Here is a 144,179-nt window from a genome sequence, read left to right as displayed (position 1 = left end):
GACTTTGCATTATGTTTTGCGTATCTTTCCCCGTTTTACATGTAAATCCCAAAAGGTTCTCTTTCGTCATGTCAGTGATCATACCGGGGCTGCTTTGAGTACGAGCGAAGCGAGGCATGTTGAGGTATTTTGTTGAGAATTATAAATATTGCAAAATGTCAAGTACAAGGTTTAAATACAATGGAATGATGAAAAAAAATGACCGAGTCTGCTGACAGGCGCCGGTCACAGGAAACTCTGTAAATTAAAATATCAGACGATGTATGTATTAATCGCCATCTTAGTTTCCGTACGGCGACAATCCCAAGTACCAAGATGCACGAGGGACTAACCCGGAAGCAAGTCGTTGTCAACCATACGTTACAGTGGTAACATCGTCCGAGAAATCGCTGCGTTCAGAGTGTCATTATTCACAGAATTGTTGTTTTCTTTTTCTTGTGTGCATTTCCCAGTCATTTTTTTTCTGAGATTTTGTGCAATTTTTCATAACAGTAGATTTTTGTTATAAAATGGTGACTATGGTATAAAAGTACAATACATTACCAACTTCTGTGTAAAATGTGTTTTATAGTGAGACATCATATGAAACCAGTAACCACTTTATTACATTGCTAAAACAAAACTGCATAGTGAAGAGCTGAGGAACTGAACCACTTCTACATGTCACCAAAATAAAAAATTAAATTAAAAAAAACAAAACAGCGGAGCTATTCTGACCGATAGGTCGCTTGTTTATTTCTGCGACTAAGTTAGGATTCTGTGCTTCTCTTCAAGATATTGGTACATTATTTTTTATCAATTGTAATTATTTCCAATCCCATGTATTAATTTATTTAATTAAGTTAACTAACCCTCCCCCCCCCCTCTCTCCGTTTCTACGTCCTGTGTTTTCTCTGTAATGTATAGTTTACCTTTGTATTGTCTTGCAGTTGTATTGGAAATAAAAAATATTTTTAAAAAATCTAAATTGTTCTACTCGTCAGTATGAATTAACTTATCAGAAGGGATTAATACACTTTCTATTTTTGGACACTACATGTTATCGACACTACAAATCACCACATCTCATCAGATTCACAAGGTATGACCACCTAAAGTTCTCTAACATAACGGTGACTTTACCATGCATGCACTATTAATATATATACTATACCAATGTTACGGGCCCATTTTTATGTGACATGGAAAACTCATTTAAAACTTACATGTTAGCTTTTTGAAGCTTGCAAATATTAACTCAAAGGCTATGGATAACGTAAACATTGCCTTAATAGAAGCAAAAACTCCAGATCTGCCAGGGGAAAACCCCAAGGACTCCCACACCCCAAAGGTCACTCATGCATTCAACCAAAAATAAGATGCATGAACAACTTTTTACTATCATAATGTATTAAACTTTTCTTAAATATTTCACCTTATTCTAATTTGAGATGATATTGGCTTTTAAAGATGCGAAATGTTTGCCAAGATATTCTAAAATTGCCTTAAACAACCCCTACCAATGATACTACCATTAGATGTGCTGACCTTTACTATAATGATGCCATTTAACTTTTTAAGAACATATTTCAACCCTATGTAAGTTATAAAGAATAGTTTCTGATACTTGATGGTTCTTTCGCTGATTGCACATCGTACATAGAACTTGCATGCATATTCATTGTACTGCAATGCATCCTTGGGTAAACCACAAAAAAAAACATTGCATAGTATATAGGACGTGCATGCGTACTAGTCATTGAGCCACTACACTGCCGCTTGCAGGCGCTGTGCGAGCTATTAAACAAAAAAATGCATAAATAAACCATAAACAAATAGCTATAAATATACATTCAAATATAACATAAACTCTGTCTCTTGATACATCCATTACATATGGTATGGCGTCACAATGCTGCACCATGGCCACGTTTAAGCAACAGTTATTTGTTAGAAATGACTTCTCGCTATTGCACGCCATGAGTTGCATTGTGTCATCTTGTGGTAGAAAAACTTGCATGTGTAGCTGTATATGTAACACATAAGAAATGAAATACCTTAAGATTTATTGGCTCTAAAATCTGTTCCTCCATTGACCTGAACATGTGGAATTGTGCAAAAACATATTACCAATTTAGGACACTTTGAAATAATATGTGGCAAACACTGTGACTGAAAGTGCCTGGCCCAGTCTATGTTTAGATATTGGATATTCAATGTCTATGTATATATTTAGTCTAATTCCTATATATTTTTGTACATCGTAATGTATGATAACTACAATCATCTCCATTTAAACAACAAGACATGTCTTATAGTGGAGAGCATATGAAGACCTGTGTAAAATTCTTCTCTTTTTTTTTAAATAAATGTTTACCATTTCCTTTGAATGGTACCAGTTGTGCCCTCCTTCTTTCTGTGCAGTCACTACTCCATTCATGGTGCAGTAGTGTGACTTATTTTTAATACTACTCGCCACAACTATTTTTCTCGTAATTTTGGCAAACTATTTTGGTTTGAGCCGTACTCTTGCATTTCATTTTCAGACCTTGTTATACCCGCTACACAAACTTTAATATTAGCTCCGGTAGAGGACTGCGAATCCTGTACATGTCAAACACTGAGTCAACATTTTGACAGCTGAAGGGTATAAGTAATATTAAAGAATTCATGTAAGAAACAGGGACAAGAACAAATGTTTACATGTACCACATTTTAGACAAGGCTATATGACATTGTAGACAAGGATTTTTTTCTTCCATCACAATCCAAAACATAATGACCCCCCCCCCCCATCCACAATTTTTCAAGACAGCATGACAGCATGCCAATTTCAAAAGCAGGGTGACCCTCCCTACAAATCCAACGCGCCCCCCCCCCCCACCAAAGAAACTGACCGGTCCCTAACTTTATTACTATTGCTATAGAGCCATTGTGCAGCAAATTTTTTTTTCTCTCTTTTTATTTCTATGTACTGCATAATTGTGTATTGTCAACTACAAAGAAAGTTGACCTTACCCCCCCAACCACTGTGTTGTGTTGCTGTGTAGAGTAGATTTAAAAGAAAGAATTACAGTGGGGAAGTCCTGATGTTGATATAGTGGGAGGGAAAAACACAACATTGGGTGGGTAGTGGGTTGGCAGGCAAGTTGAAACTCAGTGGGAGGCCTAGGGAAGGCACACAAGAACTGCTAAAAATCTCCCCACATTTTTTTTAGGGGGGGGGGGGAGAGATTCTGTTTAAAACATAATTTTAGGTCTGAAAAATATAATTGATGAAAACTACACCTGAGGACTATTTAACCTCCAAGACTGATCGAAAGAATCCTTATTCAAGTAAAACGAAAACACATACACTTGCTACCCTGGACCAAGACACAGAGAAAGTAATAGGAAATACTTGAATTAAGTACCGTACATGGAAAACAGTTTAACTTTATTGCAGTTCAATTTCCAACTGAAGTTCAGGATGGATTACTTATATCACAGGGGGCATTGGCTTTTACAAGGGATATACAAAACAGATATTTTTGTGAACTCAAACTGTTGTCACCTTTCTAACGTAATCTTGCCATCTATACATTAACAACAACATAGACAAAGTCTTGGATTTGAAATCAAATTATTTTGAGTGTCTTATGTATTACAGTTTTTGGTTTATGCAGCAAGTATTGATTTTTTAACTACAAACATGATTGCAATTTTATCAAATGACATGCACATGTACCACATAATATGCCACCTATTGTGCCAGGTATGAATATAATAGCTTATTGCATGTCTGAGAAATGACATATTAGAGATGGACACACGCATGCAGGACTGATGGATGGATGGACGGAGCCCATTGAAATTATAGCACCCACTTCGAGTGGCTATCAAAGGTAAGTACCAAAATTTTATGACAATCGGCCCAGTGGTGTTTGAGATATTGTGGACACAGACAGACAGACAGACTGACTGACAGACAGACACACAGACACATAAATACACACACATGGATGGATGGACAGACGGACACTTAGATATACATCACCATTATGATACCTCTCATTACAAGGGCCACTGCAAGACAACTAAATATGAAGGTATTTCACATTTGTAATCTTTAATAATCTTAGTCATTTTCACTTTTCAATATAACCCACACAAAAAATATACAAATACTCAAAAGCTCACTGCTATCAAAATGACAATATATTGCCTTGACAAATATTTACAACTAATTTCTCACAAGAAATGTTCTAAAATTACAAACATCATAAATTATACCTTTGTATTTGAATATTTCAAAATATACAAAGAATACTGCAAAGTACATTTTACACCCATAATTATTTTTTTTATTTTTTTTTTGCAACACCGGAATATTTCAAAACATAAATAATACTGCAAATTACTATTTACACAACTTGAACTGAAATAAATTTTTTGAAGGGAAAATATCTTTTTTAAATAATTCAAAGTACAAATTACAGACAATTTTCAAAAGAAGAAAAAATATTTTGAATCAATGTAAACATAATGTAAATTACGCAATTTACATTTTTGTACAGGTACATACATGATCACTTTTTTTGGAATACAACATCTTTCAATATTTCAATCTCAACAGTTTTGACAACTGGTACATGGCATAATGTGCAGATATCATCACTTCTACTACAAATCAAACAAAATGGCAATCATATCTCCTCTGTTGTTATTATAATTTAAAATAAATTAAATAGATTTAACAACATTTTGATGGAAGTAACTTTTTTTATTGATATCCGACCTTTTTGTCACCTTCGATTCCTACAAGTTTTCTCACTGAACTGTTACAACTTTGTAGATGATACCTCTACTAGACTTCTCAATGAACTATTACAACTCTGAAGATATTATATCTACATGCTTTCAAACTGAAGTGTTTCAATGTAGTATATATATATATATATATATATATATATATATATATATATATATATATATATATATATATATATATAGTTGACACTTCTGCACGCTTTCTCACTGAACTGTTACAATTTAAAGTAGCCATATGGACAAGAATTTTTTCATTTTTTTTTTTTGGGGGGGGGGATTTTTTAATTTATGAAACAATTTTATCATGATGTCCTACTTGAAAAATCAATGTGAAACATTAACTAAGTCTGAGTTTGTAACTCAATAAATTGCAAAAAGCTAAACAAGTGTAAAAAGTCTGTTATTGTACGTACAATAACAAATATTTTACACATTTCTTAATCTTTCGCAATAGAGAGAGCGAGAGAGAGAGAGAGAGAGATAGCGAGAGAGAGAGACACACACACACACACCAAAGTCCATGTTTTTAATTCAATAAATTGCAAAAAGAGACTTTCAAATATGTAAAAAGTTTTCATTGTAAATAAAGGTAGTGATTTTTCAGTATTTTGTTATTTATAGAATTAAAACACAGACTTGGTATCTATGTTGTTTCACATTTATTAAAGTAGAAAACATAGCAAAGGTGATTTAAAGATCAATTTCTCATCCCTATAGCCACTTTAATTAGGGTGCAAATGACCAGACATTTAAAAAGTCTTGAAAAGTATCCAAGTAAGAATGATCTTGAAAACAAGAAGTAATTCCTCAACACATATCATCAAATAAAATTTGTAGTGAAAATTAAGTGGTTATCTCTGGTTTATCATAATATTTACACTTTATCAATAATTAACATATTAGGTATGTATTACACATAATAAAAGTTAGTCTGTAAGGTACACCATGACGGGGCACCCTCACACATCAGCCAACCCCTCCCAGAGAGAGAGGAGGCCGGTGAGGGCAGAACATCACGACGTATCTTACAGTCTAAATAAAAGTGAAAACATAGATTCTTAATAAATAGAGAAAAACTGAGCGACATTATATTTGTATATACAATATCTTACTACAGTGGAGTATAACTTAGTAAAAATACATAAATATCTGAAAGAGCGCCATCTGTGGTCAGAAATGGAATGACAGCAAGGTGTAAACAAAAATGCACTTGGTGCTTACGATAGAAACAAATGAAGAGCGTCATCTGTTGTCATAAATGGAATATGACAAGGAGTCAAATAAGGAATTATATGTTTAAAACAAATAAGCGTCACCTTTGTTCATACAGGGAACATGACAAGGCATCAAACGAGAACTTCAGATTTACGTTGCAAACAAATGAAGAGCGCCATCTATGGCCATATATGGAATGAAAAGAAGGCATCAATAAACCTAAATTTTTCATCCTTTACACAGCATAATATAATAATTCCAAACTTGTGTGTATCATGAGTAGGGAGTCATGGCTACTAAAAACAATATTGTTGTACACATCACTACAATGTGTGTTTTTTTTCAACCTCAAACATAAACACTAAAGGCCACAACTTTCACATGACCATGTCTTGGCACAATATTTCACTTATTTCCTTTTTTAAAAAAGACAAAACATTTATCTTGGCACAAAAAAGAATTTGCTCTTTTCACTTGACCACCACAAAACTGGGGTCGTGTTGCTTATTTCAGTGAAATGAATAAGGTTGAACACTGTCCTTTTTATCTTGAAAGCAAGGCATTGCAGCGAAAATCATACCACATTTCCTCCCCAAAGAATGTATATGCTGTTGAAATTAGTGAATATCTTCTCAGTGGAAGACCTTTACATGTCTTCCAAATCAATCAGGCTTGTGCTGTTGAAATCACCATCAGTGTTCCCCCAGATCACACTATATCTTCCCATTGGTTTGTGCTGTTCAAAATGAGGGTTGTGACCCAACTGGACCAGGTTAGTGCTGTTGAAATCAATGACTGTCTGCCCACTGTGCTACTGGTATATCCCTAGGTGTATCTTCCTGTTTTGTCACTGGATGTACATAGGTTCTTTTCTCTGCTCCTGAAGCCGACACAGGGTTGATCTGAAAGGCAAATTAAAGCAGGGATTCAGGAGGGATCTGTGCAAGGATTTGAGTAGGGGGGTAGAGCAGTCAGTCAATTTATATTTAAAACAAAGTAAAATCCTGTTACACTTTTTAAAAATTTGAATCCATCAAAAATGTGAACACTCTGTCTGAAGTGATCCATTAAACTGACTTAGGCCTTTACCTCAATTTGTTTCAAATTTCAAAACAGAAATTGTAATTTATGATATTTCAGTTTTCTGTAAAGTGTGGCCACATCTGTCTGAATGCAATTTCACATTGTCCTTACTTGAACTCTATCTCTGATTAAGACATAGAGCCCTCCACTGTCTATGATTAAAACTGGTGGGAGTGAGGTGTTAGACTTAACACACACCACCCCTACCCCAACATCAGGGATCACTGTGGTATACAAACAAAAGGTATAAATGAGGTGTAAGGATTAACACCTACTGTCCACCCCATCCCCATCCCCACCACCCCTACCTCATCAGTGATCACCATGGTACATTTTGTATATTAAAGGCCCATTTCAGATTAGCATTAAAATCTCCATGTGATCATGAAATGCAGTACATGTAGTTTGGAAGAGCTATAGGATTGGTCCAGAACAAAACAATGATCTCATGTAATCTTTATTAAGATATCACTAATGTGATGACCTGGGACAGAAACATGGGCCTTTAAGAACAATAGACACAGACACAGACACAGACAAAAGTACACGTAGGTCTAATCATGTCAAATATTATTTTTGAAAACTTAAAGGGCTAAGTTTTAATCCTGGGCCATTGCATTAGTGCTACTAATCAGTGAAGCCATAGGGATAGCATACAGTCAATATTTTATTCTTGACAAACTTTATTTAACAGCTCAACCATATAAGGCAAAACAACAAAAATTGTGTGTTTCCGATAACCCGACTGACCATTGTTTAAGCCTCCGACCCTAAACATTTCTTTTAAACATTCAAACAAAAAGATAAAAAATTCTTTGTCTTCTTGACCTTCATCACGTCTGTTTCTTTCCCAGGCGATGTCTGTAAATATTTCATCAAACTAAACATAAATTAAATCCTGACCTACCTACCCTATTTTCTGAGGCCATGTTATCAGAAACACACAATTTTTTTTTTTTTTTCGCATCTAAATTTTGACCCCAATCTAAAGTCTAAAAGGCCTTTAAACATCTGAAACAGTTCCTCTTTTCTTGGAAGTTAAAAGGTGAATTCTTACTTGACTCCATCTATATTCTTCTTCTTCCCTGTGTTGTTGTTTCTTGTCTTCTATCCATTCCTTCACTTGCCTTGTCATTGATCTCTCTAACTTTTGTTGCTGTATAGAAGGGGAAAAAGTAATACACAATAGTTTGACATTGTTGGTATATCTAGTTTAATAAAGGGGCACATGCTGAGTTTTGTATATTTTTCTGCATATTAAAAGGTACTCAAAGTATTGTATTTACTGATGTGTACTTAACCATCACTTGACAACTGACTGAACTCAAACCTGGTATTAAGATATAACTTATAAATGATCCAATAATGTAATTTTCATACATGAACAAATGTACAGGAACTCCCTGTGTAATCAACTGTTCTAACAATGCCAGAACACAATTATAATGTCATATAGTAAGCATGCATCGACATTAACATTTTACTAGAACAGTTTAATCAAAGTTTTTTAAAGTATTTTCACTTGAGTAAACAGGTTATAAACTCAGCTTGTGCTACTTTAACTCAGGGACTTGCTTTCATGTTATTGTCTCAAAAAGTTCTTTTCACAAAGTCAAGGCTATTGCCCTTAGATGCACTGAAATCTGTTCTGAATTTGATATTATAGTCATCAATTCAAGGCAAGGGGGGGGCTAAATATTTTCATCTTTGCAACACAGATGTATAGAAAACTACAGTTATAACGAGAAGTTGGATTAGGGCTGAATGACACTTTGTATCTAAAGTCTGAGATATATGAGGTAATTTGGTGAGCAATGCACTAAGCAATTCATTGCATACAATTAATTCCTCTGTGTACATAATCACAGGGCCTTGCGACGTCATCACCAGACGTATGATTTTCTGCAATTTGTTGCAAGTTGCTTCTCAATGTATTTCCCCATGTACATACTCATCAGTCATAGTTGCTTGTCTTGTTGCATGTGACAAATTACTCATCAACTTGCCCCATGTAGCCTGGCCTTTATAATATCAGTCTTACCATCAACTCACCTCTAGTTTTTGCTTTCGTAACTGTTTCTGTAACTTTTCTCTGTCAGCAAAGCTGGTTGCCACTTGACTCTGCAGATAAAGGCAAATAATTATCGAAGTTTTGGTGTCTCTGTTATCAATATGAATAATTCTTAAGTACTGGCTGATTGCCATGTATTACAACCTTTTTATATCACTAACCCGTAACAACTCAAGGGAGGAATTTCTTAAAGGAAATGTCCAGTCAGGCTTATTTCTGCCTTTAGTACTTTTGTGTTGATTACTACTATTAACTTATAATATGATTTGGGGTGATAATATAGTACTTTAGTAACTTACAAAACTTTGAAATCTTGTAAAGAAGTCCTACTGCATTTAAAAAGGTGTTCAGCCATTTTGAATATTTCCGGCAATGGAAGGGTTTATGGAAAACTCTGGTGATGACATCACAATATTACCACAATCTCTTTGCAGTCTTTGTATTTGTCAAGACAACAAGATGGTGGAAAATGTGAAGTCATAATCAAAGGTTTTCCCTTAAATAAACCCTTGCATGAATCCCAAAAATGGCCGATCAATTGCCAAGAGCAGTAGGACTTCCAAAGTTGAATAAGTTACTGAGAAGTTATTTTTATTCACAAAATCCAATTTTAAGATAGCAGTAATCAATATATAACTGTACTAAAAGCAGAAATAAGTCTGCTTGGGCTTTTTTTAAAACTAACATTAACATTTTCACAGATAACTGTAACTAGAGTAGCCCATATGATCGCCAATGTATGTCAGTGGTGGTGCCATTTATGCATATGTTCTTATAGTATATACTTTTAGTTTGTCCTTGCAATGACAGTTTTCTTGTCATAAAAAAAAAAAAGCTTTAAAAATTTCACAGGAAATCACCACTCTACTTCCAAGTTTCAGCAAGCATCAACACTGGTGTTGCTGCATTGCATATAAAATGTATCAAATAATGGTCATATAGGAAATTAGTGTTTGTACTTAAACAATCAGTTTCCTGTGATTAATGCTGATGTGGTCTAAATTAAAAAGTTTACCCTTTTGACTGTCGGCACATAGAAATAGAAGTCAACTCAGGATTTAAATTAGTAGTTCGTTTGTAATTGCTCAAATTAAGTAATATAACATACCATACAAATCAAAATTACATAATTCAAAAACTCATTATTTCTAGCTACTATATGATATATTTTCATTTATTGTCTTTCATATCAAGAAGACCATTCTTTATTTAATTTACCTTTAGAATTTGTAGACAACTTCCAGCTTCCTTGGCACGTTTGTATAAATCTTCATTCTCATATTTCAATCTCTTGGTGTCTTCTTTCAGGGCACCATTCTCATCTAATAAGGTCTTTAATAAACAAAGAGAAACACATAAGACCAAATAAAAAAAAAATTGTATACTTCCGATACCTGACTGACCAAGGTTTAAGCCTCCAACCCTAAATATTTGTAAAAACATTTTTTTTTATGTATCTCATCAACCAACTGACATCATATTTCTAGAATCTGCCGATAAAAATGTTTTTTTTTTAAATGATGCCCTCAATGGCCCGATAAACATAAATATACCTAAATTAATGCACACAACCTTTCTTACCTGGTATTTTCTCTGTAAGTCTGAATATGACACTGAGACTTTTTGTTTTGCCGATGATGCTCTTTTCTTTCTGTCTTTTTTATCACTTCCATCTTTGTCTTCTTCTCCTTCTTCTTCATCTTCTTCCTCATCATCAACACCATCTTTGCTGTCACTGTAAAAAATTTCATAAAATATAAATCTATTTTACTGTGATTGGTATAAAAAAAAAACAACAACCATCAGATTCTCTGTTTTGTGTGTACACCTAAATGAATTCACACTGAGAGGGTTAAGCTGGCGTAAAACTTGGTCAAAACTTAATCTTCCTGTCATCGGATAGTTTACAAGTTGTATTTCAGTATCAGGTTGAGTTCAGTCAATTGCAAGTGACGCTTTGCTTCAGTAAGTAAAATTTAGTAAATATCTTTTAAATAAAATTACACCCCCAAAGAGCATAAACTCAGCTTGTGTCTATTTGACTCTAGGCATGTTACATGCTTGTTTTTTTACATCAACTCTGAGTCATACAGTATAGAGTCTGAATACCTGTTAGTTACCCAGGGGATAAATCTACTTATTCCTGAATAAAAAGCACAACAGAGTTAATTAAACATATTTCTTACCCTTGTGTTTCTGAGTGATTTTGTCCTGTGTTTGCTTTGGTCACATTCTTTCTCTTCTCAGCTTCATAAAGATCTTGATATTTCTTGGACACTTCTTGGGATCTCTTTAATTCATCCTCCATCTCTGTCAGTCTCTTCTCAGCTGAACAGCAAAGATACAAAATACACTTGGAATGACGTTTAAGTTATGTGTAAATAGTAGTGGATTTCAGCTTAGATTACATCATATGTTATACTAGACTGTCGACAGTCGCTCACGCCTGTTTTTACCTACGTTTTATCTAAACTCCGATCCGGCGCAACACTAGTCTAATCGCAAACCGATATCAAGGGCCGAAGGCCCGAGTGATCGAAGGCCGAAGGCCCGATTGGGCCTTCGGCCCTCGATATCAGTATGTGATTATAATAGTGTTGCACCGGATCAGAGTTTAGATAAGACGTAGGAAAAAAAGGCGCAAGCGACTGTCGACAGACTACACGACATCACTACAAGTACAAGTATGACATCACTGCTAGTACATCATTCAGATCCTACTATTCATGTAATAGTCTGAACTAATACAGAATTTTTGAAAGTATTAGTTACCAGTACATGTAACACTCTGGACACATGTTAAGGACCATATCATATTATATTTGAGGTAGATTCATTTGCCCCATAGAGATTCAAATTCCTTTCATTTTGACATATTTGATTACACAAATTTTCTCAGAAAACTTTTTCAAAACAAACACAACAGAATGCAATACATTGCTCAAACACTTGTTCGTGATTATTTTATATACAAATGAATTTTAGTTATTAATAATTAAATTCTGTAAGATGCTGAGACAAGTTTCTAGCAATGAAAGACATATATATATATATACAATTACAACCTAGAGTCAATACTATAGTGCATATAAATGAGAGTGTTCAACCGAGCAAATCTTTCACCTGTTGTTATAGCCAGTTTAAGTGGCTCTCCTCATCAGCATTTTTCATATACAGATATGTCGCAGGTGTACAATACTACATGTATGTAGTAATACATGTACAAATCTCTTTGTTATGAGTAGTAAGTCGTCTAAAATTTACCTGAGTACGCCATACATTAATAAAGGTCCCCACCATGCTATATGATAACATGTGGGAAACTATACATACATTGTAGCATTCACATTATCCAAATTATGTTGTATGTATAATACATTTGTATATTGGTTACTTTCTAATTCTCATTATTCCCCTACTCTGTTAAAAAAAGATTAAGTCAATATTTGTGTGAAAGCCTTTCAATTACAACAATGTCTTTTTGTTCATGTATGTTTTAAGATTCTTCACTTTTTGTTGTACAGAGTATAACAACTTCATGGATTCAGACAAAATATCCCTGTCAGTTTAATCATTTTAGTTACAAAATGAAAGGTCACATGTCGGATTAGGATTGAAATTTTGGGGGTAAAAAAAAACAGCTGTCGGTCAGAGATATTGGAAAAGTAAATCCTGCGTATAAAGAGTTATCCTGTTTTATCCTCATAGCTCTACTGATAAAATAGTAGTACATGTAATTAAAAAATATTCATGTTATCATCACGTGCAGCAACATCTTCATTAGTTCTAAACTGTATGAAACTCCGTCAACTTACTTACTAACAGAATAAGTTGTACAATTTGTAAATACTGATGAAATTGTATCAGCTAAGCTCTTTATTATCACTTATTTATGAACTTTCTGTGGACAATTTCAAAGAAATGCTGACAGAAAGTTTAATGTTAAAATACTTCAGCACATGTCATGTAATTGGCTACAGAAGAGAGGGACATTGTATCATTACACCTTTGGTGTGATAATTATTTACAAATGTAGGGGACATTGGTATAGTTTAAACAAAACTGTATAATATATCATATTTTTTTAGAGAGACGGCAATGTGATTTACTTATCAAGATAATATCAATATCACATAAGTTCAACATGCATCATATTGTTCAATAAATAAAAATAAAGAAGTAGACCTTCAACACCACAAACAAACAAACAAACAAACAAACAAACGAATAAGCAAACAAACAAACACGCAGGATAATTAAAATGTTGCTGGTGGTTTTTGCTTTCAAGTCTAGTCCTGGACTTACAAATATCTAAATATATGTAAGATTATCATTGAATCTAAACATTTCCATAGAAACCAAACCCCAAACCAATGTTTTACAACCCCAAAAAAGCTGTCCTACCTTCCTTAGCTTTCTTGTCAAACAGTCTGAGGACCTTCTGTGAGTTGTTCCTAGAGGTGTTCACATCTGCTTGCAGTCTCTTGTTGGTCTCGCCAAGTAACTTCAATGCTTCTATTCTTTCATGGAGTGCTAGTTCCGTCTTCATTTTGGCATTTTGAAGTTCAACATTTTTCGTCATCTGTACCTTCAACTGAGAGCTGAGTTCACTTTCATTTGAATTTACAGTTTGCCTGGAAGACATTTTGTTGGATCTTTATTTTTTAGGACTCCAAAAAAGCTATTTGCAACCGCAGTGTGGCAAAAAACTGAAACCAATACAACTGAGTGTGGCTGAGTAATCTCTTTATTTACTAGAGCTGTTGCTAGGAGACGACGGTAATTTGATGTTTGACTCTAAAAGCTGTTGGACAGCTAGAGCAAGTTAATGGAATTAAATCTTGTAGTAATGACAGCTGTTTTAACATACAAACTACAAAACTGCATTCATTATACATGGTGTAAACAATGGAGTCAATGCACTCATAAATTGTTTTTGCTAACGTTTTTCAGAACCCTGGTAACATGAAGTAGAAATCCATTTAGATAAATTCAAGCATTGTTTTGTTACACAACCTACATACTCTAGCTGTCTATGCCAAAATCACTAAAGATTTTACGTAAAGAGAAGGTGGGATAGTAATCCAACCAAACAGATGTACAATCAAACAATATAGCCATTATTTTGAGCTTAGGGTGCCCCTACTTTTTTAAAATACATTTTTCATTACTTTTTCATGGCAACTATGGGTCGGTCGGTCGATTTTGTTTTTAAAAAATAAAATATCATATTGTTCATGTTTGCCTGTCACCCCTTTTCCTCCTCTCTATCTTCTTTTTATTGGTTTCTTAGTAACAAGCCCTTTCCAAGCTTCTATACACAATTGGCATGTTGTCAGCCCCACCCACTTCCGTCATGAAAGAAGTGTTCTGGTCGTGAACAAGTGCCATGACTAGATGACGACAGTCCAGACACTTGTTTTATTGTTGCCATAGAAGGGGCTTTTTCTGCAAAACATTAAGGATGGGCAAAAACAAAAAGGTGGGGGGGGGGATATGAAAATTTGGGTCGGTCTAGTGATGAGAAACAGAAAAAAGAATAGGGTCACCCTTATCAAAAGTTACCGGCCTCTTCTAAAAAACTATTCAGAAACTGGTAACTATCTCCAAAAAGAGTTAAGAATTCATCAGTCGCTATATGATGCCATTCACTGATATTTCACTTGTCTATATACACTTACCAACTCTCAGTCCTCTTTTTCTCTTCATCTTGTTGTTGTTGTTGTTGTTGTTGTTGTTGTTGTTTAGATAATTTGATGAGATCTTCTTTCAAAGCTGCACTCTGATCTTCTAGTGTCTTCTGGAGCTGATATCACAAAAGATTCAGAAGGATAAATTAAGAAACACACTTTCTGACAGAAATAAAATTACGAAATTGAAAGAAATATGCCAAAAGAATAATACAATTGAAATTTGTAATAGGCATCGGCATATCCCTTTAAAGTTTAAAGTTTACGTTATATCTAAATAATTTTTTTTCTTCAAAAAAGCCATATACCTACAGCCTAATAACATGTTATTTGTGAAAAAGGCATAAAGCCTAATGTAGATATTTCAAGGGTATAATTATTATTATATCAACTTTCTCTAAATCCAGGGCTTTTAAAGTTTTCGGGTTATATGTGAGAGATAGTAAAATCCATTCTTGCCCAGAGACATACTGGCTCGATGTTTGGCAAATGACATTGTTTGACATTATGACATTAGTTAAAATAGCCAATTCTCTGTATTAAGTTTAATTCAATTTATGTTCACTGGTATTATAAATATAATGCATCTATTGAGAATACAATCATTTCACATACTACCCATAGTGTAATTTCCTTTCTCTGAAAACTTATTTTTTCATTTTTTCCATCTCAGAGCATAACTCCAGTACCTAGCATTTTTTGGCTAAACCACTCAGCCTTCTTCAGTTCATATTATGCAGTCATACAAGTCTATGTCATTGACCCGTTGGCAATAATGGCAGGTGGAGTGATTTATCTGAAATATACTCTAGGTAAAGAATTTACGCTCTTGAGTTCGGAACTAATAGTTCATACAAAATATTAACATACTGTTTACAATACTGTCTGAAAAATACAAAATATAATCTATCATTTACTTTATATATATCATTTACTTTATTTACATATATACAGGGATCACCCTGGCTCCAGAGCTGCATGAGCCAATGTCCCATTTGGAGAAAATGAGTGAGACAATTTGAAAACTGTGTGGGACGGAAGTAAAAATATGGCAACTGTATGTGCGTCATGTGTATATTATACTGGTATACACTGTAACACACACACACACACACACACACACACACACACACACACACACATATATATATAATTGTGATCATAAGCCTATGGATTTCATATCAACTTTCATACTAGAATTTGCTACTGTACAAATAAACACAGTACATACACATCAACATATTAACTTCATGAAACATTTATTTCATAGGAAAATACCACGTCAACGGTCTATAACTCCTATACTTGTCTTGCATTGTACATCATTGTCCTTAACTGTAGATTTCTGCGAAGGTAGCAGATCATTTCTCCCTTGTCCTTATCGTGACGCAAAAACGACCCATACATAGCCAGCCAATTATTTTGAAATTTCCGGTTTGTCTTGCGACCTACACCAGGACATACCCATTCTTCGTCCTCACTAGCGAATGTAGTCGAATCCAGATTAGTTCCCAGCGAAGGAGTAACTTTTGTACAATAGTCCAAGATAGAGCATTTGCGTTTCTTGGTCCCACTCGTACCAATCTGATATTTGATAGGCTGGTTTTCCTGTATTTACCTTTATTCCATCGTTATTGCGTCTTTTTCGTGAGTTTTTTTCCCCCGGGCGAATGCCAGTTTTTTTTCCCCCGGGGAAAAAAACTCACGAAAAAGACGCAATAACGATGGAATAAAGGTAAATACAGGAAAACCAGCCTATCTAATATCAGATTTTAATCAGATTGCACTCGTACTGGCACCCGACGTCTTTGAAAGCTCCATTACGTACACATGTACGTGTGACTAATCAGTAATGAACATTTACTGTATCAACTCCGTTGATTTGTCGATGAGCGCCTGCCTTCATGTCGGCAACCAATCATAGACACTGTTTGAAAGGGGCATGATGCAGATAAACCTTGCCGCCTGAGGGCAGCAAAAGACATGCGTAGTATGCGCCTTGTACGTTTGTAGTAAACAAAAGCTTAAATATGATGTCGCGTATCTATCACAGTGACGCGCTATTAGTATCGACGGTGCAATTTTGTGTCCCAATTGAGTTTTCTGGACGCGATATTTTTGTTTTTACAGCGCAAATAGCGCGTGATCGCGGCCCAGAGTGATCCCTGTATATATATATATATATATATACATATATATATATATATAACTCGGTGAGTATCAATCTGCTCAAACAGTGCTCTATACCGCAGTGGCAGAGCGTAATAGTTTTGCAAAACTATATATATATATATATATATATATATATATATGGTTTACTTACTCTACATGTCAGTACCTATATGTCTATACTATTACTTAGAGTCAGACCAGATTGTTGCGTATGTTTAGAAATTAAAAATTTATCAGTTCAAATTTAAGCCTTTATATCCCAGCTTTACCTAATTAGATAAATACAATAACAGACTTAGAAGGCTTTTTTTTTTCAGCCTAAGCCATAAATTACTTCATCAAACACAATAATTGTTCAAATTTACAATTTTATCAACATACTATGATAGTATTATAGCTTGCTGAATCTGACATCTATTTACAAACTATTTCATTTCAAACTATATTTTTTTTCATTTGGTATTACAAGACATCATACAAATACAAGGCAGGCAGACACACACATTTGTGATTTTATTTTTTGCATTATCATTTTCATAAACCATCCTGAGAATGTGATAATAAGTGAAAAGAAAGCTTGATCAGCGTTCTTTCTAGAATTTCCTTTTCATGTTGTAAACAGAATAAGAACTCTTTTGTACAAGCCAGTTCAATACTAGCATATAGAGTTGTGTGGTATTTTGATTATCACTTACGCCTAGCATTTCCCTAACAGTTTGTACTTTAAATGAAGTTTTGGCCAGAAAGCCGGTGCAAATTCATATTAGGATTTTGAATTTTTCCAGTGTGAGTTGACATCAATAGTGTCACCATGTGATTAGAATCAAGAGGATAAGTGGAGCATGCGCAGTACCATGATTACCATATGATTAATGTTCCTGCATTAGATTTAAATACACAACTGTTAGGGAAATGCTACATGCATGTTGTAGGCTTGAGGGAGGACAATAGTCAATACCTCCACTTAACTAGGCTATATCAATACAGACCAGTAATTAAAAGAAGTTTACTACATGTATTGTCACTGTTGTGGAACCATTTCTACATACAAGCGACCTATCGGTCAGAATAGCTCCGCTGGTTTTTTTTTTAATTTAATTTTTTATTTTGGTGACATGTAGAAGTGGTTCAGGTCTTCACTATGCAGTTTTGTTTTAGCGATGCAATAAAGTGGTTAGTGGTTTCATATGATGTCTCACTATAAAACACATTTTACACAGAAGTTGGTAATGTATTGTACTTTTATACCATAGTCACCATTTTATAACAAAAATCTACTGTTATGAAAAATTGCACAAAATCTCAGAAAAAAATGACTGGGAAATGCACACAAGAAAAAGAAAAAAAGAGGATTTTGAGGTTGGCTATAAATAATTCCAGTGTCTTACAGCTGTAACCCTGGAAAATTTTAATGATGAATGAAATAAACTAGGGATCTAAAATAATTTTGAGGCAATTTGAATTTCAATTTTCTAACAAATTTACAAAGTCAACAACATTCAACTTGTACTAGTTGTGGTAGATATACTAGTATATAGGGAAGAAATGTATTAATCGCCATCTTAGTTTCCGTACGGCGACAATCTCAAGTACCCGGAAGAGAGTCATTCTCAGCCATACGTTACAGTGGTAACACTCGTTCATGTTCGGTTACCTTTCACAAAGAAAACACAACGAAATGGTTGAAATGATCTTTTTTTTATTTCTTTTCATCACAACAACAAAATCTGCGTGATTGATCAAAAGTGTTGTAAACTAAACCAGAAAGAATTATCGGACTGGCTAAACTTCCCGATGAACTGGAGTAAGGTCCTACTACTTCCAAGTAAGCCTCGATAGTACTATAGTACGTGAGAAAATCGTCTCAAACTAGCGATACAACTTTCAAAATATAACTTGACATGTCTTCATTTGTTAGAGTTATACAATTCAAGACGGGTTTTCACTCGAAAACAACAATTCTGTGAATAATGACACTCTGAACGCAGCGATTTCTCGGACGATGTTACCACTGTAACGTATGGCTGACAACGACTTGCTTCCGGGTTAGTCCCTCGTGCATACGGGTGGATTGTCGGCGATTAATACATACATCGTCTGATATTTTAATTCACAGTGTTTCTTGTGACCGGCGCCTGTCAGCAGACTCTGCCATTTTTTTCATCATTCCATTGTATTTAAACCTTGTACTTGACATTTCGCAATATTTATAATTCTCAACAAAATACCTCAACATGCCTCACTTCGCTCGTACTCAAAGCAGCCCCGCGCGGTATGATCACTGACACTGATGACATGATGAGAGAGAACCTTTTCGGATTTACATGTAAAACGGGGAAAGATACGCAAAACATAATGCAAAGTCTGAAGCCAAATTAAAGTTGTAATTATTTTAATTATTTTTACTTGCCAAATATTTGCATTTTGGAAAGGCAAGACACGTTCATGTCGTTTAACTTTACATGTGAACTGTCGGCCATAACTTCAACCGCATGTCTGGCATGCCCTTCCTTACGCAAGTTGTCTGAATTCTGGTTCACTGTCATTCCAAATTGCACGACAATATAGAATTAACCACAAGTTACATGTTATCTGAAAACATCACACTTTTATAGTGGGTCTGAAGTGTGATTTTAGTGAGTACCAAGAACGTCCTGTGTTGATACTCAAGATACTTGCTGTGGAAAATCGCTCGGTCAAATGAGGTCACCTTCAGCTTCTGGTCGAATCAGGATAGAGTATGCAAATGAGGATGTTGCGGACTGATTTGAAGTTTACAACCCTGTTTCGAACAAACGCTTGTCATTTGGGCGCCCAATGCGTAGAATTATGACTATAGCACATATTACATTGCTTGTTTGACGTCAATAGTGTCTTTTGAAAAGTGGCAGTTTACTTAAAGTCTCGTCGACTGATTTCCAATATGGCGTCGGTCATTATGCTCATTAACATATTCATTTTTTTTTCAAATTACAAAAAAAAAATCATAAAAAATAAAAATGAGGATGTGCTGACTTGAAATTAACAAATCTGAGTAAGCTACCCCCTGCGCATCAACACGCCAGATATCAAAGCAATCTAATAAGAGGTTTTCAAGGAGTTGATGAAAATGACATTTTATGAAAAAAAATCATAAAAAATTGAAAATGGCACAGATCAACTTGGCATGAACAAATCTGAATAGCCTCCCCCCAGGGAACATGCACACCAAATATCGAAGAATTCCGACTGTCACTTCCGGAGTAGATAGTAAAAATATAAAAGTTTGACGGACACCTATGATTCACTCTACTCTCTATACCTCAATACCCACCTATACCTAAAGCTACGCTTTCAGCTTTCGCTGACAGCGGAGCTAAAAATGGAATGGTTTTGTGTTTGACTTTCATTTTTGCTAAGAAGGCTTTCAAGAGGAAATGGCGTCCCTTTATACTTTGTTCATGGAGAATTTGGTCTACTGAACACCATATAAAATGATCTGCGATTCCTTCTGCAATACCTTCTCTACATTACATGTATACTTCTTTTGTACATGTGACAAACTAGAACAATCATTAGAAAATCCCTTTCATATTGGTATCATTGTAAGCATGAGTAACTCACATTTATCTCACTAATTATATAGTCTTTAATTATATGCTGATCAATTATTAACTTGTTTAACAAATACTGACATTAACAAACATACTGTACTACAAAGTAAATTTGTTAAATTAGCAATCATGAAATAAACAGATGATATGGGTGGCTGACCATGTAGGTTATCTGCACCATTGGTTATAACTAAAATATTTATGATTTTTTTTTTTACACTACCTGAAATTGACGTTAAAAATATCTATGATGTATTTTTTGCTGTATCTGAAATTTATGAAATTATAATCAAAATATCTAGGATGTATTTTTGTTATGATATCTGAAATTCATGTTAGGATACTAGTAAAATATCTGTCTTCTATTTCTTGGGTTATGATATCTGAAATAGTTTGTATTTTTTGCAATATCTGAAATTGATATTAGGTTATAATCGAAATATATTTTTTGCATTATATTGCGTCAGAGAAGTAAGGTCATCTCTGCCTATACATACAATTACATAGCAGATAAGACCTTTCTGCACTGACGCAGCAATATGTGACATCTGAAATTTTTATACACACTGGGTTATTGTTACAATATCTGTGTTGTATTTTTTTGTGATATCGGAAATTGACATTACCGGTAATTTAGGTTATTGTTAAATAGTATGTTACATATTTTGTGATACCATGGGTTACTGTTAAAATAGCTTCATTAAATTTATTGTGATATCTGACGTGACTGGTATATCCAAGGATAATGTCTGTGTTCAATTCTCCTGGTTTCAGAAATTTACATTACACTGGAATTTATAACAATGAAGGAGAAATGTAATCTTGTTATGAAATGTACACGTTACCTGTAAGTTTGTTGCAATATTGTGATGAAATGTACACATTATCTGTAAGTTTGTTGCAATATTGTGATGAAATGTACACAATACCTGTAAGTTTGTTGCAATATTGTGATGAAATGTACACATTACCTGTAAGTTTGTTGCAATATTGTGATGAAATGTACACATTACCTGTAAGTTTGTTGCAATATTGTGATAAAATGTACACAATACCTGTAAGTTTGTTGCAATATTGTGATGAAATGTACACATTACCTGTAAGTTTGTTGCAATATTGTGATAAAATGTACACATTACCTGTAAGTTTGTTGCAATATTGTGATGAAATGTACACATTACCTGTAAGTTTGTTGCAATATAGTGATGAAATGTACACATTACCTGTAAGTTTGTTGCAATATTGTGATGAAATGTACACATTACCTGTAAGTTTGTTTCAGTTGAGGCTTTAAGATGGTCTTTTAAGCTATCAATCATCTGTGTAGCATCCTGTTCATTGGCTTTCCCTTCAATTGTCTCCAAATCTTTTATCAATGTAGAATTTTTCTTTGACACAGCATCAATGTCTTGTAATATACTCTGCAGGTATAAAACATATGTTGCCATGACAATTGGATTTAAAGACCACTTACTGAAAGTTACTGGGTCTTTTTTTTCACACTAAACAGTGAAAAACAGCAGAAATTTCACTAGACGTTAGAACACAATAAAGCTGATGACATCACACAGTCACAGCATTCTGATAACTGGGATTACATGGGATCCTGTAGTAACACCAATTACAAGATTGAAATGTACATGTATGCATCTGGGTAAGAATAAGATGTTGATTTCAGTAGAGCTCTCAAGACCCTGGGCTACTATTGCATAATGGAAATTTCAATGTTAATGTGTTCAAGACTCTGTGATGCACAAAGACAAAAAAAAAATCCAAATTAAATAAAGACATAATTTCATAAATATTAGTTATTAAAATAAACATACTGAATACATGATATAGCGACATTTGTATATATCGACTGGGATACATATAACATATAGATTGCACACGTTTGATTATTTGACCTTAATCAGTACACGTATGTGCCTTAACAACATTTTATTAGGACTTCATTTTAATTAACCTGCATTCTAGCGAGGTCGTTCATGCATTTATTCAATGGTTTTATTGGGTCATTGTGAGGCCTTAATTAATTACAGCTGTCGAATAACAATAAACGTGTCCTTGGCAACATATGAAGTCTATAGTCGTAGATGACGTCACGGTCTGAGTGTGTACCCATGGGATGTAGTGATATGAGAATTAGTATACATAAACTGTAGTGTTAACTATGACTTAACATGAAATACTAAAATATATTTTAAAAATCAGCATATGCTTGGCGTACAAGTCGAGTGTCAGTCACTAACAGTTACGTGTTAATTAAATCGCCGCACGGTAATTTGATCAAAAATCAACTCTATGTCAGTGATTATTTTCATTTGTGGTATTTTCGATATACTTTCATAGCTGAATTATACGGTTAAAATATCAGCCAGCAAGTGAATTTACCTGTATTCGCCCGTTGATTGATTGACTAGCCGATTCAGAAGCCATCTTCGGTCCGTTTAGTGTTGTTCAATGTGTACACAGGTAACCATGACGTCATCAAAATCAGTGTTCGAACTCCTCGGCACTACGCGCAGTTGCTAGGTTCAGAAATACAGTCAGTACGGATCAAACTTCTTGTTTAACGTTCTTCTGCTACGTTTAGAGTAATGAAGAGCGGACTATTCCAACAATACTAGTCTTCCGATACAGGTACTAGCTGGCGATAAAAGTTTTACAAATCTTCGTCGAGTTAGGTAGGTCAGTAGGAGGTCTTAGGTCAAAGGTCGATGCCACTTCGCGGGTAGGACAAATTTTTGCAGAAAGTTTTGCGATATTGTGGTGCATATTCCGGCCCTTTCGCTCAGTCCATCGTAGTTTGTGACTCGAATTCAGAACCAGAAAAGGGACAGAAGCATGGATTTTGACTTTAGGTTACCTGGATTTTCGATTTACATGTAAGAAGAGACAGACAAGCGATAAGCCGATATACATTTGGTTTTTTAACGATATGTCATGCATCACCAGTTCTAATATCGATAGCACGTAGCGGCAGAACAAAATGAGTAACCTCAGTAAGGACAATGTAAAGACTTGGGCAGAGTTCAATACTGCAGTTGGAGAAGGGGGAAAACCTGAACAGTTACTTGGCCTGGATGAATTGTTACCACAGCAACTGATACATCGTCACCATGGCAACAATGACCCGGCCTCTACATCATCGAAAGACTCATCGTTTGAGCAGTCATTTGGAGAGAAATTGACTGTGTGTGACATATGTGATGTATCGTTGAACTTGCAGTACAGATATTCACACTTTGACCCATCCCACATGACATCGACTGAGAAAACAATCCAGCTGGAACCAGTAGTGACGTCACCATATTTACCTGTTGAACAGATACTTGGACCATGTTTTATTGGAGATAACACAGTATCGTCTCAACCATCAGCTGCAGGAGCTTGTATGAAAGAGGGAGGTGACCCAGAACATAAACATAAACAGTAGTACATGTTATCCTATCATTTAGGGGTGGTGGTCTTTATCTCGGGGGAGGGGGGTGTTTTGCATCTGGTGAACACAAATTTCCTGTTATATTGATATATCACGTACGTACATACCATTATCCTTCCAAAATTTTAATAAGATTACAATTTGATGTGGAGGAATACATAGTGTTGAAAGTTGAAGGGAAAACAGTTTTGCAAAGTCACCTTTTGTCATGTTTTGTGATGTCTTCTCTCTTGTTGATAAAGTGGTGATCTAGAAAGACCAGAGAACAATATTTAAAATATTTCATTTGTTGCTATGAGTAATTGTAACTTTCCCCAAATAAAATGCACGTGATACGAGATGTAAGTTATTATTTGTCTTCGTGATAAGACAACAACTTATTTTTCTGTTACCCGCACAATACAAAATGTAAATGAGTATGCTTCCATATAAGAAGTAATCTGTACTAAGGTACGCCGTGTCGGGGCGCCCTCTACGGCATCGGCCACAAATTTGTGACTGATAGTTGATAGTGTGGCAAGCACGAAACGTCGTATCTTACAGACTAGCTATTTCAACAAGAAAAATTTTATACACGGGGGGGGGGGGGTGAGGTATCATGGGAAATAACCAAAGTTATAGGAGTTTCAAACATTTTGAATCTTTTGCCCTAGCAATGCTGTGCTATTCCGGCGACGTTTTCAAGAGGCGTGAAGTTCCAAACTTCGTTTGCTTATCATAAAGCACTACCTCAACGTACAGCAAACCTCTTCTTTTATTCAGATTTGTCAATATATTTTTACAGTCTAGAGGCGATACATGGTTTTGATTTTCCTCCCACGTCTGGAGGAACCACGAACTGATATGAGACTTAAAACGAGGCTAAAGATAGTCAACCTCACCTTTGCTATCTTTTTTAAAATTGTATGTGCTACTGCTACAGTCGAGTCATTATTCATTACCAAACTACAGCTAATTTCAGAGAGAGAGAGAGAGAGAGAGAGAGAGAGAGAGAGAGAGAGAGAGAGAGAGAGAGAGAGAGAGATCAGAGAGAGAGAGAGATCATACAGAGACAGAGACAGAGAGAGAGGCGTACAATGCCTGCCACAATTCGCCTATGCAATACTGCAATGCGAGAGTGACACTGCAGTTTAAAACACAATGACATACTGCAACGTGGAAATGACATGCCGCAGTTACACAAAGAAATACTGCAATACGAAAATGACATACTGCAGTTACACAATGAAATACTGTCATTATAACTTACTTACATCATGAGATACTGTAATGCGAGTTTACTGTTTGGGATTATGCACTTCCATGTGACGGCATCATTCAATGACAACATGCAATAAATTATGCCAACTTGCGATGATGAGATGTTTACGTGATTAAATGCGTTGACTTTTTGTCGAATTGCAATGCATAATGCGAGTATTAATATAAAGCAAGCTATTGGAGTACAATGCACCGTCAACAAAGAAGATGCATTTGTTCCATCAAAAATAAACACACTGTCAAGTGTTCTATCACACGTATATTCATCGATATCAATCAGACTAGCCACAATATTTGAGCAAAATAGTCCCGAGTTCAACAGAATTCGTGATATTTTCATGATATGTTCAACATGGCTCATGAATTATTCATAAGTCCTTCTACCTCCACGGTATATGTATCCTGAATGTGAGGTTGTTTTTGTCCAATATCACTCACTACATATATTATAATCCATATTCCATTGTAGTATATCTGTTTGGTTTGCATGCAATTTGGGATAGTGACCGATCAAAATTTTAAAGTACAAAATGTTGTGGACTTGTGAGTAGCCTGCGTGACATGATGTGAGTGTCTCCAAGCCTCGTACTGCATCATTTGTACTAGTCAAATACAGTACAATGACACATGGAATTCTTAAAAGCGAAATGTCATTGAAACCAAAAAGGGATTATAATTATAGACCTAGCTATAGATGTGATACATTGCGAGGCTTGGAGACGCCAACCTCAAGTCATGTAGGCTGCTCACAGTACTTTGTACTTTAAATTACCATCTAGCTGTTTTGTGCTATATAGAGCACCCAATGCCCCAAAACACGATTCGATAGCGGGTAGTTCAATAGTGGGTTCCGTAGTAATGGCAATTGTGGGTAATAAATGGCTACGGTAGACGAATGAAAATATTCGTTTTGAACCAAATAGTTTTATTATTCATCAATCAAACTAACCACAGTAGTTGAGCAATATAGTCTCGAGTATTCATAATAAGTTCATCAACAAGATTAATCATGATATATTCATTACATGTTCAACACACAATTCGTGATATTTTCATGATATGTTCAACACGATTCATGAATTATTCATAAGTCCTTCTACCTCCATGGTGAAAGTATCCTGTATGTGAGTTTGTTTGTGTCCAATGACGTCACTCATTACAATGTACATAATAATTCATGTTTAATTGTAGTATAACTGTTTGGTTTGCATGCACTTTGGGGTAGTGATCAATCTATATGGCAACTTTTTTAAAGTACAAAGTGTTGTGGACTTGTGAGTAGCCTACATGACCTGAGGTTAGCGTCTTCAAGCGGCCTCGCACTACATGTACATCATTTGTATAGCTAGGTCTTTGATTATAACCCCTTTTTGGTTCCAAGGACATTTCGCTTTTAAGAAAACCATGTCATTGTACTGTATTTGACAATGATTTACTGACAGCTTCCCCTGTTTTGTGCTATAGAGCACCCAATGCCCGCAATACGATTCGATAGTGGGTAGTTCAAAAGCGGATTCCGTAGTAATGGCAATAGTGGGTAATAATTATGGCAAAGCTAGACGAATGAAAATATTCATTTTGAACCATTTCTTAATTTCCTATTCCTGTTAATCATATTACGACATTAGGTACAATGTCCCATATCTGAATAAAACGTTTGGTCTCTAGATCTATAGTAACATTTGTATGCATAGCCCCTCTTAACAACTACAGACTAGAGGTAACATATACCCACCCTCTATCTGTAGTGGTTAATGTCTCCAAAGGCGTGCTTTTTAGGCCTCGGTACACATAGTATATACGGTTATAGAGCACCACTCGGTTCATTTTTTCAAAAATCGCCATTCTGTCGTTCGTTTTATCTCAGAGCTTTGATACGTACGACCGGACTGATACCTTATTTTATCTCATAGTACGTCGCATTATTTTTGGAGACACCATTGAGTAAGTAATATTAAGGACAATTATGACGGAAACAAATATGTCTTTCAAATGTGTGTTTTTGCTCTCAGTGTATTTTTTTGTTGGAAAATTTAAAGTGGGTTTTCTTATATATGCACATTAATTCGTTGAACTGGCAGCAAACAATGACAGTGTCAATTATAACTGTTGTGACCCTACCGGACTTCTAGTTCATGATCAAATCAATACTGCGTGCGTACAGGGGTCACAGTCAGACTCTGTATGTAACTTAATTGTTAACTAACTTGCCTTGGTATCATATCGTAACTGTCCATGGTTTTGAATCTGGTTTCATGTTAAAAACTGCACTAGTTTGTAACTAACTGCTATCTACTGAAAAAATAAAATACCAAATAATTTGACATTGTACATGACTTTGTTAATCATGTAGTCGATCTTATTTTGTAAACAGTGCACTAACGGGTTAAAATCTGATTCTTGAAAGAAAGAGGGTTGTGTACGTGTACACGTACCCTCCCGTATTAAAATTCGATACAACATTTGTGTTGGGCAAGGTCATCAGAATAAGCTACGGATTATTCATTCATTAATCTTCACAGACATGTCTTTCCAATATATATTGGAGTATAAACCTTACGTTATTGCTGGTGCAGCATTTATTTTATCACTACTGCTACTGGTACGAAAACAACTGAAAGGGCAAAACAACGAGAAGACTAAAAGAAGGAGTGTGGTTGATGGGGGAAGAGAAATGTCATCTGACGAATGGAACACGAATGAACTGTTGGAGTTAAACCTCACTACTCTTTGTGTCGCAGCCTTCGTAGAATCCAGGGTTCCAGTAACAGAGGATCTGGTTGTGAAAGCTGCACGCCAACTAAGAGCAAGACACCCTCTTCTACGAATGCGTATTGGTGACGTCACAGATTCGATGGGTAAGAAGCGGCATTACTTTATTCCAATGAAAGAAGAAAGAATTGATGTGAGAATGATCGATGAAGATGACTGGCAGGAAGTTTTAGCAACCGAAGTCAACCATTCAGAAAAGTTAGACACTGTAAACGGTCCGCTGTGGCGACTTCTGGTTATGATCTGTAATGATGGTCAACAGAACAGTGATAAATGCTACAAGACATTAATATTTATTAATATTTTACACAGCATCACTGATGGCGTATCCATGATGTATTTTGTTGATGAACTTGTTACTAATATGTCATTGGTGGCTGATGGCACAGATGAACTTCCAGCGAGTTTACCATTATATCCTCATTCATTAGATGCTCTTGGCATAAAAAAATTGACATGGTGGGACAGAATTAGATTTGGATTAGTTCTTCTGCTCCAAAGATGGTCTCGTCCAAGCAATGCATACATTGCAAAATTTGGCGCTGAAATCACCCGAAACCCTAACGCAAAGAAGGAAAGTCGAGTTATCCCACTTGCATTTTCCAGAGAGCAGACTACCCTAATCATTGAAGCCAGTCGCAGACACAATACAACTGTAAATGGTACGCTGATGACTGCCTCTGCAATGGCAATATCGATGATAATGCAAGGAGGTGACTTAAGGTCGAAGCAAGAAGTTATAGCCCGCTTTGCAGTGGATACGAGGAAATGTTGCAGTCCACCGATTGATCCTGCACAAAGTCATGCAATGTATGCGGTTCTTATCGACATTATAATGAAAATGTCAGCTGATATGAACGTATATGATCATTTCTGGAAACAAGCAGCCAACTTTACCAGAGAAAGCCACTTGAAAATTTCACAGAGAGCTCTCCAGAGGTCCGACATATTAATGTTTAACATGTTTGCGCAAAGTTGTGGATACTCTGCACGTGATCTAATACAACCAATCATTCAAGATAATGAACATGGCAATCGGAATGAACGTTTGTTTTACATGTCGAATCTAGGAAACCTGTCTTGCTTCACGAAATCCACTCCTCGGTTGAGTGAGGTAACGGAGGTACATAGCCTCTGTGGAATGTCAACATTTGGACCCATTTTCAGTAATTTCGTTTGTACAATTCATGGGCGACTGTTATGGAGTTTGGTTTACTATAGCCATGTGACATCTCTGTTTCAAGCACAAGAGTATGGAGATACGATTACTGAGATATTGCGAGAAATGTGTGCAAACTAGGTTAGTTGATAATGTGTAAACATGGTTCTATAACCCGACCAATGCAACAAAATTATCAATTTTCTAATTTCAGACACGCAGGATGTATCTTGTGCTTGTTTCCTGTTGTTATTTTACTATTGTTTTCTGTTACGTTTATAAGCTTCCATTTATTTTTGCCACCAACACTTCGCTTTATTTACTAAGAATTGTATTTTTGTTGTTATTGTGAAACTCGTACCAGCCCAAATTTGTATTTATTATCTACATATACGGTCCATGGACATTGATTAGTTCCTACGAACTATTTCCATGGCCCTCACCAGAAATGTTCTATCCGTTGCTTTCAAAGTTTGTGTATATATTTTTCTCTTCTGGTGGAATAAATTTCAATCTAAATTGCAATATCTGTATGTATACGTCCCGGGGTATACGTGCTACTACTATATGTACCCAATAAAAGTAAAGGCATTTTAATCAGAAATCAAAACAGTTTATCAAAACTGTGTGTGTCGTCATATACAACACGTATTACAAATGAAAACCAGATTTAAACTGAATGCCTCCCGTAAGGGAATCACTAATTATGCAAATAACTCATTAAACCAAAAAAAAACCTATGTTAATAGGTTTTGTTTTTGGACAAGCGTGCTTTCTTAGGTTAATGTATGTGCCAAATTATACGGAATTTGAAGATTGCATGACACTGCTTAATTACTGAATATCGTTCATTATTCACAAACAAACTTCACAGGACAGGTGCGTATTATTATGGTTGATATATGTATCATATTATACGAAATTTGAAGCTTGCATTTTTAAGATACAACCTAGTTACCTACAATAATTAATTATGCAAATTTTTCATTAAAACTGACTAAGCTATATCAAATATTTTATAGGACATATCCGCTTTGTTATGGTTAACGTATGTACTAAATTATATTGAAATTCAAGTATGCAGTCTATATAGCCTAATTACTGAAAATAAATAATTATGCAAATTATTCACTAAATCTTCAAACAAAATCAACAACTTTTATAGGAGATATGCACTCTGTTATGTTTAACTAATGTTCTAAATTGTATTGAAATTGAAGCATGCAGTCTTAAGATATAGCCTAATTACCAAAAATCATTAATTATGCAAGTTATTCATTAACACTGTAAGGTACCTCAACTAACTTTATAGAACATACACAAGTTGTTATGGTTAATGTATGTACTGAATTGTATTGAAATTGAAGTATGCAGTCGTAAGATATAGTTTAATTACCGAGAATCATTAATTATTCAAATTATTCATGAACACTGAAAGGTACATCAACAAACTTGACAGGACATATGTGTTTTTTCATGGTTAGCGTATGTACTAAATTATGTTGAATATGAAGGATGCATTCTTAAGATACAAACTAATTACCAAAAAAAAATAATTATGCAAATTATTCGTTAACGCTGTAAGGTACAACACCAAATTTTATAGGACAAATGTATGTTGTTATGTTTAACGAATATACTAAATTTAATCATATTGAAATTGAAGTATGAAGTCTTAAGATATTGCTTGATTAGTTGATTAATACGCAAATTTCTCTAATTAAACATTAACAGATCTGGCTCAAAACCTTATCAGGTCTAGCCATTACCCTAAAGATTATATATTCCAAATTTCATTATAATTGAGCCAGCCGATTTTTAGCAAATGATGACACAGACAGACTGACAGACAGACAGACAGACATACATACAGACAGACAGACAGACAGACAGACAGACAGACACACACACACACACAGACACACACACAGACAGACACACACACATACATACAGACAACTATTCCCCTTTTAATACCTCCCGTACCCTTACGGGAGGTAATAAGTATATATATATAGTGTAAAACATAGATAATACACTGAAGTCATTGAAGTTTGGTAAACATGTATACATATCCTAACGCTTTTACCGCTAGCCTGGGACCAATTGCTTTACTGGGTCAGTGATTTTTAACAGTACTGTTGTTCGTCCCATGGCGCATCAGCTTAATGTTGCCTGGATCTCAGATGAGGATTTAATATACCAGTAACAGATATTAACCGTCGAAAAATGTTGCTACGAATATTGGCCGTATTCTCCATTCACTACCTTTGTATGCTCGCTTGTTGATACAAGGAAAGAGGGTTTTCTCTAGCTAAAAAAATGTGTGGTTCCGGTTACCCGGCCTCACCTACTTCTTCACTGCCGACCCTAAACCTTTTTTTTAACGAAATCGCGAAAATGGTGTTGTCTCGCCCGAAATAGTGGATGCGGAAACAAACATCAACTGAAAAAGACAATTATATAAAACTGTTCTTCAAATCTGTAATAACTGTCATTATGATGGGAAGAAACCAATAACACAAAGACCATATGTGGAAAACAATGAAAAACATAACTACCTGAACTAGCTATATATATAGGCGTCTAATATAAATATATATATATACATATATATACACACACACGCACACACACACACACACACACACACACACACACACACACACACACATATATATATATATATATATATATATATATATATATATATACATATATATATATATATACCTATACCCCTGTAAAAGTGAGCGTAATTGGAACCACACAAGTTTGTTTATTAGGCCTAAAACTGCAAGGCAGCATAATTGGTAACGATCTGAGTGTGCATACAAACAAAATAAGATTCAATAGTTATATTAATTGACATAACTCATAAAGAAAAACCACTTGCTTTTAGTAAAAAAAGACATCCATTTATAATGGACTGTGGATATACATTACATTTATAGTACGTTTTCATTACTGGTCGCGAGTTCTCTAATAGTAGTAGCTGGCTGGCCACGCGCGGTACAGCTGGCCAACTTCTCTAGCTACCGTTTCCTCCCTCGATTTGAGTCCTACTGTGTCGTGTCATAATCTCATCTAAGTCATCCCTACCATTTTGGGAAGCAAGCTTTGTACAACCGATATTTGTAATAATTGCCGATATTTGGAATAAATATCACATATCCATTACTCAAATACCCACAACCCATTTTCAACCAAACGTCAAACACCAGTACAGTAGCCTGCGGGGGGGGGGGGGGGGGGGGCAAGTGGGGCAGCTGCAGCTGCAGGTTAAGATCTACTCTTTGAAGATCCACTTTCAATAATTGTGTTCAACGTTGTCTTTGTTTAAAATGTTGTTTTATATAATTATCTCATTGCACACTGACACTAGCGTTATTCCGCAATTCATTTTGAAGCGACAATTTGCTATGGAAACAATGGCCCTCAATTTGTAAACAGAGCTGTACCTTCGACATCAAAATCCAAACTTCAATTTCCATTATCATGATAATGACAAGGAGAATTCACTGAGTTCACCTTGGGTTCCGACATAAACGAGGCCATAACAGTTTTGGGAGTTGGGTAAAGGAAATGATTATTTTGTTGTGTTACTTATTTGAGAAAGCACCATCCATTTTTTTTACTTTGAATGTGACATCTTTTCGGCAACTACTTTGAAAGATACGACATTCGGCCAGAAAAAATGAAAAAGCTGTTCAACCTACCCATATATTTTTTTTGGTGAAGGGCAATATATCCTCATGCGGGCTTCGCATTTTTTTTTCAAAATCAAGGATATTTCTTTATATTTTCTGAATACTACTTGTAACAATATACATTTGAGTCTATTCCAAATTATATAGTATCTTATACAGTGGTTTACTTGGCTCTGATGATGCATACAAGCATGAATTGAGTTTAAATTAAGCTGTTGCATATCCAATCTGCACTAAAAAGAATTTAACAAAAGTTTACGACCATTGGAGTGGGCTGTGCAGTCAATGGGCCATCACAAGTCTGAAAGTCTTCAAATATTTTGCTCTTTATTCGGGATTGATTTTAACCAAATTAAACTTCAGGAGAAGTCATTTACCAAGTGCACATCCACAAAATATCTTTCAGCTTTGCAACAACAAAATACACTTCCAGATAATATGTAATGCATAGCATAACTGTTTCAATTCTGGTATTTTATTACCATATTCAAGCATTGTAAAACGTTAAATTATGTCTATGGTTTGATATGTTATGCCTCTAAATGGCCTTCTACACTGTCTTATTTTCAATTTGTTTTTACCTTTGGAGTTGTCTCCTTCCAATAAGTAGCAATCAAGGTGATAATTGTCTTTCTCCCAAAACAAGATGGAAGGTGTCTGGCTAAGTACCTCCCTGTATAGGTTAGAGCTTATTAGAGACATCTCCTTATGCATGTGAAATCCACATCCTGTGTAAAGTAATCTCGTTCGGAGTATTATTGTAGTTGGCTATCACGGATTCTTTTATGCATCATTGTATCATATGACCGTGTATCTCCACTGTAGTGTAGTGACAGAAGGGGTGGCTAGAATAATGCTTGAGTTTCATTTGTCGGGGCTTAACATTTTTTTAGAAGAGAGGGTGAGAGGAACTACACCATTTCTTAACTGTAGCTATGCAGACAAATTGCATGAGATAGTATCAAGATGACTGAATAAGAGTTCTATCTAAGACCTTGATTTTTGATCTTGACTTCCATCTTCAAGGTCAAATAGCAAACTTTGTCTTTCAATCAAAACTTAAGAAGTCGAACACACACAGACTCTACTCAAGTGTCCAGACCAATATTATCATTGGTGAGGGTGAGATTTCTTCTTATACTTTGACCTTCATAATCAAGGTCAAATAGCAAATTACTCAATAACTTAGAAAGCTTTATACCTAGAGACATGGCTTAAATGTGTACACTGACATTGTTAGGGACCTTGAATTGGCCATCATCCTCAAAGTCAAATTGAAATTTACAGAACAACTTCAGAAGTTGTGTTAGCAGGGGTTTCACTCAATTTTCTACACCAGTGTTGTCAAATGTAAGCTTTCTGAGATGACAGCTTACATTTGACCTCCATAGACATTGACCTCCATATTCAAATTACTTCAAAAGTTTGAACTCTTCCATGTATAGACGTACATTTTGTAATTCGAGTGAATGATGTTATTAGTTAGGAGAGCAGCCCATACAGGTGAAAGGACTACCCTCTTCAAATAATTAGTTAAATAGACAAATAAGTAAATGTTATGAACTAACGTTAACCAGCGAATTGTAGGACCATAATTTAGCCACCAATTAACAACCATTAGTGTTGAAGGGAAGGGAAGCATGCTGTTTTCTTTAGAAGAATTATTTCAAATTTGAAATAACTATGATAACGGAAAATTTTTATATAACATATCTCAATATATGACTAAATATTATTGTCTGGAAATTTAGTCCATCTATATCTCTTTCAATTATCTATCTGTAATTTATGCATTAACAAAGTTATAGAAATTGGAAAATACTTCAAAATGGTTGTCACTAGATGGTGCTCTTCCCAATATTAAAAGTAGTGCGGTCCCCTATTTTTTTAACCTGTTTACTGCACTGTTGAGATAGACACATTTGTTAGCTGGTTGTACTTCCAAGCCCTTGTCTTCTCCAAGGGCTAACGATGTATCTCGACACCGCCATAAACAGGCTACCAGTTTTCTTGTTCAAATGTCTGATTCCTAGATAGTCTTTGTTTACAGCTGTACACATTTTTAAATGTCTGTAGAGAATAAATAGTCGCCTTCCTTTATCCAGTACTCTTGCATTAATTTAGAATGTGTCTTGAAAATAAATTCTTTAAACCTTTGCTGTTACTTTGTTGAAAAACTTTTACTTGTCAATCAATTTTATACCCCCCATAATTTTTTTCAAATTTCGTTGGTCATAATAATAAAAGTTTATTATATTTGAACGCTGAAGTAATTCTCCATATGTAACCAAAAGATACTAACAAATTTTCCCTTTTACATTGCCTTCCAATCAAAGTATGAACAACAAACTACTGCAAAATAAATATTCATACGTTACCAAAATGGGTATATGTCTTTTGTACAGAAATTAGTAACGGTCAGATCAGGTGCATGCAGCCAACGAAGCTGTTCGTACACAATTTTTCAGTGGGCTGGTAATTTTCAAGCTTGGCCAGAGGGAGGGAAAAAGGCCCGGTATTTCAGCGGGCAACATATATTTAAGCTGTAAGATATGGGGAATGGGAAAAAACAGTGGGCAAAGCAGGCAGTTTTCAATGTTTTTTCAGGAAGTTAGGGAACAAATTTTACTATTGTTTTTACAATATTCACAGGATGTAAATTAATTGTATAATACAATAATTATTTTTTGACCACGTGTGTCATCGTGCATTTCGATTGCAGCACAATGTAATATGTCAACTGAAAACTTTTAATACGTTTATATTAGATGGAGAAACTGTTTTGTTGTGAGTATATCAAATAGCATCCTGAGTAAATTTAACATTAGGGCTTTAACGAATAGTTAACAGAGGCCATATGTTTGGTAGAGGGTAGAGGGTAGCGGAGAGGGCGGAAACATTGGCGAAAATTGTGGGGAGCGGGCAGTGGGCAGGCAAATCTGGCGGGAGGACAGGTTGTATAATATCTCAGTGAGAGGGTAGATACGAACAGCTTTCACTTTCCCCTCCAATCTTGAATCAAACATTATAGCATTATGTAAAAGGTGTTTATTAGTTATGTTTTAACTTTCTGTAATAATTTCAGAGAAATGACTCGATGGCTGCACCTGTCAGGTCAAAGATGTGCTGCAATTGTGTGCGTCATTACTGATAACTTCAGACGTAACAAATTTCAAATTTGGTGCCTCTTACAGTTACCGAGGTTTGGTGTCTGTATCTAATACATCAATTAAACATCAGGGAGTAACAGAGTACACTGTGATCAATAGAGAAACTTGGTGCTAGTAGATAGTTATAGCACTGCTTGAGACAAGCTATCAGATACAGTTGGTCGAACATTGTTGTAATTTGTCAACTTTGGCAGTATACTGACAGTGGATCAGATGTGACAATTTCCCATTCATAGAAGATGAAGCTAACGTACGGTAATTTCTGTAGACAACAAGGGTTTGACACACAGTCACTTGTCACAATTATAGTCTTTAATCACTACAGACACCGTAAGGGAGCAATCAGTTTTTACAGCTGGGGGTGGGCCAGTGACTTTTTGTTCCATATTGAACTTAAAAATAGTGACCCCCCTGCAATTCGTCCACAAAACAATCCAAACCCCACCTCTGCCAAATAATAAAAACACAATAAGCCCCCCCTCCCCATCTGTTGACAAGATACGCTCATTTTGTTCTTGCAAAAGACACTCTATTCTCAAAGCATAATACCGCACACTGCATAGTTAATTTTACATGTTACATGTTCAGTAATTGGTAGTGTATCTGGTAAATTCCTAACCAAAATCCATTGTTTCATATGTATAAAGCTCTTTAGATAGGAACCCTATGAGAAATATGGTTGTCTGTTCACGGACATAGAAACTATTCATGGTTTAGTAACCAAAAGTTCTAGGATATCACTTAGATTGAGTGAACTATTAATATTGATTGATTCAGCTAATTATCAAGTACAAAATTATAAATGGAGTTAATATACTTGTAAACCCATGTCAAAAACTGTCTCTCATAATGAATTGTTTGCGTCATATAAAGATATGTTCACATCATATAGTCTTAACACAGCTGTGGCTTTCCATACATGTACATGTTTGCACTCCTCAAGGCACTTGTTTGTCCTATTCATAATTGTTCAGTTTAATCATGGCACTGACTCAAAACTCCACCCCCCCCCCCATTCATTGTCCACACTGCTAATTTTAATAAAAATAGTTTTGAAAGGTTTTGAATAATGAAATGTGATAATTGTCATTGGTTACAAAATAGAGATTAAAAATACCGCCAATGGCATTGTAGCACAACTGTACAGTTTTTAAAAATGTTTATCCATATGGTAGTCCATGCTAACAATAAGTGTTCATTTGTTGAATGACTATCCAGTTGCCTATCCAACCATGTTGCTATCTTTACGATATATGCTATCATTTGGCTGTTGCTATGGGCGTGGTCATGTTGTTAGATATATTTGCATACATTTTTGTATGTTTTTGTTCACTTCTGTATGAATTCCTGATATTATCTTTGCAATATGCGTGATCATCTGGCTGTTGCTATGGGCGTGGTCTTGTTGTTAGGCATATTTACATACATTTTTGAATGTTTATTCAATTGTCTATTAATCCTGTTATCTTTGCAATATATGTGTGATCATTTGGCAGTTGTTATGGGCGTGGTCTTGTTGCTGGGCACATTTGCATACATTTTTTGAATGTTTATTCATTGTTATTGTATTCCTGTTGTTATCTTTGCAATATACGTGATCATTTGGCTGTTGCTATGGGTGTGGTCTTGTTGCTAGGCAAATTTACATACATTTTTTGAATGTTTATTCAATTGTCTATTATGTCTGTTGTTATCTTTGTGAAATACACGACCGTTTGACTGTTGCTATGGGCGTGGTCATGGTTGCTAGGGTATTTGCATACATTTTTTGAATGTTTACTCATTTGATGATGTTGTTATTTGGCCAAAATATACTGCCATTTGGTTGTTGCTAAGGGCGTGGTCATGGTCGCTAGGGCCAATTTTGTCAAAATGTTTTGAAGAAAATCTGCAGAATAAAACTTTCAAAATCATCTCACCAAGTTTCAGACTCGGTGACCAAGTACTTTTTGAGATATAAGTTTTTGACCAAAAATGGATATTTTTACACCTAATTTGCATATCACTCATGGAATCAGTGTATGCTTGATATTTCTTCATCCATACATCCCTAGATGCATTCCCATTAAATTTCAGCCCAATCTGCTCAGTAGTTTTGTAATTATAAATTTTTAACCAAAAAGACACATTTTTAGCCCTAATTTGCATATCACTGATGGAATCATCATGTCATGAACAAATCTTACTTAACACCCCCTTAAGAATGTTCCCACCAAATATCAGCCCAATCTGCCGCGTAGTTTCTGAGTTTAAGTTTTTTGACCAAAATCACATTATCTGACCCAAATCACACACCTGTGATGCGATCATTTTGATTTGAACAATTTCCCAACTAGACACCCAAGGTAATGGACCCACCAAATATCATGGCAATCGGTTCAGCTTTTTTTGACTTTAAGTTGTTTACACACACACAGGTTCAGTTGTGCTAAAAAATGTCATAAAAATGTTTTCTGTACTACAGCAGTTTCTAAACTAGATTACTAATTCAATTCACTTACTATTGGCTCTGTTGTCCAGTATATTGCTGGAAACATGATAGCCTTGAAAATAAATACATTCTAATACCAACAAGGAAATGTAATATTATGATCTGCTGACAAAATTTTACTCGCAGTATAAAGTCATCACTCAATGTGGATATTAGATATTCCAGGGGAGATGTAAAATCTAATTTTCCTCATAACTTTGCACCGTGTCAGTACTATAGAAGTCCTGGCTACCGGTACAGTAAGTAGCCATTTACTAGATCATCATCAAACAAGTCTGTGTTTATAACTTTGTTTATCAGTCATTCACAAAATATATATTCTCCTAGAATCCGATTAATATTGTGTTCACCTTGGAATATATTTGTTTCTTGGTAGTTTATGGTGTAAAATAATAGCAAGAGAAAAGGGGGTTTCACATGTAGCCTGGTAACATGTATTAAACTTGGTTATGGTCACAGGTATCAGAGAAGAAGTGAAACTCAAAAACAGAAAAATATTTTTTGATTAGACATGTAGGTTCGTACTGTAGCTATGTCAAGTAACAGTTCAATAGTTTGTACATGTATGATAAATCAACACATTAGGGGTGAGATCAGTAGGTAAAAAAACTAATTCTTTTAGTAAGGCCTCAGAACCCCTTCCCCATCCCCTTCTAACTAAATTGGTAAAATTGCTGCACACAGCACAATCAATTTCAAATCTACTATGTAGTATTATGTAGTGCTATGAATACAAAGCCAGTATGTACAGAGGAAAAATAGCCCTTTTATTGGCACAATAAATGTATTTTAGTGCCATGCATAACAAACTTTTTTCCCATTTTTCAATCTGACATTTTTAGAAATGTTTGTATTGGGGTTTCATTATAAAAGACCTCCTCTCAACCCCACCCCACACTAAAAGAATTTAGTTTTTACCCGACATTGAACTATCTATTGATCTCAACCATAAATCAATTTGGGACTTCTAACGGAGATGATTGTAGTTATCATACATTAGATGTACAAAAATATATAGGAACTAGACTAACTATATACATGAACATTGAATATCCAATATCTAGACACAGGCTTCGTCAGGCACTTTCAGTCACAGTGTTTGCCACATATTATTTCAAAGTATCCTAAATTGGTTATGTTTGTGCAAAATTCCAAATGTTCAGGTCAATGACGGAACAGATTTTAGAGCCAGTAAATCTTCGTGAAGAAGCCGATATGGCTTGAAAGACTCGACAAATAATCCCCCTATAGGATGATTTATAATGGTGACAATTGTGGGGGTAGTGTTTGTTTGTTCGTTACGTTGGTTTGTTGTTGCTTACTCATGTATGTATCTATTCATTTGTCGGTTTAATTGTTTTTGTTTGTTTGCTTGTTTGTTTGTTTGTTTGTTTGTTTGTTTGTTTGTTTGTTTGTTTGTTTGTTTGTTTACTTACTTACTTACTTATTTGTTTGTTTGTTTGTTTTTGTGTTTTGCTTGTTTGTTTACTTGTTTGTTTGTATTTGTAAACAAAACTAACTGAGCCTGAGCTCCCTGTGGTTCTATCACATGTATCCAATGGGGAAACCAAGGTAACATGACGTGTTTCAGGATATACATGTGATAAATGAATGGTAAACAGTCCTGTGAAAACAGATAGTTTGTATTATTCATCAATCAGACTAACCACAATAGTCGAGCAATATAGTTCCGAGTATTCATGATAAGTTCATCAACAAGATTAATCATGATATATTCATTACATGTTCAACACAATTCGTGATATTTGCATGATATGTTCAACACGATTCATGAATTATTCATAAGTCCTTCTACCTCCATGGTATACATGTATGTATCCTGTATGTGTGGTTGTTTGTGTCCAATGACGTCACTCACTATATATATATATTATAATCCATGTTTAATTGTAGTATAACTGTTTGGTATGCATGCACTTTGGGGTAGTGATCAATCTATATGGCAACTTTTTTAAAGTACAAAGTGTTGTGGACTTGTGAGTAGCCTACATGACCTGAGGTTAGCGTCTCCAAGCGGCCTCGCACTACATCATTTGTATAGCTAGGTCTTTAATTATAACCCCTTTTTGGTTCCAAGGACATTTCGCTTTTAAGAAAACCATGTCATTGTACTGTATTTGACAATGATTTACTGACAGCTTCCCCTGTTTTGTGCTATAGAGCACCCAATGCCCACAATACGATTCGATAGTGGGTAGTTCAAAAGCGGATTCCGTAGCAATGGCAATAGTGGATAATAATTATGGCAAAGCTAGACGAATGAAAATATTCATTTTGAACCATTTCTTAATTTCCTATTCCTGTTAATCATATTACGACATTAGGTACAATGTCCCATATCTGAATAAAATGTTTGGTCTCTAGATCTATAGTAACATTTGTATGCATAGCCCCTCATAACAACTACAGACTAGAGGTAACATATACCCACCCTCTATCTGTAGTGGTTGTATCCAAAGGCGTGCTTTTTAGGCCTCGGTACACATAGTATATACGGTTATAGAGCACCACTCGGTTCATTTTTTCAAAAATTGCCATTCTGTCGTTCGCTTTATCTCACAGCTTTGATACGTACGACCGCACTGACACCTTATTTTATCTCATAGTACGTCGCATTATTTTTGGAGACACCATTGAGTAAGTAATATTAAGGACAATTATGACGGAAACAAACATGTCTTTAAAATGTGTGTTTTTGTTCTGTGTATTTTTTTGATGGAAAATTTAAAGTGGGGTTTCTTATGTATGCACATTAATTCGTTGAACTGGCAGCAAACAATGACAGTGTCAATTATAACTGTTGTGACCCTACCGGACTTCTAGTTCATGATCAAATCAATACTGCGTGCGTACAGGGGTCACAGTCAGACTCTGTATGTAACTTAATTGTTAACTAACTTGCCTTGGTATCATATTGTAACTGTCCATGGTTTTGAATCTGGTTTCATGTTAAAAACTGCACTAGTTTGTAACTAACTGCTACCTACTGAAAAAATAAAATACCAAATAATTTGACATTTTACATGACTTTGTTAATCATGTAGTCGATCTTATTTTGTAAACAGTGCACTAACGGGTTGAAATCTTGATAATTGTTAATCTGATTCTTGAAAGAAAGAGGGTTGTGTACGTGTACACGTACCTTCCCGTATTAAAATTCGATACAACATTTGTGTTGGGCAAGGTCATCAGAATAAGCTACGGATTATTCATTCATTAATCTTCACAGACATGTCTTTCCAATATATACTGGAGTATAAACCTTACGTTATTGCTGGTGCAGCATTTATTTTATCACTACTGCTACTGGTACGAAAACAACTGAAAGGGCAAACCAACGAGAAGACTAAAGGAAGGAGTGTGGTTGATGGGGGAAGAGAAATGTCATCTGACGAATGGAACACGAATGAACTGTTGGAGTTAAACCTCACTACTACTTGTGTCGCAGCCTTCGTAGAATCCAGGGTTCCAGTAACAGAGGATCTGGTTGTGAAAGCTGCACGCCAACTAAGAGCAAGACACCCTCTTCTACGAATGCGTATTGGTGACGTCACAGATTCGATGGGTAAGAAGCGGCATTACTTTATTCCAATGGATGAAGAAATAATTGATGTGAGAATGATCGATGAAGATGACTGGCAGGAAGTTTTAGCAACCGAAGTAAACCATTCAGAAAAGTTAGACACTGTAAACGGTCCGCTGTGGCGACTTCTGGTTATGATCTGTAACGATGGCCAACCGAACAGTGATAAATGCTACAAGACATTAATATTTATTAATATTTCACACAGCATCATTGATGGCATGTCCATGATGCATTTTGTTGATGAACTTGTTACTAATATGTCATTGGTGGCTGATGGCACAGATGAACTTCCACCGAGTTTACCATTATACCCTCATTCATTAGATGCTCTTGACATAAAAAAATTGACATGGTGGGACAGAATTAGATTTGGATTAGTTCTTCTGCTCCAAAGATGGTCTCGTCCAAGCAATGCATACATTGCAAGATTTGGCGCTGAAATCACCCGAAACCCTAACGCAAAGAAGGAAAGTCGATTTATCCCACTTGCATTTTCCAGAGAGCAGACTACCCAAATCATTGAAGCCAGTCGCAGACACAATACAACTGTAAATGGTACGCTGATGACTGCCTCTGCAATGGCAATATCGATGATAATGCAAGGAGGTGACTTAAGGTCGAAGCAAGAAGTTATAGCCCGCTTTGCAGTGGATACGAGGAAATGTTGCAATCCACCGATTGATCCTGCACAAAGTTATGGAATGTATGCGGTTCTTATCGATATTATAATGAAAATGTCAGCTGATATGAACGTATATGATCATTTCTGGAAACAAGCAGCCAACTTTACCAGAGAAAGCCATTTGAAAATTTCACAGAGAGCTCTCGAGAGGTCCGACATATTAATGTTTAACATGTTTGCGCAAAGTTGTGGATACTCTGCACGTGATCTAATACAGCCAATCATTGAAGATAATGAACATGGGAATCGGAATGCACGTTTGTTTTACATAGCGAATCTAGGAAACCTGTCTTTCTTCACGAAATCCACTCCTCGGTTGTGTGAGGTAACGGAGGTACATAGCCTCTGTGGAATGTCAACATTTGGACCCATTTTCTTTAATTGCGTTTGTACAATTCATGGGCGACTGTTGTGGAGTTTGGGTTACTATAGCCATGTGACATCTCTGCTTCAAGCACAAGAGTATGGAGATACGATTACTGAGATATTGCGAGAAATGTGTGCAAACTAGGCTAGTTGATAATGTGCAAACATGATTCTAATCTTTGACCTTGACTTCCATCTTAAATGTCAAATAGCCAAAGTTTGCCTTTCAATCATAACTCAAGAAGTCGAAAACATAGAGACTCTATTCAAGTGTCCACACCAATATTATAATTTTTAAGATTTCTTCTTATACTTTGAACTCCATCTTCAAGGTCAAATAGCAAATCAATCTATAAGTATGCAAGTTTAGCACCTGGACACCCATTCAAGTGTATGCATCTTCTTTGTCAAACGATAAGCTCTGACCTTGACCTTCATAATCAAGGTCAAATAGCAAATTACACTGACACTGTTAGAGACCTTGATCTTTATCCTCAAAGTAAAATGAAATTTACACAATAACTTCAGAAGTTGTGTTAGCAGGTTCGTCATTCAATTTACTACACCGATGTTGTGAAAGGTAAGCTTTCTGAGAAGACAATATATGATATTGACCATCATATTCAAATTATTTCAAAAGTTTGACGTTTTCCATGTATAGATATACTTCTATATCTGTCTATTATCCGTCTGTCGTGAATACATTAAAAAGTTATAGAAATTGAAAAATACGCCAAAACGGTTGTCACTAGAGGGCACTCTACCCTATATTAAAAGTAGTATGGTCGATCCATTTTTCTAACCAGGTTTACTGTACTGTTGAGATAGATACATTTGTTAGCTGGTTGTACTTACCTCCAAACAGGCTACCAATTTTCTTGTTCAAATGTCTGATTTTCTAGATAGTCTTTGTTTACAGCTGTACAATTTTTTTAAAGAATCTGTTGTGTCTGTAGAGGATGAAGTCACCCTCCTTTATCCAGAACTCTTGAATTAATATAGAATATGTCTTGAAAATGAAGTCTTTTAAACCTTTGCTGTTACTTTGTTGATCAATTTCATACACCCACACACACACACACATACACACCCACACCCACACACACACACACACACACACACATCAAAACACTGAAAAATATTTTTTTTTCAAATTTCATTGTTCATAATAATAAAGATTATTAAATTTGAACTCTGAAGTAATTCTCCATATATAACCAAAAGATAGTAACACATTTTCCCTTTTACGTGTGTAAATCAAAAGAAACCAACAATCAACACTTCCCATGTTTTCTCAATATATTTTTATATATACACCATAGAACAGTTTTTAAAGTAATAATAAAAATTGTAGTTATTGACAAATATTTGTATTTTATCATATGAATTCTAAAACTAAATATTAATATATAAATATGGCTAGTAAACCAATGGTTATAAAACCACAAAAATGTAACACTATAATTGGTAGGAAAATACTTCCATTCCAACACTTACTTAGTCTGTGAAGTATGCCATGAGGGTGCCCTCACATGCCGGTCAACTGTCGGGTGAGAGGAGGACGGTGAGGGCAGAACGGCACGACATATCTTACTGTCTAACACTTACTCAGTAGATTTGTGCTAAGAAGCAGGTTATAAAAATACCATTATTTTTCAATTGTTACTACTTTCATGTTTCAATGGGGGCAGAGCATTGAGTTATAATGGTGACATAATGATTACTGTAGACCTTAGCTAGCATATGCTTCTGCACCAGTTCACCAGTGCAGTGGTGGTCATGTGAACATTTCTTTGGTGGAACTGATAGGTCTACAACTCTTTGGTCTAAAATAAATGTACATTAAGTAATACCTTTGTCAACAAGATTGGATGGAGGTTACCCCTCCTCGGTTTGTTTGCAGCTATTCTAAAATAATATGGATGGATTTTTTTTTATTTTTGACTTTGGCAGAGATGCCAATCCAGAACTGGATTTTGATGAAAATTCTAGTGAAGCCATGGCATAAATATCTTTGACTTTGGATGTTCCCAGTTCCATAGCTTTATAACTGGCATAACTAACATTACCCTTGAGGGTGCCCTTGGCATTGGCAGAGATATGTATTTTACCCAAGTTTCTATGGTATAGTTTAATACACATAGGTGTTATACTCAAGACACAGACACACACTAGGACACTGGTGTACAAATAGAATCAAGTAAGATCTTGAATGGTTGTTTAAACTGACATGTCAAAAAAATAAATAAAATAAAGGTAGCTAGTATTAAAGGTTACTCTCGTCCCTTTTCATTATGCAAGTATATATACTTTTACACCGCTCTACATGTATCAATGTACTGTAGGTGTAAAAGATAACTGCAATCAACATAATTTATTTTACTATTTCACTGCAACAGCTTGACAAAATACAACAGACTAATCTGAAATCTGGGGTGATGTATTGCTGAAATCATGACAACCACACTACAACTGAATTCAGGAGTGTTTCATTTGGCTTACTATCTCGTTTCCAGAAATAACCACAATTCAGCTGGATCTAAATCAGGATAGTGCAAATGAAATGTGGCCCTGGTCTGCTGTATACTGTATACTAAGATAGACACAAATTAAAACTATTGTTAATGCATGTGGCAGATTACACAAGTTAGTAGTGTTAGCGATATTTAGTTATGTGCCTATAATCACCCTCTTACTAGTGTTAAGATAGTGAACATGTATATACTGAATTAGGTTGAATGTGTAGCCATTTTTTTTTAGAAAACTTGCTATCAGAGACACCACCCTACATGTACTGTGAGTGTAACAATAACATGTTGCAACAGAATAGTTTGAGTTGGCGTCTACCTTTGTTTGCCTACAACTTGATTTCCATAGTAGTATCTACAAGATATTTGCATGATATGTTCAACACGATTCATGAATTATTCATAAGTCCTTCTACCTCCATGGTATACATGTATGTATCCTGTATGTGTGGTTGTTTGTGTCCAATGACGTCACTCACTATATACATATTATAATCCATGTTTAATTGTAGTATAACTGTTTGGTATGCATGCACTTTGGGGTAGTGATCAATCTATATGGCAACTTTTTTTTAAAGTACAAAGTGTTGTGGACTTCTGAGTAGCCTACATGACCTGAAGTTAGCGTCTCCAAGCGGTCTCGCACTACATCATTTGTATAGCAAGGTCTTTAATTGTAACCCCTTTTTGGTTCCAAGGACATTTCGCTTTTAAGAAAACCATGTCATAGCACTGTATTTGACAATGATTTACTGACAGCTTCCCCTGTTTTGTGCTATAGAGCACCCAATGCCCACAATACGATTCGATAGTGGGTAGTTCAAAGGCGGATTCCGTAGTAATGGCAATAGTGGGTAATAATTATGGAAACGCTAGACAAATGAAAATATTCATTTTGAACCATTTCTTAATTTCCTATTCCTGTTAATCATATTACGACATTAGGTACAATGTCCCATATCTGAATAAAATGTTTGGTCTCTAGATCTATAGTAACATTTGTATGCATAGCCCCTCATAATAACTACAGACTAGAGGTAACATATATCCACCCTCTATCTGTAGTGGTTGTCTCCAAAGGCGTGCTTTTTAGGCCTCGGTACACATAGTATATACGGTTATAGAGCACCACTCGGTTCATTTTTTCAAAAATTGCCATTCTGTCGTTCGCTTTATCTCACAGCTTTGATACGTACGACCGCACTGACACCTTATTTTATCTCATAGTACGTCGCATTATTTTTGGAGACACCATTGAGTAAGTAATATTAAGGACAATTATGACGGAAACAAACATGTCTTTAAAATGTGTGTTTTTGCTCTCAGTGTATTTTTTTTTTGTTGGAAAATTTAAAGTGGGTTTTCTTATATATGCACATTAATTCGTTCAACTGGCAGCAAACAATGACAGTGTCAATTACAACTGTTGTGACCCTACCGGACTTCTACTTCATGATCAAATCAATACTGCGTGCGTACAGGGGTCACAATCAGACTCTGTATGTAACTTAATTGTTAACTAACTTGCCTTGGTATCATATTGTAACTGTCCATGGTTTTGAATCTGGTTTCATGTTAAAAACTGTGCTAGTTTGTAACTAACTGCTATCTACTGAAACAATAAAATACCAAATAATTTGACATTGAACATGACTTTGTTAATCATGTGACGATCTTATTTTGTAAACAGTGCACTAACGGGTTGAAATCTTGATAATTGTTAATCTGATTCTTGAAAGAAAGAGGGATGTGTACGCGTACTCGTACCTTCCCGTATTAAAATTCGATACAACATTTGTGTTGGGCAAGGTCATCAGAATAAGCTACGGATTATTCATTCATTAATCTTCACAGACATGTCTTTCCAATATATACTGGAGTATAATCCTTACGTTATTGCTGGTGCAGCATTTATTTTATCACTACTGCTACTGGTACGAAAACAACTGAAAGGGCAAACCAACGAGAAGACTAAAGGAAGGAGTGTGGTTGATGGGGGAAGAGAAATGTCATCTGACGAATGGAACACGAATGAACTGTTGGAGTTAAACCTCACTACCATTGGTGTCGCAGCCTTCGTAGAATCCAGGGTTCCAGTAACAGAGGATCTGGTTGTGAAAGCTGCACGCCAACTAAGAGCAAGACACCCTCTTCTACGAATGCGTATTGGTGACGTCACAGATTCGATGGGTGAGAAGCGGCATTACTTTATTCCAATGAATGAAGAAATAATTGATGTGAGAATGATCGATGAAGATGACTGGCAGGAAGTTTTAGCAACCGAAGTAAACCATTCAGAAAAGTTAGACACTGTAAACGGTCCGCTGTGGCGACTTCTGGTTATGATCTGTAACGATGGCCAACCGAACAGTGATAAATGCTACAAGACATTAATATTTATTAATATTGCACACAGCATCATTGATGGCATGTCCATGATGCATTTTGTTGATGAACTTGTTACTAATATGTCATTGGTGGCTGATGGCACAGATGAACTTCCACCGAGTTTACCATTATACCCTCATTCATTTGATGCTCTTGACATAAAAAAATTGACATGGTGGGACAGAATTAGATTTGGATTAGTTCTTCTGCTCCAAAGATGGTCTCGTCCAAGTAATGCATACATTGCAAGATTTGGCGCTGAAATCACCCGAAACCCTAACGCAAAGAAGGAAAGTCGAGTTATCCCACTTGCATTTTCCAGAGAGCAGACTACCCAAATCATTGAAGCCAGTCGCAGACACAATGCAACTGTAAATGGTACGCTGATGACTGCCTCTGCAATGGCAATATCGATGATAATGCAAGGAGGTGACTTAAGGTCGAAGCAAGAAGTTATAGCCCGCTTTGCAGTGGATACGAGGAAATGTTGCAATCCACCGATTGATCCTGCACAAAGTTATGGAATGTATGCGGTTCTTATCGATATTATAATGAAAATGTCAGCTGATATGAACGTATATGATCATTTCTGGAAACAAGCAGCTAACTTTACCAGAGAAAGCCATTTGAAAATTTCACAGAGAGCTCTCGAGAGGTCCGACATATTAATGTTTAACATGTTTGCGCAAAGTTGTGGATACTCTGCACGTGATCTAATACAGCCAATCATTGAAGATAATGAACATGGGAATCGGAATGCACGTTTGTTTTACATAGCGAATCTAGGAAACCTGTCTTTCTTCACGAAATCCACTCCTCGGTTGTGTGAGGTAACGGAGGTACATAGCCTCTGTGGAATGTCAACATGTGGACCCATTTTCTTTAATTGCGTTTGTACAATTCATGGGCGACTGTTGTGGAGTTTGGGTTACTATAGCCATGTGACATCTCTGCTTCAAGCACAAGAGTATGGAGATACGATTACAGAGATATTGCGAGAAATGTGTGCAAACTAGGCTAGTTGATAATGTGCAAACATGATTCTAATCTTTGATCTTGACTTCCATCTTAAATGTCAAATAGCCAAAGTTTGCCTTTCAATCATAACTCAAGAAGTCGAAAACACAGAGACTCTATTCAAGTGTCCACACCAATATTATAATTTTTAAGATTTCTTCTTATACTTTGACCTCCATCTTCAAGGTCAAATAGCAAATCAATCTATAATTATGCAAGTTTAGCACCTAGACATCCATTCAAGTGTATGCATCTTCTTTGTCAAACGATAAGCTCTGACCTTGACCTTCATCAAGGTCAAATAGCAAATTACACTGATACTGTTAGAGACCTTGATCTTTATCCTCAAAGTAAAATGAAATATACACAATAACTTCAGAAGTTGTGTTAGCAGGTTCGTCATTCAATTTACTACACCGATGTTGTGAAAGGTAAGCTTTCTGAGAAGACAATATATGATATTGACCATCATATTCAAATTATTTCAAAAGTTTGACATTTTCCATGTATAGATATGCTCCTATATCTGTCTATTATCCGTCTGTCGTGAATGCATTAAAAAGTTATAGAAATTGTAAAATACGCCAAAACGGTTGTCACTAGAGGGCACTCTACCCTATAGTAAAAGTAGTATGGTCCATCCATTTTTCTAACCTGTTTACTGTACTGTTGAGATAGATACATTTGTTAGCTGGTTGTACCTCCAAACAGGCTACCAATTTTCTTGTTCAAATGTCTGATTTTCTAGATAGTCTTTGTTTACAGCTGTACAATTTTTTTTAAGTTTGGTATACATGTATGTATCCTGTATTGTATGTGTCCAATGACGTCACTCACTATATACTAGTATATATTATAATCCATGTTTAATTGTAGTATAACTGTTTGGTTTGCATGCACTTTGGGGTAGTGATCAATCTACATGGCAACTTTTTTTTAGTACAAAGTGTTGTGGACTTGTGAGTAGCCTACATGACCTGAGGTTAGCGTCTCCAAGCGGCCTCGCACTTCATCATTTGTATAGCTAGGTCTTTAATTATAACCCCTTTTGGTTCCAAGGACATTTCGCTGTATTTGACAATGATTTACTGACAGCTTCCCCTGTTTTGTGCTATAGAGCACCCAATGCCCACAATACGATTCGATAGTGGGTAGTTCAAAAGCGGATTCCGTAGTAATGGCAATAGTGGGTAATAATTATGGCAATGCTACACAAATGAAAATATTCATTTTGAACCATTTCTTAATTTCCTATTCCTGTTAATCATATTACGACATTAGGTACAATGTCCCATATCTGAATAAAATGTTTGGTCTCTAGATCTATAGTAACGTTTCGTAACATTTGTATGCATAGCCCCTCATAACAACTACAGACTAGAGGTAACATATACCCACCCTCTATCTGTAGTGGTTGTCTCCAAAGGCGTGCGTTTTAGGCCTCGGTACACATAGTATATACGGTTATAGAGCACCACTCGGTTCATTTTTTCAAAAATTGCCATTCTGTCGTTCGCTTTATCTCACAGCTTTGATACGTACGACCGCACTGACACCTTATTTTATCTCATAGTACGTCGCATTATTTTTGGAGACACCATTGAGTAAGTAATATTAAGGACAATTATGACGGAAACAAACATGAATGTGTGTTTTTGCTCTGTGTATTTTTTTTGTTGGAAAATTTAAAGTGGGTTTTCTTATATATGCACATTAATTCGTTCAACTGGCAGCAAACAATGACAGTGTCAATTACAACTGTTGTGACCCTACCGGACTTCTACTTCATGATCAAATCAATACTGCGTGCGTACAGGGGTCACAGTCAGACTCTGTATGTAACTTAATTGTTAACTAACTTGCCTTGGTATCATATTGTAACTGTCCATGGTTTTGAATCTGGTTTCATGTTAAAAACTGCGCTAGTTTGTAACTAACTGCTATCTACTGAAAAAATAAAATACCAAATAATTTGACATTGAACATGACTTTGTTAATCATGTGACGATCTTATTTTGTAAACAGTGCACTAACGGGTTGAAATCTTGATAATTGTTAATCTGATTCTTGAAAGAAAGAGGGATGTGTACGCGTACTCGTACCTTCCCGTATTAAAATTCGATACAACATTTGTGTTGGGCAAGGTCATCAGAATAAGCTACGGATTATTCATTCATTAATCTTCACAGACATGTCTTTCCAATATATACTGGAGTATAATCCTTACGTTATTGCTTGTGCAGCATTTATTTTATCACTACTGCTACTGGTACGAAAACAACTGAAAGGGCAAACCAACGAGAAGACTAAAGGAAGGAGTGTGGTTGATGGGGGAAGAGAAATGTCATCTGACGAATGGAACACAAATGAACTGTTGGAGTTAAACCTCACTACTCTTTGTGTCGCAGCCTTCGTAGAATCCAGGGTTCGAGTAACAGAGGATCTGGTTGTGAAAGCTGCACGCCAACTAAGAGCAAGACACCCTCTTCTACGAATGCGTATTGGTGACGTCACAGATTCGATGGGTAAGAAGCGGCATTACTTTATTCCAATGGATGAAGAAATAATTGATGTGAGAATGATCGATGAAGATGACTGGCAGGAAGTTTTAGCAACCGAAGTAAACCATTCAGAAAAGTTAGACACTGTAAACGGTCCGCTGTGGCGACTTCTGGTTATGATCTGTAATGATGGTCAACAGAACAGTGATAAATGCTACAAGACATTAATATTTATTAATATTTCACACAGCATCATTGATGGCATGTCCATGATGTATTTTGTTGATGAACTTGTTACTAATATGTCATTGGTGGCTGATGGCACAGATGAACTTCCAGCGAGTTTACCATTATATCCTCATTCATTTGATGCTCTTGGCATAAAAAAATTGACATGGTGGGACAGAATTAGATTTGGATTAGTTCTTCTGCTCCAAAGATGGTCTCGTCCAAGCAATGCATACATTGCAAGATTTGGCGCTGAAATCACCCGAAACCCTAACGCAAAGAAGGAAAGTCGAGTTATCCCACTTGCATTTTCCAGAGAGCAGACTACCCAAATCATTGAAGCCAGTCGCAGACACAATGCAACTGTAAATGGTACGCTGATGACTGCCTCTGCAATGGCAATATCGATGATAATGCAAGGAGGTGACTTAAGGTCGAAGCAAGAAGTTATAGCCCGCTTTGCAGTGAATACGAGGAAATGTTGCAATCCACCGATTGATCCTGCACAAAGTTATGGAATGTATGCGGTTCTTATCGATATTATAATGAAAATGTCAGCTGATATGAACGTATATGATCATTTCTGGAAACAAGCAGCCAACTTTACCAGAGAAAGCCATTTGAAAATTTCACAGAGAGCTCTCGAGAGGTCCGACATATCAATGTTTAACATGTTTGCGCAAAGTTGTGGATACTCTGCACGTGATCTAATACAACCAATCATTGAAGATAATGAACATGGGAATCGGAATGCACGTTTGTTTTACATATCGAATCTAGGAAACCTGTCTTTCTTCACGAAATCCACTCCTCGGTTGTGTGAGGTAACGGAGGTATATCGCCTCTGTGGAATGTCAACATTTGGACCCATTTTCTTAAATTGCGTTTGTACAATTCATGGGCGACTGTTGTGGAGTTTGGGTTACTATAGCCATGTGACATCTCTGCTTCAAGCACAAGAGTATGGAGATACGATTACAGAGATATTGCGAGAAATGTGTGCAAACTAGGCTAGTTGATAATGTGCAAACATGATTCTAATCTTTGACCTTGACTTCCATCTTAAATGTCAAATAGCCAAAGTTTGCCTTTCAATCATAACTCAAGAAGTCGAAAACATAGAGACTCTATTCAAGTGTCCACACCAATATTATAATTTTTAAGATTTCTTCTTATACTTTGACCTCCATCTTCAAGGTCAAATAGCAAATCAATCTATAATTATGCAAGTTTAGCACCTAGACACCCATTCAAGTGTATGCATCTTCTTTGTCAAAGGATAAACTCTGACCTTGACCTTCATCAAGGTCAAATAGCAAATTACACTGACACTGTTAGAGACCTTGATCTTTATCCTCAAAGTAAAATGAAATATACACAATAACTTCAGAAGTTGTGTTAGCAGGTTCGTCATTCAATTTACTACACCGATGTTGTGAAAGGTAAGCTTTCTGAGAAGACAATATATGATATTGACCATCATATTCAAATTATTTCAAAAGTTTGACATTTTCCATGTATAGATATACTTCTATATCTATTATCCGTCTGTCGTGAATTCATTAAAAAGTTATAGAAATTGAAAAATACGCCAAAACGGTTGTCACTAGAGGGCACTCTACCCTATATTAAAAGTAGTATGGTCCATCCATTTTTCTAACCTGTTTACTGTACTGTTGAGATAGATACATTTGTTAGCTGGTTGTACCTCCAAACAGGCTACCAATTTTCTTGTTCAAATGTCTGATTTTCTAGATAGTCTTTGTTTACAGCTGTACAATTTTTTTTAAAGAATCTGTTGTGTCTGTAGAGGATGAAGTCACCCTCCTTTATCCAGGACTCTTGAATTAATATAGAATATGTCTTGAAAATGAAGTCTTTTAAACCTTTGCTGTTACTTTGTTGATCAATTTCATACACACACACACACAGCCAAACACTGAAAAATAATTTTTTTCAAATTTCATTGTTCATAATAATAAAGTTTATTAAATTTGAACTCTGAAGTAATTCTCCATATATAACCAAAAGATAGTAACAAATTTTCCCTTTTACGTGTGTAAATCAAAAGAAACCAACAATCAACACTTCCCATGTTTTCTCAATATATTTTTATATATACACCATAGAACAGTTTTTAAAGTAATAATAAATATTGTAGTTATTGACAAATATTTGTATTTTATTATATGAATTCTAAAACTAAATATTAGTATATAAATATGGCTAGTACACCAATGGTTATAAAACCACAAAAATGTAACACTATAATTGGTAGGAAAATACTTCCATTCCAACACTTACTTAGTCTGTGAAGTATACCATGAGGGTGCCCTCACACGCCGGTCAACTGTCGTGTGAGAGGAGACCGGTGAGGGCAGAACGGCACGACATATCTTACTAACACTTACTCAGTAGATTTGTGCTAAGAAGCAGGTTATAAAAATACCATTATTTTTCAATTGTTACTACTTTCATGTTGCAATGGGGGCAGAGCATTGAGTTATAATGGTGATATAATGATTACTGTAGACCTTAGCTAACATTTGCTTCTACAACAGTTCACCAGTGCAGTGGTGGTCATGTGAACATTTCTTTGGTGGAGCTGATAGGTCTACAACTTTTTGGTCTAAAATAAATGTACCTATGTCAACAAGATTAGATGGAGGTTACCCCTCCCGGTTTGTTTGCAGCAATTCTAAAATAATATGGATGGATTTTTTTCGATTTTTTACTTTGGCAGAGATGCTAATCCAGAACTGGATTTTGATGAAAATTCTAGTGAAGCCATGGCATAAATACCTTTGATTTTGGATGTTCCCAGTGCCATAGCTTTATAACTGGTATAACTAGCATTACCCTTGAGGGCGCCCTTGGCATTGGCAGAGATATGTATTTTATCCAAGTTTCTATGGTATAGTTTAATACACATAGGTGTTATACTCAAGACACAGACACACACTAGGACACTGGTGTACAAATAGAATCAAGTAAGATCTTGAATGGTTGTTTAAACTGACATGTCAAAAAAATAAATAAAATAATGGTAGCTAGTATTAAAGGTTACTCTCGTCCCTTTTCATTATGCAAGTATATATACTTTTACACCGCTCTACATGTATCAATGTACTGTAGGTGTAAAAGATAACTGCAATCAACATAATTTATTTTACTATTTCACTGCAACAGCTTGACAAAATACAACAGACTAATCTGAAATCTGGGGTGATGTATTGCTGAAATCATGACAACCACACTACAACTGAATTCAGGAGTGTTTCATTTGGCTTACTATCTCGTTTCTGGAAATAACCACAATTCAGCTGAATCAAAATCAGGATAGTGCAAATGAAATGTGGCCCCGGTCTGCTGTATACTAAGATAGACACAAACTAAAACTATTGTTATTGCATGTGTCAGATTACACAAGTTAGTAATGTTAGCGATATTTAGTTATGTGCCTATAATCACCCTCTTACTAGTGTTAAGATAGTGTAAATACTGAATTAGGTTGAATGTGCAGCCATTTTTTTTTTAGAAAACTTGCTATCAGAGACACCAGCCTACTGTGAGTGTAATAATTACATGTTGTAACAACAGTTTGGAGTTAGCATCTATCTTCATTTGCCTATAGCTTGATTTCCATAGTAGTATCTACAAGGGAAACTTGTGTACAAGTGAAGGTAAAGTGCCAGTACATAGCTGAGATGAAATCAAATCAGTACAAAACTATTTGATTTGTGGTTTTAATCTGTAGATATCTTCTTTGTTGGTTAAATCCTTTCAAAAAAATATTATATTAATGTCCAAAAGGAACAATCTTACATGCCTGTGTTTAGTACTTGTAATACAAAATAAAAAGTATTGTTTCCAGTCTTCATATCACTTGTGTGGTACATGTGTGTATTACAATCAGAAAATACAAAACTTTCAAAATGGTATAAACAATGAGTTTATAGATGACCTACGATTACTGATGACACTTGCTATTTATTTTTCAATCTTGCCAGTGTACAGACATTGGCTCAGATGTGACAATTTCCCATTTAGAAGATGAAAGCTTATTAACGTACGGTAATTTCTGTAGACTGACAAGGGTTTGACGTCATCTAGTCGGCAAGATACGCCATGTTGGGACAACTTTTAAAACTGACCTACCCCGCTCTTGGAGAAATTTGACATTTTCTGGATATAATCTTGACATTACGATATGTTGTGTCGTACTGCCCTCACTGGCTTGCTCTGTCATGAAAGGGATTGACCGATGTATGAGGGGACCCCATCATGGTGTACTTTACAGACTAGATGTAATCTTGGTCAAATTGAAGAGTCAATGGTTCAGGACTTAAAGTACTTGGCAGTTGAAAAATCTTCAAAGTGTTCCATTACAAAAATCACATTAATTTCTCTGGCAAGAATATTAACATATTATTCATTGATTGATATTGAAGGCAAGTACTCAAGATGAAATGTACATCTGCCTGCCTGCCTGCCTTTCTGTCTGTCTGTCTGTCTGTCTGTCTGTCTGCCTGTCTGTCTGTCTGTATGTATGTATGTATGTATGTATGTATGTCTCTCTATGCATATACTGTGGTATTTACAATGAAATGGCATGGATTATTACCACAAATTGAAACTTCATAATTTATGTGGTGTGAAAATACATAAAGTGTACACAGGAAAATACATTCATTTTGTTGTTCAAATTACATTGCACACAACAAAAGACATAGGGGCAGTACATGACACATTTAATTTACTGCAATATTGGACACAATTATTTGGAGCTTAACACATCTGAACATTGCTAGTAATCTGTTTAATGATTTCCACAGAGTTCTGTGACTGTCATTCATCTTGTATATACGAGGTGAGAGACAAGACAACTCGGTCGAAAATCACCAAACAGTAAAGTGACTATAGAGTCTAGGTTGAACCCCTTGATTTTGATAGGATTCTTATATAATTTCTAAGTAAACAATGAATGATGAAATGTGGGATTTGACATAATTTCTTTTTCAATTGTACATGAATATTAATTATTAATCTATGTATTTGTTTATAATATCAAATATGCCGTATTCTGTAGCACGACCTCACATGGCCATAAATTGACATCGTCATGCAACCTGTTGATGAATAAGAAAACTCATTTTATACGTTATTTCAACCACTGAATCAACCATTCTGGCTATGATGTACAGGTCATTTTGTATATAGCACATGCACGGCAGCAATCAATAAAATATTCATACTATTGCCCAATAAGGTGATTCATTACAAGGCCAAGATTTAAAGATGGTGGTGTCCAGGAGTTGTGTATGTAAAGCTGCAACTGATGCAACACAGCAAAGGTTTAAAAGGAATGTTCTGATTGGTTAAAGTAGGTTGCAAGATAATGGTTGTTTAAAAGGAGTGTTCTGATTGGTTAAAATATGTTGCAGGATAATGGCTGTTCAATTCAAAAGGAGTGTTTTGATTGGTTAAAGTAGGTTGCAGGATAATGGCTGTTTAAAAGGCATGTTCTGATTGGTTAGCTGTCACAAGAGTTGTGCATGGACATTAATATTAAACTACAATAGTTGCAGCAAGGTTAATGAAAGTATTTTCACTTCTAAAACTAGTAAACTCGGCTTGTGTGCCTCATCATGACATCAGCCTATGTATCCGTGAAATGAACTGAAATCACATATTTCATTGACTATTTAATAAAATGATCATATTTCATCATTATTTGTACACACACATTATTAATTATCTTTCAGACAAAGTCTTTCAACAAATCTCTGGACCTCTTTTCCTTTAGGTTTTAATCGATAAATAATTATGAATTTTCCGATTTCATCAATATTTGTATATACATATATTTTAATTATATTTCAGACAAGGTCTTTCAACAAATCTAAGGACCTCTGTTCCTTTGGGTTTTAATCGATAAATAAGTATAACATATCTGAACTTCCTGTACTTCAAAAGTATTCATCAAAAATCCGTGAGGTTTTATTCTTTCTAATTCTAACCACGAAAATAAAAATTAAAAAAAAAATAGTAATAAAAACTTACATTTTTAGTAGTATGGTAACATAATTGTTGTATACTTTGGGACAATCTGTCCCAATATCAAAAAAGAAATAATTGAACAAAAATTTAAATTGGATATAAGAAAAATTTGTTTATAATATTACATTATGTTTCAACGTGTACTCTTCATAATATTATTGCACTCTACAAAGAACGACATGCAATCTTACTTTAGACCCTTCAAAAAAAATCAAAACTCACATGAAAGAATTTTAGCATGCATTCCGAACTAATGTGAGGACACTTTTTTAGCCTACACTGTGATAGTTTACATGGTGGTCCCTGATTTTAGCTTCCCTTAGTTTTCTTGACCTGTGTTTTTGTGTTTCTGTGATGATGATGATGATAATAAAATGTAAAAGCACATACTTCACAGCTAGTGCACAATCCAAGGCCTTTAAGTATTCAGTTATTAAAGAACATTCAAGTAATGTTAATGTGGCTATATGGACGACAAATGGGGTAGTTATTTTGATTTTGAATTCTAAAAGACGTTGTTACTCTATGTGAAATAGCATCATTCAAGTGTGTGTTGTAACTCAATCAATTATGAAAGCTAATAACTGTAAAAAAAAAGTATGTTACTGTACATACAATAACAAGTATTTTACACATTTTTAAAAATGTTTTTGTAATTTACTGAATTACAAACAAGGATTCAATATGTTGTTTCACATTGTTTTTCCAAGTGTAAAACATATAGTAGAGTTATTTTATGAATTAAAAATCCAAAATAAATACCCATTTGTCATCCATATGACCACTTTAATGTCTACAAAGTTGACGGTAATATGACAGAACCCTGTAATGCATGAGTGCAAGTATTGTGTAATCTGCATATTTGTACACATGCTTGTGTGCTGTTATCTGTGGTCATCCTTTTACCATAGACAGTGGAGGGCAAACCACTGTCACAGTCTATGCTTGCACAAGCATAGCAAGTAAAAGGGCAGCAGAAAACACCACGAGCATTAGTATACATACTGTCTGTCCATACTGCCACTCAAGACTCAGTAGTCTGCAAGGTACGCTGTGACGGGGCGCCCTCACACGTCGGTCAACCCAAGGAGAGAGGAGGCCAGTGAGGCCGGAGTGGCACAACGTTTCTTACAAGTTACAGTCTACCAAAACAGCAACTGTCGCATCAAAATAATATCTTGTATTTGCAAGATTTTCATTCATGTACTTAAAATTGTATGCTAATTTGCATACAGGTATGCATAAATATGACAGAACCCCATGACGTGCGAGTGCAAATGAGACATACTCAAGGGTATTTGCACGAGTGCTTGCAGTATTCTCTGTGTGGCAGTACTTTCATGAGCATAGCGAGTGAAAACACAAAATGCTACAAGCACGAGTGCAACTACCCACTCTGTAACTAACATTGAATGGGATTCTCTTATTATTACATATGTTTATCCGAAACAACAAATTTAAAGTTTCATAAATATACGTGGTAAACTCTGTAATTTTTGTACTTTTGGTCACGACATGTTTTTTTTCCCAGCCAAATGAAGAGTAAATAAGTACCACTTTCGTCATCAAGATGATTGTTCACAATCAAGGCATTCGAACTCCACTTAAAGAAAAATCCGATAACTTTGAACTCCTTGATATGTTCCCAAATTTAAAGAAATATACATGTACACTGCACATCCCTACCTGTAGTAATAAAATCACCTATTACCATTCATAAGTCACCGGTATAAACATAAATAAAATTATTATCGAGCTAAAAAAGAAAACTTTAAATTGGTATCTGTCAAAAGGTGAATAGTGTTAGAAAACTCAAAACTGAACAAAATATATTCTACTCCTTGCAAAGCTAAAAAGGTGTTTCTTAAACAATTGTTTATGTCTTGTTTTTGTGTTTATCATGTTTGTGATGCACCAGAAAAGAAACTGGTTATTAAGTTATAAGGTCTAAAAAAAACAAAAACAAAAACTCCATATTTTTAAACCTGACCCTGTACTCTTCTATTAAATGAATAATGTCATAGTTTCCTCTATTTACTTCAGTAATAGACTTTTTATAGACAACTATAGACTGGGATAGATAAGTATAGACACAAACCAAAACTACTGTTGTAGAGTGTGATAAATTATACAGAAGCAGGTGCTGGCATGTGGCTTGGTTGACAGTGGATATAATTAACCATGTAATCAAAATATTGTTAACACTGAAGTTGAAATTGAATGTGTAGTCACTTGAGGAGAAAACTAGGTATCAGAGACACCACCCTATTGTGAGCATAATCCCATCAACATCCAGTGACAGTTAATACCAGAAATGTTGAATGTTACAACAATAGTTTGAGTGTGTGTCTATCTTAGTTGCTGATAGCTGGATTTCCATAGTAGTAGATAATGACTTGCACACATGGTAGAGAGTGTTTCAACTTTGTAAGTTTATAATTACAGGGTATGTACACTTTCATTTGAGTCACTTGAATCAAAATAAATATCCAGGAAAAAGGCCATTTTTCCAGAAATTTGCAAAGTCAATGAAACTAAATGAGGGGCATGCTAAAGTATTTTACATCTAACAGACTGAACTTTGACTTCAATACTGTCATGGATGTTTACTTCTCCAGAGAAAGGAATTTTTAAACATACATGTATTCCCAGTGATCACTTTTTAAATTTAAGTATCCCTGGAGTTTAATGCAAGTTCAATGTTTCCGTAGACTTTACAGGTCCTTGAGTGTTTTTGAATTTCCTTGATTCATATTTCAAGGACTTCACATATGTATATGAACCGTATAGTTCAGACTGCAACATCCTTTGTTTTATTTGACTAAGGCTTAAAGACTGACACAATCCAAAACTATTGTTGCAGCATGTAGGAGTTTGTGTGGATGATAGCCAACTTTTTGGTGATGGGGATATAAGCACCTTGTATAATCAATATACATATAGTGTACAGTGGACATGTTTGTTATGGGTGGGAAGCAGGTGGAATGAGGGTTCCCCAGTTATTTTACTGTGGTTCCCTAACAAAACTACGGTAGTTTGTATGAGAAACTAGGTGAAATTTACCCCTTTCGATCCCCTTTCTGTTAACAGGATTCCCCAACCTTAGCATGCAACTTTTATCTCTTTCCCCCTTTCTGTTAACAGGGTTTTCCAACCTTAGCAAAAACAGTGTAGTGTAACACTTGAAGTCCACACAGATGTACAATGTACACTATAAGTCTACACACCAAAAACACTATGTGTCTTCCCATAGTTTGAACCATTCTACTATGAATGTACCTACATCCATTGATAAATTAATATCAACACGTCACAAGAATAGTTTTAGTTTTGTTTCTATTTTATAAGCCTGTCTACTGTGATCCTGTCAGAGTGTGATGTTGTGTTTGTTTGCCTGCATTTTTTTACAATTTACACTTCCTCCTCACTATCATCTTTACCATTGACAAGCAGTTCTTCATCCTCTGCCTTCATAGCTTTCAAGTTAGCCTCATGGGCTTGTTTCATCTCCATACTCTTGACATTAGTGTATGCCCCTGATCCAAACAACACCATCATGTTACTCAACCACCAGAGAACAGTCTTAACCTCCGAGTAATAACAAACAGCTATGATGGTCTGTGCACACGCCTTGGCAGTACCACTGATGTTGTGCGTTAGTGGACTTGTGACTTGTATCTGTAGTCCTGTCACGTAGCCAATTGAAAAACCTATAAGTCCGCTCACTGTCATAATAGTCCAAAAGCCAGTGTCGGTTATTTTCTCAAAAGAAAACAAAACTTGGAACTCTCCGGTTATTAGTAGTAGAGGTATAAATAGAATACATGCATTGATGTTGTTGTAGTATTGCAGTTTGCCAATACTGTTATCGACAGCTGGTAGGACCTTCTTGGTGAAGATAGCGTTGAGAGAAACGCATAGACTGGCTAGAATCCCATACACTACACCCATGTAGTTTAGAACACCTGAAAAGACACAAGCAATGTACACAATTTTCAGTGTATATATCAATGTAAACACTCAGATCTAACTTCTATGTTTGGTAGTCAGATTTAGTCAATGAACAGTTTCAGTTACAATTTTCTATTGATTTCTATTGGTCTATTAGACTACCACCTTATAAAGTTGGAAGCCGATTACAATGTTTAGTAGTCGATATGCCCTGGACTACTGCTAAGGGTTGTTGGTGGATGAGTGGTTAAACTACTTGCTTTTTACCACTGCAGTTGGGTTTGAACCCATTCAAGGGTTTGATTCAATTAATACCACGCTGTAAGTAAGAAAAGTGTTGTTCAGTTTGACTCTACTGAACAATGAAGGTTTTCCCGGGATACTCCCGATTTCCTCCTGCCTTAAACACAGATCCCATTACAGATGGCCCTCACTGGACTTCTTGGGAGACAAGTGTTTATATACTTCAAGAACTATACAAATAAAGATTATCATTATGTGCCAGCTCAGTATAGTCTCAATTACCCAGACTCCTCTAGCTCATGGAGGTGTCAGAGAGTCTGTGGAAATGGTGCATATGCTAAGTGATTTGTACTTATGATGGTGAGTCACTGGACTTGGACACATTCTCACTGGCTAAAAATGATTCAAAATTTTCATTTCCATCAACTCTGTATGTCTCTTACAAATCTTGGAAATTTTGTGAAATAATCTTTGATAGGAGATTATTAACCTAAAATATTCTTAAGCAAGAGTTGACACTGTATGATTTTACTACAGAGGTCATGTTGTGGGTCTACTTCTCAGAGCAGCGCTTCTCGTTCCAATCAGTTACGTGGCAATGCTTAAGCATTCTCCCAGACTATCATGGTGGCTGTGGAAGTCAGAAGAGTCTCTGTACTAAGCAAGACTACCGGTACACATGTTGGCATGTCACAGTATTTAGAGTCCTGTATTATATGTACAGTAAAATTACATTTGTGAAATTATCTACAGGGGACCACAGACACATCTACTGTATATTTTGACTGGGTGTGTACATTATTCACGTCCAGCAAGCAAAGAATGTCAAGTGATGGTAAATCATATAAACCTATGTACACTATTCACAAATCATAAACATGAATCACCCAGATGACCAACTTAACCGCTGACCTCATGGTATGTAAACAAGTGTTATGAAATGAAAACAAAGTGACATTTCTTGAGTTACAATAATTACTACATGTACATGTTAACATGGAAACTTTTGTTAAAAGATTTATATTTTACTTATTTTGTGGAAAACAAAAACATGAAAATAAATAGAAGCTAAAATGTCCTCTTGTACTGTATATAAAACACAGAGCACGTCAGGCTTAGAAATGTATAAACATGACTCTTTGGGAACCAGTTGAAGACTGTAATAAAATTTTCTAGATCCAAAAATACCTACTAGGTTTACACTATTTGACATCAAATTCACAATTTCTCTATCAACAAGGATTGATAGTGCTGCTATTTTTAAAGGGTGGTGAGAAGGTAAAATCCACTGGGATTTCCATGTCATTTTACTGGGGTTCCTAAAGAAAATAATGAGAGGTTTTGAGAGGAAACTACATGTACTGATGTAGTTACAGGTGGCCAGTACATAAAATTTATCCATCTAATTCCCTATATCCTGGTTTTTGTTCTGAAAACTTGGCTTAACTATTGACAGAAACAGAAGTAATATTTGTGGTATTTACGATACATTATACAAAACAGATTTGCATAAACAATCTTATTACAATGTACTATGACATTGAGTTTTTTATTCATTTAATTTGTGACTGGAATTTTTACACAAATTGTATATGGTGGCCATCGCGGAATGGTATGAAGACATATCGTAGTTCCCAGAGAGTGTCATGATGTAATATTCGTAGTGACAGAGCTTGGTACATGTACATACCTGTGTTACCTTCTTGGTCTACTCCCAAAATAAATCCACTGATAATTATACAGCAGCATATAATAGCCTTCACTGACGTAGTCTGCTTTAATATAGCATACGACAATATCTGCCAGGAAAGAATAGAGAGAATTTAGTGGTCAGTTTTGGTTCAAAGTTTTTACATTTAGTAATCAGGCCTTATTTCTGTCATTCAAAATTAATGTTAATTCATGTATTATACTCTGCAGCTAGCAGCAGACGTTGTATTTTCTGAAAAATAACATACAAGTGGTGACAATCTGTTTGTATTTCTTTCAGTTTCACTCATGATGTCAAAGAAAAACTTGAACCACTTTATAACGTGTTTGCATTCTTTTAATTCCATGTTCCTATTTTCTTATACATTGAAGTGAAACCACTTCTTTTTTTATAACAAATGTGCATAGTTTCTATTCTTCTATTTTCTTTTAATGGAAGTATCCCTTTATAGTTGCCATGTTTCCTCTTTGTTCCATTTTCTTAGTAGAGGCATGTTAGAGTGGAATCACTTTTATAACTAGTGTACAGAGTTTCCATATCGTAACATGGAAGCATTGATACCCTAGATGAAGTCACCATCTGTGTTGTTGCTGTCGAGGTCGTGACTGATGACCACATTCACTGCAATTCTAAAATATCCAATTTCTTCACACTGGTTCAGTGCATATCTCAAGTCACTTTACTGCTTGTATGAAGTTCAAAAGTGGATATCAAGGGGCAGTATATCATTTGGAAATGACAACAGCTACATGTGTGTGTGATCTCTTTATTATACTATTATAAATACTGAATGGTTTGCCCATGGTTTATTTGGACCGTCAGTAATGCTATTAAAGCTATGAAAGTTGAACAGAATGATACACTGTTCTATATCAGACTGAAATTAAATTTTTACACTCCAAACACACAAGCACCCACACACACATGGACACACACGTGCACACAAACACATGCACACCACAACTAGCACAGATTTTGACAGACACACTGACATGCACACTAACAATGTCATGTATATCTTACTGTATCGTAACACATATTGTAGTATGATAAAAATATACAGGACAACACAAGATACTGTGTCACTGTTCTACTCTCAACACTTTTTGGTCTCTTACTATGTACATACAGTCATGTAAATCTACTACTAGTAAAATAAATGTGCATCTCACAAAAAAACCCCCAACATTTTCCTATACTGACTATGAATTGATAAATTGTTAAAAAAACAAGTTCTCTTAATATACAGCCTGACATTTCCATGATCAATCTTCCAGTATAGTTATATCATTGAATGAATCCCCAGACACACGACTGAAATATAATTCAAATCAAAATGCAAATTAAAAATTAAATATTCATATCATAATAAACACAACTGGCCATGGCTATAAGATCTTCTGGATCATAAAACATTGTTAGCGATATTTTTAATGCTGATCCCTGCTATGGGAACCAACATATGCATCTGCTGTGTTATATTTGATAATTTACAACCATTTTGTGGGGAAGTACATACAAATTTATATCATGTATATTATCAAGGACCTATCCAGTAACACAGAGATCCAAACACTAATCCGTGAGTTACTCAATTGGTCATAAACAAGTCGAAAGTTATTACTTTTTAAAAAATAAACTGGCTACAGTAGCTACTTGTCAGGCATGAATGTAAGCAGAAACGGTAATAGCAGCTTAGAAATTAGACAGTCATTTTGTTTTCAATGTAAACACTTGTAAACTACTAGTACTTTCTGTCACTGCGTGTCACAGTACACCACGCCTTTAGACTAGTCGACGACAAGTTATCGATTTTCATTTAGAGATGTAGAGATTTATTTCACGTCGGTTTCACAAATATGAATATAAATTGATAAAGGTCGACATCAGAAAAGGTTCAGTTATTGATAAGACTTTATTAATGCTTATTATTAACAGTAGTTACTACAACAAAAAATATACACTTGTCTTCATTTGCTTTTCATTCTTAATTTAGAAGTATGTTTCTTTCATGTCAGTTTCAGAACATGAAAATAAACTTTAAAAAGGCAACATGACCCCAGAAAAGGTCAAGTTATCGGTAACACTTATCATGTTTACTTAATAGCACTTACTGCAGTAAAAACACATACATGTAATTGTTTTTGTGTGTTCCATCGTCATGGCAACATAGTAAGAAATCTGACAAGATTGTACATATCAGTTGTCAAGGACATATTCAATGTTACTACATGTAGGTGCAATAAATGTTAGACTCCCCTTAAAGTTGGTATAACTAAATAAACCCACTATGATAGTAGAGTTCTTGACCTACAAAGAGTTATTATTAAAAGCCACAGTAGTTGTCATTGCAATATTTTTTTTCTTATTTTTGATATATTTACATCATTGTATTCCCTGAGATAGGAATCATCACCTTGCTATCAGCATTTCACAAATGTACTCCCTAAAGTGGGTATGATCACCTTGTGATCACATGCAATCAGCATTTCACAATTTCATATAATTTGTTGACAAGCGACTACATGTACATTGTCTGGACTATACTGATTATTAATATTCACAAAGTGTCAACACCAGTGTGCCCTCTGAGCCAATTTGACATGCCACTGATGCACACAATTTCTAGTGCCGCACCAAAATTTGGTGTTCCCCTATCTCTTACTATGTGTTGTTGACTCACAAGAAATCCCAGTTTTTCTCATTTTGACTCGGACCAACAAAATTTGGCTATCAATCATTAGTCAGCCCATATGAGTTATTTTGTTTTAAGTGTAATTTTAAAATATGTGAGGGGTCAGACTTGACAAGCAATTTGTTATTTTTTTTCAAACGCCAATGGATTACCCACCAATCAAACTACATGTATATATATAGTTTGCATTTTGAAATGCTAAATTTTATATATATATGAGTAATAAACTACTTAAGTAATAGCGCTAATTAAAATCATTTAATTTATTTGGTATTTATGAATGAACAAATACAAAAAAAAAATATGACAAATATGAACAGAAATAGCATAATGATACATCTATTGGGAGTTCAATAAATAAATAAATTTGTAATACCAAAACTTGACTGTCGACATTCGTTCGTGCCTTTTTGGCTACGTTTCATCTAAAACAAAGTTGTTGCCTCGCTCCGTAGCACTGAATACTAATGCATACCGATAGGAATTGTGAGTGTTGAAGGCTCGTGCGTCCGGCACTCGCTGTTCAATCAGTACGCGGTTATAGTATTGCTCCGGCCTGGATCGGAGCGAGGCGACGACTTTAATTTTAGATAAAACGTACCAAGAAAGGCATGAACGACTGTCGACAGTCTATAACAAAACATGAAATTACATTACTTTATACATGTACCTAGAACATTAAGTTTCGCCTAGAATCCGGACAATTTGAGATTTTTACTTTTGATTTCCCATCTGGGGTGAGGAAATAAAGAATTCAAATCCCCATCTGCATGGATACCAGGCTAGCTTTGGTCTAACTGATTGGAGGAAAAATAATATTCTTTTATGGAGTCATTTTCATATATTTTGCTATCCAAGTTGCATGGCAACCTTCTGGATGAAATGAACAAGAATTTAGCAAATGGAGATTTTTAATATAATATACTACCACTGTCTACAGCGGAAAGTCAAAACTCTTTTGTACGCTGTTGTAAAATGATGGTTTTTAAGAGCATACAGGATAAAATTTATAGATGATATTGAGAACGCAAAAAGTGAGCATGCCATCCAGACACCCTGGTCAGCTTTTCTCTCAGTATCGATTAAATTAATCAGAGCAAACGGTAGCCAACAGACACAGAAGACAATAAACACAATAAACAGATTCACAGCAATACGGATCTCCGTTTTCCTGCTGTGTTTAAGTTTTCGTTGTGGTGAGGAATGGTGAGTGTTTTCTGTCGATGTTGAACTGTCGTTGTTGCTCGGAGGCTGTATGCTGATTTCAGCTGCTTGTTCCACACGTTTTTTACTCTTCCAGACATGTCGGAAAATACCGGAATAACAGATCAGGATAATGACACCAATTGCGAAAAGAACAAGAAATAGTGTTATGTAAAAGTACTTGTTAGAATCGCATGCTATTTTACAGTTTAAGACCTTCCTGTCGAAACCATACTTGCCCCAACCGAAGATCGGTGGTAGAGACATACACAGAGGACAAGTCCAAATCAGTACACATAACAGAACTGTTTTTTGAGTGGAATACAGACTGACACTTTGAGCTGCTGGTTTCGTGATGGATATAAACCTGTTGATGGCAATACATGCCAGACTGCACAGTGATGCCATTCTCAAGGCTATGTTCAGCATTCCTAACATTGTACAAAGTCCTTCCGTCAAGATCCACTCTTGGTATATCACTCCCACCATGTAGAATGGCTCCAATATCAGACACACTGCAAAGTCAGCGACAGCCAGGTTAGCAATGAAAATGTTAGAAGTGCTTCGTAATTTCACAGTGGTAGCGATTGCGTAAATAGTAAGCAGATTGCCAAAGATTCCAACAACTGAACACACACCGAGAAACAAACTCTGAATTACAACGGTAGATAACGAGTTCTGGTACACATGTCCACATGTGTCTTCTGTTTCATTTGCCATTACATCTGCTTACAATGTACTGCAAAGTCTGTCGAGAGGTTAAACAGAAGCGGAAACTCTGCCAGACTTGACAGGGCACTGCCAAGAAGTGCTTAATACAGCATTAAACTGTTCCGAGTAAAGTGGCACACTAAATAGCATATCATGATACTAAAATTTACGCATGGATATTAATCTCTGACATTTATGGCCCATTCTTCATCTGAGGCCATCAAAGCTGTATGGCTGCACACTTCAACAGGATCATAATTCAACAGACACTACACTCATTATAAATACCACAATGACACATACCCTGTCAACATCAAGCACTTGCATACAGATAATGCTTCTTAAGAGATCTTGTGCTCAGAAGAACTTAATTGACAAGTTTCTTAGAGATCTTATATTAGCTATAAGGGAGAAATTAATTGATGTGATATCCTGTTTTTGTATAGACATAAATTAGTTCTCATTTATCAGAATATATGCGAGTCACAAATGTATTTCCCACAGTGAATAAGTTGAGTCACTCAGGTCCTTGAAGTGAATGATTTTAATGTACATTTCCTGGATGTAGCTGATAGTGCTAACAATGTGATAAATACTGATATGCTGAATACAGACAAATATTGGAATGTGTTTTTAAAGTTTTTAATGGGATTTACATGTTTTTATTTCAGTGCTACTTCTTTGTCTACTTATATTTATATATAAATAGTTATCAGTTCTTTAAAGCATTTGAGTCTATGTCGGGCTCTTTCATTTGGTGAATGAAAATCCAGGTCAAAATATGTTAAAAGTCCCATGATCTCATTCTACATTCTCTGCATTAGTATTATCTCATTAATGGGGCCAACCACAATGTTAGTCCATTTAAAAAAAAAAAAATTAAATACCTATGAAATGATGTCATTCTAGGTTCTCACATTAGTGTTATCTCATTAATAATAGGGCCATATACAAGGTTGGTCAAATTTGCTAAAAGAATAAAGGCTCACACCTCCATCCCATTTTATCAATATGAGCCCGTCTCTATCAAAATGTGTTTAATGAAAGGCCATGATTCAATCCCAGGTTTTCACATTATATCTTATCAATATGGATTACATAGGACCATTCTCTTGTCTAGGACCAACTTTTTCTACAAATTTACCAGACAATTGTTTTGCAAACCTATATTATTTATATTTATATTTTTGAATATTGTGAACATTTCTTATATTACTGGCATACTTTTAAGAAGAATGATATGTTGAAAGTGAAATAAAGGAATAACAAGTCTGTCGATTATTACTTTATTTCTGTACTTTTGAAATCTACAAGACAAACAAAATTAATGAAATTTACAGTGCCAAGGACACTGGCATTAACTGTGAACCACTGACTTATTCCTTTCAATGTTTGGTTTAGTTATTTATTAAAATCTAGTAAAGTATTAAGACCATAAAGGGTGACAAATAATGCCTTACTGTACATGTGGGGTTGGCATCACTTTTAACAACAATAATATTGATAATTATGAAAATTAAGAAAATAATGTCATATTTTAATTAAGCTCTTTGGCTGCATTAATACCTCCTATGGCCAAAAATATTAATTGTGTTTGGTTTTGCACACAATGTCATCTACATATCTCGTATGGAAAGTGCGAACACACAACACTCATGAATAATCTGTCGACCTCTATGTACATCGTGTAACAACCTGAACAGACACAAAAAAAATACTAAACATACAGTTTAAACATAAGCATGACCTTATCGTTTATTAAGATGATGGAAGAACCATAACATAAACTTACAATTTTTCACCATAAACTTGGAATTATTGATTGGATGAACTAAAAAAACATGGCCTTATTGTTTGAGATGGTAGATGAACCATAACATAAACATACACACTTTTTCACATAAGTTTGAACTTATTGTTCATTGAGATGGTAGATGAACCATAACATAAACATATAGTGTTATATTCAATTATTTTCATTCAGTTGTCATGCTGGTGTGATGTAATTATGATTTTTTATCTGACATCATAAAATGCCTTGGATGATTGTTTTTTATTTATCAACATAACTGACAAATCCAATATGGCCACTACTGATTGCAGTCACTGTATTACTTGAAACATTCAACTGGGAAGTGGAAATGAGGATGAAGGGAGAGAGTTCCTCACAATACTGCATAGGATTTGGAGCTAATCGGCACTAGTTAGCATTCTGCCTGGAACCTTTTTTTCCACAAGAGAGCTGTGAGACTATAGGAATGCCTGATGTTGCTGGTTGATTGAAGACCAGGAAACATAACAACATTTGAGGTCTGGTGATGGTTTTGATATCATTTTGTTCAGAAATTACAAGAAAGATTGGTATCCTTGTTTAGGAGAACTTGACATCACTGGGCACTAGCTGTGTGACAGGTACAGTTTAAGGCTATCATATAAAATTATACCAAACATTTTTTTTGACATATCACTCAGTAGTAAACCCTAAAATGTATCATTTATAATGATCAGTTCTAACTTCTAACTTAGTCAGCACATCTGTTCACCACAACGTTTGCCCTGGTTCATGGCTTACATTTACACTATACCAGGTTTTGTATTTTATTGTTCGTGGGCAAGACTCAGAGGTTCGTAATTCTTCAATGTGAAGGGCCTAGAAAACTGAGGGTTATTCTGTTTGTCCTAAATACTGCTGATTTATATGTATCTACTGCTCAAAGGCCATATCAGCATACAAAATTGATTCCTTCCTTTACTAATATTTGTGGATGAGTGTAAATAAACCAGTACACATTGTTGTGCCCTATCTTCAGAATATAAACATCACAGTACTTGTTCTAAGGTATCAATATCATCACAAGTTAAGAAAGGTCATTCAAAGTGATGGTATCATGTAGCTCTTCACATTAGTATGGTGCAAGATGTCCAATCAAATTATTTTAGGGTCCATACCCAAAATTCAGCGCTCCAATAAACAGTGATTTCAACTTATACAAGATGTCCAATCAAATTATTTTAGGGTCCATACCCAAAATTCAGCGCTCCAATAAACAGTGATTTCAACTTATACAAGATGTCCAATCAAATTATTTTAGGGTCCACACCCAAAATTCAACGCTCCAATAAACAGTGATTTCAACTTATACAAGATGTCCAATCAAATTATTTTAGGGTCCATACCCAAAATTCAGCACTCCAATAAATAGTGATTTCAACTTATACAACGTATAGCTACATGTAACATAGACCTCTAATTGACATGTACAATGTCTAATTATTGGTATTTTAACAATTTTGAGTTTGCATGATTTATCAAAAAGTATTATACCTCAGTTGCAGCCAGTGCAGCTTTAATGTCATATTTGATTGTTTGTACAAATGTATGTAATGTAATAATTGAAAACAGGTGTGAACACTTACCACATTAAATACAGTAGACAGCGACCGTCCCACATTATAGAATGATACTCCAACATACTTGAGACACAGGTTATTAAACGTGATCATTCCAACAAACACTACAGACAGAGGTAACACCTGCAACCAATAAAGAAAATAGCATCTGATAAAATGTCATTCAACTTTCAACACAACAATGTCATCTGAAAAGAAATATCATTTAAAAAATATCATTATTCTCAAATTTTGCACTAGTACGAAATATTTCAGTAATTATGATATAAGTTTTGAAAAAGATATTATTTAAAAAAAAAAGAATTTAGAATCTAGATATTGTAAAGTGCAAACATGAACATGCACATTGCATATATATATATGTATAACCAGCTGTTTCTTCCCATCACTTGTGACATTGGATGTATGAATCACCAATGGACATTTAAAATATTTACGTTTCCTGTAAATTCATTATAAACGTGATAGCGGTCAAATCTATCCTTTAATAAAATAGAACATAATAATATATAGAGACCCAGTCCTGTGTTTTCGTTAAGGGAGATAAAATCTACCCGCGTTCCCGAGTCATTTTACCAGGTTCCCTACTAAAATTATGGACCCCATGGTACATGTACAATGTATTGAAAACTACCAGTTTGATCATTTTTGCCAATTTCTGTCACTGGGGTTCCCCAACCTTAGCAAAACTACTGAGGACACACATCCAACTTTATCAAAATACTTAAATATACACTCGTATTTTAGATCATGTTGATTTCAAAAAGTTGTCTTTCTACACTAATTGATATTATTTAGTATCAGGCAAGAGTACAATAAAATGACTGTACTAACATAGACCCTAAATGAAAGCGTCTATGGTACACGTTGGGAAGTTGGTTGCATTGACTGAATTTAATGGTATGGTATACACTCTTTATCACTTGCTAATAACTTGTTAGCAAGTCATAAGGACTGTACACAAGTTTAGTTAATGTATGGAGAACAAAGCAGTGAAATGCCTGACACAGTATTTTTTTTTGTAGTTGAGAGTGGTTGTATGAAATATTAGTACAAGTCAGAGTTTGCTATTGAGGTAAACAGAAGTTTCAAATATATGATTAAAATATGGATACCTGGGCAATTTTCAATTAACTCTAATTTGATGGTTACTATAAGGGAATGTGCGTAACTTTTTAAAGCAGATTTTTACTTTCTTTTTAGGCCTGAAAAAAATTGTTTGGTTCCGGTTACCTGACCCACCTAGTTTTTCACTGCTGACCCTAAACTTTTTTTTTTACATATTCAAGGAAAAAATAAATAAAATTTTCGAAAACTGTGAAGTCTCGTGAGAAATAGTGGATGCGGAAACTGACATCAACTTAAGAAGACAATATAAAACTGGTCTTCCAATCTGTAATGGCTGTACATCTGATGAGAAGAAACCAGTTACACACAGAGACCATATTGAAAACAATGAAAAACATAACTACCTGAACTAGTCACTCACACATAAAAAATAAATAAATAAATAAATAAATAAAAAATCTACCTACCCCACCTATTCTAAAATTGAGCATAATCAGAAACACGCAAATTTTTTTTAGGCCTTAAGTTAATAGAGGTGAAAGGAGTCAGTAGAAGTCTACACAATGATGTGCATGTACATTTTGTATATCTCATATCAGTCTTGGCTTTTAACATAAAAAGATCAACTTTTCACTTCCATCAAATCAATATGATTGAATACAGGTTCTGTGTGATCGTTGACATATCTTCATTATTTTAGGCGTTTTTTGTTTATCTTTGACTTTTAAAGTTACAACTTTTTTATGTAGTAAAATAGAAGAGTCTACAAGATAACAGTGCAGCTGTGGTAGTAGCAGTGCATGAGTCATCAGCACCTGTTGTCTATGCATTAAAGGGATAAAGACATTGGCACTGTCAAAAATTCCATCAACACAGTCGTGACGCCAGTTGTATGAGCAGAGCTAAAGATAGACCACTTATACTCAAGAAATTGTAAGTGGGACCAAAGGAGCTTAGATGATTTATGCAAAAGAAAGACAAATTGAGGGCTTCACTGAATGTAAAGTCCACTGAAAAATGCACTAATTCAATTCACCATTTTTTTTTTCAGAAAAGACATGCATCACAAAAAAACCTCCTCCATTTTAATTAGGTTTATTAAAATTACCCTACATGTAATTAATACAGTTCCAGCAATAATGCACTTTCCTGATAACTACATATACTTCAGAACCATATGTTTGTGTCAGTGGCACAAATACGGACTTTCCATTTTCAAAACAAAAAAATGTTTCATTTTTAGGAAGTGCTGAGTTTTCAACCGACATTTTGATAAAAATTCATCAACAAGCACTATTTCTTTGAATTAAATCTATTATTACATAGGACCAGAGATTACTTGCACTGGGGTGTACGCACATACTAGTGGTATTTGCACTGCAGTGCAATACCGAAAACATTTAATTTATTACATACCTGCATGCAAATAGTATGCAAATGAGGATGTAATCATTCATTCTTCAGAAAAGCGTGTGATCGCTTAGTGTCATTTTTACAGAAATTTGTTGTTTCGGATAAACATATATATGTAATAATAACAGAACCTCATGTTGCTTGAGTGCCAGTGTGGGTACTCTGGGGTATATGCACCTGTGCTTGCAGGGTTTTTCTGCTGCACTTTCACTCGTATACTGCTGTAGAGAACACTGCAGGCGCTCATGCAAATACCCCGAGTACACCACACTTGCACTCGCACAACATGGGGTTCTGTCATATTATAAAATTGTTATGTGGCATAATGTTATTGCAGGAAAACAATAATTTTTGGTCAATGATTTTAGTGGGAACGTGCTTGGTACAAAGGAGATTGACGAGATGTGTGCTTTGATTTTATTAATGAATTCATAGAAAGGGTTATAAACAAGGCTGTTTAAAATATCTACACACTTGATAAATATCTATTATGTATTCCATTTACCTACTTTTTAGCCATTTTCAAAAGAAGTATCGTGTGAGGGCGCCCTGGCTTATGGAAAATGAGGATTACAGTTTTCAGCATGGATGCAGATCATGCCAACAACATAAAGTCACTTGAAATACATCTAAATGACCTACAACCATATTATTGCCAACAACGAAAGAAAAATTACTTAAAATAATTGGCCAAGAATTTAATGAAATTATGCCATCAAACACTGGGAGAGGACAACACATGTATTCAGTGTACAATGCATGCCACAGCACTAACAACAGATACTGGCCCACACTTTTTAAGCAATGGGTTGGTCTGACAGATTCAGTCATTGGTCTGCTAATTAAACCACTCAATACCAAGCAGAAGAAACAATGGCAGGATCTTTGAGACTGGGATTGGATTATGTACATTTGTACATTGCTATCATGTGACCCAGCATTTGGTATATCAAGATAACCTACCTAATGTCAGTAGGAATCTCCTTACAATACCTTCAAACAATCTATACGTTTCCCACAGTCATACAACAGTGAACCACACACACTCTTATTATAAATAAATGTACTACTATTACTAAGCGCACCACACCGGCTCACTGTCACACAACCTGCTTACGCCCTCTAGTGTCAAGTCAACACTTTTGAAAAAACAAGAGAGAAAAGTCTGTGGTTGTGAAATTTACATTTTAAAGTGGCCATATGGATAAGAAATTTTGGTATTTATTTCGGATTTTTAATTTTCAAGACAGCACATCTTTTTTATTTTCCAGTGTGTGACACCATGGAGAGAGAATCATGGGGTCTGGTGGTTGTTTTACACCTAAGTTTGCATATGAAAAGGAGAGAGATTTTGAAGTGTGATTTCATTTTAAGCACAGTTTCTACATCTACATCTCCAGTCTAAAATATTCATTTCCCTGATGAAATGACCCCCAAAAAGTTACATTAAAATTGACAGGGTTCTGAATTTCTGGTAATTCAAGACATGATGCTAAAATTAATTTAAACGTACCCATATCTGATTTCCATCTACATGTACTAATCCCGGAAGGCTTTCATATCACTCTGACGTCATCATATTAAGTAGATTTAGATAGTCGAGAGTATAATGTACTTGGTTGCCATGGGTACAGTCTATCATTTGTCCAATTTCTTAGATGAGATTCGGAAACTATATACCTGTACTGTGTTACTGTTACCTCCCCTACTAACTAAGATATGGGTCATGCAATCTGATATGCATACATGGGCAGCATAATATGTTTCTCTGCTATACTTTATTCATTGGTACCAAGTAATTCTCGGTACCTACCTGCAATAGCATTTTATCTCATGCTAGAGGGTCAAAATGGAATAAGAAGGTCGACTTATTCTCAAGTCTGCCTATAGTACTGCATGTGACGAGCTTGGAACGGAAGTTATGTTGTTGACCAAGAAATTGAATGTTCATTATTTTTATGATGCACCTAGGCAGTAATATTCTATTTGGGGTACTGAGAATTATGAAGTCACACACACATAAAAATTAATTTATCACTACACCCTCATACCTGTAGATTTTCATTTAATATTTATTATTATCATATTTATTACGTTTGTACATATTCATTATTACATTAACGAATATACATGTATATATGACGTCATAAACATACATGTATGATTGACACTTAGTAAATTACATGTACACTTGTGTTGATTAATTTACCAAGTGCAAAGGTTTCAAAGTTTTAAAATACTTATCACAATAGTCTTCTTGTACCACGACCAGGCATTCTAATTTACTGAATGGGTGAAACGTTACTCATAAGTAATCAGAACCCTAGATCATGATCAGTGTGCCCTCTAAGTCAATTTGACATGCCACTCTGACTGACACACACAATTTGGTGTTCCCCTATCTCTTACTACATTGTATGTGGTGAGTCACAAGAAATTCTAGTTTTTCTCGTTTTGACTCACAATGACAACATTTTGGCTATCATTAGAGGGCGCACTGATCAAGATATAGAAACTACCAGTACTTACTATGTTTCACAAACCTGCTGAACATATTCAACGATATTTTATAGACTGTTTGATATCTTGTCAAGACTTAATCACGACAGAAAAGCTAAACATTTACATATGTTGAAATAACTTACAATATGCATTATTTTGAAGATACATTTGAAGGTACACTTAGAGATTTACGTAGTAAAACAGTGATTCAGATGATAATAAAACATAGTAAATAAATATATATGTATAGTATTAATAGTATTAGTGTTAATAGTAATGGGTGGTAAATCAGTAATATTTCAAGCAGTAAACCTATTGTAAAAGTTGTTTTTTTAATAGAGATTAGATGGACATCAATCTGAATGACATGAAGCATAGTCCATGGACAATTTGCCAACTGTTTATTACATGAATAACAACAAATTTGTATCATAAAGTGGACATACTTTCTCATGTACTGTCAACAGAAAAAAATAGCATTGGAAATATGGAAAAAAAAACACCTACATCTTATGCTTTCAAGAGAAATTTAACAACTTAACTGTTCTCCAGAGACTGAAAAGTACCTCTGAACTTTACTTTGTAAATGGAAACTGGTGCTCTATAGACTAATTGATTGGTTGATCTGCACTGCTGTCATGTCATTGAAGCTATGATGTATATTTACTATATTCTGAGAGATTAGGGAGGCTGTTTAACAAATCACACAAATTTCCCTGATTCACTACATCAAACTGTATACCTTTGCTCATCTGAGGAAGTTTGGACTAGCATCTACCCCTTGCAAAAATTATTGACAGGTACTGACATCTGACTTTGTTTATAATCGTTCTTTTAAATGTTTCTCACACTTCTTTCATTCACTGATATATTACTATGCTGTTTGTAATTGTAAGGTACTGCTTCCAGATATAATATACACATCATTGTCATTCCCAAGATTTGCCTTCTTCTTGTCCTTGGACTTGAACTTCCAGTAGATACTAGACATCACACTGGAAGACTTTCTAAACTGTGGATGAGCTTTATCTACTTTCTTACAACAGTGAGAAAAGGTTTTCCTAAAAGCTCGCCTATACTTAGAACTGGCAGCATTATAAATAACTGGATTGACTGCTGAATTAAGATACAGGAGAAGTCGGCAAAAGAAAAACAGATTGTAGTAGACGTCCCAGGGTATAGGTACGGGCTGACCCAGGACTGCGAGTACCATTTGGAGTGTCAGAAAGCAATCTGGAAACATACACACGAAAAACACCACAGTCGTGATCAGTAACAGCTTGACTACCTGACGTCGGTCTTTAAAATACTGGTTTGCATTTTGCGAACTTCGGATTGATGCTGAGGCTAGGGTGTTTTTCTTCATTTGTCGAATTACAGGAATGTAAAGTATAACAACCACAAATAAAGAAAACAGGAATGGTAGGATCTGACATATCGCATACGCAATGTATAAATTTATAGACATGTTAAAACAGCCGACAAGATACAACAGCGCGAGTAAGGTAGCAACGACCCAACTTGTTATTATCAGTCCAAGAATTCGTTTGTGTCTGCCTGCTTTTTTGGCTTGCAGAGGATGACATATAGCGATGTAGCGTTCCACACTTATCAATGCGATGGTGAATATTGAGGTAAACAGAGGCACCATGTTGAAGAACGTCCACAGGATACAGACTGCAAGGCTGGATTCTCCGCTGACAGCCTCCAAGAAAGAAAACACTTCCAATGGAATACACGCACCCAGGAAAAGAGAGTCGGCAATACTGAGACTCAACAAATAGTAGTTTGTTAACGTCTTCATAGATTGTACTTTGTAGAAGACAAACATAAACAGTATGTTTCCAACCAGACCTGTTATTGCTATCAGAGGCAAGGCCGCAATGAAGAAGATAATGACGCCTTTTTTAATCGGCATTTCATACACGTCGTCCGTGTTTGTACCTGATCCATTGTTTTCTAACCAACTGTAGTTGGCAGTGGTCATTGGCTCCATTGTATTAAACTCCATTGTAAATTAAAACCTTACAACTTTACAGTCGTATAGATGAAACAGTCAGTTGAAAATTGTCCACAAGTCCATTAAACGTATTCTTCAGGGCTGATCACTCATATACATGTTACTTTCAAACTGCAAAGAGACAGTTTTCATGTAACTCTGAAGTTCTGGAAACATACCCAAAAGTAGTCTTCTGATATTTCTTGGTATCACATATTAATACAGCAAGTGATCACATGAGAAACTACATATATGCTTTGCTCAGACACAAATGAAGAACTTCAACTACGTGTATGACTTCCACGGAGGATGGTGGTAGTGTGATTCTACCTCCATGCACAACATTTGCAAAATGAAAGAATGTGCACATTGTATTTCCACAATCTGAAAAATTTGATTTTTATCATTGCAATGTTAAGCTGCTTATGTGTTACATCATAGAGAACGTGCAGCTGACAACTTGTCCAACAAGTTTTAAATGTTGGCAATCTGCAAAGTTTGTTATAAAGCCTGATTTCTTCGAAAGATAATACATACATGTATACACAAGGTCTAGCACCTGTTTTGACTGTGGGGGTTTCTCCTTCAACCCTCACGTGTATGCTAATGTCAGAATAGAACATAGCTTCTGGAATAAAACTAAATGTGTTGTTTTGATCATGTCAGATTATATCATTTCAGTCATTGTACACACAGATAGACTATTGGTTATATTTGTCTTTGTGGTACTGTCTGTTTATCTGTTTACTTCTCGTCTTAAATCCAATTTCAATGCCAATTTGATGAACTGATTAACTGATATATATACTATCCTAAACAACACTGTCTGTCAAGTAATATATGAATTCATACATCCTGGATGCTAGCCAGTGTGCATTCTAACAAAAGACAAAATGTTTTGTTGTGCACACAAATGATAGACTATTGGTTATATTTGTCTTTGTGGTACTGTCTGTTTATCTGTTTACTTCTCATCTTAAATCCAATTTCAATGCCAATTTGATGAACTGATTAACTGATATATATACTATCCTAAACAACACTGTCTGTCAAGTAATATATGAATTCATACATCCTGGATGCTAGCCAGTGTGCATTCTAACAAAAGACAAAATGTTTTGTTGTGCACACAAATGATAGACTATTGGTTATATTTGTCTTTGTGGTACTGTCTGTTTATCTGTTTACTTCTCATCTTAAATCCAATTTCAATGCCAATTTGATGAACTGATTAACTGATATATATACTATCCTAAACAACACTGTCTGTCAAGTAATATGTGAATTCATACATCCTGGATGCTAGCCAGTGTGCATTCTAACAAAAGGCAAAATGTTTTGTTGTGCACACAAATGATAAAACTATTTTTTTTTGTGAGTCACCAGCGTAAGAAATAGGGGAACACCAACTTTACTTTGGTAGTCACAAGAGATAAATGTGCGTCAGTAGTGTGTCAGATTGGCTCAGAGGATTAACACTGATGCTAGACTATGGAGTTACTTTTTAATTCAAAATTGTTTGCAGTCTTGGCTTCAATTTGATGCTGATACTGATAGTCACAGACTGTACAATGTATGCAGTGTATTTTCTATGAGCATAATGCTTCAGCTGTTTGTAGTAAGTTTTGGAAATGTTGCGAACACCAAGTTTTTGTTGAAGGTTTGGACAATTTTCCAGCTCCCATATATGCAAGCATTGGTCTTGAACAAATTTCTAATAATGCACAAACAAGTACATGTACAAAGATTAAAGCAGGAATGAATGTTCATCAATCATGGACTCTGTGTTCATATACCGGTAGTTACAAGCGAAAATTTGTTCTACTCAGTGTCAAAAAATGTCTTGGAAGTGAATCTCACATTTTTGCCCACGGTAGTACACCCATGACAATGCTGACAAGACATCAGTGAAAATGTGGGAATTGCTTCCAAGAATCTTTTTTTACACTGTCAGTAGAAATTCTGACAAGTAAGTAGATGAAAATGCCTTGTATAAAGATGAAGTAGGCTGACTCACTGCCCCACAAACTTGTTTCAATTAACTTTCAGCAACTGTTTTAAATGCTTTATGTAAAACATTGTGTCAGTTTTAATACCAAGCTACCAAGTTTTACATGCATCTTTCTTATTATACAGTGTTTCGATTCTTGTTATATAATTATTGATAAGTTGTAATTATACTATGTCAATCCTTTCATAATACTTCTTGTCTCCGAAGAGTTTCACTGTTATGTTCATTTCCATATTCATTCGCCATCAATATTATAATTTGTACTGGAAGACAATCAGCAGTATATATAGTTTGGTTGGTGTAAGGTGTCAACCAATCGCATGCACATACTGACTTAAAAGTCTCCCTCTAGTGTTCAGTTCAGTAAATGTTATGATATCATCGGTGATGATTACCAATGATCGTACTACTATAGTATTACTCAATAGACTTCTCTTCGGTAACTTTGTGAGTTCTGGTTACTTGCTGGAGAAGAGGCAACACATAGACAAAGTTTTCTTGAAAGCCTGACGATACCTAGCACTGGCTAGATTATAGACCAGTGGATTAATGGCTGAATTCAGACACAGCATTAACCGGAATATTAGGTGTAGATAGAGAGTTTTTAACCCGTGTGATGGTTCCTTGTCACCTAAAATAACTATCGTTGTCTGAATGTAGTCGATGTTATCTGGCAAAACCAATATGAAATAGAGAGCTGAAGTCAGGACCAGAAGCCTCACCACTCTCTTCTTGTCGATGTCTTTCTGAATGACAGCACTTTGAGTAGAAGGAACGTCATTGCAGTCTGATGCATGGAGTTTTGGCTGTGACTTGTACAGATGACAAATAATGACAGTATATACAATAACAACTATCACAAAGCATATTAGATAGGGTCCAATTTGAAACAAGGTGAGCAAAAATAACAAAGTATTTGAAATGTGAAAGCACACAATAAAGTGAAAGATGTTAAGAATGGCTGAGAATATCCATGTGAAAATGACAACTTTTACAACACGACTTTGGGTATGCAGAGATTTGACTTTTAAAGGGTGACATATAGCAAAATACCTTTCAATACAGATGAAGACAATGGTGAATGAAGATGCCATCAGTGGGATGCAGGTGAACAGAGACCAAAACACACAGAATGGATCGTCCTGTGTTGGTAACAGGATTGCGATAAATTCCAGACAAGTGGTACATGTCAGAAAGATGATATCAGCAACACACAAGTTTAGAAGGTACAGGTTGGTGATGGTACACATTGACGGTATTCGTTTTAGGACTAGCAGAAACATGACATTGCCACACAGTCCGAACACCACAATGATCAAATACGCTATGGTGAAGAAAAGTCTACTGGCACGGTAGCTTTCGATCAGCTCATCACGATCATCTTCATCGATGTCAGCAGATGAACAGTTGCTCAGAAGATATCCAAAGAACTTGATGTATGTGTATTCCATACTGAGATGGTCAGAGGTGACTACACAGTAGTAATCATCATCATCTTGGTTTTCCAGCATTGGCATGATTGTTTCTTTGTAAGTCTTGTTACAGCATGAAATAATTAAAATAATTCACTGTAACTTTTGATATATACTCAACAATCTGCTGATGTCAGAATCGAACACATTCACAGGAGAGTTACTAGAACGGCATTAGAAAGACAGCAACTAATGTCAACACAGCCCTTCCATGAACATGACAAGATAGGAGTGTCCTTGACAAAACAGTCTTCATTTATATACATGTGTCCATCTACTACGATCTACAATGTAAACATGATATACATGTATATACAGCAGCATAGATTCTAATTTTATAAAGATAAGAATTGGTGTAGACACAGTAACTAGGTGCAGATCTCACACTTTACTATGGTTATTGAAAATCATAGACATTATAACTAGTGTAATACTAATAGTTTATTTATTGTTGTGACTTGCATCTCAAGGAGTTGCCAAGCCCAATGCGTTTACATAAGTCACCATTAAACACAAATGATAGTTACAGCACATTATATATATCTGGTAGATTCCCACTATTCTGAGCTCAAAACTTTAAATTATCCCATTCACACTGTTAATCTCTTCAACCTACTTTAAATGACAATCATAAAACTATAATGAGAGTGACTGATTGACGTTTGGGTCAATAATGATGAGAACCTCTGTATGGTGATCACGAAATAAAAGTCGCTATGGTATGGCCAAATAAAAAAAAAAGGTGTTTGGTTCAGGTTAATCGACCCCCACCTAGTTTTTCACGCTGACCCCTAAACTTTTTTTTTACGTATTCGGGAAAAATAATAATAAAATTGTGAAAATCATGAAGTCTCGCAAGATATAGTCAGTGGGTGTGGAAACTGACATCAACTTAAAAAGACAATATAAAACTATTCTTCCAATATAAATTATAATGATTGTACATCTGATAGGAAGAAATAGACACTCACGCATGAAAATAAAATATAATAAAATAAAAAAAATCTACCTACCCCACCTATTTTAAAATTAAATGTAATCGAAACCACATAATTTTTTTTTGTTTACACCCTATGGGTTTTTATACTTTTGGCAGAAAATAACAATATGTAACAGCTATTGGTGATTTAGTACAGCTTTATCAGTACATTGTATATATTTTGTAACTGAAAGATTATCAAAACTGTGTAGGTGGGGGTACATGTAGTTGGCTGGCTTATACAGGTGGCATCTACCTGTTGGATTCAAATTACAAGCAAAAATGCTAGAGATTCAAAACGAGGGATCAAAAAGTCTATCTGTCAGAAACTACATGTAGGGGGTCAAATCAATTTGATTAAAGTCTGGCCAGAATTTACCTCTATGTCTATCATGATCGTTTGGTGTAGTTTGTTTTGTTCCAGGTGATCGCTGCCTTCCCACATCTGACCCTGTGTCTTTGAAAATCTCGTTTGAATCTCAAGGATCTTGAAACGTTTCTTCACCCAATCAGCATGCTTCTTTCAAAACCGTTCATAGAGACGGCACCACAACTGACAGGTCGTGTCATGAACACATTCCTCTGTGTGTACATTTGTTTGCTTGTTTTTTCTATTTCTCCAGTGTGTGCAGCTGCCAATGTAGCACTCATCCTGATTCTCCTGATTGGCTATTCAAAAGCGTGAGATTCAAACGAGATTTTCTATTACAGGGTCAGATGTGGGAAGGTGGCGATCACCTGCAACAAAACAAACAACACAAAACGATGGAAATACAGGTAAATAAAGACATCTAGCTGCTTTCATCACATCAGATTTTAATCAGGGTCAAATGTCACACCGTCTACATTTTCCAGAAAATAGGAGTCAGAAGTCTTGGAAATATTTGAAAATCAGCAACTTGGAAACTATGTTGTCCAAAATATGGAGTTAAGAGGCCACATACTATAAATATCACTGTACTTATCAAATGATGGAATATAATACTTGTCAAGTCTGTACTTCAAACATGCTGTGCCAAGTGTTATTAATCCAATTCAGTTGTTTACTTTCCCTGTTTGTAACAGGTTCCGTTTGTCAATGCTTTGATGTCGACAGTTGTATCTGAGGCATAGTACTCAAGATGCTGTGTAGTAAAGATAAAGATTTGATATCATGGGTACAGCCTCTAGACTAACTTAATTAGTTGAGGTATAATAAGGATTAGATAGGATTATTCTCTCATTCACGACAAAGTTCTATAACTAGCCAGAAAACTGTTCCTTTTATCCCAAATTTTACACCAAACTATTGTGACATTTTTTCAAGGGCCATGTTTTATTCCCAGGTCATTAGTGTTATCTTTATAACAAGGATTACATATAGATCATTCTTTTGTTCTATATCTCTGCCAAACAGCCAGTTTTCACACCTAGATTTTAATCCTAATCTGAAGTGGACCTTTTAAAATAGCTTTTTTCTCTTTGCAACTTCTTTAGAACTGCCATCCTAATTACCAGGTACGTATTCCATGATCAGCTTACATATCATATATAACTCCATTGTCAGATTCTAATAATATTTCCCTTTATTTTCAATATCATTTGAATAAGTTTGTTTTCTCAATAACATATTAGGTCTTTTTAGCAATAATGATAATGTTGCTAGGTGAATTGTCAAGTACTTTGAGGCCTGTTAGAGTCTGATCAAACACTGCATTTGTTGTCTCAGTGAGACTTGAATGTAATTAACCAGCTGTTGAGGATATCGACACTTGTGAATAATCACAGTTGTTACACATATTCTGTAGTCATGTACACGCCCAATAACACTATGACATTCTCATATTTAAACATGGTTGATAGATACAGGACCTTGCATTTTGTGTAATAGCCTGTTTACTGTGCTGTTGAGATACATCGTTAGCTGATCACACTTCCTACTAGCCCTCATATATGCAATATCTGGACTACATTTGTAGGTGGTACAACCAGTTAACAATGTACATGTATCTCAACAGCACAGTAAACGGGCCAAGAGGACTAGGAAGTATATCCAGCTAATGATATATCTCAACAGCACAGTAAACAGGCTAATTTTTGCGTCGACTTGGAATCCAGTTGTCTTGGGATATTTGCTGTCACTTTTCCACTCCCACGCCTGGCTTTTCGCTATAACGGTCAAATATAAAACTAGATTACAATTTCATGCATCAACGTTGAATATGGCCTGTTTTACATTGTACAACTCAACAATTCTACTCACAAGGTGACACTACTACAAATGTATAGTACTATCTTACAGAAGGAAGACTTAAATACCTCATTAGATTTTGCACCTATTTTCTGGCCATAGCTTCATTAAAGCAATGCAATATACATGTAGGTCATTTTATAGCAAAACACCAGACGTGGCAGAGAGCAAAATCCTCACATCACAGGAGAGAGTTGACCACCAAGCTACATATTATAAGTACATGTACTGCCGAGTAGCCTAAGTTGAACCATACCCATTCTAAAACACTAGGTCGCATTATCCCATAGAGCTGATTTAACAAAATCATTTGGTCACTTGTCATGAGCAAGTGTATCCGGTGAGATGGACCAACAGTTATCTGCATCAACATGAGTATGACATATGCCCAAATGTAATCATTTAGAATATTAATTATTATATTTGCAGTCAACTGTACTTCAAATACTGACAGACTGTCAGTGAGATCATGGTGATGGTGATAATAATAATGATGACAGTGAACAGCTTTTAAATACACATTGTTCTGGGACCTCATTATGATTGTAGAAAATACTACTAATCAGTCATGATTTTGTTGAGTAGTTTTTTAATCATATAATATACACTGCATTATAAAGATATATCCCCTACATGTATATATCGGGTCTATGAATTAACTTGTACATTTTCATAACAACAAACCAAGAAGCAAAACAAAACAAAACAAAACAAAAACAATGTGAGGAGAAACTGCTGACATGATTAGTTAGTTAGTTTATTTCAGGAAAACAACATTGACAGCACAGATATACAAATAAAAACTGGTATGAATTGTTGAATTACTTGCATAGCCCACAAAGTCAAAGACTTGTTTCCAGTGGGGTCCATACAGTGATTCAAGAAAGTGGCGGGATTACCAAAGCTGTTTAACTACATGAAATAGGAAAGAATAACAGAAGTAGGGAAAACGTGAAGGCCGAATACATGTATATCAGTCCTAAATCTATCAAATTTGTTTCAAATTTTACAAACACCCAACAAAGCAGGAGTAACAAAATGTTACAGATTGAAAAAAATTTTACTCAGAATTGAAATCTTAAAATGGGTTGTGCACAAAGTTCAACATATAATTACTCGATACACTCAGCCGATGTCCATCATGCAAATTGTATGATGTTGTTGAAAAAGGTTCAAAGATCTGAGCAAGGATACAGGGTACACAATGCATTTAGAAATAACGCACAGAGAAATATCACATCAGCATATTTTTTTGTGATTCATCCAAATTACTGTCATTTCACAATGATTTATAACACTGATACCTTTGAAATTGAAGTGCCAATTAATGTAATGTCACAGGATTAGTGTAGAATTGCAGGGCTTATACAGTAAATCATATACCTTAGACACAGAGTGACTGCAAAGCCAACATTCAAATATGACTTGATTGCAGTGTGATGTCATCAAACAGTTGTAATCTCATTGGTCAATTGGCTCATGAATAGCAACAATGGGTTCATGAATATTCAGGAGTTACTATTCACCATCATATATGAATATTAATTAGTTTGTGACTTTCAACCAATAAGATCTTCACAGACTTGGTGATTCTTTTCTATAAAGGCACAGACTGGGCCATATATTGATACTGGGAAATAAATTTGAAGATAAATTTTCATCAAGATTTATGGATAAAATCAACTTGTAATCAACACATAAAATGTCTAATTATTAATATTTTAAAACATTTTTCATTGGATATATTGTTGGTTGTCTGATTGAAAAAATAATAGTCCCATTATAACTAGTGCAATTTGAACTTACGTTCATAAACAAGATCATATTTCAAACTTCAAGAGTTTGGTAAATAGTATTAAATGTTCATAATCTCAATGCCTCTTAGGCCCTCACACATAATTCCACTTTGCTCACATTTTGTGGACATGTTTTCTTTTTAGAGTGTTTTCAAACAGTTACTGGTAGTTGTAATGTACCTCCAGATCAAAATACATGATTGTACAGAAGTTTATTGTACTGTACAAAAAATGTGTATTTCTAGGTCATCAGTTGTTCTCCATTCTTTCATTATTATTGTCAATTATAAATATACCATGTGTGTCCCTCTCAACATGCAAGTCATTGGCTGGATAATTGTTAGCACAGTTGTGATTGTCTACCTTCACCATTGACATAGTCTGTGTTCTGCGTGTCTTACAACACAAACATGAACACGAAGTGTTTGTGAATGCTTTGGTGGATGCCTGATGGTACCGCTTGCTAGTCGTGTTGTAAATCACCGGATTCACAGCCGAGTTCAGATACAGAAGTATGCGGAAAACCATGTACAAGTCTAGGAAGATCTCCCATGGAATAAAGACTGGCTGCTCAAATACAAAGAGAACTAGCTGGATGTATGTCAAGTTGTCAGGAAATGCAAGCAGGAAGAAGACAGTGGAATTCACTATGAGCAGTCGAATCACTTGTTTTGTCTCCTTGTAAAAGCCACTGTTGTGACGTTGGAAGTGGTTCATGTCAGATACTGCATGCTTGCGTTTTTGAAGACGTCTTATTATCAGAGGGTACAGTATCACTACAGTCAACATAGAGAGGGTAAAAGGTAGCATTTGACAGAGTAATATAACCAAGTATAAATATCTATCAAAATACAAACACCCGAGAACATTTGGTGTAACAAGTACCACAGCCATCATCCATGTCCCGATGATAATTCTCAAATTGCGGTCACGACTGTTAACTTTATGGGCCTTTAGAGGGTGACAAACAGCTCTGTATCTCTCAATACTTATCAGTCCTACTGTGTAGATTGATGTGTAAAATGGGACACAGCTAAAGATTGTCCAAGTGATGCAGAATGGTGCTTCTTGTTCGATGAATAAGGAAGTCATTTCAAGTGGAATGGCAAATGTGAGGAAAAGCAAATCTGCAATGGCAAGGTTAACTAAGTACATATTGGTAATCGTTCTCATACTGGAGATGTGATAACACACGTATAAGAAAGTTGCGTTACTGATGTCACCGAAAATGAGTATCAGAGGTAAAATGATCATAAATACAATAGACAATCCAAGTGATGGAGAGATGTCTCTTGTCTCATCTAGATCAGTGGTAGTTACATTTACACTTGCCATATTATTGGTAGTTCCATTTGAGATGACTGTAGGCTGCAGAAATACCTGGTCTTCCATCTTGACATAACTGGTTTCAGATACTTGTGAACAACAAAGTAGTATGCACTGAAGATTTCCACGAATGGACGAATCAAGTTCTGTACTACTGCAGCTTCATTATCTTTGATATGATCTGACAGCTGACTTGATTTTCGTAAGTTTCAGTAACATTGTCATGATGTTTGCTATCCTGGGTTTGTAGTCAAGCAAACATCTTATACTGAGAAAGCATTCACCAGTGTTTCTAGCTAGATGGAGAATCCAGGGAGACAGATGTACAAAATCATGTATTTGTGCAAAATGAGAATGTACATAATCGCTTTCTCCCTCTGACATATAGATACTTTCATCTAAGAGCAGTATACACTACTGCACTGTTTGCATGACAACAGCATTGCTGTGCTACCTGTTAATGCATACAGGTACATACATGTACATGTATATCTGAGACCGAAATACATTACATAAATTACCGTAACATAGCCAGTTTCTATTGAGCCATCCAGAGTACATCTGTCCAGTGTCTGTTTCTTGTGGATAGTGTTTTATGGAAGTAGCTTGGGAGACAGCAATGATACATACTATATCAATATCAATAACCACATAAATAATTAATTATGGATATTAACTTGTTTAAGTATTGGCGGTAATTTCACAATTTTGACAGCGACAAAGAGTCTGGGAAATGTTGCATACATCTGAAACACAACAAATACCAGATGCAGGTGAATCTTGACTTTACAAGGGGAGTGGTGTCATTCTCATATCACCATGGCAACACATAACTTACTGTTTGTGTAGGAAGTCATTTTCAATGCTGATTACAACCATCACAATGTCATTACACTTGACAATATCATGGACAGTAGGATGTACAGACCATAAAGTGACCAATATAGTGCCTCATTTTATGACTTGGTGAATTTTAAAGTGGCCATATGGATGAGAAATGGGTGTCACATCCAGTCTGCCTAGATACCTGTACACATCTGTAGTCTAGTAAATAAACGTGAGGGCATTTTCTGTGATCTCTCTCTCTCCACCGTATAGTCAAATGGCTTTCTTTAGCATGACATTCCATTCTTACCACTGATAGTGGTAGTTGAATGTGATTGCACCTAGCAACATTGCAAGGCCCTGCGATTATGTTTGTACATGAGGCAATCCATCGCATACAACGAATTGCTTAGTGCACTGTTCATCAAGTTGCCTTGTGTAACTGGGCCTTTAGATTCACACCATCTTTATCTTTAATTTGTTCTGTTTTCATAAGAAAACCTAGTACATGTTCTTAAAATGTTACTTGTGGTATCAAATTAATGCTTATACATAGTGTCGGTTACCCAGACTCTCACTGGAGGCTCTGCCTCTGAGACCTCCCCAAATGTAAGTCTAGGGAAACTGAATCTAAATTCGCTTTAGCTCCTAGAACAGTGCATGTTGGAGATTACTTCAAGTCCAACATTACAGGCTGAATGATTTAGGTACCTTTGCGACAGGTTATCACTTCTCAAGCAACTGAAACATCTTCATTACAGCAGATAGGCCTCACAAGCCCATTTTTTATGCCTTGGAAGAAATGTACTGTATGACTTCCGGTGTGGAGTAATTAAAATGGAGTTTCCTCAGACTCTCGTCTGGGTGGTCTCGTATATAGAAGAGCCCTAATGGAGAACTAAAACTAAACATATTATCATACTTAAAGAATGATGCAAAATTTAAAAGAGGCATACATGTATAATAACACAATGCAGTTAGTATTTGACCTAAGAGGTGCAGTCAGCATTAGCAATATCTGTATGTAACCAGAAATATTTTGAATTTTACATCGCTCCACCGAAAGCTGCTGTATACATTTAACAGACGTGTTCTAGACAGTAACAATACTCTAATTCGAATCTGCATTGACTCGGATGCATACTTTCTCTCAAACTTTTGGAGAAATTATAGAGTGTCATGTACAGTACAAGATAGTTGATAGTTTAATATTCTTCTTTTTTTTCTTCTTTTTTTTGTATTTGTATTCATATGTTTTTTATATTTTTACGGGACATCTTGATGGCCTTAAATAAAGAAATAATATAATAACAATAATAAAGATATTACCTAACATGGGAAAGGAGTTGTTAAAATTGAAACCTTTGCTGTTTCTCTAAGTTGTTACAAAACACAGTACACATCAAGTATAATTTGCATATGTAATCAAAATGTAATGTGATTGAAGGTTTTTGAAGAATTACATGTACATGTACATGGTATGTATGTAGATAAGTAAGGTTACAAAAAACACCTAATGCCTAATGGTATCAAATTATGTGTGGTCAACTAACATATTCTCTCACATACCAGCCATTTTTTCATAGTCTGTTCTAAACTCGCTGATTTTTCTTTGCTCTTAATACATGCATGTGTACCAGTCAGTGTCCTCTTTTGCTTATTGATCAATAATAATATTACTCCAATTAGTGTGAGAAGCCCCTGATACAACCTAGTAAAAGCAATACAACCATACGGACAGAGACACAATATACCAAACCTATAGAACTCATCAGACCATGATGAAGCTAAAGGCAATACATGTACATCCATACAGACAGACAGACAGACAGACAGATAGACAGACAGACAGACAGACAGACAGACAGATAGATAGATAGATAGATAGATAGATACAAGCAATACATCCATACAGACAGACAGACAGAGATACATGTACCATACATGTACCAAACCTATAGAACTGTCGAGACTGTTCAGGTGTTATCAATATCTCACAGTAAACTATTTGAAGTTGAAAACTTCTTTGTATTAGTATTAGTACCTCCATCTTTCTTTTTTTGATGTTTTGTAGGATGCTTTTCCGTCATAAGTATATTGTCAGTGTTAGTCTCTGTCTCTATATTGGGCTGAAGGAATCGTTTGTTGAGTTCTTCATTGCGTTTGGAATCAATCGATGTTGTCGTTAGATGTCGTCTCTTCTTGCAGCACCTTCCTAGAGCGGTCTTGAAAGCTACCCTGTAGCGTCGACTGGTTGCATTGTAAATGAACGGATTCACAGCTGAATTCAGAAATAACAACATTCTAAAAACAAGGTACAGGTCCCAGTAAATGTCCAATGGAATGAAGTAAGAGCCGCCAAGTAGGATAATGATCTCCTGGAGAATCAGCAAATTGTCTGGGAAGGCCAACAGGAAGAAAATAATGGAACTGATGATGAGGAGTCGGATGACAGATTTCGTTTCCTGGTAGAAACATGTCGGATACAGTGTTTGATGTCGTTGGTCAACGATGCGTCGTCTTCTCTTTCTGAGTCTCAAGATGACGAAAGTATACATAATTATAACAGTACACATGGCCAGGACAAATGGTAGCATTTGAATAAACAACGTTGTTATATAGAACTCCCAAGTGTAGTAGAAACAAAGCACAAAAGGTAGTGCTGATAACAAAGTAGCTACAACCCATGACGCGATGATGATTCTCAAGTTGCGAGTTCTGTTATCAGTCTTGTAAGCTTTTAGTGGATGGCACACAGCGATGTATCTTTCAATGCTGATAAGACCCGTGGTGAAGATAGATGTAAAGAGAGGAATACAGCTGAACACAGCCCACAATGCACAAAAGGGGACGTAAGCTTGTATAAACTTACTTGCAATTTCCAATGGGATTGAGCAGGTCAAGCAGATTAGATCTGAGATGGCCAAGTTGACCAAATACATGTTAGTCACTGTCTGCATAGAACGGATCGTTGCATACACGTACAAGAATACAATGTTAGCAATGTCTCCGACTACCATTATGATTGGTATAATAACAAAGAATGTGATGAACAGTTCCTGGGAGGGGAGATGTGGGTATGGATTAACATCACCATCATCATCAGTTGTCTCGTTAGTTCCATTGTTACTATCGCTGAAAAGATGATAGTTATCAAAACCAAATGATTGACACACAATCATTTTCAATTCCAACAGAATGCCTTCACGTCTAGTAGATCTTGCCAGTTTGTCACCACAAAAGGTGACAAATCCTTGAGTACATTGTAATCAGGTGCAATCAGAGTACACAAACTTTAAGAACTGTAATCATGACAATTTTGACAAAATCATATTCACTGCTGATGGCAAATCTTGCACTCAGTTCTCACTGCATTTTTGCTTGTTTGTAAAACTAAGATACAAGCATTGTAACGCAAAACAAATTACCATAGTTCCATCCACCAACTTACAGTTCTGAAGGCTACATCCACAATAACTTAAATCATCAGTTTGAACTGTTACATACATCTTAATTAACTTTCCTGATATTTAGATCGGTGTTACTTTTGAAGAGTAACACAAGCAAACACTTGAACATTTCTTAGATTCATCAGCTTATTGAGAATATGACAGATGGATGACATACATGATCATTTTATATATTAGATTCATGATGTTGTACAATATTCATGTATGCAAACATCCTGTGTTTGTTAAGGCCAAGTTTGGATTAAGATTAATATTAGTCTGTAAGGTACGCCATGACGGGGCACCCTCAACATCAGGCAACCCCTAACACAGGAGGCCAGTGAGGGCAAAATGTCACGACGTATTTTACAGTCTAGATTAATATTGAGTGTGAAAAGCAGTTGTCTTGCAGAGCTTGGAAAAAGTTTGTCGAATGTCCACAACAAGAGTCTGATCCTGTGTAATCATTAGAGCCCCAATAACAAGATAGCATACATTTTGTAAATGCAAGAATATTGAATGTTGATACATTTATGATAACACTAATGTGAGAACCAAGGATTGAAACACAGGCCTTTCATTAACAGATTTTTTGTGGGTGATACAGGCCAATATACAAAATTATCCAGAAGTGTCTTATGTACATGTACACACTGATGATGTTTCCCTCTCAAAACATGCATGGTCACATGGGGTTCAATCCCCCCCACCGCCCAGTTGTCAAGACTAATAATGAATTATATAATACGTAAATTACTGAATTTTGAGTGAATTCTGTCGTAGTGTATATCAAAGACTTACAGGAACCTCTGTTATTCCGTTTTAGATCCATTTTGTGAGTTGAGAATACATGTAGACCTCTAAACATATACTCCAAATAATATTTAAACAGATACATGTACCTCTTCGAAAATAACGAATCTTTGACATACATGTACATATATGAAGCAAAAACAAGTCAAAGAGTACTTGTCAAATTCATCATTTATTATTTACAATGACCTTTAGTACTTGAACAACAACACAATGCACTACACTGTGAAATTTTGCAATACTGACTGAGGGGTGCTGATCAAGGGTGCTGATATAATATGCTGTATGTAAACCACAGTGAAATTCATTGGTAATGTAAAATAGCAGTTTCATATTTTTTGAAACAATTATAAATCAAGCATACATTAACATAAAATTACATAATAACTATTTTCGGTACTATACTAGTATACATCTACATATAGTTTCAAATGACATACAATATTCTACATTTGTAGTTTTGATAATCAATTATCTTAGTTACCTCACACTCACAGCTGATCACTTTTACAGTCTTCATGAAATTAAACATAATTGCTGATGAGAAAACATTACCTCTTGGTTGTGTAGCTAAGGCCTAAAAAAATAATTGTTTGGCTCCGGTTACCCAACCCCACCTAGCTTTTCACTGCCGACCCTAAACTTTTTATTTACATATTCAAGAAAAAAAAATTGCAAAAATTGTGGTCTCACGAGAAATAGTGGATGCGGAAACTGACATTACCACTGTTCTTCCAATATGTAATGGCTGTACATCTCATATGAAATAAACAACACAGACACCATTTGGAAAACACTGGAAAATCTGAACTAGACACTTATATAGAAAAAAAATATATAATAAAATATAATAAAAAGTCTACCTACCCCACCTATTCTAAAATTGAGTGTCATTGGAACCACACAATTTTTTTTATAAGGCCTTTAGAAGCAAAAAACATTACTATATATTATTAATTATTGTAGTTTTAGGAAATAATTAAAATACACATTTATTAATAATTTCTGGATTTCAATTGCTAACCCCTTCTACACCATGTACACCAATCTGATTAAAATCTGAACAAGGAAAATTGCTATTGATATCCTTATTTTACTTAAATTACATCATTCATACATTGTTGCTCATTTTTGGTTTTGTTGTTCTGATAGTTGATTCCCTCGTCAACTCTCACAATAGGATAACAAAATAAACAAACAACAAATTAAGATGTTATTCCCCAATATTTTTGTTCATTCAGCCAACGAAAATGTGAATGACCTACAAAATGTAACTTAAGTTAAAGGGGTTTTGTCACTATTTGTCTAGCAACTCATAGTGACAACACTTAGGTCTTGAGTATTTTCTGGCTGAATGAAGAAAAATATTGGAGAATAACATAACTACATGTATACCAGTGCCAGTAATATCAAACAAAAATCATGAAAAGTAATGGCAATTTTGAACGTTTTGACTCATATTTTGAACACAACTGAACTAGTGACCTAGACATGCATTGTCATAACATAGACATGCGTTGTCATGACATAGGACGACAAGAGTATATTTTTTTGCTTATACATGGTATAATGTACATTTTAGGAAATAATAAATATTAAAAGGAAATGTACAGTAGTCCTATTCCTATGTCAGATTTTAATCACATTGATTTTTTACACAGAGGTGACTGTGTTGATAGATACATCATCATGTAAACACTTGTATTTCATGATAAATTCATAGCTACAAATATACCACAAAGCCCTACTAACAACTATTTACAGCACCAAGCTGTACTAATAGCTTTAAAAAGATGGCAACCACTGCTCATCCTGCTACTTGACAAGGCTATCTAAGAGATAATGTCTCATAAAACAGGGTTCATGGTTCCAATGTATCAAGTTGCAAAGTAAGGGTATGTATGAAGCATTGAGGTAAGGAGGTAGGTAGGTAGGTTGGTACAATCTACATGTACATGTACACTATGTATGAGATAATGTTTTATAAACACCAAGGTTTATGATTCCCAGTTATTGTAGCAAAGCAAGGGTACATGTATGTATGAAGGTAAGGAGGTAGGTACTGTAGTAGTTACAATTAGATATTTACATGGATGAGATAAGATATCATTAATCAGAGTCTGTGGTTTCACTAACTAATCAGATGCAAGCAAAGGTAGGTCTACCTATAAATAATAAAGTACATAATGTATGTGTATCTATGAGGTAGTACTAGTCTCTCATTAAATATTAACATGTTTATACAAAGCCAAGGTATATGAAAGTAAGGACACAGCGGTAAATGTACTGGCCTGAATGGTGTTCAAATTTGGTGGCCCACAAATAATTATCAGCCACATCATTTTGAGGGTATAGAAATATAACATCCAGAACTTGTGGTCCACAATTATATAACTGATTATATTGTTTTGAATGTATGGAAATCATCACATAATAATACCACATATCTGTCAGCTGCATTTCATTCAGAGCATTTTCATTAAATATGACTTGAACTTCCTGATAAAGCCTGCCAAGTACAATACTAGTCAAAAACTCAAGGTGTTTTATAGTGAAAAAGAAAAAAGTGGTAAACTTGACATTTTAATACTAAGAATTGAAACTTATTACAATTATAATGTTTTTAAAACTAAAACTGAGATATTGTATTTTTCAATAAAACACATTTACATTTGAATAAAAGTTGATAAACGCATACATTTTCACAAAATAGTCATGAAAAGCACGCGAAAGTTGTATAAAAGATGAAATGGGGACATTATTAACACTTATATTACATGACTGGGATTTCATGATCTATAGTTTCTACAGTCTTAGCCTCCTCCTTAGACATGTAAAAGTCTTCATGATGTCTTGAAATACTATAACTTTCCGAGTGCCGAAAAGAATGTGGTGTGATACTGTTACGTTTACCTTTGTTGCAGCAGGAAGCAAATGCTTTTTTATACGCCATTCGGTATTTCGAACTCATTGAAGTATATATGACTGGATTAATGGCTGCATTGAGAATCAGTAGTGAACGAAAAATGTAGTAGATAACTGTAAATGTATCAGTGTATCGCACTGAAATAGCTCCCAATTGGTCCAACAAGAGGAGAAAGTACAGCAGCTGATCCGGAAAGACGCAGATGAAAAACACCGCAGTTGTGACACCGAGGACTTTGATCACATGTTTTGTATCTTTCGTCCTGTTAATATGGCCCAACTGACTACCAATCTGAAGGGCTGACAATTGTTTCTTCTTGATATAGTGAATGATAAGTCCATACAGGATAGCAACGATACACATTGTAATTACAAACGGTAGAGTCTGAAAAACGATCATCAAAATACTTTGAGTGGTTCCAGATTCAACAGTACAAGCTGCCAAGACCACCAGGCAAGCAAATAAGAATCCTAAAAACCAAGCGGTCAATATGCAAATCCTAAACCTTGTTTTAATGTTCAGTTTTTGAACTTTTAACGATCGGCAGATTGCAATGTACCTCTCGATGCTTATAGCTGCTATCGTAAACATTCCTGTGTACTGTGGAACAGACATGAAGAAGCTGCCGCTGCAGTTGACACTACGGTCTTCATCAGGTGGTTTATACAAAGAGGAAAGTTCCAATGGTACAGTGATCACAATAAACAGACAGTCAGCAATGGCCAGATTGAGCAGAAAGTAGTTGATATGTGTCTGCATTGCCCGAACTTTGTAGAGTACGAATATAAAGAGTCCGTTGGCTGTGAGCCCACAAACAAATAGTAGAATCAACACAATGGTATACACGATACTTGAGCTGTCTTCAACACTCTGAGTTGTCGATTCATCAGTACTATTTACATGTAAACTAGTCCAAGTAAACGCTTCACTGGTTGACGATGACATTCTCAACTTTGTGTGAACGATAATCCACAACTGAGCTAATGACAGAAAATCCGACCTTTCAGACTGTTTATAAATCTGCGTCTTCCAGTGCACTACTTGACAGACTGTGACCATGGCCTGCAGCCACTCTGGAGGTGTACATGTATTCCTACATCTTTATCTTATCAGTATAATTATTACAACACCCCATAAATTTGTCATAAATTGGATACTGATAACTGACATGATGGTTTGGTGACTACAAATAAATGTTAAACCTGACACCTGACAAGACTGCTTTGCCCAGAAACCAAACATTACTTTGTAGTTTTATTGCTGCTCTCTTTAATTTAGCTTGAGTTTAAGTCATCATTTGTACATTAATTAGATAGAAACTTATATATACATTATTCCAGGTGAAAGGTAAACAATAGTGAATGATAACAGGGGGTGTCAAGCCACAAAAAATCAGTATGAGTACAATTCAATGAAAATTCTCAACTTGAAAGCCGAAAGGTTTTTTTAAGCTGCATGTACCAGTAGATAAATTCACATCGTTCAAACTGAGCTGGAAAACATACATGCATGTACAAACAATATGAACATATATATGAAATCTTCCATTTCCCCTCAAGACAGTACTGACAGTGCTCTTCACCATACAATGTACTCATATGTGTAGTTATAGATACTGAGAAATATCTTTCCTGTGGTTCTTCATGTAAAATGTTTGAAATACATACATGTACATACATATCAACTCCTGTATACTTGCGATGAAATTAACTTCACAGGTTCAGTCTGTGACAGATAGATAAAACAGAATCAATACAGACTTGATTTTGTTCATTGATTACTTTTCAAATCAATGCTATGGTACGTATATTTTGTACTTGCAATGATATTGCGCGTTATCAAGGTGTCACCCTTTAATACATCAAAGCAATGTCTGCCGGTGCATGGTAACACCACACATGATCCAACCTACAATGTAAGGTGTCACCCCCAGTCACACCATACTCAGATATAGTTTCACCTGAAGGTAGATTTTTGTGTAGTCGACAAGACTATGGTGATGGGTTCAAGTTTAGGACAATTAATGAGGTTATTATCATTTATATCCAGGAGATGAGAGACAATCTTCAGCTATCTAAACACCACTCATCATCCAATTGTCATTATGATGACTTTAAGTTTTAGTTAACCAGAGCTTGTTGAACTGCTGACTACCAAACCAGAAAGACTACATTTAAATTAGGCGGCACAATTTTTTTTTTTACATCTCATGCATTTTTCATCACACAAACAAAATACAGAGAGATATCGTAGAAAACGATGACACAACGTATAGTAATAGTATGTTAATATTGTACCATTACCAAGGGTTATTATTACTTACGAGTAGCGTTTCACCTGTTCAGGTCGACAGGCTTAGTCAAACTGTCCATTTGCTGGCTTTACTGTATACCGCTAGATGCCGTATTGACAATGCCGTGATCGTAGCAAGCAAGTGGACAGTTTGACAAAACCGATTGACCTGAACAGGTGAAACGTTAACTCATAGTAATAACATCCCTTGGTCGTGGTACAAGAAATATGATTTACTGACCTGATGAACATGTTTAAAGAGATCAAAAGAGATCACACGTATACATGCAGTTACTAGACTACTACAAACAGTACCACGTAAAGTCAACTTATTCACTCAATCTTTTCCAAACATTGCCTCATTTACTTAAATTTGTTTAATATTTATTTTTCTATTATTTATGAGTTTTTGCATGATAAATTTGTTTTCTGTTGTTTTGAAGTAACTGTTCACGTACCAACGCCATCAAACAGAACATCTACATGACCTTTTAAGAAATACAAAAAAAGTACACATCATTGATTTTATAACTCCTAGAGAAAAACTTGCCACATACATCTTACATGTAAATTGTAATCATGAATTTAATTACGGTATCTTATATTTCTTGTATATACTGATTTTTTTTTACAAAAGAAAGCCATCCATTTTAATACAATGTGCGTGACCTCGTTGAAATTTGACATTGATGGTTAGAGTACAAAAGTCCAGTCTTAAGAATGTGTACACAATACTTTATCACACCCCTAATAGTTACAATGTAATGTACATGATGTACTGTACATGTGTCATTTGTAATGTAAATCTTGTCACCATTGCTTCTATTTGTATTTCGTATTGAAATCAGAATATTGGAATTCAAGAAAAGGGCAACAAACATTCTGTATCAGTGTACATGTATGTGCAACATATCGTAATTGAGATACATTTTTAAAAACACAAATTTTAGCAAAAGAGGAGTTATAAATGAAGTCTATGATGTCTTTTTTGGTTACATTTGCATGTCCTCAGATCTTCTACATCTTCCGACCTTAGAGTTAGACTACTGGTTTAATACAAATGTAGTCTCAATCATTATGTATCCATGACATTTCAGATGCATGTATCACCGGCAGTGTGCCCTCCAGGCCTATTTGATGCATCAATGACACAGCAATTTCTTGTGATGCACTAAAATTTCAAATTTTAGTGCATCACAAGAAATTGCTGTTGATACTGCCCTACATGTGTATGCCTTACTTTGTGGTGACTCAAACTTTCAAAGGGAACGCATTTAAAAAAAAAACATTTTGACCAACTGTAAAAGCGTCTTTATACGGGGACACACTGATCCCAAGTGAGTACATAAAGACATTCACCTTTCTTTGACTATACAAGGCTATACTTTTATCAATATCAGTGAACTAACTTCACTTCATTTTTGTTCTGATTGCACACTTGATCACAACTTTCTAAAATGTTTTCCTGAATTTGTTCAACAGTTTGACTTGACACATGAGAATATGCTGGACGAACTGGAACTTGTAGCGTAGGGTTTGAACTGATACGATACACTAGATTGTCACCGTGAGTCGTTGGTCTATAACTACATGTAGTGTTACCATTGTCACTCACCATATTATCAGTGTGTGGATGCTGTACACATGTTTTGAAGCAACATCGACAAGTTTTGATGAAGGCTAACTTGAAAGCAGCACGGTATTGAGAGCTTACTGCGGTGTAGATATAAGGGTTGATGGCAGCGTTTAATAGGAGAAGTGCATGACAAGCATAATAGGTTACCTGTTTCACCACATTGCACTCTACGTGAACCACACCCGAGTTTCCAAAGATTACGAGAACATACACCACTTGGTCTGGAAACACAAGTAAGAAGAATATAAGAGTAGTGACGACTAACAGCTTGACGACTTGTCTTGTTTCTCTTACTCTCCAGTTCTGGCGTATGTGGCTGTGAGAATGTATGGACCGACTACGTTTTTGCAGTCGTCTAATCACAAGTACATAAAGTACAAGAACAGTGATCATTGTTATTAAAAATGGTACCATTTGGAAAAGAATTATAACCAGTGTAGTTGTGGATCCTCCAGCATGTAATAAGCAAGGTAAAACAATTGCAAGCGCAAACAGTACACCAAACAACCATGTGGCACCGATTAATCTTCTGGCTCTGACGTTCGAACTTGTTTTCTGAGCTAGCAAAGGCTTACATATCGCGATGTATCTCTCAATACTGATTGTTGTGATGGTGAACATAGCGGTATACTGAGGAATGCAGATAAAGAGAGTCGGAAGGCACTGCAGTTCTCCCGATGAAGACCCAAACTGTAGAACACTAATGTCATGTTGTGCTAGCACGGCTAAAAACAGGGAGTCGACTATTGCCAGATTCAGAAGGTAGAAATTGATGTGATGTTTCCGCATGGACTTGACTTTGTACACCACGAACATAAAGATAAAGTTACCAATTACTCCAAAAGATAAAATAAGCAGAACCAAGATGGTGTATGCGTTAGTTCCTTGTTCAGTCAAATGTCGACACTCACTACCTGTCAAAGTTGAGTTGTCCGATTCTGAAGAATTATTCGTCAAGTTTATAGAAGCCATATTTCACTGACTTTCAGCACCACACAGTACAGGAAGCTGTGAGTTGAATCTTTACAGGTGTTAAATATGATGTCCTTATTTTTAGACTACCTCTTCAGGCATGCGCCAATACAGGTATTTTGACGACTGTCGACACAGTAATTTGCTGGGAAAGGTCTAACCATTGACCAGCTGAAGCAAGTAAATTAGTGGTGTTTTGTCAGCACTGTTTGAAGTTCTACATCAATGCTAAAAAGAAAGCATGTACATGTCGACATCACTGTACACCAATGATGATTCACAATCAAGTTCGACCTACTTGTAACAGATTCTTCTGGTTCCTAATAGTACGACATAGACACTGATGTACTGTGGAAAGTTACAAGACAGAGCTCAAGAAACTGCTGATTGGAAATTGCTTCCAGAGGGAACTGAAGTTCAGAAAAAAAATAGATCATAGATGAACACTGGTTACTGAGTATATCCCATGTGCTACTAAGACTCAGACATCAAAACCAGAAATGAGATGTACAATGTACTGCTCTACTGCAATACCCTGATTTGCATACAGAAACTTTATAACAGACTACTCCTACAACATCTTTTAACTGTACACATTTCTCACTATTTGACCAGCCAAACTATCTCATCGATTCTCTATTTCAGTTCTTGTTTTTCAGACTTTAAATCATGAAAATTATAATCTTGTCCCAGTGTACACTTTACACACCTGTTTTGAAAGGCTGTGTACAGACAAAACCTGGTCAAACAAAGACTTCTTTTCAAACCAGCTGTACATGTGTATGTGAGGAGGTGAACTACTAGTCCCAGCAACATGTACATGATGCATTTAATGCAAAGAACTAGAAGTAGAACCCCTACAACATTCTGGTTGAACTAATATTAAGCATATCTGATCCTAACAATATTTACTTTGAAATGAAGCTTACACATGTTTTGTGTTATTTGGATACTTTATTTCTGTAGCTGAATAAACATACAGGTTATTAAAGAAGCTTGGGTGTTTTGAAATTGAAATACATAATGCATAACTAATGGCAATAAACTTTGTACTAGTAGTATACTACAAGTGGCACACTCATATAGTCAGTAAATAGTTGAGATGAGCTATCTTATCATAAATGGTTTGTGAATGTACAATGTACATGTATTCAAATGCACGTGTCAGGTAGTGAACAGCGCCCTCATGAGGTTATATGAAGGATCATTGCAAAATGCTTGAATTTGTGTATCAGGTGTACAATATATCAATGTTGTAGTTAATGATATCTAAATTTGGCAGTTTTGTAAAACATTTTTGTAAACAAAATGACCACACTTCACAAAGATGGTGCATCACAAAAAAAATAACCTTTATGTCGATAATTAGTGACTTGGTTTCTGTAACTCTATGTACCGTAATAATTACATCCAATGTATCAGGCTTAATATGGTTAAAGTATGAGAAAGGGTGACAGATGTGAATGATTCATGGTATATCCAGAGTACTACTGATGGATATACATGTAATACATACAATGTAAGTCATAACTGACGTTATCTGCCTTGTCTATCCCGAAACAGATATACAACCAACATTTTCCCCCCAAAAAATTGAAATACTCCACCTAATATGGAGAAAAAATATATATTATACTTCCATTTAAAAGTCAATCAAATCTTCAATTTGTAGATAAAATTTATAGTTGGCAATTTTACTTTGCTTTTTATATCGTGAGTGATTTATGTATTAAATCACTGTGCCACGTCAGTGATAAGCTACTTTGCAAAGTACTTAAATAAACAAATGTTCTCTCTTTTGATTTATCAGTGATTGATACAACCCTAAATGTGACAACAATTTCATTAATCCTGTTTAATAAGTATTTCTCACAAACTCAGGAAGGGTAAGAAAACAGAAGATAATTTGAATACTAAAACAAATTTCATAGGTTACCAATTACATTGTAAATAATCCTAATATCAAATGTCAGTGTTTTCTAGTTTGCTTGTTATTTTTTGATTGTAATCTTTATTTATTGTTGGGCTCAGATCAGTATAAGCCCCCTCAACCCCCCCCCCCCCCCCCCCAAAAAAAAATGTGTAGTTCTGATGACGCCCAATTTTAGAATAGGTAGATTTTTTTTTTCATGTGTGAGTAGTAATGTTTTCCATTGTTTTCACTTTCAGTATGGTGTCTGTGTTATTGCTTTCTTCCCATCTGCTGTACAGCCATTACAGATTGGAAGAAAGGTTTTATATTGCCTTTTTAAGTTGATGTCAGTTTTCGCATCCACTATATCTTGCAAGATTTTCATGATTTTATTATTTTTTTCTCGATTATGTAAAGAAAAGTTTAGGGTGAAAACTAGGTGGGGTCAAAATACTCATTAAAGGTAAAAGTTGTAGCAGCAAACTTCATAGGACAGGTGCATATTATTGTGGTTGATATATGTACCATATTATACGAAATATGAAACTTGCATATTTGAGATATATCCTAATTACCGAAAATCAATAATCATGCAAATTAGTTATCAACACTGTAAGGTACATCAACAAACTTTATAGGGTGTATAAACTTTGTTACGTTTAATGTATGAAGTAAATTATATTGAAATTGAAGTATGCAGTCGTAAGATATAGCTAATTACCAAAAATCATCAATTATGCAAATTATTCATTAACACTAAAAGGTACATCAACAAGCTTTACAGGACATATGCGATTGTTATGGTTAACATGTGTACTGAATTATATTAAAATTGAAGTATGTATTCTTAAGATATAGCTTAATTGCCGAAAATCGTTAATTATGCAAATTATTCATTAACACTGTAAGGTGCATCAACAAATTTTAAAGGACAAATGTATGTTGTTATGTTTAACGAATATACTAAATTATATTGAAATTGAAGTATGCAGTCTTAAGATATTGCTTAATTAGTTGATTTCATTCATATGCAAATTTCCCTAATTAACATGAACAGATGTCGCTCAAAAACTATCCAGGTCTAGCCATTACCCCAAACATTATATGTACTAAATTTCATTATAATTGAGCCAGCCGTTTTTAAGAAAATGGTGACACAGACAGACAGACAGACACACACACACACACACACACACACACACACAGACGCCCACATGACAGACACACAGACAGACATCCCCTTTTAATACCTCCCGTACCCGTACGGGAGGTAAAAATTATATGTGTGTGGTTCCAATATGGCAAATTTCAAAATAGTGTGGGTAGGAAGGATTTTTATGGAATCCCACTAAATGTAGGAGTGAAATCTGGTAAATTGTGTACAGATGTCATACATTGTACCATAGTTATAGTGGGGGTGCTTCAAGTAACAGAGGGTTGAAATCTGGTTAAAAACTTGCATATATTTCCATACTGTGCACCCCAGTGTTGGTGAGGAACTCCAGTAACAGAGGGGTGAAATCTGGTAAAACTTGCATACATGTAGATTTCTGTACCATGATTATAGTGGGGAAACTCTAGTAAGAGAGAAGGGGAATCTGGTCAAACTTTCATATATTTCCAAAGTGTGCACCCACCCTTCCTTGTCTGTGGTGTACCCGAGAGTTAGTGGAGAACCCAAGTAACAGAGGGGTGAATTTGGTCAAACTTTCACATATTTCCATACTGTGCACCATAGTGTTGGTGGAGGGCCCTCAAACAGAGAGGTGAATCTAGTAAAACCTTCATGTATTTCCATTGTACCACAGTACAGTGTTGGTGGGAACACAAGTAACAGAGGGGTGAATATGGTAAAAATTTCATTTATTTCCATACTTTGTACCATAATTTTGGCTGACAAAAAGCCTGGGTAATTCAGGTATAGATCTAACTTTAACTTCCTTTTCACACACACACACCCCCCCCCCCCTCCCCCCATGATATAGGGTGTAATTACATAGAGTTACAGAAACCCGGTCATATGAATCTCAAACACTGCTACTATATGTACATGTTCTTACAAGTTACAAGTCACAATTGATACAATGATATAGGTGTAAGTCCCTACTTCCTATTAGACTAACTTGTCTCCCTTTAAGACAGTTTTAGGGTATCACGGTAATCTGTAGACGTACACAAACTTCCATGTTACCATGACATCATAGCTACTGTGGAGTTGACACACCTGTTTTAACACATACTCACAGCCATTTTTAGAAATATCATACAAAAGTCCACGATACCACACCATAAAAAAACGCGTTACAGTTATAAATCTCTCAAATAGTTGTTATGTCATTGCATTTTCACTCCATGGGAATCTGAACAAAATGAAAAACAATTACACAGAAATTATGATAAATTTGAATTTAACGATTAATCTACAGTTTACTGTATACTCTATGTCACAGTTTTCAGGCTGAGTCACATTATTCGACGATTACGTCTGGATACACACTATACAAAAGTAACTACCATTAATGTTGAGTAAACAATATTTTCTAAGGGTCTTTCTCAACAGGCTTGAAATTCGGAAGTAATATTACTGTGGATGACGTAGTTCTTGAATTTATAACCTAACATCGAGGGCTCATTCATCAAACAAAAGTCTTAGTAAGTAATCGGACACGAAATCTCAAACCAGTTTCTGTATTCATCTAATAAATTATGACTTTCCACTACTTCTTTAATTTAAAAAATACACGTGGTAAAAACAACAGTATTATTATATATTTATCACTGATACACTACATTTGGTTTTTGCAAAAGAAATTATGAGGAACTCTGTGGGGTCATTAAACTATCACAGTGATATCAGATGCTGACTAAGGGAGATTTGTATGAGAACATAATTGCCCTAGAAAAGGTTGCCAGTCATTGCACTCCAATAGAAGCGTCTTTTTGTCTATTATAAACCACCTACGATGTTCTGAACTAACATGTGGTTTGGAAACCCTCTCACTCAAATCATCAACATACCAGTGCAGTCATGGCTTGTTGTCGTTTTGATTGGCTACGAGATATACATCAATGGACGAGAAAGAGTAACATCGTCAGACACGGAAAAATCAATACCAGTCATGTACCAAAAACTAACACAGATCACTTACATGGATTCCAATGTCGTTTACATTTCACTAGTTCTTGGCTAGATTTAGAATACCCTGTGTTAATCATTCACTCTGTCAAACAGCCCGCCAACTGACATCAGCCAGTAAAAATGACCTTTTTTTATGGGAAATGCCAGCAGACACTTTAATTAGCAGTTGATCAAAACTGTGGCTATTAGGAGAACTTAATGTAGTCACAAGATTGGAGAACTCGTATATCAGCAATATCGAAGCTGACAGGTTGACGAGTGGACAGAGGCCTCCATCAGTACGGATACAGACCTGGTGAAGAGGTCTTCTTAAAATCAAGAGACATCTATGCCGCACTTCTTATTCATACTTTCACGGGTAACTGATTTTAAGACCATTGCATGATGTAATTTACACTTTCAAGTTAGCTAACAATATCGCTCAAAAAAAAACTACTCTACCTACGGTACACCCTTAAAGATGTACGAAAACGAGCTATCTCGGAGTCTCAACACAAATCATCAACCACTTGATACAACTGAGACAAATTACAGTGATAACAGCTCTGCTGGGAGACACAATGGAAGCGAAATTGAACATGAAGTTGGAACGGATCAAGTCATCTATACGATTTTACTTATCGTGATTTTAGTATTTGGATTGGTGGGTAACTTTGCATTCATGTACGTAACATTTAAAGTGCCTTCCATGAGAACCGTCCTGAACATTTACCTGATGAATTTATGTGTGGCAGACACTTTATTTCTCGTAACCGGAATTCCGACCGAAATCTACTTGCATCACCGCGAGGATGTTAACATGAACATAGCGAGTTTCATGCACAGTATATTCAGTTCGATCCCCCAAATTGCTTCACTGTTCATCATGGCACTGGTAAGCATAGAGCGATATGTCGGAATATGTCATCCGTTCAGAGCAAGGTATTTGCACAGACGGTCTCGTATCCGAGCATCTGTTATGGCTTGTTGGATTTGTGGAGTACTGCTATCTCTGCCCTATACACTGTGTGCAATTATCATGTCCAAAGTCTTATTCACGATTACACTTCTGTGTCAACTACTTGCATTCATGGTGTCGATGTGTGTGGTTATCGTTCTCTACACCATGATCATTTGTAAATTGCGGAAGGAAGAGCAAGCACTTGCGAACACAATGTCTGGTGTACTGCATGACAGAAAGCAAGTCATTGTACTTCTTATTGTGACCACATTTGTCTTCTTTATATGCGTCTCTCCTGAGTACGTCTTTTATTTTGAAATGTTGCTGTACTCTGTCGGGGCAATTCCAGAGATGGAAGAGAAGCAACTGGCCTTACAACTGCTGGCTAAAACGCTACTGTTTCTAAACTCTGCAATCAATGCACTCATCTACAATGTTACATGTTCAAGGTACAGAGAGGCATTCAAAAAAGCATTCGCTGGATGGAAATGCACTTCAAAACACAAGCAAGCAAACAGCGACGGAACTATTACGCCGAGATCACGGCCGGGAAGTAGGCATTTGTCGGTGACCACAGTGTGTGATATTGGCACACAAACTGATGATCTCTATGTGTTGGAAGATGATATTGGAACACACATGTGATCACTGCATTTCTAGGATATTTGGTAGACAAACTCAAAATGTGTTGTAGGAAATAGCTGTATGGACTGCATGTACACGTACAATGTATATAAAGTGAGAAAACTGATTTATATCATAGATACAATACGAACATGTTGACAATGATGACGATGATGATGATGATGATGATGATGATGATGCTGATGATGATGGTGGTGGTAGTGATGATGATAATGATGATGATGATGATGATGATGATGATGATGATGATGATGATGATGATGATGATGATGACGACAATGAAATGTCAAGAAAAATTATTCTGACTGTTTTCATGTTTGTAAATGCATGATATGTACACAGCATTAATTAAGTTGATAATATACACATACTATATACATATATGTAGCAACAATTTGCAGAGTCGTAACCTATTTGGGAAGTTGTGAAATCATCAAGATGCAGGCCTATCATATAGTTTGTTCCTTCACAATACCACACTACAATGAACTGAGGTACACGTGTCATTCTGGAGTAACCACACTTTCTGATATGATGTGTTGTCGGTAATCTTTAAATAGCAAAATAAACACAGTTGTTGAATGTTATCTAAGATTCTCACAACAAGTACATCAGATTATTTGTCTGGTCTCATTAGCACCACACTAATGGAACACTAATACTGCCAACCTAAATATGTCAATTTAATTAAGTAAGTAAGTGGTTGATGTGTATCTGGTTATTAATACATGTATTGTGTCACTGTGTGATGTTAATCTGTGAATGATACATTAAAGCTGCACTAGATGAAACAGGAATGTATTTCTGAAATTGTTTTGTTAGGAACAATAACTTACTTGTCGTAACATTGTGCACCTTGAAGTGTATGGCATCACCTGTGTTTCGTAAGCATATCTTTTGTCGCTGTGTATACACAATATTAAAATAAAATAAAATAGATTTTTGGGTGGGCATTCAAAAATCAGCACTTTCAACAGTGGTAGTGATATCAACCTGTTTCTTACTACTTACATGTATGGATGACATCAACCACGGATTAACATGACATGCGTAAATTATTGGTATTTTCACAATTTCTAGTGAATATATTGTGGTTGTCTGATTGAAAAATGATACTGCTGTAATAACCTTGTTTGTCAGATGAGGTACATATTAAGGAAAATAAGTTAAAAATCACATTATGTATTTTGCTAACCTGAAAAAAAATCTAATAAATAAATCTTAAATTACTGCAAAAATGTATATTTTTGAAATTACATTAACGGAGAACAATGTTTGATATAATTAAACTAACAATGGAAATATATTACCTTGTAACTATACAAATACATTTCAGTTTGTACATATTGGTACTGAAATGGGGTTATTAATTTGTACCATCAACTAGTAACAGGGATGTACAGATAAGAGCTGGTAGCTGTTTAAAACAACAGGCTACTCCACAATTTCTTGTTGCCTAAGTTTTCAGGAATTCGTTTATTCACTCTGTATCCATTGTTGGGCGGACCCATGACGTCTCTCTTGTTCCTGTTACCACCTACTTTTCCAGTATTACCTGCTATTTTTTTAAAAATTACCTACATCCCTTTAGCACCGGTAGTAGTATTTTTGTCAAAAACAAATCAGATCTAGCAAAATTTCTACGAGTAATTACTTACTCTCCATAACTATGGTTACGTGTTTGGATAACGATTTTGATAAAAATTAATTTGACTTTTCTGTCTGTAGGGTGAGGGAAGGAGGACCAGGAGGTGTTTCCATGAGGTTTCAAAATCCTTGGCAAAATCATTTTATTAAGTGTGTACAGTACGTATATGACTATCCAATATGTACAAGTGTCTCGTTAAATGTTAAATGTATCGGTGAACAAATACATATCAATATCATATTAATTCGATTTACTACAGTGATATTTTCATTAGGTGAATTTCAACAACTGTTACCAGGCAGACCTATAAATTTTTAATATAAAAGATATCAGTCCATGTGACATGAATTTTATAAGCACAACCTGCTCCCTACCAATAACAGGGATTACAATACAGTGACCTCCTCAAATAACTGTATTGTGTCGAGCCTTTCTATTGGCTAACAACAAGGTTTCAGACTGATATGAAGACTTTCATTGGCTGATTCAAATTTCAATAACTCGGCATATACATGTGGTTGTATCTATTTGCATTTCAATCCAAGCTGTGCATGGCTGCAGCAGTGGTCCGTAGGAAAATACATTAGTATCCTAATAGCATAATCTGGAATGTTTGACTAAGCTTGAAAATGGACAAAATACACACAATCAGTACAAACACTATCACATAATTTTGTGAATGTAAAGAATTTTACAGTATTGATGTACTTCTTCTTCAAAAATTTTTTTTTTTAATTTTTAAAGGATTACGTTATGTATAACAATTTCTAAATCAAATTCATAATTCATAATATGATATTACCATACACCTACTCACATGGCTGATAAGAATATATGTAACGGAAAACGATCACAAAGGGCCAACAGAAATGAATGCATTGTTGAATATGATATTTAGAGAAACTACATGTAAACATCCCAAGTGATTACCGGTACTTTCATTACACTATGCTTCCTTGGATGCACAGAGAGGATTTTTTAAATCTGTAATATAAATTTGTGAATAACCTACCATATATACAGTAATAACTAATGAGTAAAGTATAAGCACAGGAATAAACACAATTTGATATATTCACACCAAAAAATATCTCAATATTCAACTTGAGAGAGTCATTACCATACTGCATACTCTTTTGGATGGGTGAATGGATGGATGGATGAATGGATGGATGGATGGATGGGGAGGATTTATTTCTTCCTGAATACATACATGTAGATGTGTGGATAGAGTTTGTACAGCAGCAAAAGTGCATGCACTCTAAGATACATTCACGCACAAACACTTCTAATATTCTAAGAGATTCCTTTCCCTACAGTATGCACATGCTTCATTGGATGCATAGGGAAGACTGTTTCATTGTTTTTGTATGATTGTGTATATATGTTATATGACTGCATAACAGAAAATTGTTGGGAGCAATTCCCAGCACACACACACACACACACACACACACACACACACACACACACACACACACACACACACACACACACACACAAAATAAAAAAGATTGCTTCATCCTGAATATGGATGCGTGGTTAAAGTTTGCACAGGTAGTACTGACAGTGTGTACAGTCTATTACAGTACATTAATTTTACTTAATGAAAATTTCAAAACTTATATAAAGGATTCCTTTCCCTACAACATGCTTTAAGGGGAGGCAGAAAGACATACATATACATATACTTCCACTGACAAGGGGATTTACGAACGAGTTTTTTTCAATAGACTCAGAAATACAAAAGAGTGTACATTACCTCATCAAGTATGCCATATTCAATATTTGAACAAGGTGTGCCAAGTTATACTGCTACAGAATATTGATAAATGTGTTGTACACAATACTATGTGACAGTATGTCAATCAAAACTCTATTAAAAAATAACCCATAACGTGTACATCAGAGAATAATAATAATAATAATGTTACTTCTCCTACACTGCTTTCCTATTCCATGCTCAAATTGCTTTACAATTATTACACCTAGCATGGACCTATAGTGGCACAACAGCCCTTTTATACTTCCAACTCCCTATGAAGCATACAATATAGTGCAGCCTCATAAGTGGATTGGATTCAAACATTTATATTGCAACCTCTATCCATAATCCTACCAGGTGATATGCCCAATTATACAGCTGGGTTGACTGGGGCACAATCGTAGTTCAAATCTTGCCCAAGGACTTTAACCATTCAGGACCACATGGCAGTGACTAAGCTCGAACCTGCACCTACAGATTCAAACCCGTTCATTCTAACAATACACCATTGTAAGATGACAAGTTCGCAAATGGGCAATTTTACAGTACGATATAAAAAAATAATACTTCAAATGATCGTTTTACATACCTCTCTTGAAATTTTGTAGTCAAATCTGACCTTGGGAAAACTGGAAAATGCTGGAATAAAGGTTCCCACAATGCCAAAGATAACACATAGTATGACTGTTACACTGCACTGGAACAAGGTTATAAACAATGGTGCATCTAACTGTTGGTGAAAAATATGTTATTCAATAAAATTAGAAATCATTGTTATAATGACAAGACCCTGTACAAGGCCTTAGAAAATATATATCAGAGAATAAATCGACAGTGATAATCCATACTGTACGATTTCTTTGTACAAACATTTTTAAAGTGAACAACGGCCTCCCCAAGTAGACTACTATCTGGCAAGAAAGCCTGGTTGGCTAATCAAGTGGTTCACTGCAGCTCAGCAGAGGTGTTAAAAATAGGATACACACAGATGAAAAGGATAGAAATTGTTGGTTAGGCATAAAATGGTGTTATTAAATATCTAATTAGGTATTTACGAATATCTAAAAAAAAACCACATCATCAGTATTGCACATACAATTACAAATAAGAAAGTGGTGATCAATTTAAATGTTGATATATTGCCTTTAGAAACATCACAGAAAACCCATTTTGGACGAATGTCGATATTGCATATTATCAGTTGCCCGGTATGGACAAATGTTTCAAGTCAGTATCGTGGGTGGTTATGATTTGGTGATATTTGCCAATTTTGGAATTAAAATAGATAGTTGAAATTGACATGTTGATCCTCATTTGTATGTACATGCAAACACCGCTGACGGTATTTTTTCAATATTCATAAATACCTAATAATGCCATTATTTTGTATCATGACAATCTTTGAATACAGCATTAGCTCACAAGTGACTGTGCACTGAACTACACCGACAAAAAGAATTAACAAAACACTCTGAAAGAAATAGAAAAATGAAATCTACAATAAGGGAAAAAATGTTCATTTTGTACCTTTAAGTCTTGACTGCTAAGTAGATATTTATTGACAAATACCATAGATATTGATACAACCCTATGAAAATAAAAGATGAAAATCATTAAATGTGACTACAGGTACACATAGTATATCAATGTAATGTCACAAAATCAACATATTGTATGATTACATATTCATGTATATTTTTTTCAAAACACAAGTTACATGTACTATTATATATGTACCTGCATCAGTATGTGCACATAGCACACTACTGAAAAAAATTAATGAATAATGCACACCTGGATGCACGAGTATGCAAATGAGTACATGATCATTCCTTGTACATGGAATATGTGGCTACAAAATGTGATTTCCTATGGAATTTTGCTGTTTCAGATAACCATACACGTATGTAATGATAACAGAACAGAACCAAGTGATGCATACATGGTGCCAATGAGGGCATTTGGGGTACTATTTGAATAGGTGATGATTCAAGTACTTTCACTGGGCATGAAATAGAGGACATTTTGTGAAAAGAAAAATATAATCAAATATACATTTTTGGTAAAAACAAACAAAAAGAAGATAAGTCTGGCAGCTTTGGTATCAGATTACAATCATATTGAACTGAGACTCGGAGTATATTGTGACATTTTTCATACAAATATACAAAGGCACTGTACAAATGAAATCCCCTTAATTGAAACTAACCATAATACCAAACAACTACCTTATACTTATAGTGAGATGCCATCTAGTGCATACAGCTGTTATATATGTACATGTACATGCACACAAGTCTGATTAAAATTTATGAAGACATTGAATAGTATTCTTTTACACATAATGATAAAGGTATACTCTTGCAGACATGTATGACTACATGTAGACTTGAAGTTCTGTTGTTCACCAGTTCAGAAAAAGTATAACCACTCACTATCCAAAAGTTGGAGCATACATGTACATGTATTAGGCCTAAAAAAAAATAATTGTTTGGTTCCTGTTACCAGACCGCACCTAGCTTTTCACTGCCAACCCTATACTTTTTTTACGTATTCAAAAAATAAAAAATAAAATCGCAAAATTGTGAAATCTCACAAGAAATAGTGGATGTGGAAACTGACATCAACTTAAAAAGACACTCTAAAACTGTTCTTCCAATCTGTAATGGCTGTACATCTGATAGGAAAACACAGAGACCATTTGGAAAATAACCTGAACTAGACACTCACACAGAAAAAAATGTAATAAAATAAAATAAAAAATCTACCTAGTACCCCACCTATTCTAAAATTGAGCGTAACCGGAACCACAATTTTTTTTTATTTTTTTTATTAGGCCTTAGATAAGGCCAAAAAAAATAATTGTGTGTTTCCGGGTACATTTGTAGGTATGTTAAAGGTAGGTCGGGATTTTATATCATTTCATTTTATTTCATATTACTTTACCTCTTTAATTGATTTTATTTTTGAAAAATATTAATTTGACTTAAAACCAAATGAAATGTCGGACAGTATACTTCTTTCTGTGATACACTAATGAAATATGTACATGTACAGACATCACTTGGAAAATAAAACAGACGTGCTGGAAGTGAAGAAGACAAAGAATTTCTTAGCTTTTTGTTTTAAATGTTATAAAAAATGTTTAGGGTTTGCAGCTTAATTTGGGGTTTGTCCGGTTATCAGAAATACACCATTTTTTTTATTTTGCCAAAGCGAAAATAAAGGTGAATCTAATGCTTGCCTTGTGTTTGCACATGTACATGTGCATTGTATGTGACACATTAACATCACTATTTGAAACTATTTTTGAATCCACTGAGTAAGTAAGAATATTCCATATATGACCAAGAACAAAAATTGAAACTCGGTGGTCTCACCAAACTCAAAAAAAAAAAAAAAAAAACATTATCAAAAAGATTTTTTTTAAATTAAAAAAAAAAAATCAGGACTTTCACAAACAGTTTCAGTTCAGCAAAAATGGTATTATAATAAAACGAATCTAGAGCTTGAGCCCCCAGAAAATTTCATGCACACAAAATATATCATACTGCATGCCAACATGAGGGTAAACACGTCATGAAAGCCGATGACGCGGAAAACAAAAGAACATGTGAATACTTCATTTAGGTATTTACATTGCACGACTGAATACACGACACGTGTCATGTATGGTGGTAATGTATTGGGTTTTATCATGTTTATAATTTCATTGACAGTGACTATTCTTTGCTCTTTGCTCTTAAAAATAATTTTCCCTCCCTATGTCTGTTGGTTTTTCTTCTTCCAATTTTCAAAATTTAATTTGCAGTGGAGCATGTCACTGATTTTAAAAGGCGTGTCAAACCACAGGGTCCATGCCGTGTTTACACTGAAATAAGAAGTTTGCGTGTTTCGAAAATTAGCTTACGTCACTTACCAAGGGAGTCTTATCCTTCAGTACCTTCTTTGAGACACATGCTTCACATGTTCATAGCACCACCCCACCCACCCACCCACCCCTCCCACCAAACCCCCCGGGCCCAAACCCGAGCTCGGTGAAAGTCATGTTTCAACTCACCAGTACAGTGCTACTACTGCAGTTATTTTCACATACTGTACGAAGAGTGATTTCACGGCGTGTGCGTCCATGGCGTTCCTGTGGTTGTATCCGTACCGCTGTCTGTGTCCGTATGATCTCATTTTAATAGGCAGTTTTCTATTATTCACCATGGAAAGAGCCAGTTAATCGGATTTACTACAGATGTTACTATGTGACACTTCAAACTTCGTGGACGAATATACGAACGGAAGTAGATCATCAACAGCTGTGACCTTTTTACAAAGTAAGGTAATATTTAATTGGACAGAAGTTGACACCTCCTTGTTATTTAACCAATCAGATATTCTGTTTTAAATTGTCTCGTTGCAAATCGATGCATACCCGTTTACGTTAAATTCGCTTAAATTCACTTATTGCGTCTAATAACAGCCGTATAAGTTAATCAAAATACGTGAAAATACACTAAAAATGATTAAAGATATATGCAATACATCTTTACTGTTGATAGATAAAATATTTTGTTTTGATCAATTGTCGTGATTTTGTTTTGTCGTAAAATTTGACCTCTGTCTTAGGTCAATGGAAAATCAGCTGGGCAAGGAGGAAGAAAAACGTAGGTACAGTGTACATCTTCGTGGCACTAGTTCATTATGGTCTCCCATGCGATTTTTTTAATCAAATGCGAACTATGAATTAGTCGCTTTATCATTTCACTGAAATTTTGTGGGAAAATGAAACATATTGTTGATACAAACTTGAAGTAGAAGACCGGAGATTCGAACCATTGTTACGTGGCTACTACTACTACTAGTACTAGAGTACTAGGCATGACTCTAGCCTACACGGGAGTTGCATTCATGGTGGCACTCTTCCCCCCCCCCCCCATGGTTTCAATGATATCCCAGTTAAAAGCAAGGCAGATTTTTATAGGAATCCTGAGGTGTAATAAACCATGATAAATTATATTTGAAAATATATTAAAATGTTGCGACATCATATTACATCTGTAGCATTAATTATAAAATAAAGTTTTATGAACATCTGCAAGTTCCATTTTATATTATATTTATGGTGTATATAGAAATGTCAGATTTGAGATTTTTTTATTCATTTGAAAAATACAGGTGTAATCTTGAATTTGAAATGCATTATGCAGTAGCATATCCTAGACTAGCATTGTAAAATTCTTCTTGTTCACAACTGTTGACATCTCAAATGTATTAAATTATAAAATTTTTAGTAGAAGTTTCATATGTGCTACACAATAAACCTAATATGAATTTTTTTTATTGTGATGCATTCAGAAACTATGGCAACCAAACTGGTTCAGTGGCTTGTTATTTTAAGCCTATTCTTCAGTGTATGGGCTTCAGTGGTGTTTGACCTTGCACCTGTAACCTTGGATACAAGGTTAAAGCAAGTAATGTGGCCTGTAAGTAATTTCTAGCTAGTTTTTTACAGCGTAGACAAATTACTGTATAAAAGTATTCTTTTATGCCTTTATAACATTGCACGAATTACATTTTGCATTTACAAATGAAGTATTTAGGAAATACACCAAGAACCATTTATAGCACATAGCTATATTTCCTACTGTAGGTAATACCCCACCTCCCCTTGTCACTTGTGGTGCTGACATTGTATATTATTAACTATCACTGCATTCTCATTTTTTAAATTTTTACATATACACTCACAATCTTATTCAAACCAGGTCACCATGGTTGGTTGGTTGTCAGGGATAATGCGGTAATAATATTAATATGTAAGGTGTGTGTATAATCCATCAAAACTGTAGTTTCATATACTTACTTATATGTATCATATGTATGTACTCATACAGTGTGAATTTTGTACAAGTAAAAAATGACAAGAGAATAAATCCCTTGTGTTATTTTTCAGCTGCCGGTATATCTTCTTATCGTATTAGCGGTGAGTAGGTCACTCATTTTTATCCCTTCATTCCTTTGTGTGTTGGAAAAAAAATCCCATCAACACACAACTATTAAATTACACTACATCATACTAAACATTTCAAAGACTAGTCTGAGTTACACAGCCTCACCGCTGATTGCTCACTTCATGGCCCAAGTTAGAGTCTGGCATTCTATAATAAGTCATTTAAACAGATCTGTAGTCACATGACAATGAATGTTCATGGACTGTGTTCATATTTACAAATGAAAATTTTGCTGATATGTATCATTGTCAGGGGTGAAAGACAACAGTATCCCATTGTAATTCACCCCTGACAATGCTCACAACAAATCAGTGAACATTTTATATATTTGCTTCCAAAAAATTTTGACTTGGTGAGTCGAATGTTTCATTGTAACATGTCTATATTTTTTAATGAAAATTAAATTGTTACAGTTGTCCATGTTTGCTGTAGATCTAAAATCTAAGTATCATGACGTCATTGTAAATTGATTAAGTCGTCACTTACCCCTCGTAAATTTTATGTGAGAACAGAAACAATGTAGTGTTTCGGTGGTTAATGTGAAGGTAAGACTAAGGAAACATCCAGCATTCCTGAAAAGTTTTTAAAAAATGATTGTGCAAAAAATATAGTTATTATGTATTGGACTGAGTCACTAAATTGTTATTTTCATTACTTTCATATATTGTATACTTGGCTTGTCTGATAACATGAATAATTAATATACATTTTCATTCTATCAATTCTTTATGTTTGATTTCTAATGTGATTTCTTTCAGTGTTATTCACTGACAATTATAGGCTACAGAACTGCAACATTCAATGACTGTGTAGAGGCTTCAGAAGAACTTCAAAGGGTAACAATAGCACAGTTGTTGAGACAGATAGTGATTATGACATGAATTGATTCTGGGAGTGTGTATGTGTTTGTGTCTTAGTGTTCATTTTGGTTTGTTTTGTTTGTCTCCCCTCCACTGTCTATGGTTTGTGTGATGTGTATATCATTATGTGTCTGCATCCATCAGTGTCACACACACACACACACGCACGCACCCACCCACCCACACTCACTCACACACACATACATTTATCATTGTGTATGTGTTTATGTGTGTGTGTGTGTGTGTGTGTGTGTGTGTTAGTGGGTGTGTGGATATGTGACTATGTTTCACATGTATATGTATGCCAGTCTGCATATGTTACTGTATTTATATGTGTGTGGTTGTTTATTTCTGCTTTATTTTATTAAAGTTTGTTTATGATAATGTATCTTCATTTTTGTCAGACATTTTGATTCAACTTCTTTCAATGAATTGTTCCAATTTGGTGTTCAACATTTTACTGTATAGAACTGTTTATAACACTGCAAACCACACTGTTCATAGTCGATTATTGCACATTGCACATCATGGTACCTGATGCCCTAGATTCATAGTTGACATTGAAGAACTACCCTATGTAATATTGCCGTTCATGTAAGCAATTACATAGATAGAACATTATACATATTTTATTGCAAATGCACTATCTCATTATTTATTTATTTATTTTAATTTATTCATTTATTTATTTCTGTTTATTGTTTGACAGGAAATCAAAGAAGCTAGAGCTGATCTCAAGAAAAAGGGACTCAAGATCTCATGAATAAACTCCTTTTTTTGATATATTTCTATAGAAATTTTATACTGTAAAAGATCTATCATTTAGTCTGATGAACAAGAAGTAACTAAAATGTGCAAACTATGAACTCTTCTCAAACAGATTTTAAGGTACTTTAAAGTAGCCATATGGATACAGATTTGGTATTTATTTTGGATTTTTAATTTATAAAACAATTTTATCATGGCTTCCTACTTGAAAAATCAATGTGAAACAATATATGCCAAGTCCTTGTTTGTAACTCAATCAATTACAGAAGATTAATAAATGTGCAAAATGTTTGTTATTGTACGTACAATAATAAACTTTTTACACATTTTTTAGTTTTTTTGCAATGTATTGAGTTAGAAACACAGGTTGGGTCTTTGTTGTTTCACATTGATTTCCCAAGCAGGAAGCCGTGATACAATTGTTTAATACATTAATAATCCAAAATAAATACCAAATCCTTGTCCAGATGGCCACTTTAATACGGCTATATGTTATCTCTACATAGGGATTTATAAGAAACTAATAATGAAAACTTGCCAGCACTGTCATCATAATCCTGTAACTTCTAAACAGTGAAATGAGATTATTGATCGTTATAATACCTGAGTTTATAATACCTGTACTCATGTGATACTTTGTACATAAAACCTTGGTGAAACTATTCTAGTATGATATTAATATCAATGCATACATTCTATGACATTACAATTGCCTTCTGGCATTGTTAGAACAGTTTATTGCCTAGTATGGATTCCTCAACATTTTTTGGTATGTATCAAAAATTATGTCATTGGATTGTGTATATGTTATATCTTACGATCAGGTTTGAGTTCAGTCAATTGCAAGTCATAGTTATGTTTGCTTCAGTATGTAGAATACTATGAGTGACAATAAATCTCGTCCAAAAACATATGAACTCAGCTTGTGCCCCTTTAAAATGAAGAATATTAAAGGAAGCAAACGAGGAACATCATATTAAAAAAGGAAATACACGGTCTTGATTAATAAGATTGCAAGTCAAACTTGATGATAAAAATTAGTTCAGAGATTTTTTTCGATCTCTCTAAGATCCGACATTCATGTGACATGATCAGCTACCACTCATGTCTGTACTGTGTTAGTCTGTAAGATATGAAGTTCATGCCATGCTATCAGCTATCACTTACAACACAATTTATCTTACAGTCTAACATTTCTTGTTTTCCTTCACAAATTAATGACAATGTCAACATAAACCAGAAGCAGTGTTATAACATCACAAACTGACTATTTCCTATTACAGACTAGTAATTCATTTACATGATTGTATTACATACAAATATGGCTGCAGATAGCTATTTTTTCAATCATTGTCATTATCAAGTGTATTGCAGACTTAACAGGCAACACCAAATGAAGAGACACATGTAGATAATTTTTACCTCATCTATCTCTAAATAATTTCCAAAAGATGGTCTAAAGCAATGCAAGGTAATTCAGCAATTATCTCAACTTTGAATGACTACCTAAGCTTTAAAAAAACAAACAATAATTCATATAAAAAATTGACCAAAACTTCAAATACAGTGTATGTTCGCATTATCATGACAATAACCCAAAATTTCTGATTTACTTTTATGAATGTAGATTTTTAGGTAAGATTTACTATCTGAGATTCATTTGCATAAAACATCTATATTATGTATCTGGCAGACTTATCATCACATGTTGTTTTTGTTAGTAATTTTCATTCATTTTAGGGAGTTTACCCTATGTGACATAACCCTTACAATTTCAGCTCAAACTTTTTTCATTTCTTTTCAAAGAGCAAATATGTAGTGAAAAATTGAATTTATTTTTGCATCTGTCTGTAAATTGTACTGATCGAATAAATGAAAATAATAGAATTGATAGATTTGTCATTTATTTGATAAACATAAATAAGAATGAGTAATGAGAAAAACACACAATCAAGGTCTTCTGACTTACGGCTGCAGAAATTTTGTTTCTATATTTGTTGTTGCTCATGTCATATGATGTCAAATTTAAAGTGGCCACATGGATGAGGATTGGGTAGTTATTTTGGATTTTTTAATTCATAATTTTATCATGGCTTCTTACTTGAAAAATAAATGTGAAACAACATATACCAAGTCTTTGTAACTCAATAAATCGCAAAACATTAATAAATGTGTAAAATGTTTATTATTGTATGTACAACAACAAACTTTTTACACATACATGAATTTAGCTTTTTGCAATGTATTGAGTTACAAACACAGACTTAGTCAATGTTGTTTCACATTGATTTTTCAAGTCCAGAAGCCATGATAAAATTATTTTATCAATTAAAAATCCATAATAGATATCCCCAATCCTTATGCCAAAAAAGACAAAAAAGTACTAGTTTCTGGTCAGCGCACATACCCCTGTGTCGGTCTTCTTTTTTTTTTTTAGTTTGTCCTGTCCATGCAGGCTGCAGATCTGGGAAAACACAAAACTAACCCTCCCTACTTCAGTGAAGACAACTGCAGAGCCAATCATGAACAAGCCAAATGACATCTGCCTCACATACATACTTGCTGTAAATTTCTAAATAAAAAGAACTGTAACTGCCATAAATAGTACAATGAGTGACAGGTTTGTTGAGAATTGAAAAAATTGCGTCATTTTAAACAAACTGTCTTGGCCAGAAACAGTTCTTTTTTTTTTTTGGCCTTATCTATATGGCCACTTTAATGTATTACCACAAGATACAAAATGTACTAAAATGACATCGTTATTTATTAAAAGTCTAAATGCTCCTTCTAACATGTCAGATTCCAGTTACCCATCTTATCTTGCTGTCATTTTCAAAAGAAGTGTTACAAGAGGGCGCCCTACATGATGGAAAAATAGGATTAAAAGACACGGCAGTACAAAAGTGTGCTAAAACAATAGTGAGTTCTTAACTGTGATGGGGGGGGGGGTTAAAAGGTTTTCAGAATGTTTTCATTAGTTGAAGATGCAACCACATTCTTGTCATGAAACACTAGCTAATGATTTTTTAGAGGCTATAGCATACAACTCTCATGGCCCCCATTTCTTGTCCTAAAGTGCCACTAACAGCACTCGTAGTGGCCGGACCAAGATAACTTTGGTCTATTGCAGTGTATGATGGGAATAGAATAGAATAATTTGATGGTAAAATGGAGATCGTCCTACCTATATTAAAATGAAATAATACTCCTTAATAACATTTGTAAACAAATAACATTGTTCTATTGCAGTGTATGATGGGAATAGAATAGAATAATTTGTTGGTAGAATAGAGATTGTCCAACCTATATTGAAATGAAATAAGCCTTCATATTGTAAAATTTGTAAACAAATGACTTTGTTCTATTGCAGTGGATGATGGGAATAGAATAGAATAATTTGATGGTAGAATGGTGACTGTCCAACCTAGAATGATATGGAATAATACTCCTTAGTAACATTTGCAAACAAATGACTTTGTTCTATTGCAGTGTATGATGGGAATAGAATAGAATAATTTGATGGTAGAATGGTGACTGTCCAACCTAGAATGATATGGAATAATACTCCTTAGTAACATTTGCAAACAAATGACTTTGTTCTATTGCAGTGTATGATGGGAATAGAATACAATAATTTGATGGTAAAATCGAGATTGTCCAAATAGAATGAAATGGAATAATAATCCTTCATTGTAAAATTTGTAAACAAATGACTTTGTTCTATTGCAGTGTATGATGGGAATAGAATAGAATAATTTGATGGTAGAACGGTGATTGTCCAACCAATATTAAAATGGAATAATACTCCTTAGTAACAATTGTAAACAAATAACTTTGTTCTATTGTAGAGTAGGATGGGAATAGAATAGTCTAATTTGATGGTAGAATGGTGACTGTCCAACCAATATTAAAACGGAATAATACTCCTTAGTAACATTTTGTAAACAAATAACTTTGTTCTATTGCAGTGTATGATGGGAATAGAATAGAATAATTTCATGGTAGAATGGTGATTTTCCAACCTATGATAAAATGGAATAATACTCCTTAGTAACATTTGTAAACAAATGACTTTGTTCTATTGCAGTGGATGATGGGAATAGAATAGACTAATTTGATGGTGGAATGGTGATTGTCCAACCAATATTAAAATGGAATAATACTCCTTAGTAACATTTGTAAATAAATTACTTTGTTCTATTATAGTGTATGATGGGAATAGAATAGACTAGTTTGATGGTAGAATGGTGATTGTCAAGCCTATGATGAAATGGATTAATACTCCTTAGTAACATTTGTAAACAATTGACTTTGTTCTATTGCAGTGTATGATGGGAATAGAATAGAATAATTTGATGGTAGAATGGTGATTGGCCAGCCTATGATGAAATGGATTAATACTCCTTAGTAACATTTGTAAACAATTGACTTTGTTCTATTGCAGTGGATGATGGGAATACAATATAATAATTTGATGGTACAATCGACATTCTCCAAATAGAATGAAATGGAATAATAATCCTTCATTGTAAAATTTGTAAACAAATGACTTTGTTCTATTGCAGTGTATGATGGGAATAGATCTAGGCTAGTTTGATGGTCGAATGGTGACTGTTCAACCTATAATGAAATGGAATAATACTCCTTAGTAACATTTGTAAACAAATGACTTTGTTCTATTGCAGTGTATGATGGGAATAGAATAGAATTATTTGATGGTGGAATGGTGATTGTCCAACCAATAATAAAATGGAATAACGCTCCTTATTAACATTTGTAAACAAATAACTTTGTTCTATTGCAGTGTATGATGAAATAGAATAGAATAATTTGATGGTAGAAAGGTGATTGTCCAGCCTAGAATGAAATGGAATAATACTCCTTAGTAACATTTGCAAACAAATGACTTTGTTCTATTGCAGTGTATGATGGGAATTGAATAGAATAATTTGATGGTAGAATGGTGATTGTTTAACCAATATTAAAATGGAATAATACTCCTTAGTAACATTTGTAAACAAATAACTTTGTTCTATTGCAGTGTATGATGGGAATGGAATAGAATAATTCTATGGTAGAAAGGTAATTGTACAGCCTAGAATGAAATGGAATAATACTCCTTAGTAACATTTGTAAACAAATAACTTTATTCTATTGCAGTGTATGATGGGAATAGAATAGAATAATTTGATGGTAGAATGGTGATTGTTTAACCAATATTAAAATGGAATAATACTCCTTAGTAACATTTTGTAAACAAATAACTTTGTTCTATTGCAGTGTATGATGGGAATAGAATAGAATAATTTCATGGTAGAATGGTGATTTTCCAACCTATGATAAAATGGAATAATACTCCTTATTAACATTTGTAAACAAATGACTTTGTTCTATTGCAGTGTATGATTGGAATAGAATAGAATAATTTGATGGTAGAATGGTGATTGTCCAACCAATATTAAAATGGAATAACACTCCTTAGTAACATTTGTAAACAAATTACTTTGTTCTATTATAGTGTATGATGGGAATAGAATAGACTAGTTTGATGGTAGAAAGGTAATTGTACAGCCTAGAATGAAATGGAATAATACTCCTTAGTAACATTTGTAAACAAATAACTTTATTCTATTGCAGTGTATGATGGGAATAGAATAGAATAATTTGATGGTAGAATGGTGATTGTTTAACCAATATTAAAATGGAATAATACTCCTTAGTAACATTTTGTAAACAAATAACTTTGTTCTATTGCAGTGTATGATGGGAATAGAATAGAATAATTTCATGGTAGAATGGTGATTTTCCAACCTATGATAAAATGGAATAATACTCCTTATTAACATTTGTAAACAAATGACTTTGTTCTATTGCAGTGTATGATTGGAATAGAATAGAATAATTTGATGGTAGAATGGTGATTGTCCAACCAATATTAAAATGGAATAACACTCCTTAGTAACATTTGTAAACAAATTACTTTGTTCTATTGCAGTGTATGATTGGAATAGAATAGAATAATTTGATGGTAGAAAGGTGATTGTCCAGCCTAAAATGAAATGGAATAATACTCCTTAGTAACATTTGTAAACAAATGACTTTGTTCTATTGCAGTGTATGATGGGAATAGAATAGAATAATTTGATGGTAGAATGGTGACTGTTTAACCAATATTAAAATGGAATAATACTCCTTAGTAACATTTGTAATTAAATAACTTTGTTCTATTGCAGTGTATGATGGGAATAGAATAGAATAATTTCATGGTAGAATGGTGATTTTCCAACCTATGATAAAATGGAATAATACTCCTTATTAACATTTGTAAACAAATGACTTTGTTCTATTGCAGTGTATGATTGGAATAGAATAGAATAATTTGATGGTGGAATGGTGATTGTCCAACCAATATTAAAATGGAATAACACTCCTTATAGTAACATTTGTAAACAAATTACTTTGTTCTATTGCAGTGTATGATGGGAATAGAATAGACTAGTTTGATTGTAGAATGGTGATTTTCCAACCAATATTAAAATGGAATAACACTCCTTAGTAACATTTGTAAACAAATTACTTTGTTCTATTATAGTGTATGATGGGAATAGAATAGACTAGTTTGAGGGTAGAATGGTGATTGTCAAGCCTATGATGAAATGGATTAATACTCCTTAGTAACATTTGTAAACAATTGACTTTGTTCTATTGCAGTGTATGATGGGAATAGAATAGAATAATTTGATGGTAGAATGGTGATTGGCCAGCCTATGATGAAATGGATTAATACTCCTTAGTAACATTTGTAAACAATTGACTTTGTTCTATTGCAGTGGATGATGGGAATACAATATAATAATTTGATGGTACAATCGACATTCTCCAAATAGAATGAAATGGAATAATAATCCTTCATTGTAAAATTTGTAAACAAATGACTTCGTTCTATTGCAGTGTATGATTGGAATAGAATAGAATAATTTGATGGTAGAAAGGTGATTGTCCAGCCTAGAATGAAATGGAATAATACTCCTTAGTAACATTTGTAAACAAATGACTTTGTTCTATTGCAGTGTATGATGGGAATAGAATAGAATAATTTGATGGTAGAATGGTGACTGTTTAACCAATATTAAAATGGAATAATACTCCTTAGTAACATTTGTAATTAAATAACTTTGTTCTATTGCAGTGTATGAAGGGAATGGAATAGAATAATTCTATGGTAGAAAGGTAATTGTACAGCCTAGAATGAAATGGAATAATACTCCTTATTAACATTTGTAAACAAATGACTTTGTTCTATTGCAGTGTATGATTGGAATAGAATAGAATAATTTGATGGTAGAATGGTGATTGTCCAACCAATATTAAAATGGAATAACACTCCTTAGTAACATTTGTAAACAAATTACTTTGTTCTATTATAGTGTATGATGGGAATAGAATAGACTAGTTTGATGGTAGAAAGGTAATTGTACAGCCTAGAATGAAATGGAATAATACTCCTTAGTAACATTTGTAAACAAATAACTTTATTCTATTGCAGTGTATGATGGGAATAGAATAGAATAATTTGATGGTAGAATGGTGATTGTTTAACCAATATTAAAATGGAATAATACTCCTTAGTAACATTTTGTAAACAAATAACTTTGTTCTATTGCAGTGTATGATGGGAATAGAATAGAATAATTTCATGGTAGAATGGTGATTTTCCAACCTATGATAAAATGGAATAATACTCCTTATTAACATTTGTAAACAAATGACTTTGTTCTATTGCAGTGTATGATTGGAGTAGAATAGAATAATTTGATGGTAGAATGGTGATTGTCCAACCAATATTAAAATGGAATAACACTCCTTAGTAACATTTGTAAACAAATTACTTTGTTCTATTGCAGTGTATGATTGGAATAGAATAGAATAATTTGATGGTAGAAAGGTGATTGTCCAGCCTAGAATGAAATGGAATTATAATACTCCTTAGTAACATTTGTAAACAAATGACTTTGTTCTATTGCAGTGTATGATGGGAATAGAATAGAATAATTTGATGGTAGAATGGTGACTGTTTAACCAATATTAAAATGGAATAATACTCCTTAGTAACATTTGTAATTAAATAACTTTGTTCTATTGCAGTGTATGATGGGAATAGAATAGAATAATTTGATAGTGGAATGGTGATTGTTTAACCAATATTAAAATGGAATAATACTCCTTAGTAACATTTGTAAACACATGACTTTGTTCTATTGCAGTGGATGATGGGAATAGAATTGAATAATTTCATGGTAGAAAGGTAATTGTCCAGCCTTAATGAAATGGAATACTACTCCCTAGTAACATTTGTAAACAAATAACTTTGTTCTATTGCAGTGTATGATGGGAATAGAATAGAATAATTTGATGGTAGAATGGTGATTGTTTAACCAATATTAAAATGGAATAATACTCCTTAGTAACATTTTGTAAACAAATAACTTTGTTCTATTGCAGTGTATGATGGGAATAGAATAGAATAATTTCATGGTAGAATGGTGATTTTCCAACCTATGATAAAATGGAATAATACTCCTTATTAACATTTGTAAACAAATGACTTTGTTCTATTGCAGTGTATGATTGGAATAGAATAGAATAATTTGATGGTGGAATGGTGATTGTCCAACCAATATTAAAATGGAATAACACTCCTTATAGTAACATTTGTAAACAAATTACTTTGTTCTATTGCAGTGTATGATGGGAATAGAATAGACTAGTTTGATTGTAGAATGGTGATTGTCCAACCAATATTAAAATGGAATAACACTCCTTAGTAACATTTGTAAACAAATTACTTTGTTCTATTATAGTGTATGATGGGAATAGAATAGACTAGTTTGAGGGTAGAATGGTGATTGTCAAGCCTATGATGAAATGGATTAATACTCCTTAGTAACATTTGTAAACAATTGACTTTGTTCTATTGCAGTGTATGATGGGAATAGAATAGAATAATTTGATGGTAGAATGGTGATTGGCCAGCCTATGATGAAATGGATTAATACTCCATAGTAACATTTGTAAACAATTGACTTTGTTCTATTGCAGTGGATGATGGGAATACAATATAATAATTTGATGGTACAATCGACATTCTCCAAATAGAATGAAATGGAATAATAATCCTTCATTGTAAAATTTGTAAACAAATGACTTCGTGCTATTGCAGTGTATGATTGGAATAGAATAGAATAATTTGATGGTAGAAAGGTGATTGTCCAGCCTAGAATGAAATGGAATAATACTCCTTAGTAACATTTGTAAACAAATGACTTTGTTCTATTGCAGTGTATGATGGGAATAGAATAGAATAATTTGATGGTAGAATGGTGACTGTTTAACCAATATTAAAATGGAATAATACTCCTTAGTAACATTTGTAATTAAATAACTTTGTTCTATTGCAGTGTATGAAGGGAATGGAATAGAATAATTCTATGGTAGAAAGGTAATTGTACAGCCTAGAATGAAATGGAATAATACTCCTTAGTAACATTTGTAAACAAATAACTTTATTCTATTGCACTGTATGATGGGAATAGAATAGAATAATTTGATGGTAGAATGGTGATTGTTTAACCAATATTAAAATGGAATAATACTCCTTAGTAACATTTTGTAAACAAATAACTTTGTTCTATTGCAGTGTATGATGGGAATAGAATAGAATAATTTCATGGTAGAATGGTGATTTTCCAACCTATGATAAAATGGAATAATACTCCTTAGTAACATTTGTAAACAAATGACTTTGTTCTAATGCAGTGTATGATGGGAATAGAATAGAATAATGTGATGGTGGAATGGTGATTGTCCAACCAATATTAAAATGGAATAACACTCCTTAGTAACATTTGTAAACTAATTACTTTGTTCTATTGCAGTGTATGATGGGAATAGAATAGACTAGTTTGATGGTAGAATGGTGATTGTCCAACCAATATTAAAATGGAATAACACTCCTTAGTAACATTTGTAAACAAATTACTTTGTTCTATTATAGTGTATGATGGGAATAGAATAGACTAGTTTGATGGTAGAATGGTGATTGTCAAGCCTATGATGAAATGGATTAATACTCCTTAGTAACATTTGTAAACAAATGACTTTGTTCTATTGCAGTGTATGATGGGAATAGAATAGAATAATTTGATGGTAGAATGGTGATTGTTTAACCAATATTAAAATGGAATAATACTCTTTAGTAACATTTGTAAACAAATAAATTTGTTCTATTACAGTGGATGATGGCAATAGAATAGAATAATTTGATGGTAGAATGGTGATTATTCTACCTATATTAAAATGGAATAATACTCCTTAGTAACATTTCTAAACAAATTACTTTGTTCTATTATAGTGTATGATGGGAATAGAATAGACTAGTTTGATGGTAGAATGGTGATTGTCAAGCCTATGATGAAATGGATTAATACTCCTTAGTAACATTTGCAAACAATTGATTTTGTTCTATTGCAGTGGATGATTGGAATAGAATAGAATAATTTGATGGTAGAATGGTGATTGGCCAGCCTATGATGAAATGGAATAATACTCCTTAGTAACATTTGTAAACAAATGACTTTGTTCTATTGCAGTGTATGATGGGAATAGAATAGAATAATTTGATGGTAGAATGGTGACTGTTTAACCAATATTAAAATGGAATAATACTCCTTAGTAACATTTGTAATTAAATAACTTTGTTCTATTGCAGTGTATGATGGGAATAGAATAGAATAATTTGATAGTGGAATGGTGATTGTTTAACCAATATTAAAATGGAATAATACTCCTTAGTAACATTTGTAAACACATGACTTTGTTCTATTGCAGTGGATGATGGGAATAGAATTGAATAATTTCATGGTAGAAAGGTAATTGTCCAGCCTTAATGAAATGGAATACTACTCCCTAGTAACATTTGTAAACAAATAACTTTGTTCTATTGCAGTGTATGATGGGAATAGAATAGAATAATTTGATGGTAGAATGGTGATTGTTTAACCAATATTAAAATGGAATAATACTCCTTAGTAACATTTTGTAAACAAATAACTTTGTTCTATTGCAGTGTATGATGGGAATAGAATAGAATAATTTCATGGTAGAATGGTGATTTTCCAACCTATGATAAAATGGAATAATACTCCTTATTAACATTTGTAAACAAATGACTTTGTTCTATTGCAGTGTATGATTGGAATAGAATAGAATAATTTGATGGTGGAATGGTGATTGTCCAACCAATATTAAAATGGAATAACACTCCTTATAGTAACATTTGTAAACAAATTACTTTGTTCTATTGCAGTGTATGATGGGAATAGAATAGACTAGTTTGATTGTAGAATGGTGATTGTCCAACCAATATTAAAATGGAATAACACTCCTTAGTAACATTTGTAAACAAATGACTTTGTTCTATTGCAGTGTATGATGGGAATAGAATAGACTAGTTTGAGGGTAGAATGGTGATTGTCAAGCCTATGATGAAATGGATTAATACTCCTTAGTAACATTTGTAAACAATTGACTTTGTTCTATTGCAGTGTATGATGGGAATAGAATAGAATAATTTGATGGTAGAATGGTGATTGGCCAGCCTATGATGAAATGGATTAATACTCCATAGTAACATTTGTAAACAATTGACTTTGTTCTATTGCAGTGGATGATGGGAATACAATATAATAATTTGATGGTACAATCGACATTCTCCAAATAGAATGAAATGGAATAATAATCCTTCATTGTAAAATTTGTAAACAAATGACTTCGTGCTATTGCAGTGTATGATTGGAATAGAATAGAATAATTTGATGGTAGAAAGGTGATTGTCCAGCCTAGAATGAAATGGAATAATACTCCTTAGTAACATTTGTAAACAAATGACTTTGTTCTATTGCAGTGTATGATGGGAATAGAATAGAATAATTTGATGGTAGAATGGTGACTGTTTAACCAATATTAAAATGGAATAATACTCCTTAGTAACATTTGTAATTAAATAACTTTGTTCTATTGCAGTGTATGAAGGGAATGGAATAGAATAATTCTATGGTAGAAAGGTAATTGTACAGCCTAGAATGAAATGGAATAATACTCCTTAGTAACATTTGTAAACAAATAACTTTATTCTATTGCACTGTATGATGGGAATAGAATAGAATAATTTGATGGTAGAATGGTGATTGTTTAACCAATATTAAAATGGAATAATACTCCTTAGTAACATTTTGTAAACAAATAACTTTGTTCTATTGCAGTGTATGATGGGAATAGAATAGAATAATTTCATGGTAGAATGGTGATTTTCCAACCTATGATAAAATGGAATAATACTCCTTAGTAACATTTGTAAACAAATGACTTTGTTCTAATGCAGTGTATGATGGGAATAGAATAGAATAATGTGATGGTGGAATGGTGATTGTCCAACCAATATTAAAATGGAATAACACTCCTTAGTAACATTTGTAAACTAATTACTTTGTTCTATTGCAGTGTATGATGGGAATAGAATAGACTAGTTTGATGGTAGAATGGTGATTGTCCAACCAATATTAAAATGGAATAACACTCCTTAGTAACATTTGTAAACAAATTACTTTGTTCTATTATAGTGTATGATGGGAATAGAATAGACTAGTTTGATGGTAGAATGGTGATTGTCAAGCCTATGATGAAATGGATTAATACTCCTTAGTAACATTTGTAAACAAATGACTTTGTTCTATTGCAGTGTATGATGGGAATAGAATAGAATAATTTGATGGTAGAATGGTGATTGTTTAACCAATATTAAAATGGAATAATACTCTTTAGTAACATTTGTAAACAAATAAATTTGTTCTATTACAGTGGATGATGGCAATAGAATAGAATAATTTGATGGTAGAATGGTGATTATTCTACCTATATTAAAATGGAATAATACTCCTTAGTAACATTTCTAAACAAATTACTTTGTTCTATTATAGTGTATGATGGGAATAGAATAGACTAGTTTGATGGTAGAATGGTGATTGTCAAGCCTATGATGAAATGGATTAATACTCCTTAGTAACATTTGCAAACAATTGATTTTGTTCTATTGCAGTGGATGATTGGAATAGAATAGAATAATTTGATGGTAGAATGGTGATTGGCCAGCCTATGATGAAATGGAATAATACTCCTTAGTAACATTTGTAAACAAATGACTTTGTTCTATTGCAGTGTATGATGGGAATAGAATAGAATAATTTGATAGTGGAATGGTGATTGTTTAACCAATATTAAAATGGAATAATACTCCTTAGTAACATTTTTTAAACACATGACTTTGTTCTATTGCAGTGGATGATGGGAATAGAATAGAATAATTTCATGGTAGAAAGGTAATTGTCCAGCCTATAATGGAATGGAATACTACTCCCTAGTAACATTTGTAAACAAATAACTTTGTTCTATTGCAGTGTATGATGGGAATAGAATAGAATAATTTGATGGTAGAATGGTGACTGTTTAACCAATATTAAAATGGAATAATACTCCTTAGTAACATTTGTAATTAAATAACTTTGTTCTATTGCAGTGTATGATGGGAATGGAATAGAATAATTCTATGGTAGAAAGGTAATTGTACAGCCTAGAATGAAATGGAATAATACTCCTTAGTAACATTTGTAAACAAATAACTTTATTCTATTGCAGTGTATGATGGGAATAGAATAGAATAATTTGATGGTATAATGGTGATTGTTTAACCAATATTAAAATGGAATAATACTCCTTAGTAACATTTTGTAAACAAATAAATTTGTTCTATTGCAGTGGATGATGGCAATAGAAAAGAATAATTTGATGGTAGAATGGTGATTATTCTACCTATATTAAAATGGAATAATACTCCTAAGTAACATTTGTAAACAAATTACTTTGTTCTATTATAATGTATGATGGGAATAGAATAGACTAGTTTGATGGTAGAATGGTGATTGTCAAGCCTATGATGAAATGGATTAATACTCCTTAGTAACATTTGTAAACAATTGATTTTGTTCTATTGCAGTGGATGATATTGGGACTAGAATAGAATAATTTGATGGTAGAATGGTGATTGGCCAGCCTATGATGAAATGGAATAATACTCCTTAGTAATATTTGTAAACAAATGACTTTGTTCTATTGCAGTGTATGATGGGAATAGAATAGATTAATTTGATAGTGGAATGGTGATTGTTTAACCAATATTAAAATGGAATAATACTCCTTAGTAACATTTGTAAACACATGACTTTGTTCTATTGCAGTGGATGATGAGAATACAATAGAATAATTTCATGGTAGAAAGGTAATTGTCCAGCCTATAATGGAATGGAATAATATTCCCTAGTAACATTTGTAGGCAAATAACTTTGTTCTATTGCAGTGTATGATGGGAATAGAATAGAATAATTTGATGGTAGAATGGTGACTGTTTAACCAATATTAAAATGGAATAACACTCCTTAGTAACATTTGTAATTAAATAACTTTGTTCTATTGCAGTGTATGATGGGAATGGAATAGAATAATTCTATGGTAGAAAGGTAATTGTACAGCCTAAAATGAAATGGAATAATACTCCTTAGTAATATTTGTAAACAAATAACTTTATTCTATTGCAGTGTATGATGGGAATAGAATAGAATAATTTGATGGTAGAATGGTGATTGTTTAACCAATATTAAAATGGAATAATACTCCTTAGTAACATTTTGTAAACAAATAACTTTGTTCTATTGCAGTGTATGATGGGAATAGAATAGAATAATTTCATGGTAGAATGGTGATTTTCCAACCTATGATAAAATGGAATAATACTCCTTAGTAACATTTGTAAACAAATGACTTTGTTCTATTGCAGTGTATGATGGGAATAGAATAGAATAATTTGATAGTGGAATGGTGATTGTTTAACCAATATTAAAATGGAATAATACTCCTTAGTAACATTTGTAAACACATGACTTTGTTCTATTGCAGTGTATGATGGGAATAGAATAGAATAATTTCATGGTAGAAAGGTAATTGTCCAGCCTATAATGAAATGGAATACTACTCCCTAGTAACATTTGTAAACAAATGACTTTGTTCTATTGCAGTGTATGATGGGAATAGAATAGACTAGTTTGATGGTAGAATGATGACTGTTCAACCTATAATGAATTGGAATAGTACTCCTTAGTAACATTTGTAAACAAATGACTTTGTTCTATTGCAGTGTATGATGGGAATAGAATAGAATAATTTGATGGTGGAATGGTGATTGACCAATCAATAATAAAATGGAATAACACTCCTTAGTAACATTTGTAAACAAATAACTTTGTTCTATTGCAGTGTATGATGGGAATGGAATAGAATAATTCTATGGTAGAAAGGTAATTGTACAGCCTAGAATGAAATGGAATAACACTCCTTAGTAACATTTGTAAACAAATAACTTTATTCTATTGCAGTGTATGATGGGAATAGAATAGAATAATTTGATGGTAGAATGGTGATTGTTTAACAAATATTAAAATGGAATAATACTCCTTAGTAACATTTTGTAAACAAATAACTTTGTTCTATTGCAGTGTATGATGGGAATAGAATAGAATAATTTCATGGTAGAATGGTGATTTTCCAACCTATGATAAAATGGAATAAGTCTCCTTAGTAACATTTGTAAATAAATTACTTTGTTCTATTATAGTGTATGATGGGAATAGAATAGACTAGTTTGATGGTAGAATGGTGATTGTCAAGCGTATGATGAAATGGATTAATACTCCTTAGTAACATTTGTAAACAATTGACTTTGTTCTATTGCAGTGTATGATGGGAATAGAATAGAATAATTTGATGGTAGAATGGTGATTGTTTAACCAATATTAAAATGCAATAATACTCTTTGTAACATTTGTAAACAAATAAATTTGTTCTATTGCAGTGGATGATGGGAATAGAATAGAATAATTTGATGGTAGAATGGTGATTATTCTACCTATATTAAAATGGAATAATACTCCTTAGTAACATTTGTAAACAAATTACTTTGTTCTATTATAGTGTATGATGGGAATAGAATAGACTAGTTTGATTGTAGAATGGTGATTGTCAAGCCTATGATGAAATGGATTAATACTCCTTAGTAACATTTGTAAACAATTGATTTTGTTCTATTGCAGTGTATGATGGGAATAGAATAGAATAATTTGATGGTAGAATGGTGATTGGCCAGCCTATGATGAAATGGATTAATACTCCTTAGTAACATTTGTAAACAATTGACTTTGTTCTATTGCAGTGTATGATGGGAATAGAATAGAATAATTTGATAGTGGAATGGTGATTGTTTAACCAATATTAAAATGGAATAATACTCCTTAGTAACATTTGTAAACACATGACTTTGTTCTATTGCAGTGTATGATGGGAATAGAATAGAATAATTTCATGGTAGAAAGGTAATTGTCCAGCCTATAATGAAATGGAATACTACTCCCTAGTAACATTTGTAAACAAATGACTTTGTTCTATTGCAGTGTATGATGGGAATAGAATAGACTAGTTTGATGGTAGAATGATGACTGTTCAACCTATAATGAATTGGAATAGTACTCCTTAGTAACATTTGTAAACAAATGACTTTGTTCTATTGCAGTGTATGATGGGAATAGAATAGAATAATTTGATGGTGGAATGGTGATTGACCAATCAATAATAAAATGGAATAACACTCCTTAGTAACATTTGTAAACAAATAACTTTGTTCTATTGCAGTGTATGATGGGAATGGAATAGAATAATTCTATGGTAGAAAGGTAATTGTACAGCCTAGAATGAAATGGAATAACACTCCTTAGTAACATTTGTAAACAAATAACTTTATTCTATTGCAGTGTATGATGGGAATAGAATAGAATAATTTGATGGTAGAATGGTGATTGTTTAACAAATATTAAAATGGAATAATACTCCTTAGTAACATTTTGTAAACAAATAACTTTGTTCTATTGCAGTGTATGATGGGAATAGAATAGAATAATTTCATGGTAGAATGGTGATTTTCCAACCTATGATAAAATGGAATAAGTCTCCTTAGTAACATTTGTAAATAAATTACTTTGTTCTATTATAGTGTATGATGGGAATAGAATAGACTAGTTTGATGGTAGAATGGTGATTGTCAAGCGTATGATGAAATGGATTAATACTCCTTAGTAACATTTGTAAACAATTGACTTTGTTCTATTGCAGTGTATGATGGGAATAGAATAGAATAATTTGATGGTAGAATGGTGATTGTTTAACCAATATTAAAATGCAATAATACTCTTTGTAACATTAGTAAACAAATAAATTTGTTCTATTGCAGTGGATGATGGGAATAGAATAGAATAATTTGATGGTAGAATGGTGATTATTCTACCTATATTAAAATGGAATAATACTCCTTAGTAACATTTGTAAACAAATTACTTTGTTCTATTATAGTGTATGATGGGAATAGAATAGACTAGTTTGATTGTAGAATGGTGATTGTCAAGCCTATGATGAAATGGATTAATACTCCTTAGTAACATTTGTAAACAATTGATTTTCTTCTATTGCAGTGTATGATGGGAATAGAATAGAATAATTTGATGGTAGAATGGTGATTGGCCAGCCTATGATGAAATGGATTAATACTCCTTAGTAACATTTGTAAACAATTGACTTTGTTCTATTGCAGTGGATGATGGGAATAGAATATAATAATTTGATGGTACAATCGACATTCTCCAAATAGAATGAAATGGAATAATAATCCTTCATTGTAAAATTTGTAAACAAATGACTTCGTTCTATTGCAGTGTATGATTGGAATAGAATAGAATAATTTGATGGTAGAAAGGTGATTGTCCAGTCTAGAATGAAATGGAATAATACTCCTTAGTAACATTTGTAAACAAATGACTTTGTTCTATTGCAGTGTATGATGAGAATAGAATAGAATAATTTGATAGTGGAATGGTGATTGTTTAACCAATATTAAAATGGAATAATTCTCCTTTGTAATATTTGTAAACACATGACTTTGTTCTATTGCAGTGCATGATGGGAATAGAATAGAATAATTTCATGGTAGAAAGGTAATTGTCCAGCCTATAATGAAATGGAATACTACTCCCTAGTAACATTTGTAAACAAATAACTTTGTTCTATTGCAGTGTATGATTGGAATAGAATAGACTAGTTTGATGGTCGAATGATGACTGTTCAACCTATAATGAAATGGAATAGTACTCCTTAGTAACATTTGTAAACAAATGACTTTGTTCTATTGCAGTGTATGATGGGAATAGAATAGAATTATTTGATGGTGGAATGGTGATTGTCCAACCAATAATAAAATGGAATAACACTCCTTAGTAACATTTGTAAACAAATACCTTTGTTCTATTGAAGTGTATGATTGGAATAGAATAGAATAATTTGATGGTAGAATGGTGATTGTTTAACCAATAATAAAATGGAATAATACTCCTTAGTAACATTTGTAAAGAAATGACTTTGTTCTATTGCAGTGTATGATGGGAATAGAATAGAATAATTTGATGGTAGAATGGTGATTGTTTAACCAATAATAAAATGGAATAATACTCCTTAGTAACATTTGTAAACAAATAACTTTGTTCTATTGCAGTGTATGATGGGAATGGAATAGAATAATTCTACGGTAGAAAGGTAATTGTACAACCTAGAATGAAATGGAATAATACTCCTTAGTAACATTTGTAAACAAATAACTTTATTCTATTGCAGTGTATGATGGGAATAGAATAGAATAATTTGATGGTAGAATGGTGAATGTTAAACCAATATTAAAATGGAATAATACTCTTTAGTAACATTTGTAAACAAATAAATTTGTTCTATTGCAGTGGATGATGGGAATAGAATAGAATAATTTGATGGTAGAATGGTGATTATTCTACCTATATTAAAATGGAATAACACTCCTTAGTAACATTTCTAACAATGACTTTGTTCTATTGCAGTGTATGATGGGAATAGAATAGAATAATTTGATGGTAGAATGGTGACTGTCCAACCAATATTAAAATGGAATAATACTCCTTGGTAACATTTGTAAACAATGACTTTGTTCTAATGCAGTGGATGATGGGAATAGAATACAATAATTTGATGGTACAATCGACATTGTCAAAATAGAATGAAATGGAATAATAATCCTTCATTGTAAAATTTGTAAACAAATGACTTTGTTCTATTGCAGTGTATGATGTGAATAGAATAGAATAATTCTATGGTAGAATGGTGATTGTCCAACCTATAATGAAATGGAATAATACTCCTTAGTAACATTTGTAAACAAATAACTTTGTTCTATTGCAGTGGATGATGGGAAATAGAATAGAATAATTCTATGGTAGAATGGTGATTGTCCAACCTATAATGAAATGGAATAATACTGTCTCCTTAGTAACATTTGTAAACAAATAACCATGTTCTATTGCAGTGTATAATGGGAATAAAATAGAATAATTTGATGGTAGAACGGTGATTGTCAAATCTCTATTGAAATGGAATAATCGTTATAAGAGTAACATTTGTAAACAAATAACTTTGTTCTATTGCAGTGGATGATGGGAATAGAATAGAATAATTTCATTGTAGAAAGGTGATTGTCCAGCCTAGAATGAAATGGAATAATACTCCTCAGTAACATTTGTAAACAAATAACTTTGTTCTATTGCTGTGGATGATGGGAATAGAATAGAATAATTTCATGGTAGAAAGGTGATTGTCCAGCCTAGAATGAAATGGAATAATACTCCTTAGTAACATTTGTAAACAAATGACTTTGTTCTATTGCAGTGGATGATGGGAATAGAATAGCCTAGTTTGATGGTAGAATGGTGATTGTCCAACCAATATTAAAATGGAATAACACTCCTTAGTAACATTTGTAAACAAATGACTTTGTTCTATTGTAGTGTATGATGGGAATAGAATAGACTAGTTTGATGGTAGAAAGGTGATTGTCCAGCTTATGATGAAAGGGAATAATACTCCTTAGTAACATTTGCAAACAATGACTTTGTTCTATTGCAGTGGATGATGGGAATAGAATACAATAATTTGATGGTACAATCGAGATTGTCCAAATAGAATGAAATGGAATAATAATCCTTCATTGTAAAATTTGTAAACAAATGACTTTGTTCTATTGCAGTGTATGATGGGAATAGAATACAATAATTAGATGGTAGAATGGTGGTTGTTTAACCAATATTAAAATGGAATAATACTCTTTAGTAACATTTGTAAAAAAATAAATTTGTTCTATTGCAGTGGATGATTGGAATAGAATAGAATAATTTGATGGTAGAAAGGTGATTGTCCAGCCTAGAATGAAATGGAATAATACTCCTTAGTAACATTTGTAAACAAATGACTTTGTTCTATTGCAGTGTATGATGGGAATAGAATAGAATAATTTGATGGTAGAATGGTGATTGTTTAACCAATATTAAAATGGAATAATACTCCTTAGTAACATTTGTAACCAAATAACTTTGTTCTATTGCAGTGTATGATGGGAATGGAATAGAATAATTCTATGGTAGAAAGGTAATTGTCCAGCCGAGAATGAAATGGAATAATATTCCTTAGTAACATTTGTAAACAAATAATTTTATTCTATTGCAGTGTATGATAGGAATAGAATAGAATAATTTGATGGTAGAATGGTGATTGTTTAACCAATATTAAAATGGAATAATACTCCTTAGTAACATTTGTAACCAAATAACTTTGTTCTATTGCAGTGTATGATGGGAATGGAATAGAATAATTCTATGGTAGAAAGGTAATTGTCCAGCCGAGAATGAAATGGAATAATATTCCTTAGTAACATTTGTAAACAAATAATTTTATTCTATTGCAGTGTATGATGGGAATAGAATAGAATAATTTGATGGTAGAATGGTGATTGTTTAACCAATATTAAAATGGAATAATACTCTTTAGTAACATTTGTAAACAAATAAATTTGTTCTATTGCAGTGGATGATGGGAATAGAATAGAATAATTTGATGGTAGAATGGTGATTATTCTACCTATATTAAAATGGAATAATACTCCTTAGTAACATTTGTAAACAATGACTTTGTTCTATTGCAGTGGGAATAGAATAGAATAATTTGATGGTAGAAAGGTGATTGTCCAGCCTAGAATGAAATGGAACACTACTCCTTAGTAACATTTGTAAACAAATGACTTAGTTCTATTGCAGTGTATGATGGGAATAGAATAGAATAATTTGATGGTAGAATGGTGACTGTCCAACTAATATTAAAATGGAATAACACTCATTAGTAACATTTGTAAACAATGACTTTGTTCTAATGCAGTGTATGATGGGAATAGAATACAATAATTTGATGGTACAATCGAGATTGTCCAAATTGAATGAAATGGAATAATAATCCTTCATTGTAAAATTTGTAAACAAATGACTTTGTTCTATTGCAGTGTATGATGGGAATAGAATAGAATAATTTGATGGTAGAAAGGTGATTTTCCAGCCTAGAATGAAATGGAACACTACTCCTTAGTAACATTTGTAAACAAATGACTTTGTTCTATTGCAGTGTATGATGGGAATAGATCTAGGCTAGTTTGATGGTCGAATGGTGACTGTTCAACCTATAATGAAATGGAATAATACTCCTTAGTAACATTTGTAAACAAATGACTTTCTTCTATTGCAGTGCATGATGGGAATAGAATAGAATAATTTGATGGTAGAAAGGTGATTGTCCAACCAATATTAAAATGGAATAACAATCCTTAGTAACATTTGTAAACAATGACTTTGTTCTAATGCAGTGTATGATGGGAATAGAATACAATAATTTGATGGTAGAATGGTGACTGTCCAGCCAAAATTAAAATGGAATAACACTCCTTAGTAACATTTGTAAACAATGACTTTGTTCTAATGCAGTGTATGATGGGTATAGAATAGAATAATTTGATGGTAGAATGGTGATTGTCCAACCTATAATGAAATGGAATAGTACTCCTTAGTGACATTTGTAAGCAAATGACTTTGTTGTATTGCAGTGTATGATGGGAATAGAATATAATAATTTGATGGTAGAATGGTGATTGTTTAACCAATATTAAAATGGATAATACTCCTTAGTAACATTTGTAAACAAATAACTTTGTTATATTGCAGTGGATGATGGGAATAGCATAGAATAATTTCATGGTAGAAAGGTGATTGTCCAGTCTAGAATGAAATGGAATAATACTCCTTAGTAACATTTGTAAACAAATGACTTTGTTCTATTGCAGTGGATGATGCGAATAGAATACAATAATTTGATGGTAGAATGGTGATTTTTTAACCAATATTAAAATGGAATAATACTCCTTAGTAACATTTGTAAACAAATGACTTTGTTCTATTGCAGTGTAATATGGGAATGGAATAGAATAATTTCATGGTAGAAAGGTGATTGTCCAGCCTAGAATGAAATGGAATAACTTAGTAACATTTGTAAACAAATGACTTCGTTCTATTGCAGTGTATGACAGGAATAGAATAGAATAATTTGATGGTAGAATGGTGATTTTTTAACCAATATTAAAATGGAATAATACTCCTTAGTAACATTTGTAAACAAATGACTTTGTTCTATTGCAGTGTAATATGGGAATGGAATAGAATAATTTCATGGTAGAAAGGTGATTGTCCAGCCTAGAATGAAATGGAATAATACTCCTTAGTAACATTTGTAAACAAATGACTTTGTTCTATTGCAGTGTATGATGGGAATAGAATAGAATAATTTGATGGTAGAATGGTGATTGTCCAACCGATAATAAAATGGAATAACACTCCTTAGTAACATTTGTAAACAAATAACTTTGTTCTATTGCAGTGTATGATGGAAATAGAATAGAATAATTTGATGGTAGAATGGTGATTGTCCAACCAATATTAAAAAGGAATAACAAACCTTAGTAACATCTGTAAACAAATAACTTTGTTGTATTGCAGTGTATGATGGGAATAGACTAGAATAATTTGATGGTAGAATGGTGACTGTCCAACCTATAATACTAAGGCAATGTTTAGGTTATTCATAACCTTTGAGGTAATATTTCCAAGCTTCGAAAAGCTAACCTAAATGTACGTTTTAAATGAGTTTCCCATATCACATAAAATAGACATGTAACATTAGTATGTTACATGTATTAATATATGTATAATAAAGTCACCGGTATGTTAGAGAACTTTAGGTGGTCATACCTAGTGTATAATAGAAACTGGAATCTGATGAGTTGTGGTGATTTGTAGTGTCAATAACATGACGAGTAGAACAATGTAGATTAACTTCATTTATAAACTATCTATGAAAATTGACATTACGAAACCTTCAAGTCACAAGTTCACTTTTGCCCTAAACCGCAATATTGATTGTGAAACAGCCAAGCATTTACACGACATGTTCTGTAACTAGTGTGGTAGCTAGGTAATACATGTATATGTATATGTATAGTTATGTTTGAACTAATAAGTAATATTAAAGAATTCATGTAAGAAACAGGGACAAGAACAAATATTGACATGTACCACATTTCAGACAAGGCTATATGCCATTGTAGAAAGGATTTTTTTCTTCCATCACAATTTAAAACACAATGACCACCCCCCCCCCCATCCACAATTTTCAAAACAGCATGACCCCCTACTGCCAATTTCAAAAACAGGGTGACCCCCCTACCAATCCACCCCCCCCCCCCCCACCCCCCCCCCCCACCCCCCCGGCCGAAGAAACTGACCGGTCCCTTAGTAACATTTGTAAACAAGGCTACATAAATCTCTTGTCTTCCTGATAAGCGTCGATGTACAAAGTACTAATGATGTGATTAGAAATAGTCTTCACCTCAACTACTAGTATGTACCATGCACTGCAATGTCATTAAAATCCGATGTGGTGAAAGTGGCTAAATGCTTTATTTACCTCCATTTCCATCTTTGTGTCGTTTGTTTTTGTTCCGAGTGGGAAGGCACCTTCCCAGCAATCACTCAAAATGATGGAAACAGAGTTATAAATAAAGCATTTAGCTGCTTTCACCACATTGGATTTTATTCAGATTGCATGCAATGTTGACACAACAATTTCTTATGATGCACCAAAATTTGGTTTTCCCCTATGTCTTGCAATGTGGCAACTACCAAGAATCCCAATTTATATCGTTTCTACCCACAGCAAAATATTTGTTTTTCTTTTTATTTAAAGACTGCTTTACATGTTTACATGGGATATCTCAAAATAGTGGATATACTTTCAGTATTTCTCAAGGCACAAAAATTGTGAATGTGAGGGAGTTGGTGTTGTCAAAAGAATTACAAAACTGTCTGCTTTACGGCAATCTGATTAAAATCCGATGTAGATGTCAGCTATTCGTTCATTGCTAATTACCTTCGTTATTTTGCCTGAATTGACCTTCGTGGTACATGTTTACGAAGGTAAAATAGCAATGAACGATTAGCCGACATCTACATTAGATTTTAATTGGATTGGCTTTATGGAGACATACTCACACTATCTATGAAAGCACAGAGTTTGTAAAGTTAATAAATCACCCTTTTTTTCTTTTTCAGCCAACTACTAAATATTATTGTGTGTATTACCATCACAAGCTACTGTATATGTAGAGTCCAGCTAGTCATGTGATGATTTTTGATCCACACTTTTCTCCTATATATACAA

The 144,179-nt window shown here is 34.4% G+C and overlaps 4 protein-coding genes across 5 annotated transcripts; 1 reads left to right on the top strand and 3 right to left on the bottom strand.

Moving 5' to 3' along the window:
* Positions 1-5,291: 5,291 nt before the first annotated feature.
* LOC144439495 (uncharacterized) lies at positions 5,292-23,061 on the bottom strand. 2 transcript variants are annotated; one of them, XM_078128793.1, is made up of 10 exons: positions 23,007-23,061; positions 21,878-22,033; positions 14,839-14,963; positions 13,562-13,791; positions 11,344-11,485; positions 10,739-10,892; positions 10,376-10,489; positions 9,139-9,207; positions 8,144-8,242; positions 5,292-6,905 (listed from the first exon to the last, which is right to left on the bottom strand). In XM_078128793.1, exons 1-10 carry the CDS (start codon positions 23,049-23,051, stop codon positions 6,792-6,794), a joined length of 1,248 nt encoding a protein of 415 aa, XP_077984919.1. In that variant the 5' UTR covers positions 23,052-23,061; the 3' UTR covers positions 5,292-6,791. The 2 variants fall into 2 exon arrangements, with proteins under 2 accessions (XP_077984919.1, XP_077984926.1); XM_078128800.1 differs by having other exon boundaries at positions 6,800-6,941.
* A 37,649-nt stretch (positions 23,062-60,710) lies between these two features.
* On the bottom strand, positions 60,711-115,940 carry LOC144438691 (GDP-fucose transporter 1-like). The gene is made up of 6 exons (XM_078127840.1): positions 115,740-115,940; positions 113,207-113,267; positions 112,269-112,409; positions 71,928-72,044; positions 63,881-63,989; positions 60,711-61,961 (listed from the first exon to the last, which is right to left on the bottom strand). Exons 1-6 carry the CDS (start codon positions 115,889-115,891, stop codon positions 61,408-61,410), a joined length of 1,134 nt encoding a protein of 377 aa, XP_077983966.1. The 5' UTR covers positions 115,892-115,940; the 3' UTR covers positions 60,711-61,407.
* On the bottom strand, positions 77,779-78,915 carry LOC144442653 (neuropeptides capa receptor-like). Its single transcript, XM_078132034.1, has one exon. It carries the CDS (start codon positions 78,913-78,915, stop codon positions 77,779-77,781), a length of 1,137 nt encoding a protein of 378 aa, XP_077988160.1.
* Positions 115,941-116,307: 367 nt separating the features above from the next.
* On the top strand, positions 116,308-119,446 carry LOC144442116 (dolichol-phosphate mannosyltransferase subunit 3-like). The gene is made up of 5 exons (XM_078131387.1): positions 116,308-116,334; positions 117,026-117,153; positions 117,624-117,653; positions 118,440-118,517; positions 119,251-119,446. Exons 2-5 carry the CDS (start codon positions 117,031-117,033, stop codon positions 119,302-119,304), a joined length of 285 nt encoding a protein of 94 aa, XP_077987513.1. The 5' UTR covers positions 116,308-116,334; positions 117,026-117,030; the 3' UTR covers positions 119,305-119,446.
* The last annotated feature ends 24,733 nt before the right edge of the window (positions 119,447-144,179 follow it).

Source organism: Glandiceps talaboti, chromosome 1 (genome assembly GCF_964340395.1).
Source record: "Glandiceps talaboti chromosome 1, keGlaTala1.1, whole genome shotgun sequence".
Taxonomy (NCBI): Eukaryota; Metazoa; Hemichordata; class Enteropneusta; family Spengelidae; genus Glandiceps; species Glandiceps talaboti.
Note: the sequence above shows the minus strand (reverse complement) of the source record. Positions and strands in the feature narration are given on the sequence as shown.

Coding starts and splice junctions, on each gene's coding strand:
- LOC144439495 (XM_078128793.1), bottom strand. CDS start 23,051: ATGGCTTCTGAATCGGCTAGTCAATCAATCAACGGGCGAATACAG. Junction 14,964..21,877: donor CAACTGAAACAAACTTACAG/GTAATGTGTACA, acceptor TTGTGATATCAG/CTCCAGAAGACACTAGAAGA. Junction 10,490..10,738: donor ACTTACAGAGAAAATACCAG/GTAAGAAAGGTT, acceptor TGTTTATTAAAG/ACCTTATTAGATGAGAATGG.
- LOC144442653 (XM_078132034.1), bottom strand. CDS start 78,915: ATGGAGTTTAATACAATGGAGCCAATGACCACTGCCAACTACAGTTGG.
- LOC144438691 (XM_078127840.1), bottom strand. CDS start 115,891: ATGGTGAATAATAGAAAACTGCCTATTAAAATGAGATCATACGGACAC. Junction 113,268..115,739: donor GCAGTAGTAGCACTGTACTG/GTGAGTTGAAAC, acceptor TTATTTTCATAG/GGTTGTATCAATATCTATGG. Junction 72,045..112,268: donor ACTACAAAATTTCAAGAGAG/GTATGTAAAACG, acceptor TATTGGTTGCAG/GTGTTACCTCTGTCTGTAGT.
- LOC144442116 (XM_078131387.1), top strand. CDS start 117,031: ATGGCAACCAAACTGGTTCAGTGGCTTGTTATTTTAAGCCTATTCTTC. Junction 117,154..117,623: donor TAAAGCAAGTAATGTGGCCT/GTAAGTAATTTC, acceptor GTTATTTTTCAG/CTGCCGGTATATCTTCTTAT. Junction 117,654..118,439: donor ATCTTCTTATCGTATTAGCG/GTGAGTAGGTCA, acceptor GATTTCTTTCAG/TGTTATTCACTGACAATTAT.